This window comes from Mytilus galloprovincialis, chromosome 5 (assembly GCF_965363235.1).
Source record: "Mytilus galloprovincialis chromosome 5, xbMytGall1.hap1.1, whole genome shotgun sequence".
NCBI lineage: Eukaryota > Metazoa > Mollusca > Bivalvia > Mytilida > Mytilidae > Mytilus > Mytilus galloprovincialis.
In genome coordinates this window covers 51,521,738-51,665,916 of record NC_134842.1, presented here as the reverse complement: position 1 = coordinate 51,665,916, position 144,179 = coordinate 51,521,738, and the positions used below count along the sequence as shown (strand labels likewise).

The 144,179-nt window shown below is 33.9% G+C and overlaps 1 protein-coding gene, 1 long non-coding RNA gene and 1 pseudogene across 2 annotated transcripts; all 3 read right to left on the bottom strand.

The window, feature by feature from the left end:
- Positions 1–43,701: 43,701 nt before the first annotated feature.
- LOC143074067 (scavenger receptor cysteine-rich domain-containing protein DMBT1-like) lies at positions 43,702–80,034 on the bottom strand. Its single transcript, XM_076249615.1, has 13 exons — positions 79,810–80,034; positions 78,093–78,180; positions 77,330–77,437; positions 76,418–76,525; positions 73,464–73,620; positions 70,872–71,035; positions 69,073–69,229; positions 67,469–67,632; positions 48,294–48,516; positions 47,933–48,096; positions 46,627–46,783; positions 45,678–45,841; positions 43,702–44,177 (listed from the first exon to the last, which is right to left on the bottom strand). The coding sequence occupies exons 1-13, from the start codon at positions 80,032–80,034 to the stop codon at positions 44,164–44,166; spliced, it is 1,893 nt and encodes a 630-aa protein (XP_076105730.1). The 3' UTR covers positions 43,702–44,163.
- Positions 51,129–52,814, bottom strand: LOC143074597 (uncharacterized). The gene is made up of 3 exons (XR_012977956.1): positions 52,514–52,814; positions 51,852–51,939; positions 51,129–51,225 (listed from the first exon to the last, which is right to left on the bottom strand). It is a non-coding gene; the product is annotated as an uncharacterized LOC143074597 (long non-coding RNA).
- A 13,074-nt stretch (positions 80,035–93,108) lies between the features above and the next one.
- Positions 93,109–101,402, bottom strand: LOC143074066 (uncharacterized; annotated as a pseudogene).
- Positions 101,403–144,179: the final 42,777 nt, after the last annotated feature.

The following is a 144,179-nucleotide window of genomic DNA, read 5'->3' as shown; positions in this document are numbered from 1 at the left end:
AATCAATAACTCAACTACTTGCATCAAACTAATTGTACTTTTTATTTTCATTCTTCATCCATTCAGTTTGCATATATCTTAAAATATGTATTATTGTTAGTTATCTTCTTGTGAAATAATCTGCTATAAGCTGAAAGTGGTCACCAGTTGGTAGAAGATGTGAGACAAATACCATTGAATTAGGCTGTACAACATTAAACCAAGTACAATGTCTAGAAACCAAGAAACATCTGACCAGAAACAGGCAGTTTCTGCATCAGTACATCATCAAGTATTTACTCAAACATGTAAACAACTAAATAGTGGTGCTGAGCATAAAGTTGTTAAACTTGCAATGTTAGCAGTTTATGTTTTATCTTCTGAAGATTTGTCCCTTAAAAAATATGAATTCATTATTGATTTTTATTTTATATTTTTTAAATTGGATGAAAGTTAATATTCTGCTATCTAAGTTCTTAGATTTAGAAAATTGAATCTAAAGTAATGAAAAATAACCAAAATCGCCTTATGTATGTTACTATTTTAGTAGATGAAAGCATTGCCATTACTTACCCTTAATAAATCATCAATTCGTAAACTGTATCCCTACGAGATAAATCATACTCTGATGGAAATGGCGAAGGTTCGACATCAGTTATCAAAGAGGAAATGCCAAAACAAAGATTCAAATGACAAAATTATTGAATTTTGATCTGATTGAGTAAATGTCATGTCATGTACTGATAAAGGTGTTAAAGGAAGGTTGGTGGAAATAAACACACACTTGGTATATTTACACTGAATGGATTATAAGATAGCTCTGCACATGTTTATAAGCAGCAGAAGATATTTCATTTATGAAACATTATCAGGCATCTCTAAGTTCTGTATTTGATAATTTCAAAGCTTCGTCGAAAAGAGAAGGTGACTTACATAAAGTTCAGCGTATACTGAATTGACCAGCATTAACATGCAAGGAGATACATGCCGCCCGATAGTTTTCTGTCTTTTTTATCTTTTCGTTGACATGTGTAGCGGGGATGGAATCCATGCTGAGAATTTGTCCCCTCGTAATCTGAATCCAATTATCTCAGTGAAATAAAAGTGCATAAATGAATATTAATAGGACACATAATGTATGAAATTATTTACATTTGATGAAATATTATTGTCATTAAACTTGCAAGTAATCACATCATGAAACAATTTGGAAAACCATAAAAGGTCAAAAGTATTCCCGTCACAGTGTGGACGAGCGCAAAACTAATGTTGGTAACACTACTTAATTATTTTCCATTATCTTGTTTGTCATCTGCGTTCGAGTACAATGATTTCCGCCTCTCATTCTGTCAGAGGCCTTTCTAATGGGATTAAAAGAATAAAAGAGTAAAGCTCTTGCAAAAAAAAAAAGAATATTTAAGTATTCAACATTAAAATGAACACACACGGTTAAAGTCCTCTGCTCGTTTTAAGTATCATTCATAATATGCGTTCAGAACCTTTGGCGACCCCAAAGTGTAAACGTACAACAGGTACGATGAGATAATTCAGCATTAATGAGAAAGGTTCATCTAATCTGGGCCAGCCAATTGATAACCTGAGCGCGCAAAGAAATAGTCTCGTCCACAATGCTATTATTTTATATTTTAATATATTTTAACTAGTTCACTGTACATTGTAAGCAATTTCACGAAATTGAATTATCTCTATCATTAAGAGAAGAAAACATTAAAACATAATGAATCGTTCTTTAATGTATCACTTTTTTATAAATACAAATATTTTTTTTTGTATCTACTTTTCTGTTTTTCAATTGCTATTTTCGAGTACTAAATGACCCTTGAATGATTTTTTATATCGATGACCATTCTTTTTAAATATCTTTTGTCAATAAGCCGCATGTCTGGTTGATTTGGATACTTGTGTAGACGACCGTTTTCTGACTTAACCCTTTAGCAAAACATGTGTTACATAGTTTCGTTCAATACTTTGGGTTATATAGCAATATACAATTTACAAGATTTGGAAAATCAAAAGCTTATACACATCAAACGAATGGATAACAACTGTAATAATCCTGATTTGGTACAGGCATTTTCTTATGTAAAAAATGGTAGATTAAAAGATATAACCACTTTCACGTATAGCAAAACTAGTAGAACGCGGAGAAATTTGCTAATCTAGATTTTTCTTTTCTTATTCCTTCTTTCAAATAGGCGACAATATTAGATTTAAGAAAATTATTTCAAGTAACAATCAAAACAGCACGACTCTTTCACCGAAACATAAAGTAGAACGTAACAGAAAAAAGCAAACATTTCTAAAAAAATAATTATAAACTCCGGCCATTTACCGAGGTTAAAAGGATACATGTATCTTTAGTTCATAAAAAAAAAACATATTTTATATATTGTCAACTTTTAACCTCTTAGTTGGATGTAAAAAATCACATGTGACTGTTCTCCGATTAAAGATTTCTTGTATATATATAAATACAGTTATTCATTGAAAAGTCTATACATTAATTGTCATTATGGATCGACGAGCCATTTTGGTGATTTTATTTTTGATTTACGTGTCATTTTTAGACGCATTGGAAACGGTTCATATATATGTAAGCTGTTCTGGTTCAGATAGCAATGAAGGGTAAGCTCTATATTATGGAAAGCCAACGGGGTCAAAATTCTTAATTCGTAACTTGTCAATTCGTAACTTGTAACTGTAATTTCTAAATTGTTAATTCGTAAATTGTTAATTTTTAACTTGTTACTGTGAAATTCATAATGCTTTATTCGTAAATTGTCAATTTGTAACTTGTATCTTTGTAGTTTCAACATTCTGAATCGGTAAATTGTCAGTTTGTAACTTGTGACTTATGGAAAGCCAACGGGGTCAAAATTCTTAATTCGTAACTTGAACCTGCGTAATTTCTAAATTGTTAATTCGTAAATTGTTAATTTGCAACTTGTTACCGTGAAATTCATAATGCTTAATTCGTAAGTTGTCGCTGCCAGATTTCCGTTCTATAAAAATTTACAATAAAAAAAAAATATTCACGAGTCTTTCGATCTCAACAGCTGTTTAACGCCAAGTCCTCCCTTTATGAGCCCCACCGGATGCCACACCTTCTTATAGCCCGGCAACCTTAACTTATCTAATATTTTGTCGATTTTGTTAATTAACCGAAATGATTTACGATGTTAATCAATAAAGCTTCTTTATTTTAAAATTGCATGTCATATAAAATAAACAAAATCATTTGCAATGAATTCGTAACAATATACCCGTAATGTTCAATTTACAAACCATGTTGTAGTCCCCCTGTCTCTTCTGTCAAGCAATCAGTCTGGATAAAAAAAAATATCCAATACATACCCCTGGGCCAAACCCCAATTCATGTGCAAATATTTTCATGGAGAAATAAAATTAGTGTAAGCTAATGACCCTTATCGTAAAACTATGAAACTGTTTATTTTTTACTACACGCGTCGCCTACATAAAATTGAGAATGGAAATGGGGAATGTGTCAAAGAGACAACAAACCGACTATATCTAGCGGACAACAGCCGAAGGCCACCAATTGGTCTTCAATGCAGCGAGAAACTCCCGCACCCGGACGAGTCCTTAAACTGACCCCTAAACAAATATGTATACTAGTTCAGTGATAATGGACGCCATACTAAACTCCGAAATATACACAAGAAACTATAATTAACAAGAGGCTGTCACAACGACAGCAAACCGGATTTATTAACATTTATTTGTGTCCGTGCAATATAACAAAAACCATAACTGATGAACGGTGAAAGTGACAATCGTTATAACAAATTTGACCTCCATTTTGCCATCAGTACCAACATATTAAAATTTGAAAGGCTTAGGTTGAATGATACATGAGTAAATGCAACAACATGAATGGAAACGCCATTTTTCGATCTTTCAAGAACCATAACTCCTGAACGGTAAAAGTCAAAATCAACATTATTGAACTTGACCTCCATTTTGTCATCAGTAACAACATATTAAAATTTTATATTAGATAAGGTAAGGTTGCCGGGCTATAAGGAGGTGTGGCACCGGGTGGGGCTCATATAGGGAGGACTGGGCGTTAACAGCTGTTGCGATTAATTCGTTGTTTTTTTTTTTGTAAATTTTTATAGAACGGAAATCTGGCAGCGGCAATTTTTAAGCTTCATGACCAGAAACATTCAGTAGGCATGCATGTATATTAACATATATTTGTCAGCCCTAGCTTTCCCCTCCTGTCAGAATAAAATGATCCGTTAATAGCATTTTAGGATTAATAGAAATCGTTTATAACTAGAACCTGGGGTTTTCAGTAATGATGTAGCCTTTTATAGCCGACTATATGGTATTAGGTTTCCTCGTTGTTGAAGGCCGTAGGTTGCCTATACTTTGCTTACATCGACTTTATTTGAACTTCGATTTGGTGGATAGTTGTCTCATTGACAATCATACGATTTATTACCACATCTCCTTATTGTATTTACCTGAATAATCCAGTCGTAATACTCCACTGACCAACGACTATTTCTTTTACCACGCAAATAAGGGAGATCATTTACATCGCGGAGGGACTGAAATAGTCGGGATGTATTTTAAATTTTATATAGTTTCCGTTCTTGAACGGAAGTCCACGACAGTAAACAAAATAAAACTGGGATCCATTTAACATGCAATTTGTGTTTGCTTTCTTTTGGACCCATTTGCTGTAACTAATTGATTAAAATCACTTAAATATATGTACATGTATTCCATATGGAGGTTCTCCTACTTACAGGAGGCTTATACACCGAAGAAGAAACCGAGCGCCATCTGTCCTCATAATGATCGTTAGCATAATACAACGATGACATTTAACACTTCGACATTTCACACATCGACAATTCACGAATCGACATGTTACAAGTTACAAAACATCAATATACAAAAAGACAATTTACCAATAAAGAATTTTGAAATCTACAAGTTACAAATTGACAATTAATAAATGAAGAATGTTGAATTTACAAAGATGCAAGTTACAAATTGACAATTTACGAATGAAGAATTATGAAATTGCACAGTTACAAGTAACAAACTGACAATTTACCGATTAAGGATGTTGAAACTACAAAGGTACAAGTTACAAATTGACAATTTACGAATTAGGCATTATGAATTTCACAGTAACAAGTTACAAATTAACAATTTACGAATTAACAATTTAGAAATTACACAGTTACAAGTTTCGAATTGACAAGTTACGAATTAAGAATTTTGACCCCGTTGGCTTTCCATACTATATTGTTTCTATAGTGTTTAATAGTGTAAGATAATTGATGTGGAGTGGTGACAGTGAAAAACTTAGGCAAACATGTAAAAGATGCCAAGACAGTTATTCTAATAACAGTCCAAAACAAATTTATCCACAGGGTAAAGCAAAAGACATTTAAGCAAACAAAAAATTGAAACTACAATGGGACTTTTTCAACGCAGACATTATAGCCAAATTTAACACGGTATTATTCCATTGACCAGTTTTTTCGAAAGCCAATTTTAGGGAAAATGTACTGTGTTGAACTGTAATTTAAGTGTTGTAGAAACAAACAAAGGTAATACAAATTGTATACTTAGCTTGTTGATGAGCTTCACCTAGAAATTTACTTTCACTGTACTATTTTAGGGTTAAAACGATCAATGTGTACTCTCGCTAAAATGTCCTTTTAATTCGTTAAAATTTCCTTGGCCGACTTGATCACAAGAAAAACAAAGTTCTTTCCTGCTACAAAAACAAAAGTCAATAAAGGGATACAAAACAATACAAACAAGAATGTGTATAAGGATGCCTTACTCTCACTATCATTTTGTATGTTCAGCAGACCGAGAAATCGTGATCGAAACTGTATTTTGGCATTCAAATTAGAAAGATCATGTCATAGGGAACATGCATATATATGTGTACTAAGTTTCATATTGATTGGACCTCAACTCCTTCAAAAACTACATTGACCAAAAACTTTAATCTTAAGAGGGATAGACGAACTGGGCACACAGACTAGAAAATGTAATGCCCCTCTACTATTGTAGGTGGGGCATAAAATAACACAAGGCTTATTTTATGCTTGCAACTGTCTTATACTAATTATGTGTAAATTTACGCACTAAGTTCTGAATTAAACCATAGTGTCATAGGATCATGTTTTACTCAATTAACCACATGAATAATTGTGGTGCATTTACTATTTACATTGATTCACATAACAATGAGTAAGCTTAAAGGGCCAATGAGCACCAAAGCTCCTTCCATCTTCAGGTCATATAGAAGTTGTCTTGCCTCCATGACAAATATGTTGTCGTTCCAGCTGACAAAGCCTCAAACAACATTGTTTTTGTTTGCAAGAAACACTACATTGACTGCCTCATTAAGGTACTGGGGATAAATAACACACTTGGAAATCCTACATATACACTAAGTACGCTTACGAAGTAGGAGATCCTGGAAAACCACAAATCGGTTCTAATCTCCTTTGGTGTTAATCCAACGAATGATTCAGAAGACCAGGATCTTCCATCCTTTTATTGGATTCCTAAGCTTCACAAGGATCCTTATAAGGAAAGGTATATTGCAGGTTCTTTCAAGTGTTCCACTAAACCCCTTTCTAAAGTTCTTACTGCCATACTCACTGCAGTCAAAGAAGGACTTCAAAAATATTCCGAAACGGCATATTCAAGAAGTGGTGTTAATCAGATGTGGATACTAAAAATTCTAAAGAGTTATTGGTGAATTTACAATCTCAATCATTAAAACATTGTACCAACATTAACACCTTTGACTTTTCAACTCTTTATACCACTATTCCATATACTAAACTTAAAGCTCGACTGAAAGAACTCGTCAGCTTATGTTTCTTTAACAAAAAGGGCACTAGACGTTTTAAATATCTAGTTTTGGGCTGGAATTCAGCTTACTTTGTGAAAAATCATACAAAGTCAAGGAAAACATATATCGACGAGGATATAACTGCCATGCTAGACTTTTTAATTGACAACATATTTGTTGAATTTCTGGGTTTGGTCTTCCAACAGACTATTTGAATCCCAATGGGTACTAATTGTGCTCCTCTACTTGCCAATTTGTTTTTATATTCATATGTAGCCAAATTTATCCAAGGGCTTGTACAGAAAGGAGAAAAGAAATTAGCCCAGTCTTTTAATTTCACCTTTCGGTATATTAATGATGTACTGTCTCTTAATAATAATAGATTCAGTGATCACTTACATTTAATATATTCAAGTGAACTTGAAATTAAAGCTACTACCGACACAGATAAATCTGCTTAATTTCTAGACCTTTTTCTAGAAATGACTACTGATGGTAGGTTAAATACCAAAATTTATGACAAACGCGATGATTTTAATTTTCCTATAGTCAACTTTCCATTTCTGTGTAGCAACATCCCAGCGGCACCAGCATATGGAGTATATGTGTCTCAATTGATACGTTACTCTAGAGCTAGCTCAAAGTACGTTGATTTTGTCGAACGAGAAATACTGCTTTCTCAAAAGTCGCTAAAACAGGACTATGAATCAATCAAATTAAGGTCATCATTCAAGAAATTTTACGGTCGCCATCATGAGCTGATTGGCCATTATGACAAAAGTGTGTCAGAAATCATATCTGATATTCTTCCTCAGTCATAATAACCTTCCATCACTACCGGACTGAACAAAGAAATAACACGACGAGTGCCGTATACGGTGCAGGAAATGCTTACCCTTCCGGAGCATCTGATTTCACTCCCGGATTTTAGTGGAGTTCGTGTTGTTTCTTAATTATTATTTATAACTGTTGGTGTAAATGTCCTTTGCTTTTGTGAGTCTTTGTTTACTCCTTGGTTTTGATTGTTATTGTCTCTTACACGTAGTGACTTAATTTCCTCTATAATTCAATCTAAATAGTTAACTTTTGGGCTTTTAATATATTTTCCAACAAGAAAAATATTTAAACCTTTGCACATTTTAAAGTTTACACGAGATGCCACTAAATGTTCTGCATTGAAGATTTAACTAAAAGAGGGTTGATTATGGAAATGAACAAAAGTAATAGTCGTTCCTGGACTTTTCCATCTGGTAGCAAAACATTTGATGAATAGACCATCTGTTTGGTTGCGCTTTATGTATGGATACGAAGCCATCTAGGAGTGAAATAAGGTAGTTAAATACAATGCATTATGTTGCTAAAGTGTCGCCCCTACTGTGTGTTAAATAGCCTATGCAACTTCTGGTTGAGTGGTCAATAGGTAGACTTTTTATTAACAAAAGCAATTCTCGCCATATCCAGTATTCTTTCATTTTCTGGTGAAATAGCAAAATCTATTATTAAATATTGGATTAAAACATTGTTTTCGTTCTAAAAAAATGTTTGTCACTGGGCCAATATTTTTGGTGTTATTGACACGTAAATTGTTTTTTACCCTTGATTATTATACATACATATGCATTTTAACATTTCTAGGTCAAGCAGTGAGTCGGCATTACACACAATAGAACATGCACTGTCGATGCTTAATAAACCAGAAAACGACAACAAAAGTAAGTCAACAATATTGAAATGCACACTTATACCCCTAGGGGTTGAAGGCATATACTGTATGTATATATATTTATGTTACTTGGCGAAAAAATAATAAAGTGGCGAAAAATATATTGTTTTGGCGAAAGAGGTGGCGAAAAAAAATTGACCATGGGGAAACCCTGCATATACATGTATAAACAATACAATACAAAAATATACACAATGCAACAATTATAACATCATATATAGAATAGTAATATAAGTTGCAAATGTACATGTATACTCTCTGAAAATCAACTTGCAAATCATATTAATACAACTTGCAAATGTATATTTATACCCTCTCAAAATCTACTTGTTTCATTCATTATAAGTAAAAGTAATAACTGTCATCTGCATATAGTTGATAATTTCTCTCTACATTTATTGGTTGTTGCTGTATGTTAATTAATGTACAGTAAAGGTTAACTACGCATATATTACTATACTTGAACCAGATCACTTACCTTGTGTGCTTGTTAATAAACTTTAATTCTTTACTTTGTCTTTTTTACTGCATGCGACATTTAGTGATAACTATTGTCCTCCTATTTTGAACTTCTTCAGTTATTCCATTTGAATGAGCTAGTTTCGAATGTTGTTAGTTCGATCTTCGGCCGGGTATACAAGAGACTGGCATACTTATGAGTGAGACAACAAACTGTTCGACTAGAACTATAAACGCTTTGTCCTGTTAGGTTGATATGCCGGCCTGCAGATAAAACAGGAACCATTTACATATCGCATCATGCATCATCATGACATCAATGCATGTTAGTATTTTTTTTATTTACTCTACTTGTAGAACATGTAAAAGTACATGTACAAAAGCCTCGTATATCCTTTATAACTATTCCGATGCAATCAGAGAGTTCCATATGCATACAAACTTTAGTACCCGATTACATGAAGGCATACAATTTGTATTTGACCTTTTAATAATCATAAGGTTTTAACAAGTCTTTATGCAAAATATGTTCTTGTCGTTGGTGCGGTAAACATATATATCAAATAGATGCAAAAGCCACAAAAGAAATATTTAAACTACAAACTAACAATGCCATGCCAAAAACGACAAAACAAAATATCAACCATACACAAAATACAACATGAAATTCTAGAGACTAAGAAGCACGAACTCATCCAACAATCAGAGTGATTTTCGGTACTCAGGAAGTCTAACCAAATTCAGATTCACGTGTGGCACCCGTCATCTTGCTCGTCTGCTCATGAAATAGAAAATCTGTACTGAATACGTATACATTGAATTAGTTAAAGTATTAAGAATTTTAACATTTAAATTTGTTCAACTAATTATTAACCACTATTCCCTTATCGGTCTTGTGCAGGTAAAGAAGTATAGCGATGGTAATATTAAGATTAATATTTGGTGATGTAAGTTTTCGCGCTATAGGTGTAAAATATTGAATTGAACAAGTCTCCAACGCTGCCGAAGTAAAAGTTTATATTTATATATAGCGATGGAGATATATATTACCAAAGAAGCGCTAAAGCTCTATATACATGTATATACTAGTCATTGGAAATAATTTGATCCTTACTTCACTTCTTACGTACAATTGTCGACGTAGGTCGATCTAAACGTATACTGAATATTGTAATACAGCTGCTAATTGCTTTTTTCTTATTCAAAACTATATTTTTATATTGTGATATTTTTTTTATAGATATTGTTATACAATTGATGTGTGGATCATGTGGGGAAATATGCTTTTTTGACTTGCATGCCACTTTAGTTATTAAAAATACACAAGATAGAAAACTGACCATCACGGCTAATGAGAATGACGACATCCGTATCGTAAGTATAATGTAATATTAAACAGTGTCTCCAAAGAATCTAGTACAAAGACAGATTAAAATGAGCAATGTGTTGTTTTATACAATGGAGAATGGAAACGGGAAATGTGTCAAAGAGAAAACATTCGGACCAAAGAGCTTTTAACAACCTAAGGTTACCAATTGGTCTTCAATATGACGCGAACATCCTGCATACAGAGGCGGACTTATTTTTGAGTGTAAATTCACATTGCGATAAGACGTGTCACGGTACTTGTCTATCCCAAATTCATGTATTTGGTTTTGATGTTATATATATATATGTTATATTTGTTATTTTCGTGGGATTTTGTCTATGTGTTTTACATTTTAGTGTTATGTCGTTGTTCTTCTCTTATATTTAATGCTTTTCCCTCGGTTTTAGTTTGTTACCCCGATTTTGTTATTTGTCCATGGATTTATGAGTTTTGAACAGCGGTATACTACTGTTGCCTTTATTTAAACTAGTACATACACAAAAACGTCTACTTATCAGGAACATGGACGTCACACTAAACTCTAAAACATATAAATCAACATAAATCATAAAAATTACACAATACAAAGTACAAGATGTTCCTGACTTGGGACAGGCGAGAAATGTTTAAATTAAGTTTTATGTGGAATGAACATCGTTAAAATTAATACTTCGTAAAATGGTATCATGCAGTGTTTGATGATCAGACATTTTTAACACATTTTTATTTTGAAGCTAATTTTCGAAAAATATTTCACTTACATTTACGTGTATAGCTAAATCTAACCTTCGAGATGCAGCCAGTCATTCAAAAGAAATCAAATTAATATATAAAATAATATTGATGTCTTCAACATTTGTTATTGCAGACCGGCGGAAAGGAGATTCCATGGTCGAAGTTTAGATCAGTAGATAAATCTGATAGAATACAGATTGACTCATTGCCAAATGTAAGTACAGTACATATAGTAAAACCTTAATGTTAGACAAATATATAAAATACTATAAAAGATAATTTGAAAATTGGCAGTTTGCTAGTTTTATCGAGCATTTTAATAGTTTTGAGGTGGATACAAAAGTATATTTTCAGACATGTTCATAATTAAACATTTGAATGGTTTAAATGTCAGTGCAAAATAGATTTTATTATAAAATACAATAAATACAATTTATTATGTTTACATTGAAGCTCTTCACCAAACAACGTTTATTTACGATTAGTCTATCATGAATAAATTCCGCACATTAAAAAAAAACAGTACATGTACATATCATCCATGTATTATATATACAGTTATTTTATACAAAAGATGTCATGAAAACAACAAAAAGATATTAAAGATAGACTTGCAAGTTAGGACGATCGACATGGCCATGTCTAGAAGAAAAGCATAAAAACACGAATTCATACAAAAGGTTTACAAACGTACCTTAGGTTACATCTTTGCCTTAGGAAGATATGCCTGATGTTTTGGGTGATTTTAACTTTTGTAAAAAAGAAGTGAAAGATTCAAAATAGATACTCAAACTCGAAAATCGAAAACAAACTAACAATGCCAGGGTAAAATCGACAAAGAGAAACTTTTCAACACACACAAACAAGATAACAACAGACCGAACAACACGAACCAAATAATAAATATGGAATGATTTCAGGTGATTCGGTACGTTAAGAAGTGTCCCGTAATGTGTTAATAGCTACAAGTAGTTAACAATAGAACACTTTACACATATTTCATATTATCTTAGTTCTATAACGAAAAATATAACCGGTTAGAAATGTTCTCTAACTAATGCGGGGTTCACACATTGCCGATTATTGCTCCCGTTTGAAATCAGACAGCGATACGACACGAAAAGTGAAAAAGTCGGATTAGTATCCTCAATTATCTGGAATGTACTATTATTGTCTGAACGCAGTCGTTTTAGTTCGTAACAGGTTCCTACTGGTCGGGAAGGGTCCGAATAGTTCGGCAAAGCACCCCGACAGTTAGGTGCGTCCCGTAACATTCGGGGAAACTCGGCCGATTTTGTCTAGTCGGATTACAATCGTGCCTATGTCGTGACAGATTCTACTGTATCGGATCGAATTCCTAACAATGTTCTGTGTATTCGGGACGGTGTCCTGTGGAACGGGAATGATCTGGAGAAATTTTTCATTGCTGTTTTTGTGCCGATTGAGTCCAGATTGCTTCCAGATCTTGTCGTTTGCCAGAACCGTTGCGAAACATTCCCGTTATAATTCTAAATTCGTCAATGATACCCACGTCAGAGTCCCGACAATTACAGAATATAATACGACTGAGACCAGACAAAGCCGTTTGCAATGCGATAGAGCGGACAGTGATAGGATTAGGTTCCGACAGTACCTGATCATTCCGAGTATGCCGACAGTTTTCGAACGGATAACTTCCGTCAGCGTCGGTTCACTGTCTTGTCACTATCTGATCTCTGTCGGATTACATTCGGTAGAATCGGGACGCAGTCGTGACAGACTCGGTCGAATTTTAACTGGCGAAAGATACAAATCGGATGAGAAGCGGATTTAGTACGGGATTATCGGGATAAATTCGCTTGGAAACGGTTGAATCTGATTGTTGTCGTGATTAAATTTATTTTTTTTACAAATTTTAATTAAAGTTTGAATTTCCATCCACGATTCATAGGATCTTGATCAGACTTTTATAAATTTTAATCGGGAATGGACCTGTCAAGGACGGCAGTAAAAATCGTGAATGTGTGACCCCAGCTTAAGCAAGTTTTATACATTTAAAAAGTATTGATTATAGTTTGTTTTTTTAATTTATACTTTGCATACAGATTTTGAAGGTGTCATTATCTGAAATTGGTATTGACAACTTAGGGAAAATATCTGCCTTTGGTTACTATACCAAAAATGAAAAATGGTTGGAAGTGTTTGAAAATGAACAGCCTTTAACCTTAGCAAGATATCCAAATCAGGTATGATTTGTACTTTTTTGGTTTAGATGTAAGAAACAAATACTTCTCTGAAATTGTTTCTCAAAATATTTATTTTGTGAACTTCACCAACGAAATAAATACAATATATGCTCAATCCAACAAATATTCAACCACAGGTGCATAGTTAAGTTTCATTTAATAACGGTCAACTGAACTCATCTCAATGGACTCTTGATTACATGTAACTGATTGTTATATCATGATTTGTTAAATTGATGTACATGTATACTGTATGTTACTTTAAAAAAATCCCTTTCTGTTTCTTATCACAACAAACATCTGAGAATATATTCAAACGTAAAGAAATGTGAATTCATATAAAGGATCCATAAAACAACATGTTGAATCTTTAATTTTTTACTGCCCTTATTAAGATATTCTGTATTTCAATAGGCATATATATGAATTAAGAGAGCAACCATTTAACTTGGTTAAATATGTTGGGGATATGCGTTTTTGTCGGAGTCAGAAACTTGTTAGCGATTTTTTTTTATATAATTCGACACTATCAATCAATTCTGTTTTCGAAATTAAAACCTGTAGTTATAGGAAAAGTCTTGATACCCATTTTTTTAATCATTTGCTTGACCACAATATTTGTTTTCATCAAATTTGAGATCAGAATATTTTTTAAGGAAAAAAAACATCCCCTCCTTTCTGCAGTTAAATGGTCGTTCCCTAAAGGAGGTATTTGTGTGTTGTAATTCTTGAAAATGAACAAACATAACGTATTAGGTCTCAAACACGTTATGAAAACTTAAAGACCGACATATTAGCAAAAAAAAACATTAACCGAACATACAATCTCAAACAGAAAGGCGATGAAAATACAAACAGTCCTAGCAAATATTGCAGAATACTAAAAGTATATAATGTAGCTCAGTAACAAGAATTACATCAAAACAACTATATGACTATCTTCGCTAGCCAAGGGTTACGATCCACTTCCCTCCTCTCCAACCTTGGCAGATTGAGCCAACATTTGTGATAACAATAATGCGCCATCTATCGGTAAATCAAAGTCACGCCCATTCCGAATACATTATTCTTGAGCAATGGTAGCACTTGAACTCTTCAATTTGGAGGGAGAAACACGGTAGCGTCTAGATTCTACACACTTGATTAAGCAAGAAACGAAAATATAAGATGACATTCATGCATTTGTGCAAGGAACAAACATTGGAACTTCTTTTGTCGATTAAAACATTCAAATTGTCACTAAAATAGCCATATGTTTATGGATGTAAAGACTTGTTGCACAAAAAGCACGTGACAATTGTTTACATATACTTTCCACATTTACACGTGATCATGTAATATGCGCTTTTTGATTGGATTCAGCGAGTTTCGATTGCAACCAATGAAAATCATTATCTTGTGTAATTCTATCTCAATCCGCCAAGGGTGGAGAGGAGGGAAGTGGATCGTTACTCTTGGCTAGCGAAGATGCTGTATGTTAATATTCCAGATATCTGTAAATCGATTGTTGACTTAAAAAATGTACGTAAATCTTATATGTTCCTCTTCAGCACTACATTAACATTAGTGTACCCGGAACAGACGGCAAGTCGTTCACTTATGAATCGAACAGACCAAGACTATGGCAAAATGAAGGCGAGGTATGGTGTCACGGATTCTGGTAAGTGATGTTATTCATATAAGATTACAGTAAAGAACAATCAATCCCAATAAGTCTGCATTTAAGTGCTTTTACTACGCATAACCGTATACCCCAAGGGTGACTAGGGAAACGAAATATGGTCACTTGGTCTTCTCCCGACCGGCAGTAAAACGCGTCCCGAAGTGGGACGATCGTTTGGCTGTGCGGGATGTATCAAGTTCGCAGTCACGTCCGGTCAGAATAGGCGTTAAATCCGATGCCTCGTGTAAAGATAGTGCCACTCTCTTTGCAAGTTAAGAACCCTTTCAACAACTCTTTGAGGGGTCCGTAGGTTGCCTGTTGCAAGGCAAAACTGTCCATATCCAAAATACCCTCATTTTCCAGTGGCAGTTTACATTTCCCCGACCATCATCCCGAATGGCCTCTGTTATGACAAGACCTACATATTGTATTAAATGTTAAATTGTTCTCGTCCTGAACATGCATGAAATATTTGCCACTAGACGTTAAGCAATCAACAATCAATCAATCATAACTTTATACGCGTTTTGTTTTCTAGTTTTCTAGTATGTTTTTGTTTCACGTCCAGTGGCGCTTTTTATTATCTAAGCTTTTGATATGTGTATTGGTGTATCACATTTAGTTCAGAATATTACATACATATCATGGAGATAAAATATTAATATGAGACGAATCCTGGGTTTTAAAAAATCTAAACGCTAATCAACATCTTTCACGTACATCACAAGGTGCACATAACCGTTGGCAGGACGTCACATATATGTCAGGAATATTGCCACTGTTATATTATAGTTCGTTTCTGTGTGTGTTACATTTTAACGTTGTGTTTCCGTTGTGTCGTTTGTTTTCTCTTATTTTTGAGTGTGAATTCACATTACTATAAGACGTGTCATCACGGTACTTATCTATCCCAAATTCATGTATTTGGTTTTGATGTTATATTTGTTATTCTCATAGAATTTTGTCTAATGCTTAGTTTGTTTCTGTGTGTATGTGTGTTACGTTTTAATGTTGTGTCAATGTTCTATTATATTTAATGCGTTTCCCTCAGTTTTAGTTTGTTACCCCGATTTTGTTTTTTTGTCCATAGATTTATGTGAACAGCGGTATACCACTGTTGCCTTTATTTATGTTATTCTTAATCATAATGAACATGTTTTTCTTCTACTAGCTTAGTTCTCCAACGATCGTGTAAGTAAAAAGGCATCTGGACTACATGTCGTTGTTTTGAGAACTCTCGCCTTTTAAATACAACCTTTTAAATGAAATGTATAAAACAACTCAATTTGTTTGTAAAAACAATGATGGCGGCAGGAGTCTTATTTTCGGATTTTAAAGTCACCATGTAATATCCGATTTTCTCATCCCTGAGCCGAAATTTATCTTATTGTGCAAACGATGGAAAAAAGTAAAATCACGAAAAATACTGAAATACGAGGAAAATTCAAAAAAGAAAGTCCCTAATCAAATGGCAAAATCAAAAGCTCAAAAACATCAAACGAATGGAAATCGTTGCCAAAAAGTCGTTGCTTCAAAATATACCAAATGCAAATATTCATATTTGAAAATCATCAAATTTATTGTTTCTATAAAAGTGAATAAATACTGCTCAATATCAATTAGGCCGAAGCCTAATTGCGTTTGTTATCAAAATGATTATAACCTCGGATGTGATGATACATTCGAAATGACACATGTCTTGCAACCTATGACCTTCCGTGCTGAATATAACTACTCGTAAAGAAATAACTTAAAGGTTCTTCACTTGTACTGTTTTTTATTATCCTCTATTGAAGAGAATGTTTGTTATTTATATAGATTACATTTATTCCATGAGTATTTTCTTATAATTGGATTTTCCGATATTAATAAATTATTAAAAATCTACTTTCACTTTAGTTTTGAATATGTCAATTAACTACACACATGAATTTAATGCTCTAATAAAATATTATGTATTTCATTTCATTTTCTTAACGTCCTAAATTCTTTTATCACAAATGCCTCAAATTATGAACTTCATTAGGTGTTCATATATATATATATATATATATATATATATATATATATATATATGCAGTTTATGGACCATTAGGTGATGGTGATAACCAAACTTTAACGTTTTTCGGTGAAGTAATACTCAACTTTTAACCCCACCTTCAAGGCTAAGAATTAACATTGTAAGTTTTTTCATACCTATTTACAAAAAGTGTGAAAGTCTTAAACTACTAAGCAAATTAAAACCAAACTTGGTTTCAAACATTACTCGAATATAGGTGTCTGATGACTCTACTTTCAAACCAATCAGGCTAAAATAGAATATAGCAGAAAAATGCGAGTGTTGACTGTTATTTTGAAAACCACTATAAATAGAGAAATTCCTTTTTTCATTTGTTGTTCCAATAAATATTGATACCTTCTTATTTGAATATGCAAATCAAACGTTTTTTTTTTTTTCTTCATACAAATAAATTCGAATTGTCATAGGTATTGGAGCTGGGCCGACAAATCTTACAAGGTTGATGAGATGGACGCGTCAAAAAACTGGCTTTCATTTTCTGACAAAGTACAGTACGGATTGAAAAAAGGTAACAGTTTTCTTTTTTTTTCCCATTTAAAAAATAATTGGTTTTATTCGTTATATTTAGAAATTATTCACGGGTTATTAGGGGCTGAAACCAACATCAATTATTCCTTGGAGTTTATTCAAATGGTGGGTCAATGCCACTGTGTGTTGAAGTTTCGCCTCTGTGCTTACTAGACTCCGAATCTTGTGCTGATAAGACAAATTCATTCAAACATGTTTTGCGAAAACAAATTAAAAGAAAACTACTCGGAGGTAAAAAAAAAAATAAAAAATCTAACGGACACAGGCTTTAAGGTCAGAGAGGTATAATTTCTGAAAACGATCCGGGCGCCTAAATTGAAGACGACAATCCTTTTGTTTCCTTTTCCTTTTTTTTTTTTTGTTTTTTGTATTTGAGTGCCACTGATGTGTCTGATTTCTCAGGCTGACTTAACATTGAAAACAACATGGTGTAGTGTCGCAAGTCAGTCAAGTGTTGTCCTCTCTTTGTCCTTTAAAGAGTTTTCTCGTGGCAAAGCAAGTTATAGATGCCAAAGCTATAACCATTTTGCATTCAAAGACTGACTAATAAGTTCAACTCGGTAGGTCATATTCGGAGAAAGAGGGATGGGAGTATCGTTACAACATTTGGAAAATATCCGATATCATATGTTAACTGGATATTCCATTATGGTCAACCAACACGTGATGCATGGCGTCCGAGTAAATTTAACGAAGGGATGATTTCAACTTCCACTATATGAATCTTGGTGTAATAGCTTCCTTGTGAGAAGCAACCATTTATCAGAAAAAAATGTGACCTAGAAAATACAAGCCCTTGCATATTGTATCAACTGGGAGATATATACCCGGTAAAAAATACAGTGATTTGAAAACTTACAAGTTTTTAATCTTATTCCGTTTATTACTGTAATATCTAATTTGATGGATTGGTTTTTTTGTTGTTGTGATTTTCTATCTTTCTATCTTTTGATCATATATGTGAACTTATACATGTTGCATGCACTATTTTATTGGTTCCTTATTACAATATGTGTACTCTACACACTCTATGTTGTAGGTTATTATAATGCATCAAACCCAACTGCTGCTGGTTATCACAAGCAAGCTGGTTACTTCAGATTCATGAATGTTTTATATGAACTTGACCAACCTGTAAGTATTTGTTTTTTTAATGAACATTTATATCGGATACAATAAGTACGCTCTGATGGTAGTTCCCACTTGTTACATCCGTCAAATAATATCTGAAGGCGTGCTACCAGGATTCATTAATGTCATCTGATAATTCTTGTGTTTCAATTATTGTAAATGAATTATGTTGTACTAAAAATAATGCAATTCGTTCATGCTGAGATAATATACAATAATTCTTCACTCTTGAAAATTTACTTTAAATGTCTCAAATGGCAAGCCTCACATTTTTAATATGGGAGTGATAGAATCTATATTTGAACAACTACATTTATATAATGAGTAAATGTATTTCAGGGTGAATACTATGTTGACAGAAACAGCTCGGTGTTATATATTTGGCCATTGAAAAACTACGCATACACTGCTGATGACGTCATACAAGTTTCAATAATAAATACCTGTATTGAGTAAGTCTTTTTTTTTTTCTTGTTATTTTGACTGCAAATTTTGTGCTCAAAAACGGTGATAACGTTTGAACTACTGTTACTCTTTTGTCATCGGTTTGGATTTCTCGTATCCCATTTCCTTTTGAATATATTGAAAAGCAATGACTGAAATAACATATGAATTTTGATTTCGAATGTATATGTGAATTTTTTTTGCAGTTATTATTGTTGTAATGTTAAATTGTTTTCCTTAATTATAGGCTAATGGAGGCAATATGTAGCTTTATTTGCATGCGTCGGTATTTATCTAAATATTTTCAAATATACTACCATGAGCATCACAACAGGTTTCATGTCACATATGCAGCATAGCCTGCTCACCCTACCATAACAACCTCTACCCGGTTATTTGATCGGGTTGGTTTTTCATTCTTTACTGAATTGTGAACTTGTGTCTTTATTTTTAATCAAGCGTTGTCAGTTTATTGTCGACTTGTGAATATTAAGGTGGTACCTAACACTTTCACTAAAATTAATTTGGCTCGTTTAATTTTCATAAAATTTTGACAAAGTATTTACTTTGACCATTTAACAAAAATATCAAAATAGAAAAAATTTTGAACCAACCATTTTATAAGAAAAATTACACTGGTTATATAGCAGTTTGACAAATACCAAATTTTGATCATTGAGAAACTTTATGTTCCCTTTACAACACAACGTAATAAAAACGTTTAGCTGACTTTACAGAGTTATCTTCCTGTAGTGTTAGGTACCACCTTAAATGTGGACTTAATATCTTCCGCCTCATTTTCAAGAATACAAGTATAATACTAGTACTGTCCTTCAAAGAGAGACTAATACTACCAAAACGGCATCCAATCTCTACTGTCGAACATAAACTGACAACGTCATGCCAAAGACAAGATCTCTAATGTCGAAAATAAACTGACAACGTCATGCCAAAGACAAGATCTCTAATGTCGAAAATAAACCGACAACGTCATGCCAAAGACAAGATCTCTAATGTCGAAAATAAACTGACAACGTCATGCCAAAGACAAGATCTCTAATGTTGAAAATAAACTGACAACGTCATGCCAAAGACAAGAACAAAAGAAAAACTATAGTAAACTAAAACACAACATCGAAAACTAAAGAATGAGCAACATGTACAAAAATCCCAGCAAAAACTGGGAGTGATTTCATGGGCTCTTTGAAGGTAAGTAGATCCCGTTCCACTAGGGACACCTTTGGGATAATAATAAGATAAATTATGATTTTGTACTTGTAGAATATCAGCGAATTCGAAGAACATTGAATTAAACGGATTCACTATCGAAGCGTGCAGAAAATTCGGAGTTAAGGCTGAGAAGGTTGAAGACATAGTTTTCACAAGGATGAAGATTCAAAATACAGGTTACAACTTAACCGTTTTTTCCAGGGGAATCTGTTTGATATTGAATTTATGAGTTTTAGACATTGGAAACAACAACTGCCTGTTCTTTTTTTCTCATTTTGCAAGTTAACTCAACAATCCATAACTATTTCATATCACTTTCTGGTTTTGATGCTTGTTTCACTGATATACTACAGACACCAGAAGTTTCAAAATATTTGGAACTAATTTAGTACTTTTAATGCAAACAAATGCCGGAATCAATCTAGATCAAACGCATTGACAGGGTATGCGTCTAATGTGAAAGCATAACTCGTCATGATATCTTTGATAAACAATCTTTGGCAAAATGATATAGTCACATGTTGTTTTAATGAGTTATCTACTTTATTTTTTTTTTCTGCACAGACTTTATTAGTTATTTAACGACATCATTAAAACGTCTTCTTGGCAAAATGAATTCTATCAAGAGATACCTGGTTTTTAAGTGTTTACATTAACTTGGGTTTTTTTTACGTTTTGTTACCCATCTGTTTTAACAAATGACACCTATTTACCAAAATATTGTTGAATTTTCTGACAATTCATTTCATTTTCAGGGTCATACGGAATTGTTGCAAGTGGAAATGGAGTTAAAATTTCCAAATGTGTTATAAGAAATAATGATGGAGGAATTGACATCAGGGGTAAAAATATAAAACTAACCTTTATTTATACATTTAGCATTTTAAAAAAATGGTATATCGTCGAAATAATTTGGATGAAAAATAATAGCAAATGTAGTAAATATACCAAAATATAATTTTCGGTACAATAGGAAAGATAACAAATGCCATGGACGACGGTTAGTTTTAAATGCATGCATAATAGATATGAAATAAATACAAATCGAATAGGAAAAGAAAGTTCATTTTATAACCTAGACAACAATTAACGTAGAGTTCAAAGAAAATGTATCGAAACAAACTCGTGGAGTAAGTGTGTATGGTATGATTACAAACTTTAAGACAACTTGTTCCAAACAACTCTAATCTTGTGATAACATTTCACGAAAACGTTGAATTGTGTTATCATCAACATAATTGACATTTAGACGGTACGATTGACCCATAAAAACGGAAAACGTTACATTTCCTTGCATTGACTTAATACTGGGTAAAATAAAATATTTGCAAATACAATAAAATTATGTATATATACGTATCTGTAGATAGACGCAACTCGTCTGTTATTTGAATAAAATACCAGCTAGCGGTAACTTATAACTGACTGTAACGTCCTCTATTAGAATCTTCGTCAGGGGGATAAAGAAAACATTAAATTTTGCTGAGTCGGTCGCTTAAAACGATAAAAGAGTCTTCTACATGACAGCTAACTTGTTTCGCTGTAAGCATGATACTTTTTGTGTTCCCGACACTAAGAGTCCCGGGTCATATAGTGTGACCCTTATTTTGGCTTCACATATTGAGCTGATTTTATTGTGCATGTCTATTATGATGAGTTACAGATCGAGTACTAGTATAAATTTATATGTTATATCAAGGATTCTTGGTTATATTCGTCATACATTTATCAATCTATGTTGTTTTTGTTAATTGCTTCGATTTACAGGAGGTGATCGTAGAACATTGACATCGTCGGGACATGAGATTGTTGATAACAGCATAACAGATTTTGGACGAATCGGTTATGTTGGAAGTGACGGTATCAATGTAGTTGCCGTAGGTGTAGTTGTACGTCGTAATATCATTTGCAGAGGATCTTACACTGGCATTCATTGGGCTGTGAGTGTTAATGAAGATTATTCTTTTTACTTCAAAATCATCCGACTCTTACTAATGTGTATAGTTTGTTTCTTGTCGAGTGGTATTTAGTCTATTCCAATGTGAAAAAAAAGATAACCTCCATAGAAACATCACGACTGACAAAATTCATCGGGAATATAAATTTGTTTTTGCTTATTATTTATAACTGTGATATCCTTTGAAAAAGAAAAAAGAAATAATTTTATAAGTATTAAGGATGTACTTAGGTGAGGTTTTGGAATCGGTGTCAAATGTTCGGACTTCTTGGTATTTTTCCATACAATAGAATGTAAAATATATTGCCCCATAACACCCATTTATTTTTTCATATAAGACTTAATAACTCATGAATGGTCATTTACCCAAAATTTTAGAAGATTCTTGATTTTCTTTCTTAGATTTTGAGACCCAATAATACCAATGCAAATACAAGGTAAAAGTCCGAGTCAGTCTTTTCCCGCCATATTCAAAATCTCAAATATCTCGAAAAGGAGGTCCATGACCTATCAATATGTTTAGCTTATTGTAATCCTTAATTGATGCTCTAAGAGCTTATCGTATCATTTTTAACCTCTTAATTTATTAATTTTCACCTAACCTCACCTAAGTACATCCTTAAATCATCTTGTTCCAGACATTGTTGTGTTGTATCAGTATTTTATTGTGAATTACGTGGTCTACAAATGTATATAAAGACCATGGTATGAAAATATTTCATGACTATTTGTATGTTAAAATATTTAAAAGTGTGGATTCCGAACAAATATGAAAGTAACCGACATCAAATTTAAACTTAGATGGAAACATATGAGTATTAAAAGAGAGGTAGATGAACAATTTTGAAATCTTAATCATCAATTATGTTATTGCACTTAAAATTATTATTGCAGGGAAACGATAATATATTTGAAAATAACATGGTTTGCGACACGTGTCTTTATGCTAGTGATTGTGGAGGATTTATGACCGGCAGAGAAATGACATGGGTATGAACTTTTCGATCATTTAATACAATAAAACAATCTTACTTTTTTTATTTGCTCAAAATCAAGATTGAGCTAAACCGATATAACGTACAGTAAGTTCGGAAAAGCCCTGACATGACAAAACAAAAATATCACTGTCCTTTTTTAAAACTCAACAATTTAAAAAAGAATCGGTAGTACAGACAACAACCTCTGAATTACCTACCCCCGATTTCGGACAAGGACACATGTATTTAACGTGTCTGTGAGCTCTAATCTGGGACAGAAGTTTATCAGCACAACTTAAACACAAATTGCTCAAAAAGTCGGAGATGGCTAGAATCATCAGATCAGCAAGAAGCATAAGAATAAGAAGATACCAGTGACCGATCATAGAGTACCAACAATTAGTGCCAGAAAGCTAGTAAAAATACAAGAACAACTATAATAGATACACCTTGCTATTCCATTAGACTATTACAATTTTCGTTTGCATGCTCATCCTAACAATTACTTTTATTTTCATAATTTTATTATATAATTTAAAAAGCCATATTTGAAAGTCGTATAAAATCCCGTTTATTATTTTTTATAGTTTATGAATCAAAAACAATCATTATGGCTTATATCTCGAAAACAATCACAGGAAACCTTCATTTTTTTTCTGCTTTTTTTATTCCTTTATTTATATAGTATTCCTATCAATTCATAAACAAAGCTTGGTTTTTTTTAATCAAAATAGCAAACAACCTTAAGAAGTTTTAAGAAAACTGTTAAAGACTTATAAAAACATCAAACAATTTTGACATCATAAAGAGAACTATGTGGACGTTACAATATAAACTAATTCCCGTGGCTTTATCGAAGTACTTTTAGTATGAAACAAGCAAATCATGAAAGTTTTAATACTCGACAAATTGTTTATTTTATATGTAGTGTGGTAATGTTATCAGAAGGAACTATATAACTGGTATACAACTACGGGTTCCTGGGGCGCATACCAGAGGAGTTATGTTAGACGACCAGTATTCTTGTATTCTTATTGAACAAAATGTGTTCTATAATGTAAGTCATCTAAATAATAGAATGGGTACGAAGTGACGATAAGAGAAGACTAACCATGGCAATAAACACTTTTTATAATGTGTTCTCGTCCTGATAATACATGAAATATTTGCCACTTGACATTAAACAATCAACAGCATGTCAAACATTATTATCAGACAAATGCATGTTGACATATAAATCAAAGACAAGTTGTTCAACTATGGACATTGAGACTAATGAAAAGTAAAATTGTTATGAAACAACCAATGAATAAATATTTCAAAAACACCAAAGCATTGTTTCTGGATTAAAATGTCTTTTTTCAACAATATCTGAACAACATCAAAACTGAAAACTCACTTACTTCTCTTAAATGGTGCAAGTGTTAATATAATAGTGATATCATAATACACCGCTGTAACTAGTTTTCTCTAGAATAGAAGATACATTGTATCCTAATGCTCTTTTGCAAACTACAAATGTATTTCTTAAAAGTAAAACTTTCAAAGAGTCAACCGTTATGGTAAAAAAAAATAATAAGAAAGATAAATGATAACAACCATATTTTCTATATTAGAATGCTGTTCACTGCTTTTCTATATTAGAACACTGTTCACTGCAACATTGGCGGAGGGCGAGACAATATAGTCAGAAGAAATATATTCTACAACGCTTTGCGGTATTCCATGGATGTGGATGCACGAGGAGCTGGTGGCAAGAGTAATACGCCCAGGATAATACAATTGTTAAAGGTTAGTATCTTTGAAATAAATACACCTAATGTTATAATGCTGTATTTTGATTGAATGAGAGAAATTGTATTTTTTTTTTTTTTTATTAAATAGAGATTTATTTTCTCTACTGGTGAATATCATGTCTTTAAAAAAACGTGACTTCCGACGAGATTTAGAATTTTCGTTGAGATGGATAAAAGGGGGGAAATGAACAATTGTGTTGTGCTTATGGTAAGGGGTATTTTCCAAAAAATACGGGTTTCTAAGTAAACAAATTAACTAATGGCTCTGGAAAATTGTTTACCTTTCAACCGATATTTTTATGCAAATACCATTTGTAAGCATGATATATTTGTAAAAACTACATTTAAGACTAGTTTTAAGAAAAGGAAAGATCGTTTTGTATCGATATCATTTTTCTTTAGTTACATCACATCAGTTTAAAAGTATTGACAACTGATGTTTACTATGAAATATGTTTTATTCTTGGAAAAACATTTCCATAGATATAGGAAGATGTGGTGTGAGTGCCAATGAGACAACTCTCCATCCAAATAACAATTCAAAAAAGTAAACAATTATAGGTCAATAACTATATTTGAAGTCCTTTTTAGCTGTAGCATAAAAAAATAGTATTTCAGAAAAAATACTAACTTTTTGTATTCGGTTTTAAATCGGTCAAGACTCTGTAAACTTAACCCTGCTCTAGGTTCTAATATTCGTGCAAACTATTTCACTTGCAACTAAAGTTAGTAAATTAATAGACCTTTTTTCAGCTTTTTGAATGTTTTCTTTAAAATAATTTTGCTACGATATAGCCTTTTTGTGCTGATACGGCGTTAAGCAATTTACAACCAATCAATTGCAAATGAAATATTTCAGAGAATGCCATACCAAAGCAACACTTGGAAAGCAAAATATCCCAAACTAGCACTTATTGATGCAAATGATCCCAATGAAGTTGGTAATCCTGAAGGTATGTACATGGCCATTTCCCAAGTCAGAGGCGTAGCTTGACCCGTCGTTCTAGTGATGCACACTAAATTGTATGTCATTTTGGTCTTTTGTGGATAGTTGTCTCATTGGCAATCATACCACATCTTCTTTTTTAAAAGGGTGCCACATGTGGATCAGGAAGATCTTACCCTTCTGTAGCAGCTGTGATCACTGCCAGTTTTTTTTTTTCTTGTTCTTTTTTTTTTGGGGAGGGGGGTTCGTGTTGCTCAATCTTTTGTCTGTGTTAAGTGTGCAGTTGTTCGTCTGTCTTTTCTTTTTTAACCATGGCGTTTTCCAGTTTATTTTAGACTTAGAGTTTGAATGTCCCACTGGTATCTCTCTATCAAAAGTCTTTGAACTCGTGCTCTGCTCTCTAACATGTTCAGTGGTAAAACGTGAGTGCCGCTCCACTGCCTTTAAGTTTATAAAAAGAGAGAGAGAAAGCCAGGAACTCATGCTCGATTCCTTGTTCAGTGGCAAATATTACGTGAGTAATGCCCCATTACCTTTTTAAGTTAATAAAAGCTACGCCACTTGTACGTATAATGTAGACTGCGAGAGAGAGAAAAAACATACCACATCTTCTTATCTTATAATTATCCGAGTACAAATACATTTCATATATTTTCATACAATGTGAATATTGTTTTATACTGAAATTGTATGTTAACGAAAAGCCTCTCTAAATTGATTTGTTTTAAATTCTGAAACGTTTAGTTAAAAATCGACATGGCTTAATTGCAGAACGCAAAGTTGAACCCAAACTTAACACGATATCACCGTTTGTGTATTTAAAAGGGAAAACACAGAAAACTTTATTTTTATACCTTATCACCAACAACAATAATTTACTTGCAACCTCATTTGTACAACAGTTTGTAAATTGCAGGATTAAATGATTTAATTTTTTATGCAGGAAATGAAATCACAGAGAACATATTTTGTTCAAAAAGCGTACCGGCTTTTAATAGACTGAATAAATATGGTCCTGAATGGTTTAATGTCAAAAACAATATATATGTAAGTAAACATTGTATCATTCTAGATTTAGATTGTGAACCATTGTTCTTTTATATGAAACATAAGAGCTGTTTAAACGTGCGTTTCATCATATTGCATTAAGACGGAAGTAGCCTCCTAATACATAGCCGACACAACATTTTCAAGTCGAGCCGAATTTTAACAAATTAAATTCTACATGTATGTTCTAATGATCTTTGCATTGATTAATTTAATTTCTTCTTGCTTAAAGTCCCAGAGTTGCAAATATTAAATATTGGTGGCCTATTATTGTTTTATCTTCGTTATTTGAGCTTTAATAGACATAAAAATTGAGAACGAATATTTTTTAATAACATTGTATTGATGTATAGTTTGTGGACAAGGACGAATGGTAAAGCATAAGAACTGAAACTCGGAAATAGAGATTGTTGGGATTGGGCAAAACTTTTCCGGGTAACGTCAGATTCATCTTTCTGACGAAGCTCCGTCCAGTGATTGTTTCCGCTCAATGCGGAACTATTTTTCTTTACTCCATCAGTTAGTGTAGAATAGTATGCGGATCGGAGCTAGAACTGCCGCGACCGAACGTGACGTATTTGTACATCCCAAACGGTCTCACGGACGTACACCAATTTCACTTTGACTATTGGATGGGATAAATGTAGTTCTCCATAAATGCATACTTTTTTTTATTCTTATTCCTTTTAGTATGTTTAACTGATCCTCGGACAGGCCTGGTTCCGGGAGTGACCCAATTCGCAATGTGCGTTTAAGATGTCGATGTCTTTTAATGTTAATAGTTATATACACCTGTCAACTCTTTGTGTTACTTTGAATTGCGTATTTTCCTTTACTTTATATGTAATACATGCGTAGATTGATTGATTAATTGTAAGTTGCCAAACGTCCAGTGGCAAATATGTCATGCATGTTCAGGACGAGAACATGTTAATAATAAACACAAAAGGTAGGTCCTACAATATAGGCTGTCTGGGAAATTTATAATACCAAGGTAAAAGGAGGATCAATTGGATACGGACCGTTTAGCCACCACCTCACCTCGAGGAGTTATAGCAAGGGTACAACGTGATAAAACCGTGGTATTCTTTCTCAACGAAGCATCGGATTCAACGTCCCCATTCTGACTAGGCATGGTTGTGAACTTCCTCCATAGCTAAAAGGACACACAGTATTGGCGGGGGTATTTCTGCCGGTCGGAGGAAGACCAACAATGATGACCATAAATGTATGTAAATTTCCGAGTCCGGGGTGGGGGGATACATGCATACATGTTGCGTTTCTATTAATGAAGGCCTATGTGTTAAATTGACCATTGAAGCATTCAAACCATGAACATTGCGACAATTGCTACATCAAAATTGAATCTTTATTTTGAGAATATTTTATAAGAACATAATTTTGATTTTTATGAATTGTAGATAAGCGATGACAGAAACTTTCAAGCTGCTCTTTATGGAAACTTTAAACCAAAGTGTCTGCTTAAACAATTTGTCTCGGAAAACAAATTTGAAGATCCAGTCATGGCTTCTGACTGTCGACCAAGAGGCACTGTAGGCCCTATTGCCGCCAGTATGTATATTCACTATGCGATTTAAGTATGAAAAGAAGATGTGGTATAAGATTGTCAATGAGACCACTCTCGACAAGAGACCAAATGACAACAGAAAGTAACAACTATAGGTCATCGTACGGTCTTTAACAATGGGCACATAGTCCAGCTATAAAAGGCCAAGAAAATGGCAATGTAAAACAATTCAAACGAGAAAACTTACGGCCTAATTTATGTACAAAAAATAAACGAAAACAAATATGAAACACATAAACGAACGACAATCACTACCAATTTCAAGTCACGTGTCAGAAAAATGCAACCCTTTTGTTTTTTTCTATAACTTGCATGTTTTATTTTTGAATTTTTTTTTACATTTAATGATTCGAAGTTGAATGTACAAGAAGTATAATTGTTAACGTGCAACTGCCTCAGGCAAAATTGACATTCCCAAAAACAATCACCATGAAAATCAGGTTCTCTATGCAAGTATCATAAACATTATTTTTGTTCATTTTTGCTATAAGCACACAATTCTTATATTTCGTATTTATTCTCGTCGTTATATATTGTAGAATTTGAAATACCGGTTCTTGTTTTTTTGAATGGCAATCCACCAAAACGAAAGAAGTGCTTTAAGAATAAACCTGCTAAACCACCAACTCCGTTATACTTACCAGATGGGTACTCACGGAATAAATTGTACAGAACTTCCAGGAAAGGTAAAAAAAAACCAACATGATAGCGGGATCCCGACTCTCCCCTAACAGGGGACAGTGGTATAACAGTACAATATAAGAACAAACTACAGTGGCGGATTATGAACTCTTTGTGAAAAGAGGGTGACTGACCTAAGGGGTGCCCGCTCCAGTCATGCTTAAAGTTGCAATTCTATATAAAAAAAAAGCAAAAAAAAAAAGCAATGCAATTTTCCAAAGAAACTCCCTTTGCGTTAAAACTGTAACACTTTTACTATAAAGTTTCGTGAAAAATAATATCCCAGAACGGAAAGTCTATATGCACTACTATAATTGTATTCAAAGGTCAAAATATAGGGCTGTGCGGCATATTTTCAACAGGTATATGCCCTGAACTTCTAAGAGTTTAAACTTATACTAAAATTCTATACTATCCTTACCTCCATTTTTGGACTTCTTAGAATTAAAATTTAGGCTCTGCATGTACCATGTTTTTCTATACTGGTTACATTCCCAAGTGATGTCTCTACGAGATGAAACACAGAGATCATATATTGGAATGAGTACGTTAACTAATTAACATATCTATGAATGTTATAAATATCACCAAAAGAGGCGTGGTTTGAGAAACAGCTGTATTTACAAAGTACAACCTTAAGTGATTCCATATATAATCAACCATTTCCCCCACAAAGGGTCACCCTATGGATCCGCCTATAAACTATCAAGATCAGTTGAAAAGGGCTTAACTCATCAGATGGATAAAAGTACAAATACTACAACATCCCAAAAACAAAAAGACACTAAGTGCAGATCTGAGAGTATACTCGCAGTTACTATTAGCCAGTTCAAAGCCACTAATTAATAATTTTAAAAAATCATACTAGTTTACTGTATTCGATTATTTTGTAGTATAATGAAAACATAGAACGGTTTATTTCCTCCAAAATATGTACCGCTTAAAAGCTAGACCTTTTTTGACGTTGCTCTTGTTTGACCCGAGGACTAGAATGTCCAAAGAGAGAGAAGGTAACCTGTCGAAAAATTATAAACTCCGGAGTCAAAATTCGGTAATATGAAAATAGTCTATTGTTTCAGACCGTTGGTTTTCCCGTTTGAATGGTTTTACACTAGTAATTTTGGGGCCCTTTATAGCTTTTTGTTCGGTGTTGAAGGCCGTGCATTGACCTATAATGGTTTACTTTTATAAATTGTTATTTGGATGGAGAGTTGTCTCATTGGCACTCACACCACATCTTCCTATATCTATATAGAGACTGAAACTGTATTGACTGATATAATAATTACCATAACAAAGCTTAGACACAAGATCTGTATTTTAAGAAGATTGCGTTCTCATTATTCAAAATCTTCGTTTTTTCATCTTATTTGACATTTTTTCTCGGTTGGAGGTTACTCAAAGTATTCTAACTGACAATGACAGATAAACATACTGTTTCGCTGAGTTGTGTTTATTTAAGAAGTACACATATAACCCTACACAAGGAACCGTGAAATTATTTAAAATGAAATATCATAATCCAACATATATTTTTTCATCATTTCCATGCAATGTTTCAGGTTGCTGGTTTTTCTTCAAAAAATGTTCAAATCAATCAAAGGATATATTTAGAAAAAAGCGAACTCGCAAATCGCAAACATTTTACCTAGACACTGAAGGAAAATCAGATACAGACGAACATTTTTGTTTGAATAGAGTTTCTGAAATGAAGCAACAATGTGGCACAGGGGCTGATTTTGCAGTAATTTATGGACCTACAGGTAATTTAAGTATGTTTTTGTGGGTAATTAACAGGACGATGAATACGGTATAACAAAATTTATTATCTATTCTTAATAAAAAAAAAGAAAAATGTAGATGAGATACTTACAAAACTCATAACTTGATAAGACAAATATAAGGCGAATAACATGATTTTGCACAGAACACAGAAACAAAGTGTATGTAAAGAATAGTTTTCTTCAACTGCCTTAGAGTAGGTTGGCAAGTCCTGATTCACATTGTGCATATTGTTAATATTATTGGAAGAAACAAGGTTCGAAGCTTACTACAATCCATTATTTATTATTTACATTCATATTTTACAGTCTTTTGACATTAGTTGTCCATTCAATGCCGAAACGTGTAATTATATACCTTTACAACTTTTGAAGTATTGTCGAACGAAACTTTTCTTTTTAAGTTAGCTTTGGACATATAGCTGTCACTGTGCTGAAGTATTTGTGTAATCTATCGATTTAATTTTTATCAGTTGGAGCGTTCCGTAATTTTGTAAATTAATTTAAGTGCTCCGATTTTTATATCTAAAGGGTTATTTTCATAGAAATAGTCATCACTTATGGCACAATATTGAATGTACATTACTTTTATCACATGTGTAGAAGGATCTGTTATTTCAGTTTCATTACACCCGATACAATGTTGGGTTTGTATAATTGCTCACTCTTTAAATTTCTATGTTGTGTTTCGTAGACTGTTTTTTGTCTAATAATCGTTTTCTGTTTTTGCCAAGACATTGCCAGTTAGTTTTCTCTTGATGAGTTTGGCTATCCACTTGCTATACTGCTATCAGTCACTATATGTATTTTCAGGTGCAATGACACTTGGTGGTGACGATTGTTACTTTGCTTGGTATGGGTGTCCAAAGTTGGGCCAAGCAAGTCGTGGTAGATTTGACAGGTATGGTGCAAAAGATGAAGCAACATGTTTATCTCGAGCTATAGCCCAATGGAGATATTGTGGTAGTAATCCTTCTTTTCCAGTAGTCAGCATCTATAGTCCAACAGGTATTCAATATGCACTGTTCATAATTGCACTTCTCCTTATTGATTTTATTATTGTACAACATGTATTCATTATTCATTTTTCATAGTTGCATTATTTCTTCTGGATTTTTATTATCTGTTTATTGACATCATGACTTACTGAACTATTTATGACATGGTATCTCTATCCATATTTTACATGCCATGTACCTCTAAATTTCGATTTATCTTTAGTTACTGTTTATTTATTATTTAACATAAAGTAAAAACAAATTTGTCAAACCAAACATAGGACTGCAATTTATGACGTTATTTTTTTATATTATCTGTTGGCTAAATGTTTAACCCCGCCTCATTCTGTGTGTGTGTTCCTGTCCCAAGTCAGAAACCTGTAATTCAGTGGTTGTAGTTTGTTGATCTGTAACATTTTGGATTGGGTTTTTTTCATTATTTGTACTTAAATCATACCGTTAGTTTTCTTGTTGCATCGTTTTACTTTTGTCATTTCGCGGCCTTTGATAGTTGACTTTGCGGTATAGGCTATTCTCAATGGCAATCATTCCACATCTTTTTTATATTATATATAGTTTTATAAATATTTTCCAAAATACCAAAAAAGTGAAAAGGTATATTTTAACAAAACGCATTTGACTAACAGGTCGAACAACTGATGTTGTTTTACATTTGTGATTTCAGGGTCTTTGATAGCTGACTTTGCGGTATAGGCTATTTTCAATGGCAATCATTCCACATCTTTTTTATATAATATATTTTCATAAATATTTTCCAAAAGACCAAAAAAGTGAAAAGGTATATTTTAACAAAACGCATTTGACTAACAGGTCGAACAACTGATGTTGTTTTACATTTGTCATTTCGGGGTCTTTGATAGCTGACTTTGCGGTATAGGCTATTTTCAATGGCAATCATTCCACATCTTTTTTATATTATATATTTTTATAAATATTTTCCAAAAGACCAAAAAAGTTAAAAGGTATATTTTAACAAAACGCATTTCACTAACAGGTCGAACAACTGATGTTCTTAAACCCTGCTGACTGCCATTGACGATTGCCGAATAAATCTATCACAAGATTTAACAAATGAATCATTATATTAATTAAATACCAAACAGAAATAATAATTTTGTCGCAAAGATGGTAAACCACAAACATGAGGGGCTAATTTTTTTTACACCATATCCGGATTTCGACAAATAATGTCTCTTTTACTTCAGTGATGTTAATATAAAGATCCTTTTGTTAAGATTTTGATAAACATCGACAACAATCACAACCGCATTCTTCAATTAATTACTTATTATATGATTGTATAAAATCATTGAATATAACAATGAATGGCTCTTGTAAGATGCAATGTACAAGCCAGACAAAAAGCAATGCTGACTTTATTCATCGAATTGTACTGATTTAAAAGGGTTTTCCACTTATTTATTGATACTATATGACCTGTTTATTTATTTAACAATTAAGGCCATTATAGAGCTGTAGGCGCAGGATGTTGGATTAAGATGAATAAATGTTCTAACCGTAAAACACGTAAGAAGACATACTTTTATGATGGTGAAGGAGCAACTAATTTTGGAACAGGTAATGATGGTTACTAAAAATATATATTAATACCGCTTGTAATTTGAATGACGAGCTATGTCCATGCTTAAACACAGCTAACAGACAAAGAATACTGGGCAACTAGGGACCAACTTAAAAAAGTGATCGCAATTCGCATGGATCTGTCATTAAAATAAACAATTATCGGATTGCACATGTTAAATACGTGCTCTCTACCCATGATTTTTTTTTTAATTGTTTACTTTAAGGTGACAATCGGTAAACTTCTGCTTCAAAACACGGCATTTAATGAGCAGCCATATTTTTTAAATCATAACAGACAGAGAGAGAGAGAGTAAAATTGACGATTATACGATATATTTGCGTAAGAAATGATAAAATCGTGCTCAGAGGACTAAAATTATGATATATACATGCACTGGTTCAAGAATTGGATAAACATTATTTTTCACCAGTCACTCGTATATGACTTTAATCACATAGCGACTTAGGGACGACATCAAAAGTTCAATGAAGGATAAAAAAAAACTTAATTCACATATTTTTTTCACTAACCCCCCCAACCCGCTCTTAACTTAATTTGGGAAAAATTGATGACCCATATGGATATATGTAAAACTCAATGTCGGATAACCAAATCTTGCAGCCGTTCAACCCCACCCACCCCCAAACTATATGAATTAAGTTTTTTATCTTACATTGATCTTTTGTTGTCGTCCCTTAGAAGAGACAGAAAACGAATATAGCGGGAATAACTATAATAGGAATGCTAAATATCTCCTCACCATAAGACAGTGGTGTTACAGCACAACAAAAGAGACATGATTGTAATATTCTCAGTTCAAAGGGGGTTTCATCGATCAGAGAGACACGTACCACAAAACAAAACCGACAACAAGACAACAAGACTCAAAGTACTGATCCAAGATTACTCTCAGTTACTACTGTTATGTATAAAGTAGTTCTATTACAAAAAATCATGATGTTTTCCAGTGATTTATGGGGCCTTTTATAGATTACTGATAGGTGTGAGTCAATGATCCGTGTTGAATGTCCTACTTTGACCTAGAAATGTTCACTTTTAACTTACTGTTACTTATATGCAGAGTTGTCTGCTTGGTACTCATACCACATCTTCTTATATCTATATAGAATATCAATTAGTTTGCTATGCTCCTGGACTTTTCTTTTACATTTTATGAGTTTACGTGAGGGCATCGATATACATCAGGTACTCATTTGGGTGGATAATTTAATTATGATTGCACAGGAGAATAATTTGATTTTCCATGTCATTGTTGTTTGTCATGACATAAATCATGAAGTAGCTTATATATGTTACATATTTATTTCTGACAGATTTTATCAGAGAAAGCTGTTTTTCAAGAGCTGAATATTTTTGGCGTCTTTGTGGTAGCCATCCACAAAACAAAGTCACTGCATCCTTTAGACCATTAGCAGAAGAGAGAACTTATCCCTAACGATTGAAACAGTACTGATTCAATGTAATAGATAATATCTTTTATAAGATTTTGAAAACTATTTAATAAAAAAATGTTTCAATGTATGCTAAAATAAAACTTATATTACAAGTTAGGTGTTCACTTTTTTCTATATATCTCTACGTATATTTCTAAACAAATATTTATTGAATTGGATTTATTTACAATAGATTATTTCAAAAACAAACGTGTTTTTAAGTAGAGAGATATTCAAGGTAAGTCCCAAGATCAATTTAGGACCGGTCTTTCTCGAACGATATTTGAAAACAAGGTGCCTGTAAATAAGGTTATAAACTTAAAATTGTGTTTAGGGCACGACCATTTGATATTCTTGAGGTTTGGGTTGGGGCAGAAGGATTTAAAAAATTAATAACTCGGCCTTCGCAATCACGAAACAGTAAAAAAAAAAAACATAACAAAAAAAAAAACAGCAGCCACATACTGAACTATGTGAATTACTTTTTTGCTTTATCCTACATATTTGTCTTTTGATGTTGTCCTTAAAGACTAAAGTCTTACACTGTATTTAAACATTATGCTACGAAACCAAAATATTGTCAAAAATTAGTAAAACAGAACTTGCGTTTTAAGATTAAGAAGGGTATGGGAAACGGTAATAAATGCATGCGTTTGCATCATTTGTTCTAAAGCTTCTTGTGGCCTTCAACAGCTCAAAATCCTTTATATTTATTTTAACCTCACTCCGCTCGGCTAAACAATGTTTGGTAATACTTTTAAAAGAGGCTACTCACAGCCATAATTTAATACAATGTTTAAAATTGAGAATGGAAATGGGGAATGTGTCAAAGAGACAACAACCCGACCATAGAACAGACAACAGCAGAATGTCACCAATAGGTCTTAAATGAAGCGAGAAATTCCCACACCCGGAGGCGTCCTTACTAAACTCAAAATTATACACAAGAAACTAAAATAATACAAGACTAACAAAGGCCAGAGGCTTCTGACTGGGGACAGGCGCAAACATGCGGCGGAGTTCAACAGGTTGATAAAATCTCCAGCCTTTCCTATACCTCTAGCCAATGTAGAAAAGTAAACGCTTTACAATGCGCACATAAAAATTCAGTTTAAGAGAAGTCCGAGTCCGATGTCAGAAGATGTAACAAAAGAAAATAAACAAAATGACAATAATGCATAAATAACAGCAGACTACTAGCAGTTAACTGACATGTCCGCTCCAGACCTCAATTAATATGATTGAAAGATTATGTCTTCATCATATGAATATCAGACACATTCCCTCCCGTCAGGGGGTTTAGTATCATACCATCATAAAACATATATGAGGGGAACATAACCCGTGCTATGCCAACAACTGGTTTTTAAATAAACGTGTTTAGTTCCGATGCAAAGACTGCCAAAAAAGTAAATCAATATTAAAGCCAAAGTATGCAATCTTTAATGACCTGACAACAGTATCGTAACTATATCCCTTCTTAATAGGTCTATTTGAAGGTTTTGTTAGCTTCTGAGGTCAATCCTGACATTTTTGTGCTTTATAAAGAAAATTACCATAAAAGATTGGATTTGAAATACCTGAGCGTATAAGAAGTCTGCATGTTGAGCTATATTTACGAATGATGTCCTTCCTAGTACCGATGATAACATTTAGTAAATGTTTTGACTAGTTTGTGATATCGAAAACCCTGGTGAAATAATTTTTCAAATTTCTCTCGTTAAAATCTAAAATACACGAGCGAATCGTACAAGTTGAGATATATAAACACCGTAAGATGGTGACAAGGGAACTTCACCATCTAAAAATGGATAATTAACGATAGGAAATAAAAAAAAATCATCTCTTTTGTCATACATTTTTGTATCAAGCTTTTCGTTAATGATATAGATATCAAGATCGAGGAAATTGCAGTGGTTGGTCATTGTTAGTATTAGCTTTATTTAAAGTAAGTTCAACAGGATAAATTTCTTTAGTATACACACTGAAGTCGTCATTATTGATAGCCAAAATATCATCCAAATATCTAAAAGTATTATTAAATTTTTAAATCAGATTTTGTTTCGATGGGTCTTTGCTGATTTTAGTAATAAATTGGAACTCATAGCAATACAAAAACAGGTCCGTCATAAGTGGTGCACAGTTAGTCCCCATTGGAATTCCGATAACATGACGATATACGGTATCTCCAAAGCGAACAAAAATGTTATCTAGTAAAAATTCAAGGCCAGATATAGTATCAGAGCATGTCCAATTAACATAGTTTTTTGTTTTTGTTTATTGCTACTAAAACTGACCTTAAAGAGTTACATGACAAATGTATTTGGGAATTCAGAAGATTTATTTCTGCAGAGGCTGATGATAAATTCTGATTAAATGGTACATAATGACTTGACTATACATGTGTTATTTTAGTGAATTTAAAAATTGTATGCTTTCAAATATAACAAATATACTTGTGAAAACAAATAATTAGTCCCTTGTTTTAAAGAAAATGAAAAATCTTGGTTCATCAACGCAGAAAATAAATAATCTCATCTTAGATTTCAAAAAGGAATAACCGATCCAAAACAATAAAATGGCATATTTATACAAGCAAACGCAAACAAATAAGAGATTGATTTTTAATCTGGAGAACAAACTTCTGTTTTAAAAGTTCTAAAACATCGAGCCTGAATAAAACAATTAACATAGTTTTACGTGATATGTATCTATATATAGCTATAAGACAACATCCACCAAGGTTCAAATGAAATGAATGTTAGCTAGTATAAGCAACTACACGACCTTTAACAATGAGAAATACTTAATAATGTATAGAATTTTCTATAATACTTTTCATTTAAATTGTTATTTAAATCCGTAGTTCTCTTATATTGTTCTTCTTGAAATTTTATTTCATTGATAACATGAAGATAATTTATTTTTTATAAAGATTTTATTAATTTTCAACCGACCATCATTGTGAATTTTTATATATAAGTCCAAGATATGAGGCAGACTTAACTGTATCTGTTTTATCTTTTATCACCAGTTCGATTGAAAAGATGCGTTCAACATAATGACCAAATTTAGACATATAGATAGAGACAAGCTTTTGTACAACGATAAATTTATGGCAGATATTATTGGAAAAGCAATATCAATGATGACTGTTTTATGAAATGTTTGTAGACTTAAACCTACAGATATTTTTTCTCGGGTTAGTTGGAACTCATTTGTAGTTGTGAATTCTGTTTGTATCAAAGATCAATATTTTTGTTTTCAGGAATTACTTTTATGGTGTTTTAATCTACTACATGAGTCAGATTTTGTAACTGTATTGCGTATTACATTCTTTAAACCAAGCTTTAAATGCCCGCGTTTTCGCGGGTGTATTCTAGTATATATATAAGTTTGGAAAATTTTATAAGAATAATAAATAAATTATCATTCATATACGTATCTAGTTTCCGATATCAAGTAATTTCGTTTAAAAAGAAACCTTTTCTATAGACGACTTCGTAAAAGAAAGCTACAACTAAAAATGACCGATCAAGTTTTTGTTCCGATAGATTTAGTGATGTGGATTATAAACACATTTAGGAGATGCTGCTGTGGTGAAAGTAACACGTGTAACATGGTGTTTTTAGAATTACGAATGCTCTTACACTTTTCATCAGCACTCACGGAATTCATTATTCTAAACATTAGCCATTCGGAATATGCAATATGTGATTCGCCTTCTATGGGATTGTTTGTATGGATAACTGTCCTTTTAATCATAATGCCGTTAGTTTATATCGGTTGTCTAATTGAAGCAAATAATGACTTCACGCCTTGGTCATGGGCCTTAAAAGGATTTTCAATTTTCTACGATATATTTTTCCTATGTTATACGGTTTATATAACTAAAACACTACAAGGAAACTACGGAGAAGTTGCAACATTAATTATTATTGATATTACTGGTGAATTCAGTGCTTTGTTTTTTTTTTGTGGTGGTTTACTGTAGTATTTGTAATTGCGATAATGAAGCTGTACCGTCTTAAGATGGACATAAAAAAAAACAACATTTGCATTTCATTGACTAGCTCGTACATTTAAAGAGAAATGTGCAATGGGATTATTAATGTTTTTCATAGTTCAATACGAGTTTAAATGTGTTTTCAATTGACTGTTCATGTACATTTAAATTTAATTTTTAAACGTCATTGGTTTAAGTATTATAGACTTCTTACCACAAATTTAAAAGAAGAAATGTTGTCATATATATAACGATTGATATACCTTTTAAGCTCAATTATCCATTTAATACATATAATTTGTTGATGCGTTTTGCCTTCAACCTTGAGCAAAACTCATATCGCATTTTCAGCTACATGTATATAATTATAATAGGTTCAGAAATAACAAATGAAAAGCAATTCAAACGAGAAAACTAAAAGCCTCATTTCTTACAAAATAATAAATGAACAACACAGAAGATAAACAGCGACAAACACTAAATTTTGTCCTCCTTACTTAGGAAGTTGACAAGGATGGTCGGTTGAAGACAAAACTTTGAATTGAATTGTTTTACATTGTCATTTCGGGACCTTTTATAGCTGATTGTGTGGTATGGGCTTTGCTCATTGTTGAAGGCAGTACGGTTACCTATAGTTGTTTATTTCTGTGTCATTTTCGTCTCTAGTGGATGGGTTGTCTCATCGGCAATCATACCACATTTTCTTTTTTATATTAATGACAAAAGAGATCATTTGAGCTTTCCACTTGTGAACTTTTCATTTCTATGTAGCAACATTCCAGCAGCGCCTGCATACGGAATACATATCTCCCATTTAATACTATATTTCTTGGCTTGCATTTCTCATAATAAGTTGCCTGATAGATGGTTCGGAGGCACATCGGCTGGATCTGGTCAAGGAGAGCGAGGACTTTCCTTACAAAATAGATATTCCCTATATATATAGCTACTTAGTGATGATTCAGGGATGGATTATGAAAATGATTTGCCACCTGAAAGATCACATTCGTCCTCCAAGTAACCAATCATGACCAATATCATTCAATGGAATCGCCGAGGTCTTAAAATAAACCTCATCGAGTTAACGCTTTTAGTTTAGTCTTCAAGAAACTCATTTGAAAATGCCTGCACCAAGTCAGGAATATGGCAGTTGTTGTACATTCGGTTTTGATGTGTTTTGTCATTTGATTTTGCCATGCGATTAGGGACTTTCCGATTTGATTTTCCTCTGAGTTCAGTATTTTAGTGATTTTACTTTCTTTTAAAGGAAGTGACAAAGTAACTTCAAAAGGATAAAACATGTACAGCACCTTTTCTGAGGAAGACGAACGAGCTGCAGGTGGATCAACCATTTTTGTGAAGGACAATGTCGTTCATAGTACGGTATAACTCATTACAGATCTGCAGGCAGTTGCTATTCGTCTATCATTATATAAAACAATGACATTATGTGTTATATATATTCCTCCTAATTCAAATATAGATAAAGTTTAACTAAACAACTTAAATGATCAACTACCTACACCTTTTACACTTATTGAAGACTTCAATGCCCACAATCCCTTGAGGGGAAGCTAGTCTTACAATGCCAAAGGTAAAATCATTGAAGACTTTGTCTCTCAAGAGGGTTTATACATTTTTAATGATGGATCTCATACTCATCTGCTATTGTTACAACTATTTGTGATCCGTCTTTTCTTTTTGATTATTTATGGGGTGTCCACGATGATCTCTGTGGATTCCGAAGTGATAAATTTCCAATTAATCTTCAGCATCTTTTTATTTCTGCTCAACAAAGAGTTCCTCGTTGGAAATTAGACAAGACTGATTGGCCCTTGTTTGAATCTTTTGGTCGGACGGAACTGATGAACCAAAGATGTTTGAGGCTGTACAAGATCCAAATTTAATCTTCAATACTGTAATAACGTCTATTGCTGACCGAACAATTCCAAAGACCTCGGCAAATCCAAAACACCCTAGCAAACAATGGAAGACTGAAGCTTGTCAACAAGCCATTGATGACCGTAAAAAAAACTGAAAGACGGTTAAATCAACATCCTACACAAAAAAATTCAAAACGTTTTCGCGCTTATGCACGACGGGATTGCAGGCAAGCCCGACGAACACCTTGGACCATCAATCTGGAAACTTGCAACCGTCGTGCTTTTTCCAAAACCAAGTAAATATCACACGGATCCTACTAATTATCGACCAATTGCTCTGACTAGTTGTGTCTGCAAACCACCTGAACGAATGGTCAATGATCGCCTTGTTTGGTTCTTGTATAAAATGGTCTATAAGTCAATATCCAGAGTGGATTTAACAGGACCGTAGTACTGTTGATCATCTTGTTCAATTCGAATCATTTGTCCGTAATGGTTTTGCTAAAAATGAACATGTTGTGTCAGTCTTTTTTCGATCTTGAAAGACCCTTGACACAACGTGGAATTATGGTATTTTAAAAGATCATTTTGATATGGGGTTGAATGGCAATCGGCCAAGTTTATTTCGAACAGACAATTTAATGTTAGAGTTAATTCAACCATGTCTGATCAAAATGATCAGGAGATGGGTGTCCCTCAGAGGAATATTTTATCTGTGACATTATTTAGTCTTAAAATTAATGGCCTTGTTAAAGTTTTAAAAAATAATATTGAAGGCTAATTTTACGTTAATATAAATCGCCAATTACAACTATGTCTTGGAAGAATCGTAAAATAATTTTCCTCATCTAGAACGGTTGGTATGCATTTCTAGATCTGTTTTTAAAGGAAATGGCAAGTTGATCCAGAAATCACTTTAAATGGAAACCCGATTAAAATGGAAGATGAAACCAAATTTCTAGGGTTAGTTTCTAAAAAAATATATCCTTTCTTCTATACAGATTCTTGATGCTGTTCATCATCAGGGTTTGCGCCTTTGTCTTGGCGCCGTTAAAACCTCAATAGTTTAGAGTCTGTATGTAAAGGCTGATGAGCACTCACTCTCTAACAGGCGTTTGAAGCTTGGACTTCAATATGCTGTCAAACTAAAGGCATATTCAGATAATCCTGCCTATAGCGGTGTTTGTAATCCAATTTATGAAGATATTTTTGCAAAACATGAAAATAATTCTCCGTTAGATATACGTTGAAAACCACATTTAGCTACTTTTGATTTAAAATCTGTTGATCAAGTTGAAACTTGCAAATGTCCTCCATTGACACTTCCCAAACCAAAAATGATATTTGATCTCCGTCAACACAATTACATGGATAAGGTATAAGCAATCGTTTCTATTATCGTATATTTTTCAAGTTTTTGTTTTGAATCTTCCATGTGGAACTTACATATCAAAGTTTACAGTGGGACACTTGTTTTTTTTTAAATAGATTGATACATTGATACATAGTAGGATCACTTGGGTCAGTGTCCTCTGTAAAAGCAATATTACGTATTTTTTTTTATATCTAAATTGCCGCAATTACTAAATTAATGCAACAATTCTGCCGATGCTCATGTATATAAATCGGTATAAAATAAAATGTTGGATGTAAAATAATTCCAAAAGAGGCAATGACAGGTATGCCATCAGGGTAAGTGCTTATTTTAATATAATTCATCTTCCATGAGAATATTCAAAACAATGGTGGGTTGAACCTGGTTTTGTGGCTAGCCAAACCTCCCGCTTTTATGTCAAGGTTAAAATTAGTTAAATTATAACATTACATGACAGGACTACCATTAAAATAAATGATTTAACATATTGGACAGAAAAACACAAAAATAATAGCTAAAAAAGGTACCAGGTTTATAACGTAGCAAATAAAGGCAACAGTAGTATACCGCTGTTCAAACTCATAAATCCATGGACAAAAAAACAAAATCGGGGTAACAAACTAAAACTGAGGGAAACGCATAAATATAAGAGGAGAACAACGACACCACACTACAATGTAACTAACACACACAGAAACGGACCAAGCATCAGACAAAATTCCACGAGAATAACAAATATAACATCAAAACCAAACTTATGAATTTGGGATAGACAAGTACCGTGACACGTCTTATCGCAATGTCAACTTACACTCAAAAATAAGAGAAAACAAACGACGCAACGTTAAATTGTAACACACACAGAAACGAACTATAATATAACAATGGCCATATTCCTGACTTGGTACAGGACATTTTTAAAGGAAAAAATGGTGGGTTGAACCTGGTTTTGTGGCATGCAAAACCTCGCACTTTAATGGCAATGTTAAATATAACATAGAAATGGCAACATAATATTACAGGACTACAATACAAATAAATAGGAAAACGTATTAGACAAAGAAACACATGATTAATGAATAACAAAAAGCATCAGGTTTAAAATTTAATGCGCCAAAAAACGCGCCTCGTCCACACAAGCCAGACGCGCCGCTCAGATAAAAAAGTTCGAAAGCCAAAACAAGTACAAACTTGAAGAGCATTGAGGCCAAAAGTTGTGCCTAACACGGCTATGGTTATCTGCCTGAAATAAGAACATTTTGAGTATTTAGAATAATTCATACTTTTGCAAACAGTAAATTTTAAAAAATGACTATATTATAGATAAACATGATATACTGAAGTAGTGACTGACTACAGAATACAAACGTATCTATAGAATGAATTACATCAAATATATGTACAATCACAATAATATTATATCAATTTGAATAGTGTCGGTATGAATTTCACATCCCGTTTTTATTTCCATATATAAACATCGAAAGCGCCAATGTAGTGTACATGTAATCATCTGATAAGTATTGATGAATCTAGTATATAAAAAAAGTGTACAGAATTGTAACAAAATAGCAAGATCCACTACACCAACATTCTTGTATATAAACTGGCCTGTGTCTTCAATACTCACTTTCTGAAATCACGAGAACAATAGGATAAATTGATAGTCGGTAAATAGTCAAATATTGGCTGCGTTTAAGTTCCCTTTAATTGTGTAAAAATAGTTCTTAGTGTTTTCAAAAAATCTTGTTGGATGAATAACTACAAGAATTGTGATAAACAAAGGGATAACTTTCAAACTTTGAGACAACTTTTGCGTTTTGTATATTGTTTGTCCATTTATAAACTTTCGTCTTACGTTTGATTTCCAATTCTGAACAACAATTTTGAATTGAAACGAATGATAATTTTTTTATAATAAAGGCTGTTGTCTTATCTGCTTATCTATCTTTTGAGAAAAGGAGTCTATCCCTGCTCATGCTAGTGTCTCCCCCATTATTTTTTACCCTCACCTTTTAATTTTTTTAATAAATTTAAGGAAACTCCCAACCAATTAGCAACCTTGCCACTGTATTTTCGTTCACATGTGATTATGTTATTATATCTTTGGTACAATATACCAAAGGAATGCCAATATTAGTTCAGAACGCAATATACGTAACAATTCCACAAACCATCGGGTGTCCTTTTTCTGTATTCAACTAACACGAAAATACGAATAAAAATCCCCAAATTCCGGGGTTTTGTTTCTTCTTAATAACCAAATCGCTTATCATATTTACCATACACACTTATACTGTTATCAAAGACAATTATCCAACTAATTTATTATATGTCAAATCAGGGTCAATATTCAATTAGTAGAACAGAAATAATACTATTAAGTTGTAAGTATGAACACATGCAGATACGATGGTGTACTTTTACATCCACTTCAGCCTATGTTCGCATTCAACAGATACCTATTCCAAGACCTTGATAATTAAAAAAGAAGATGCAAAAATTTTGGTTTTATTCAAAACATCAATTTGTTCTCTTTATTTATTATTAGTTCTATTTAAAACTTCTTACTCAATATTGAAAATCCAAAGCGAGACGGAATTTTAATACATGAATAAATGAATATTTTAATGTTAACAATTTGTATATAGCTTTCTGGACCCACACATTGAACCAAGTTTTAGAAATCATACCATAACAGATATGGCATTACCTAAGTATAATTATACTAAGACATGTTTATTATTTGTATTTGTATCCATCTGATGAATTGAGTCTTTTTAAAATAGCTTTTATAGTTCGTTCTTATGTTGTACTTTTATCACACTGTTCTAGGTTAAGGGAGGGTTGGTATCCCGCTAACACGTTTAACCCCGCCACATTCTGTATGTGTGGGCCTGCCCCGAGTCAGGAGCCTGTAATTAATTGGTTGTAGTTTTTCTATTACATACTTATTTTTTGTTCATTTTTTGTGCATTTTTAAGGCCGTTTCGCTTTTGAAGTGTTTTACATGGTCATTTAAGGACCTTTTATAGCTGACTATGCGGTAAGGGCTTTATTGAAGGCCGTACGGTGACCTATATTTAGTTAAATATAGATAAAAAAATCTGTTTTAAAACATTTCCAGATTTACCTTGACAGACAACACCAGCATCTTCGCTATGCTCACAATTATGTTGGAATAGGCCATTAGACTGACAATCAAATATGTCTGTTTCTGTTCCAGTACAATTTAAATCATCCAAAACAATAGATCCATATCCCTCCCCAAAATAAGCGCCAGAGTAAGGAACTGATCTAAAAAAAGAACATTTTTCAATTAAATATTTCTTTTGTGATATTATTATATTTTAAAATCCAATTAAAGTTTGAAAATGATTTTAACTAATGAGAATGGCATTGCTGTGGGAGAAGAAACAAACTAACTACGGAAACGAAATATTAATTTGTGTCCGTTATCAGAAAAGAAATAAAAGCATATTTCAATTATAGATACCTTTATCTGTAATGAAAATCTTATAATTGTAATTCAAAATAACTCATATCCAAATTTGGGTTAAACGCTTGGGAATTGCAAGTTTATACAGTCGATGACAAAAACTAAATTTCTATTACACTTCATCACATTACAGATCATGCGCGCTGTGTCTTACATAGCTTTTTCTAAAAATCCATTCATATTGTAGTTTTACGTATCGTAAAACATAAAAATGATGTCTGCTTTAAAAGCCGTCAAATACTACAATGCTGCCAAGCAGAAGCTAACTTAACATCAGCTTTTTAATTCAGAAGTCCTTGGGAAATTGTCACAGAATAAATGTTGGACGAACACACGGATGTAATTAAGGATGAAGGTACGAACGGTAGAGCAATGTGTTAACATTAAAAAAAAACAATTCTTATGTAGGTAATTCAAAATATTGTTGGTAATCATTCGTCATTTAACAAAAGGAGGCAGGTAGACTAGAAAATACCACAGAAATATTCAGAAATGATCATCCAAACATGAATCTTGAACTTTAATTACCTTTACACTGTACACGTGAGCTACTGTAAGTTGTGTAATGGTTTAAATATCTTACCCAGCTTCATAGTATCCAAGCATACCGCAAATAACGCTAGCTTCTTCATCTCCGAATTCATCATCACAAATAGTCCCCCATGTTCCATTCACATAAATTTCAACTCGTCCTTCTAAAGAATGATAACCATCAACCAACCGAACTTTCATAAAATCCTCTGAAGAAAAAAAACCCCATACACACGAGGTGTATGTATAAACCTAATGTCAATCGTAATAAATGCCATAGATGATTAGATAATTGTGTTAATGTTTAGCTCATATTTAAATCTGTAAAGAGCTGCTAGTTTTTTTTATCTATTTAATATTCTTCTTGTTTAGTAATGTAAGCTTGTGAATGGTATTGTTGTTTAAAACTAACAAACTTTAAGACATTTTTTTTTTCGTCTTGCTATTGATTTTGAATTCGGAAAAAGGATTTTGGATTGAAACAAATAATGATCTTACAGAGTTTTTTTTAATAAACCCTGTTGTCTTATCTGCCTTTGTAATTATCTAAATTTTGAGAAAATGAGACTTTCCCTAGTGTCTTTCCATTATTTTGTATTCATTAAATTATTATTTTTTTACAACTTTAATGAAACTCCTAACTAATCAACCTGATAAAATATGCTACCTTGCGATTGCATTTTCTTTCACTTTACATGTATATGATTATTTAAATGTACATGTATCATTAGTATACAAAACAAAAACAAATTTTAAAAGAAAGAAAGCTATATCGTTAACAATACCTAAAACCATTGGTTGTCCGTCCTCTGTATTCAACAAACACAAAAATACATAAAAAAAACCATCCAAAATCCCTGTTTATTTTTATTTTCTTATATGGCCAAATTTGCCGTACACACTATTACTGTTATTTGAGATATTACCTAGCAAAAGTCTTTCTTTCATCTGCAACACGACTAGAGTGTCATTTATAAATTATTTCAAATTATCAAGGACAATTATTCCAACTAATTTATTATATGTCAAATCAGGAGTAGATAGAACAACAGGGTTTTTTAAAACATTTATTGGTGCTGTAAATTTATTATGAGTTTAATTCATAACTTTTTATACAATATTATAAATCAAAAGCAAGACGAAAATTATAATTCATGGTCAAAAGAACAGTCGTCTTAATGTTAACAATTTGTATATAGCTTTCTGAACCGACAAATTAAACCAAGTTTTAGAAATCATACCTGAGCAGATATGACATTACCTTAAGTATGGTTATATCAGGACATGTTTGTAGATTCAAACATAAACTAAGATAAAGATAGATAAATGAACTTGTTTTAAAATATATCAAAATTTACCTTGACAGACAACACCAGCATCTTCGCTATGATCACAATCATGTTGAAATAGGCCATTAGACTGACAATCAAATATGTCCGCTTCTGTTCCAAAACAATTCAAATCATCCAAAACAATAGATCCATATCCCTCCCCAAAATGAGCGTCAGAATAAGGAACTGATCTAAAAAAAATTCTCAATTAAATATTGTTTTAGTGATATTATTATATTTTGAAATCCAACTTATAAATTGGATAATGATCTTAAATTTTGATAACGTCATTACTGAGTTTCGTAAACTTTTGTTACCTATACATATGAGTGTACATGTATAATAAACACGCAAGCAAGTCTAATGTGTAATGGTTTATATATCTTACCCAGCTTCATAGTATCCAAGCATACCGCAAATAACACTAGCTTCTTCATCTCCGAATTCATCATCACAAATAGTCCCCCATGTTTCGTTTACATAGATTTCTACTCGTCCTTCCAAAGAATTAACTCCATTAACCAACCGAACTTTTACAAATTCTTCTGAAAGAAAGAAACATATGTAAAACAAATTTAATGTAAATCGTACTAAATGCCTTAAATAGATAGCTGTGATAATATCGCCAGGTTAGATCATGTTCAAATCTGTCAAGAATTGCTTGTTTATTTATTTATCTAATACATCATCTGGTTTAATAAGACGGTGTTGTTATGTATTGCCTCGTTGGCATAAGTTTAACGTTGTTATGTATTGCCTCGTTCGCACAAGTTTAACGCCTTTTTAAATTTATATACATTTTTATTGATTTCTTGATACACCACTCAATAGGTATATGAATAAGCGATTTTGAATTATACATCTTTATTCAAGTTCTATCGGGCTAATGATAAATTAGCTTTTGTAATAAAAAAAAAGTTAAATTGACCATCACTCTACAACCATGGTGAGTACTATAATACACAAGATGCTTCTTACTTTCTTACAAGTCTTGAATATGCTGTAAACTATTGACAAGAGATAAAAGAAGGACCACGTTTGCATACATAATCTATGTGGATGTGGTATTAGTGCCAATGAGACAGTTCTTTATCCAAGTCGCACTTTGTAAAAGTAAACTATTATAGGCCAAAACACAGACGTCAACACGGAGCTTGGCTCACATCGCATCTGTATAGAAAATAGTTGAACTCTTGCGAATTGCCTCAGTATTAGAAGTTTACTCTCGATTTCAGCCTATTTGATTGTATATTAATTTGTCATTTGCGAAACATTGGTTGTCCAATTGCTAACTAGCAATTAGCACTTTCGAGAGTAAATAAATGTACGCGTTTCTTAAATCTTTGGTTGTATCGTATAGATAAGGTGATTCATACGTTACAAAAGACTATGACTGTTAGTTTGGTTCATAATTGAAAACGATAGTCAAGTAATATTAATTTAATCAAGTAATTTGATTGATTCAACATTGATTATGTCAACATAACTTTAAATATTATAAAACAATAAAATTAGAGCCTATCAATAATTTGTATTGATAATAATACAAGCCAGTAAACTTTTAAAAACTTTTAAATTACGATTTGATACAGCATGCAAGCTACCACGATATGTTGACCAATAATGTGTTAGATTATGTTCTAAATAAGCTTATTTGTCAAACGGAATCAGGACTTAACACATGCGATATTGAAAGGCAAATCATGAATTTAAGCCTGTATTCATTTAAATGCAAAACATGTCAGGGTACATGATGACAAAAATTATCACTGAACTAGTATATATTTGTTTAGGGGCCAGCTGAAGGACGCCTCCGGGTGCGGGAATTTCTCGCTACATTGAAGACCTGTTGGTGACCCTCTGCTGTTGTTTTTTATTTGGTCGGGTTGTTGTCTCTTTGACACATTCCCCATTTCCATTCTCAATTTTATAAACTAATTCAATATAATACGACAATGTTACACTCATGTTGAAATGATAATCAGATATTTCTTTAAAATTTGTGTTGTTGTAATTAAGAAGTATTAGGTAACACAATTGTCATATGTTCAACCTTGTCACATATCAAGGACAGTGGATTCAATAGATCTGTTATATTTGCTTTGTCCTCTTTCGTAACATTTAATTTTAAATAATTGAATTTAATCAGAGAGTTTGATGTCTCTACTTTTTGTTTGGTTGCCGTAACGTCACCATGTTAACCATAAGATATCTAATCGAATTACGAATGTGAAATATTAATAAAGCATGTACAGACACACACATGATAATGACCTTCACAGAAAGTTCCAATATAGCCATTGACACATTGGCAAGTGAATGTTGACGGTCCGTTCTTGCATGTTCCACTGTTCAGGCAAATGACATCGTCACATGGCGAAGCTTGAAATAATTTAATTTCGATTTTTTTATTAAGAAAAATATTCAATATATGCATGACATAATTGTTTTATAAGAAAACATTTCAGAACTGTTATCAAAACAGATGTTCGATCTAGGTAAACAAATCTAACAAAAAAAATCTGCAAATAAACGACACAAAAATATTTTTATCATCATTTTGGAACATAAGTTAAAAGATATTCGGTTTTATGGTCTACATTTTAATCTTTGAATTAAGGAAAAGATAACAATAACTATCATCAAATTAGTCATTCCTATGCAATAATGTCTGTAGCTTTAATTTTCGCTTGATAACACCACATATGTCAGGGCAGCACTCTATCAAATACTGACGTAATTTAAAACAGAATAACATTCATTTTTTAAATCAATTTCATTTTACTAATGTTATTCGCCTTTTTAATTGATATTTATAACGGAATTACATTGAATTCAGATTTGCAGTCGATCTTGTTTTTTAATGGTGTTTTTTTTTTGGGGGGGCGGGGGGGGGGGTTGTGTCATAAATGTCCGTCCCTTAACCTATTCTGTTGTAATTGAATTAGAAGTATGATTGGATGACTGAATATTCATATGTCTAACCTTCTCATACACTTAAGTACCTCGACCTACCGAGGACGGTTTAATCCATGTATTCGATAAAGTAACAATGTTTACTTTGTCTTCTTTTGTAACACTTTGCTGTTCATGAAATAAGGTCATGTATTGACTATTAACATTTGTGTCTGCCATAACCATGTTAAACTAGGATGACGTATCACAAAAAGGTTTTAAATATCAAGAACACAGAGATAAAAATAATAAATTACCTTCGCAAAAAGTTCCAATAAAACCCTCAACACATTGACAGGTGAATGTTGATGGCCCGTTCTTACATGTACCTCCATTCTGGCAAATGACATCATCACATGGTGTAGCTTTGAATAATGATATTTTTATAACTTTGTCCAATCAATAAATTAATTACTACAGCAGTTTTATTCCTTTAGTCACAAATAAAATATAGAGAATCATTATGGTAAATACAAGAGTTCCAATGTGAACTAATTTTGCAAATCTACTTGTTGAGATATAAATAATTTGATACTGAACAGTAATTGAATTAAGATAATGGATTTCACTTGAAAATAAAATGAAGTTAATGTGACTAAACTGATTTTCAATACTCTTATGTAAAACAGGATGAGTGATATTATTGAAGTAACTCATGTCAGTTGTTGTCCATTCGTTTGATGAGTTTGAGGTTTTTCATTTCGCCATTTGATAAGGAACTTTCCTTGGAGGCCAGTATTTTTTGTGATTTTACTTTTGAATGTTAACATACATGTAAACAATCGCTAGATATATGTAATCATATTATAATGATATGGATGAAGTGTCGGAAATTGTAAATGACTGATATAGAACAAAAATGCATTACATTTGTTATGGTGGTAGCTTCAGTTTTAATATACACAAATGTCAAGTTAGATACATTTTTAACTCTTATAATTCTTCTTCTCATTACTAATTATTGATAAAAAAAATTCTTAATGAAACGTACATATTGTTAAGCAGACGTGAGCTTCTGTTTTAGTTCTGACACATCTTTCTCTCCCAGAACAAGGATTGGGGTAACAGGAATCATCAGTCTAAATAATAACTTATATATTACACATTTCTAGTTGTTCTATGGTATTAAAAACTTAGTAAAACGTTTTATTTGACAGATGATCAAATTCCAAGGAAAGCCTTTTAACTAGCTTTCAGTAAATACTATTACTGAAACATCGTACTATCGAGTTAATTTGATCTGTTGATACCTTTTGTAATGCTTTTTTGTTATTTAATGTTATGTAGTGTTATATCTGGTAATTCTATTTTTTAATATATACCAGGTTTGATAATTTTTTGGTATGACTATAACTTTCACTCATGTTCTCGTACTTTGAACACACAACAAAACTATTTATTTTGTAAAATATATTTCTGTTTTTCCTCACTGTACAAACTTATTTTCATTTACTTGTGTACAATATTCTATTGGTTGCTTTTTTTCACGGTTTTGGTTGACTTTCTTTACTTATGTACTAGCAATCGATTACACTATCCGTTTGTTAAAATTTGTTGTCTTAGAGATAGCATTATAAACGACAATAAAGATTTAAAAAAAAAACAAGAAAATAGATAAAATGTGTTTGACAATTTTAAGGCTACCAAACTTACCAAAGACCATGTGTGAATTGCTGAATTTCTGAAGTCCTTCATTGTAGTGTTAGTGTCTGTAGAAGTTCCGGCTAATAATTCACACAACAGTGATACAGAGTTATAATTTACAGCTGTACATGATTTAAGGTGTAAGCAATAACGACCACACATTTTCAGTCCCATATTGTTGTAAGCTATTATAACTTGTGAATTTCGGTATAAATGTTCAATAAATGTTCCCATTCGAATTTCGGAAAGGTATACAGTAGCAGTGGAAACAAAAAGAAACGAAAATATATTTAAAAGACTCATCACTGAGACTTTGTAGTGTCGTAGCTGCCGATCACAGGTTGTCTTTATAAACACAAATTGTTATGACCAGTAAACCATGGAATAGATATGCATGTGCTATTAAAAATGAATGTGTTTGTATTTTCTGTCCTCTGATTAAATTATCAAATATTTAATCGTAATTAGATTTTCCAGAATTAACTAGTTAATCTTATTGAATGATAATTGTGTAGTATTATATGATAAAGATATACTTTACAAACAAATGAAATTCTTATTTGAGACTACATGTACAAATGTATGTGTGTAAAACAACTCCTGAAATTAAGTGTCAGGTGTTGTAGTGTTTCAAGATTTTTACGATGTTTTTCGTCTTCTGTATCTAATGATGGCACATTAAAGTCTTCTTTAAAGGTGCAGGAAAACATGTCTTTTACCATAGAAATGAAAAAAGCACTCATTAATTAATTTGGTTTTTGAGAAAACAGTGATTTTGTTTTTCTTTTATTTTCTGGTTTTTTTTTTTTTTTTTTTTTTTTGGTCCGGTTAGCAAAATTTCTGTGAAAACAAAGCAATGTTGAATGTGAATGTTCTACATTAATAACAAAATTTCTAAAACACTCTACGTTAACGTTGTGCGTGTGTAAAATGGTCGGGTGGATATCATTCATTTCCATGTTAAAAATTGTAAAACTCGTACACAAACAGCTTTTCTCAATAAATAATGGAAAAATAAAGTCTGATCCATTTCTTTTTGAACTATTATTTATATAATTACAAACTTGACATATTCAACAAAACAAGATCCATGTTCTATATTGAATGAATGATGTGTGTGTCTAGTAGCAAGATTTAGTGTATTCTCTCACATGTTTTAAGAAGCAAATGTCTGTCAGTTTACAAAATCTGAATCATTAAATTAGAAATTACTAACAAAATAGTTTAAAATTAACATCATACCTAAACTTAATCTAATTAAATCTTTTAAGATATATACTAACTCTTATTTCATAGGATTATGTATAGTTCAGTAAAAATATTTTCAACGTAAAATTATTATAAGTACAGAATGATTTTAAATGATTTAAATACGAAACAGCGGATAAGTGTTACTCTATCCAATTTAAGAATGCTTAAATAGACGCAAAGCACTCTTAAAACGCGAATCTTCTGATTTTGACAGTTTTTTGTGCAGGCAAGATTTACCTAAGGTTTCTTTTTACATAAACAAAATATATTCCACTCCAAACAGTCAATGATATCCGAACTGATGGGATTTACTGCATGTCCGTATTGCTGAGTGTTTGTTTTGTACAATAGCAAGAGGTATAGGGGGATGATTGAAATCTCACAAAACATGTTTAATCTCACAGCAACTTTTGCGACTATCCGAAGTAAGGAGCAATTTGCTTTTGCTAGTTGTATGTTTTCTTTTTTATTTTAGTTCATTTATAGATTTTGGAGTTTAGGGTGACGTCAATTTATATTGATCTAGTACACATGTTTGTGAATGTGTCAGCTGAAGCCCGCCTGTTGGTGTGGTTCCCTGTGCCTTGTGTGTTTTTTTGGTTTGGGTTGTTGTCGCTTTGATCCAATACTCATTTCCATTGTCAATTTTGGTATAGTACCCTTACATCCTAACCAAATCCACACTATGATCAAAAGGAATTGAACATTACAGCAATTATAAGCTATTGTTATACGAACAGTAAATGCAAGTTGCCTATTGAATATTAAAATGACTTTCAGTAATGTTACATGATGCACGGAAAAGACATGGTAATCTCGCAATGAACAAGAAACGTATAAGAAACACATGATTGTCCATGAAAAGCATTGAAATAACAATGCATTTAAGAAATAACATACGAAAGTTTTATAAAAATATTGCCAGTTGTTAAAAAGCAAAAATGTCAAAAAACAACAAAATTAGAAAGAACACATGATTTACAACTACATGGCTTTCGATACTGTGTTCTAGTTACTAATAGTTGTTGGAAACATTCTTATAATTTTCATGTTATTGTTTATTTTTGATTATATATTTTAGTTTAATTGCGCATTGAATTATTTTAATGGCAATATACTGATAGTTAGGTATCTTTCTAGTAAATTGTTATGATTTTCAAACTAATGTTATAACTGATTATATTTTTAGTTTTATTGCTCAAAAACATATTTTTATTGCAATATACTACCAATTAAGTGTTTTTCTGTGAATTTGTATCAAAGACCTTCCTTTATTATGATCATTAATTGGATTAATACTATTTTTCAGTTATTTTACACCATCTGCAGTTTACATAATGTACACGTGTACTTTTAAGTTAATTCTAAGCAAACTGTGCTATGATTGATTTTGAAATGTCTATGGGGATGTAACTGGAGATCAGAATAAAATTCTAGATATGGAAAAGTAATATAAAAGCGGTCATCCTTAATATTAAATTTTAAAGATATAGATATATATAAATAACTAAATAATTTGCGAATACTAAAATTGCCAATCATTGAAAAGAATCTAAAAATTAACATTTCAGGGGCTTTTCAAACTGTAGAGATAAAGGTAATTCATCTGTATGTTACATATTTAAAATGGTATAGTTTGTTTGCTGATTCGAGTATGCTTATTTGTACTAGTATCAACAATAATGTATCAGGTCAATTGAAAGGTATCCAAATTGTTTTATATAAATTTATTTGCAAGTTGTATATTTTCCCTTTGATCTTTATACTGAATAGTTTTTTTTTTAAATTCCTGCTTGGAAGACTTATATTATATTCTGAATGGCTCAACGTCAAATTTAACCGATTCAGTTACGGTTATGTTTCAAATCAAAAGTTAAGGGGGGTTTGTCACGTGCCCATCATTGAAGAAAACACACACAAACGTAATTGTATTGACACATGTTACATTTTGACAACTCGCACAATTTGTTACCCGGATATTGTTCATATTTCCTAGATAAGCAAAAAGCATTCGCTGTAGCAGGAATGAAATACCACTGCTTGTTAGACCATATATTGCCCACCAAGGCAACTATGATTCAATCGTGGGTATTTCACAGACAATTTTAATCACATGAAGCAATCCGTGAGAAAAATCTTCTTTCAAAATGATATCAATATGACAAAGAAAAGGCTGCTTGAAAAATTCCATCGCATAGCTGCACACCGCCTTAAGAAAACATAAAAAAATATATCTCTCAAGAGGAAAACTTTCTAAACGTCAACCGTTCTGGTGAAATCAATCAGAAAAGAAAATGACAACAATGATATTTTATATATCAGAATACTGTTCATTGCAAAATTGGCGGAGGGTGAAACAATAAAGTCAGAAGAAACATATTCTATAACGCTTTGCGGTATTCCATGGATGTGGATGCACGAGGAGCCGGTGACAAGGAAAATACGCCCAGGATAATACAATTATTAAAGGTTAGTATCTTTAAAATAAATACACTTTATGTAATAATGTTATATTTTGACTGAATGAGAGAAATTGTATTTTTGAATAAATTGAGATTTATTTTCTCTACCGGGGAATACCATGTCTGAAAATAACGTGACTTCCGAAGAGAGTCATACTTTTCCAAAAATACGGCTTTCAAAGTAAACAAAATCCCTTCGCCTAACGGCTCTGGAAAATTACCTTTATACTGAGGTGTTTGGCAAATACCCCTTTTAAGCATGATGTATCTGTAAAAACTACATTTTAAGACAAGCTTTAAGTAATGGAAAGATCGTTTTATATCGACATCATTGTTCTTGAGTTTAAACAATTTAAAAGAACTAATGTTTTTAAAAACAGAATTTTTTTCTAGTGTTGCCACCATATCAATAATATAGTAGCGAGTAGTTAAATTCATTTCCTTCAATTCCTGTTGTCTATTTCTACCAAATGTCTATGTGTAGTACAAAATAACAAAGTTATATTTCCTGTAATGTCAATTTAATTTTTATTTCACTTATCTTCATACATGCAATTTGTAGTTTGTTTGGCGATAAAATATGTTTTATTTTCGTGAAAACATTTCCGTAACTATAAATGAAGTCAATTAGTTCTAATGGGGCAAACTATGGATCCCACATGTTGATCAGAAATATCTTACCCTTCCGGAGCACCTGTGATCACTGACTTTTGGTGGGGGTTCGTGTTGCTCAGTCCTTTGTTTACTGTGTTTTGTGCGCTATTGTTTGTCTTTTTCTTTTTTTGCCATGGCGTTGTCAGTTTATTTTAGACTTATAAGTTTGAATGTCTCTCTGGTGTATCTCGCTACTTTTTAATTAAAAGGCTTTGAACTTGTTCAGTGGCAAAACAGTTAGTGTTGCCCCACTGCCTTTAAATTTATAAAGAGAGAGAGAGCTAGGAACTCATGTTCTCTTCTTTGTTCAGTGGCAAATATTAAGTGAGTGATGCCCCGCTGTCTTTAAGATAATAAAAGCTACGCCACTTGCACGAACAATGTAGATTGAGAGAGAAACATACCGCATTTTTTTTTTATAATTATCCGAGTACATATACTTTTCATGTATTTTCATACAATGTTATAGTGTTTTATACTGAAATTGTATATTAAGGAAAGCTTTTCTTACTAAATTGATTTTTTTCTAATTCTCAAACGTTAAGTTTAAGTAAAAAAAAACACAAAGAGGACCCCAAACTGAAAACATTATTTCCGTTTCAAACTTTTTTTTATTTTCAAGGGCTGGAAAACAGAAGACTTACCCCTGGGCTAAAACAATAATTAATTTGCAACCTTATTTAAACAACAGTTTGTAAATTGCAGGATAAAATGATTGAATTTTTTATGTAGGTAATGAAATTATAGAGAATATCTTTTGTTCAAAAAGCGTACCGGCTTTTAATAGACTGAATAAATATGGTCCTGAATGGTTCAATGTTAAAAACAATATATATGTAAGTATACATTACTGGTATATGATTTTAGATTTAGATTGTGAACCATGGTACATCATAATGCATTAAGACGGAAGAAGCCTCCGAATACATACCCGACAAAATATGTTCAAATCGAGCCGAATTATCATCAATTTGAATCACAATAATCTAGCTGCTCATAAAAAATTATCCTGAATAAAAACTTAGTAATGATTTTTCAGAATTAAAGGTTGTAAGCACGTGTATAACATTGGTTGTAGTTAATATTTTCCTGAACATTAACTTATATGTTCTAATGATTTTTAAATTGATTAATTTTTTTTTTCAGTTATTATGCTTAACCCTTCATCCTTCTCCCCAAACTATACATAATTATAGAGTTAATAATAAAAACGTTCTTTATAAATTTTAATGTCTACCAGAGCTCAAATGACGAAGATAAAACAATATTAGGTCACCAATATTTAATATTTCATAATTGACTTGTCTTTAATTCACCACTCAATAATTTAAATCATGTACATTCTGACAATTGCTTCATCAAAATATAATCTTTATCTTAAGCATACTTCAAAAGAACATAAGTTTGATTTGATCATTTGTAGATAAGCGATGACATAAACTTTCAAGCTCCTCTGTATGGAAATTTTAAACCAATCTGTCTGCTTGAACAGCTCGTCTCGGAAAACAAAATTGAAGATCCAATAACGGCGTCTGACTGTCGACCAAGAGGTACTGTAGGACCTATTGTCTTCCGTATGTATATTCGTTATGTTATTTAAATACCAATTACTAGTCACGTGTCAGAAAAATACAACTATTTTGATTTGCACTATTACTGACATATTTTATCAATGTTTATTTTACATTCTGTTTACTTTAAATTAACCGAAATTGTTCAAAACTACTGTTACAACTGCTTCGGGCAAAATAAACATTTACTTTACTGAAAACAGTTACTATGATTGAAAATCAGTTTCTGTATGGAACTTTATTAATACCAAACAAATTATATTAAATAATGTTTTACTAAAAGCACAATATTCTTATAATCGTATACTATGTCAAATCATCGTTATATATTGTAGAATTTGAAGTACCGGTTCTTGGTTTTTTGAATGGCAATCCACCAAAACGCCGGAAGAGCTTTAAGAATCGACCTGCTAAACCACCAACACCCTTATACTTACCAGATGGATACTCACGAAATAAATTGTAAAGAACTTCCAGGAAAGGTAAAAAAATAAAAATTTAAAATTTCATTTTTTTCCGCAATACAATTTGATCTATTTATAGGCTTGTCAAAAATGAGTAGGTACGGTATCATTTACCTCTCAGAATAGACCAAAATAATATATGAACCACTGGATGGACAGTTGTCTCATTGGTATTCATATCACATCTTCTTATATGTACCAAACACATTTAGTCGTCATAAATAAATGCTACATTTTTTGTAAAAGCAGGATTGGAAAATAATTTTTTTAAGACGGTAGATCGTCGAAAATATGCATGACATTCGTTTATCTCGTCGTTTAACAATAAACAATCATGTACGATAGGTTATTTGTTTATGCAACAAATAATGATTTTTTTATCGGCTTATCTGATCCTGGTCTGACAGTCCTACATTGTATTTCAGTTGATTTTTGGTTGGATGTTAAATTTAACAACCAAAATTCAACGGAAAAAACAATGTAGGACTGTCAGATTTGCAATTCATGCCTCACATTGTGCATATGGTGAATGTAAGTCAAAGAAAAAGGCTCGAAACTTACTACGATCAATACTATCGTATTTGTGGCATTCTATTAAGTGACAATATATGTAATCGTATACCTATACATCTTTTGAAATATTGCTGAATGAAGCTTTTCTTTTTAAGTTAGTTATAGCTGTCCCTGTGCTGAAGTATTTGTACATTTGATCAATTTCATTTTTATCGATTGGAGCGTTCCATAATATTGTAAATTAAGTTTAGCGCACTTATGCATTTAATTTCTAAATTGTTATTTCAATTGGGATGTATGTCATCACGTGTGGCAAAACATTAAATATATATAACTCTCATCACATATGGAGCAGGATCTGCTTATCCTTTAAGATCACATGAGATCACACCAGGTACAATGTTGGGTACGTGTTGCTCAGATTTCAGTTTTTTATGTTGTGTTTTGTAGACTTCTTTGTCTAATAATCGTGTTTCTGTTTTAACCAAGGCATTTGTCAGTTCGTTTTCACTTGATGAGTTTGACTATCCACTTGGTACCGTATAGCGGGTTATTTTCGCGGGTGTCAAATTTCGCGATTGTCATTTAATACGGTATATACGAATTATTTTGGCGGATTCAAAATTTTGTATGTCACTTTTGAATTGGCGGAATTTATTTTGGCGATTTGGTTCTATCAGCGAAAATAAGCAAAAAATTTACACCCCACGAAAACAAACCGCTATACGGGGTATATTCCGTCTATCAGTCACTATATGTATGTGTAGGTGCGATGACACTTAGTGGTGACGATTAATACTTTGCTTGGTATGGATAACCAAAGATGGATCAAGCAAGTCGTCGTAGATTTCAAGTGGACAAGAATGGTGCAAAAGATGAAGCAACATGTTTATCTCGAGCTATAGCCCAGTGGAGATATTGTGGAAGTAACCCCTCTTTTCCAGTAGTCAGTATCTATAGTCCAACAGGTATTCAATATGCACTTTTCATAATTGCACTGCCGCTTCTTGATTTTATTATTGTTTAACATGTATTCATTTTGTATTTTTCAAAGTTCTTTTTCTTCTGGATTTTTATTATCTGTTTATCAACATCATGACTTATCGAACTTTAATATGATATGGTGTTCTCTATCGATAATTGACTTGCCATGTACCTCTATATTACTATTTAGTTTAATATTGATTATTATTTATCAGAAAGTAAACACAAATTTGTCAAAACAAACATAGGACTGCAATTTCTGATGTTATTGTATGCCCCATTTATTGGCATTATGTGTTCTGGTCTGTGCGTCCGTTCGTTTGTCCGTCTGTCGCGCTTCGGTTTATAGTTTTTGGTCAATGTAGTTTTTGATGAAATTGAAACTTAGTACTGATGTTGCCTATGATATGATCTTTCTGATTAAAATGACAAACAAAAGTTTTTATCCCAATTTACGGTCCACTGAACATAGAAATGAGAAAGCGAGTGTGGAATCCGTGTACTATATGGACTCATTCTTATTTTTCATATTATCAGTTGGCTTATATATAGTTTTATCAATAGATACTTCCGGCAAAATATAATGCTTTTTCCATTTAATTGGGACTTGCTTGATCGAAGTTAAGTTAAAGACAGGCAAGCAGACAAACGAAAGAAGAAAACAAAAAATGCAACACGATTTGCAAAAGAATAAAATCCACCAAACCAAAAAACGCTTGACAGAAAAATAATGATTGGACAGCACGAACCACTCCAAAAACAGCGATGTACTAAGTTGATCCTAAAGAGTCACATTTCTTGCTTTATACCAGAAATCATATACCAAATCTGTTTTAATCCGTAGAAGATTTTGATAAACATCGACCATGTACTACTGCATTCTTCACGGAATTACTTATTATATGATTTCATTACATACATTGGATACAACAATGAATGGCTTTCGTAAGATAAAATATACAAGCCAGATGAAAAAAAAAGCTGACTTTATTCCATAAAGTGTATTGGTTTAGTAGAGTTTGTTCACTTAGTTCCATGCAGGGCACTGTTTTAAGAAAGTTTGTTCACTTACTTATTAATATTATTAGACATGTTTATTTTTTTACAATAAAGGCCAATACAGAGCTGTAGGTGCAGGATGTTGGATTAAGATGAATAATTCTAATGCAATTATTTTGTATCAATGGTTCTGATTGGATGACAGTTAGCATAAAATTCTCTATCTCCTTGTCTGTAACTAAGAAAGACGACATTTTTTATTACTGAGTGTATTGACATGTAATTTCTACAAAAATAAGCCAAATAACTCGCATGTGGCACCTAAAATTTTTCTTTTTATCAAATTTTATTACGTGTTTATGTTTGACGCCGGAAGCATATCATATGACTTCACCTAGTGTAAGGACCAAAGAAGATAAGATCTTTTCGCGGAATTTTCTTCAATGAAGATTTTACACTGAAATAATGATTGAAATTTAATTATGAACTTGTTTTGCATTTGAATAGAGATAACAGTATTGTATTTGAAGCTTTGCGGACGTCCATCGGTATTTTTACTGTCGCAAATACCCGTTTACCTGTCTCCGCTATATATATTAATAATGTTATTGATGGTTATTGAATATATATATATATATTATACCGCTTGTTATTTGGTTGTCGAGATACGTCCATGCTCAAACACAGATAACAGACAAAGAATACATGGCAACTATAGCCCCATTCGAGATAGTATTAGCCTCTATATGATGCCCATGCACATGATACAAACTTATAAGTTAATGATCTAAAATTGAATATCATCTGTCGTGTGTTTTAACAGCATCGTGAATTAGAGCAGAATACATTTTACACTTGTTAACATGCATGTGAAATATTATGTATAAATGTAAATTAAACTATGCTATTCATCAGTATCAAAAGTTGTGGATGTTAGCCATTATGGGTCATTATACAGCCTGCAGCAATGTGCAAAACTATAGCGTAAAGTCACTACAGGGCATGACAGTCCATGAAAATTAAACTAAACAAAGCGGACTGATCTATGCTAAATCAGACTAAAAAAATGTTGACAGATTTCAATTTAATCACATAGTGACTAAGTAGAGGCAGATAACGAATATAGCAGGGATAACCATATCTAGTTTTATCAATATCTCCTTAAACTTCAACAGTGGTGTTACAGCAGAACATAAAAGACCCTGTTACGGTCAATTCAAAAGTTTTGTCTATCAGGAAGACACAAAGCACAAAACAAAACTTACAAAATAACAACAACACTGATCAAAATACTGATTTCAGAGTACTCGCAGTTACTAAAAGCTGGTTCAATAACAACAAATCATGATGTTTTCCAGTAATTGTTGGGGGCCTTTTATAGCTTGCTAATAGGTGCAAGTCCAGGCTCCGTGTTGAAAGTATTACTTTGACTTATTACTAAGTGTGACTTGGATGGAGAGTTGTCTCTTCGGTACTCATACCACATCTTTTTATATTTACTAGGATATAAAATGTCAATCAGTTAATTTCGTTCGGCGAGTTTTCTCTCTCACGTTAGGGGTTTATGCCAGGGCATTGTTATACATCAGGTACCACAGTGGGTGTCATAATTTAATAATGATAACATAGTAGAATATTTTGCTTTTACATGTCATTGTTGTCTGTGATATAATTTAGCATATATCGGTAAGTAGTTTTTATCTGTAACATTTATTCTTGACAGATTTTATTAGAGAAAGCTGTTTTTCAAGAGCTGAATACTTTTAGCGTCTTTGTGGTAGTGATTCACAAAATAAAGTAACTGCATCCTTTAGACCATTGGCAGAAGAGACAAATTATCCTTGACGATTAAAACTGTACTAATTTAATACAATAGTTAATATCTTTTTTTTTATATTTTGAAAACTATTAAGTTTTTTCACCCTATGCTAAAATAAAACTTATGTTACAGATTATGTGTTCACTTTTTATCTGTATATCTCTACTTATTACTTTAAAAGTACTTTTTGAATAGAATGTATTATTTAATTATATACCTATATGGAGTTATTTTCTTTCAGAACGACAGGTCATTCTTTTTCAGAATCAACCCGGACGATACCATGTTTCATTGAAATATGCTCAAAGGCATAAAATAATGACTTGTGCGAGGTCATTATTTTCCTTGATAAACATGCAATCTATGATTTACCTTAAAACTTAATTCGTCTAACAGTTTTTTGTTGCCGATTTGGAAATTATTTTTTAAAGTTCAATCGATGATAGGTGTAAAAAAAAAACGTCATTTTAGTCCCGCATTTTAATTTTAGAAACAAATAACGTGAAGTACGTGAAGTTTTGTTAATTTATCGCTACAATAAAGAAACGTTATCATATATGTCAGATAAATTTTAATGTAGACTTTCATAAAATAAATCCAGATTTAACATATTCGTGTGTAAGATTTTGAAAATCTTATTATGTCAAACTGAATAGGTTGATTGATTTTTGGTTGCTTGCTTAAAGTCCAGTGGCAAATATTTCATGCATGTTCAGAACGATACACACTGAATAGGAAATCGTACTGTGACCTACATGTATTTATATTCGTCTTCGTGTCAGTTCTTAACTTTATGTATACCTTTTACTCTATCAAATGATCAACTAATAAGATAATCTTATATTCTATTGAATAACATTAACGTAACTCACGAAAAGGTCGGATGCGGACTGGAGGGTATATATTCATATCCTGATTATCTTTTAATAAAATTGAATTGCTATTCAAAATACAATCTTTCTGAATTTTTCAGTCGATTCAAGTAAAATTGTTAAAAAGAATAACCACTTTTTCGAGATAGAAAAAACATAACAAATAGAAAAAAAACATACCCATCCCCCTTTTCTATAAGCTAAGTGGTACAATAAATTACTTACAATGTGTCTTGTATTTGTCATACACCGTTATCGGATGGTAACAATACATTTGTGTCTTACTTCATGCAGTTACAGTAATATTTTTATTGTGTATGGATAATAATTTTTAAAAGGTTTATATCTCAATTATTTAGTGAGTTTTATTTCACATTCTAAATGAGCCGCAGGGCGTATTAAAACCTGAACGCATTAGAAAGGAATATCCCACTTAAGTGTTGTCGGTAAAATAGGATACTAAATTTTACAAATCTTAATAAAATTAATATTTTTTTGACGGTATATAAGTCAGATAATGCATATTTTAAGGTTTTTCTTGTCGTAGAACACACCTCGGGGTGTCAGGATTGTTCAAAGAAAGACCTCCCTCCGGTCGGTCTTTCATTTGATCAATCCTGACACCCCGAGATGTGTTCTACGACAAGAAAAACCTTAAAATATCCATTATCTATAACAGATTCTTCCAAAACACAAACGTAATCTTAAGGAATAAAGATATTCCAGGATAAGTCCTAAGACCAATTTAGGACCTGTCTTTCTCGCAAGATAATTTTAAAAACCAGGAGTCTGTAGATAAATATGATAAAGGTTATAAACTTAAAATTGCTTTTGAAAACATTAGTTAGCTATTTACAACGAATCGTGCTCTTACTATCTGATTATGTCAAATTCTGGACGATTTAAATATGTTTGGACACAAGACGGACAATTATCTTGCGTGCTTAAGATGCCACTGATTTAAAAGATTCTAAGAATTAATTTGATAGAATCATCGATTTGGCATAAGATTATCAACTGAAAAGAAGTAAAGTCAAATTACAAAAATAATCATCAATTATACGTCTGACTATATACACACAAATATTTCTGATTTTATTTTATTAAGACCAAATGTGTTAGCATCATATCCAAATGTGCGTTCAGTAAGTACTAAGTTAACATTAAGTACTAAAAAACAGTACTACATGTTAACAAATGTTTACTCATTTGTTTAATACCTATAGTTAGACAAGTTATAAAGACTTTTTAACATTTCAATTTTCGAGTTTCTTCATTTTGAATTTTTCATATCTTGTAATTGTACAATGTTCTATAAGTTAATAAATAGCATACATGCAAATTATTGATTATTTTATTTTTCCTTTATCTAACTTAAGTTAAAAGTGAAAGACATTTTTGCACAAGCAAGCACAAAAATACGAGAGATTTATGTTTGATCTAGAGAACAAACTTCTTTATTGACAGCTATATTTTTTCACAACCAAAAAGTGTATAACAATTAAAAAGATGTGCTATGATTACCACTAAGAAACTGTTCACCAAGGTTCCAATGAAGTGAATGTAAGCTATTATAGGTAACCGTATGGACTTCAACAATGAGAATAAAAAATACGTAATTATATGTCAAATGTTTATGCAATGCTTTAGTATATATTTTTATTAAATTCCATAGTTCTCTTGTATTTTTAATTTCATTGAATACATTTTGAAAAAAAGTTATGTTACAGTTGTCTTGAAAAAAATATTTACTTATAATCTTTGTCAAACGAAGGATTATATGTTTTATCATGTACAAGTATTCGTTTGAAAATTTCGTATTAGTACGAACACTCGTCTTACATTATTAATGTAGTTGCATTATAAAGTATATCTCAAGTACTTCTTACTATATTATATACACATGCATGATTTACATCAACTCTATGTACAGTCACAATCTCAGTTTGAATAGTGTCGATATGAATTTCACATTAAGTTTTTATTTTCATATAAAACATCGTCAGCGCCAAAGAGTGAAAACACCTGACACATGTCTTGATGAATCTAGAAAAAAAGTTTATAAAATAGCATGATTTTCTACACTGACATTCTTGTATGTACACTGGTGTTTGTCTTTAATACTAACTTTCTGAAAAGAAGAGAACAATAGGATATATTAACAGTCGGTAAATAGTCAAATATTGGTTGAGTTTAAGTACCTCTTCATTGAGTTAAAATAGTTCTCAGTGTCTTCAATACTCATCATGTTGGATGCATAAAAACATGAATTATGATAAACGGAGAAATTATTAACAACCTTTAAGAGAATTAAGAGTTTTTAATATGGTATGTCAAATTATAAGTTTTCGTCCTGCTTTTGATTTTTAATCCTGAAAAGAATTTTTAAAAAAACATGAAAAATTTGGAGAAAAATAAATGTTTTTTTATAAACCCTGTTGTCTTAACGGTTTTTTAAGTATCTTAAATTTGAAGAGAAAAGGAGTCTATCCTTAATGTCTCTCCATTATTTTGTGTTCTTCATCTATAATTTTTTTAACAAATTTAGGGAAACTCCTAACCATTGAAATAACTCAAATTGGCAACCTTTACATTGTATTTTCTTTCTCTTATGATTATTTTATTGTATTGTTGTTATACAAAAGGAATACAAATATTATTTTGTAACAATACCCCAACCCATCGGATGTCTGTCATCTATATCAACTAACACAAACATAAAAAATAAAAATCCCCAAATCCCCGTTGTTTTTAATTTCTAATATGGCCAAATCCTTGTTGCCATATTCACTACTACTGTTTGTTTTCTTTTATTTGATCTAGCAAAAGCCTCTATTAATTTAAATCATCAAGGACAACTATTCCAACTAATTTAGTATATGTGAAATCAAGAGCAATATTCACTTTGTAGAACATAACTAATACTGTTCATTTGTAAGTCTGAACAAATTCAGATAAGATTGTGTATTTTTACATCCACTTCAGTATATGTTCGCATTCAACAGATATCTATTCTGAAACCTAAAATTATAAAAGCATATGAGACAACAGGGTTCATCTAAAACATTGTTGATGCTTTTAATTTATTATAAATTCTTAAATACTTCTTATTCAATATTGAAAATCAAACGCAAGACGAAAATTTCAACTCATGGATGAACATGATAAAAGAACAGTCGTCTAAATGTTAACAATTTGTATATTGCTTTCTGAACCGACAAATTAAACCAAGTTTTAGAAATCATACCTGAGCGCAGATATGTCATTATCTTAAGTATGGTTATGTTAACACATGTTTGTAGATTCAAACAGAAATTATACATGTAAGTTAAAGATAGATAAAATAATTTGTTTTTAAAAAAGTTCCAGATTTACCTTGACAGACAACACCAGCATCTTCGCTATGCACACAATTATGTTGGAATAGGCCACCAGACTGACAATCAAATATGTCCGTTTCTGTTCCAATACAATTTAAATCATCCAACACAATAGATCCATATCCCTCCCCAAAATGTGCGTTAGAATAAGGAACTGATCTAAAAAAAATGTCGTTATTAAACTTTCTGTTTGTGATATTATTATATTTTAATATTTAATGAATAAATTTGATAATGGTCTTTAGTAATAAGAATGCCATTGCTATGAAATTAGAGAAGAAACAAATAAAACTACTGAAACGAAGGATTAATTTGTGTCTGTTCTCAGAAAAGAAAATACATATTATTTCAATTATGGGTACCTTTATCTGTAATGCAAATCTTCTAATTGTAATTTAAAATAAATCCAAATTTGGTTTAAACGCTTGGAAATTGCAAGTTGAAAAAGTCGATGGCAAAAAAATCACTTATCAGATTAATATATTAATTCACATTAGCAAGATTAATATTGAAATGGAGTAGACATCGAATCTTTGCATAGGTGTTCACTTTATTTTTGTAATCGATAAACAGTATAATTAGCTATCAAAGGTACCAGAATTATAATTTAATACGCCAGACGCGCGTTTCGTCTACATAAGACTCATCAGTGACGCTCATAACAAAATATTTAAAAAGCCAAACAAGTACAAAGTTGATAAGCATTGAGGACCCAAATTTCCAAAAAGTTGTGCCAAAAACGGCTAAGGTAATCTATGCCTGGGATAAGAAAATCCTTAGTTTTTCAAAAATTCAACGTTTTGTAAGCAGGCAATTTATAAAAATGACCACATAATTGATATTCATGTTTAGTGTTGACTACTGGGCTGATGATACCCTCGTGGACGAAACGTTCATCAGCTATGACATCAACCCAGTGGTATAAATAGTTATCAAAGGTACTAGGATTATAATTCAGTTTGCCAGACGCACGTTTCGTCTACATAAGACTCACCAGTGACGCTCATTTCAAAATATTTAAAAGGTCAAACAAGTGCAAAGATGAATAGCATTTAGGACCCACAATTCCAACAAGTTGTGCCAAATAAGACCTTTTATACTTTTGAAAATAATATATTTTGAAAATTGAGCAACTAACTTGAGGGAAACATATCAAACTATAAGACGAAAACAGCGGAACAACAGAAAACTGAAGATCAAAATGCGTTCTTAACTAATAAATACAAGATTGCACTCGTTACGTCTTTAAAAGCTTTTACTAGAACTCATTTTTATTTTGCAGTGTTACGTATCGTGAAACATACAAATGATGTCTGCTTTAAAAGCCGTCAAATGCTACAACGCAATATTGCCAAGCAGCAGCTAACTAAACATCAACTTTTAAAGTTCAGAAGTCCTTGGGAAGTGGTGAAAAAAATATACGGACAGACGGATGGAATGACTGATGAACGTATGAACGCTAGAATAATGTCTTTACAATGAAAATAAAGCAGAAATGGTCATCCAAACATGCATCGTGAACGTTTATTACCTATAAACTGTACATGTATTATTAACACGTAATATAATCTAAGATGTGTAATGGTTACAATATCTTACCCAGCATTATGATATCCAAGCATACCGCAAATAACACTAGCTTCTTCATCCCCAAACCCATCATCACAAATAGTTCCCCATATTCCATTCACATAGATTTCTACTCGTCCTTCCAAAGAATTATTACCATCAACCAACCGAACTTCCATAAAATCTTCTGAAACAAAAACCCGATACATATGTGATATATAAATATAAATTTAATGTAAATCGTAATAAGTGCCTTAAGATACTTAGATAATTGTGTAAATGTTATCGTCATGTTTAGTTTATATTTAAATTTGTCAAGAGCTGCAATTGTGTTTATCTATTTAATATATCTTATTGTTTAGTAACGTAAGCTTGTGGATGGTGTTGTTGTTGAAAACGAACAAACTTTAAGACATTTTTTCCGTTTTTAATATTGCCAATATAAAAAAGAAGACGTGGTTTGATTGCCAATGAGACATCTATCAACAAAAGACCAAAATGACACAGACATTAACAACTATAGGTCACCGTACGGTCTTCAACAATGAGCAAAACCCATACCGTATAGTCAGCTATAAAAGCCTCCGATAAGACAATGTAAAACAATTCAAACGAGAAAACTAACGGCCTTATTGATGTAAAAAAATTGAACGAAAAACAAATATGTAACATATAAGCAAACGACAACCACTGAATTACAGGCTCCTGACTTGGGACAGGAAAATAAATAATGTGGCGGGGTTAAACATGTTAGCGGGATCCCAACCCTACCCCTAACCTGGACAGTGGTATAACAGTACAACATAAGAACGAACTATAAAAATCAGTTGATAAAGGCTTAACTCTTCAGATGGACAAAAAATACAAGTGGACGTGGCAGTCCATTTATACATTTTCGTCTTGCTTTTAATTTTAAATTCGACAAATGAATTTTGACTTGAAACAAATAATAAATTTGGATAAAAATAAAATGTGTTTTTTTTTTAATAAACCCTGTTGTCTTATCTGCTTTTTTAATTATCTAAATTTTTGGAAAAGGAGACTTTCCCTAGTGTCTCCCCATTATTTTGTGTTCATTCAGCTAATTTTTTCTTAAATTTAAGGAACCTCCTAACCAATGAACTAATTAAAATTTGCTTCCTTATAATTGTATTTTCTTTCACTTTACATGTATATGATTATTTAAATGTATCTTTAGTATACAAAAGAAATACATTTTTTAGTTCAGAAAGCTATATACGTAACAATACCCCAAACCATCGGATGTCCGTGCTCTGTATTCAACTTTAATACACAAAAATATTTAATAAAACATCCAAAATCACAGTTTGTTTTTATTTTCTTACATGACCAAATTTGCCGTACACACTAACACTGTTATATAAGATTTGCCCTATTAACAGCCTTTCTTTCATCTGCAACACGACTAGAGTCTTATTTATAAATTAATTCAAATAATCAATGACAAGTATTCCAACTAATTATTATATGTCAAATATGGAGCAGATAGTACAACAGGGTTTATTTAAAACATTTATTGGTGCTGTAAATTTATCATAAGTTCCATCTTAAACTTGTAAAATGTATAAAATCAAAAGCAAGACGAAAATTATTATTCATGGTCAAAAGAACAGTTGACCTAATGTTAAAAATTTGAAAATAGCTTTCTGAACCGACAAATTAAACCAAGTTTTAGACATCATCTTTATCAGATATGGCATTACCTTAAGTATGATTTTATTAAACATTGTTGGTAGATTCAAACAGAAATTAAAATGTAAGTTAAAGATAGATAAAATAATCTGTTTTAAAAAAAGTTCCAGATTTACCTTGACAGACAACACCAGCATCTTCGCTATGCGCACAATTATGTTGGAATAGGCCACCAGACTGACAATCAAATATGTCCGTTTCTGTTCCAATGCAATTTAAATCATCCAACACAATAGATCCATATCCCTCCCCAAAATAAGCACGAATATAAGGAACTGATCTAAAAATATATATTCTCAATAAAATATTTTGTTTGTGGTATTATTATATTCTAAAATCCAATGAATAAATTTGATAATGATCTTAAATTTTGAGAACGTCATAACTGGTTCATTAGAGAATAAATAATATAATATGTGAGCAACTGCTCACTGATGATACGCCGCTCCGCTAAAAGTATAAGGTACACAGAAAAAAGGTTGAGTGATGAATCACGGTATAGCAATAGCAATGATTTTTAGTACATGGTATAGCTACAAATTTTCGAAACAATACTGGCTTTCTTATCCCCGGAATAGATAACCTAAGCCGTATTTGACACAATTGTTTTTGAATTTTGGGTCCTCAATGCTCTCTAACTTTGTGCCTGTCAGGTTTCACAACTATTTTGATATGAGCGTCACTGATGAGTCTTACGTAGACTTCTGTGTTGACTTCAGTTATCATTTATATGTTCATAATAATAAATTTAATGTTAACAAAATTAAAAATTTTTGAAATACTAAGGCTTTTCTACCTCAGGAACAGATTTCCTCAGCTGTAATTGGCAAAACTTTTAGGAATGTTTGGTCCTCAATGCTCTTCAACTTCGTACTTCATTTGACTTTTTAAACATTTTTCTATTCGAGCGTCACCGATGAGTCTTTTGTAGACGAAACGCGCGTCTGGCGTATATGTAAAATTTTAATTTTGGTATATATGATGAGTTTATTGGTAACTATTTACTCATATAAACCCTGAAAACCATATTTCAAAAATCATTGCACTGAAGTTGCCGAGAACGATGTTACGTAAAATATTCATTGGACGGACGGATGGACAGACATGCAAAACAGTGTTCCCCCTCTTTTTTAAGCGGGGGTATGATAAAATGATGTAAATGAAGAAAAACGAAAAGTCTATTTGTGTAATTGTCAAATCTGCGAAAAGAAAATAAGTATTACTTCAATTATAGATATCTTTATCTGTAATGAACATCTTATTATTATTTCTAATCATTTTTATCCAAATTTGGGTTAAACGTTAGGGAATTGCAAGCTAATGCAATCGGTGACAAAAACTATTTTTGTACCACAATTGTCAAGATTAATATATTATTCTACATCAACATGATTAAGATTGTAACGGAGTAGAAATTTAATTTTTGCATAGTTGTTTACTTTAAATTGTTTTGTTCTAATAGGTAAGACTTGTATCGGTTTTCCTTGGTAATTTATAACGACTTTAAGTATTCATCTTAATTGGCACACAGGGACTGAATAACGGAATGAACAGAAGAAAAAGGTCAGTTTTTGAAATGACCAACATAATACTATTCGCACTAGATCATTTTGTACTGTACTGAATGTTGCAATGAAGCTCATGGAATCCATATACTTTTTGGACCCTTTGGTGGCCTTTGGCTGTTATCTGCTCTTAGGTCGGGTTGTTGTCTCTTTGACATATCCCATTTCCATTCTTAATTTTATATAAAATAGTAAAATGTGGAATAATTACCTATGAGACGACTACTCACCAGAAGCAATTGTGAATGACAATATAACCTTCAATTAAGTTATGTACTCTTTAGACGAATGGAAAACGGATGATCAATGTGTCTACAATAAGCCCCACCCTTCCTAGTGTGGATATTCCAATGAATTATTGGTAATCATTCGCCACTGAGAAAAATAGAACTAGTAAATACCACAGAAATATTCGGAAATGGTCATCCAAACATGTATTGTAAACATTTGTTACCTATACATATGTATAATAAACACGCGAGCTAGTTTAGGATGTGTAACCAAGAAATAATTCATGGGGAGTTGAATATATCGTGATTTTACCACGGGTTGGCCCTTTATGAGAAATATTTTACCCTGAACGACAGCAAGGGTTACATTATTGTCATAAAGAGACAACTCGTGGTACAATCACGATATATCTAAGCCCTCTTGAATTATTTCGATTCTAATAGGACAGATACGGCAATTATTTTGGATCCAAGTGCTCTTAGGTGAAGACATCATTTGCCGGTCCCATAAATAAACGTACTGTTAAATTGACGTAAAAGATCGGAGCAAACTGAATAAGTGACATGCTTTAACTTTTTTCAATAAAATATTTAGATAGGTTTGGATGAACCTAATGACAATTGTACTTATATGTCTTATAAGTATACAAAAAACGGCTTATTTAACACATTTTAGCATCGTTTGATTACGTTTCCTTGTTTGCGATGATTTTCGGGTTACTAGCGTGTATTTTCCAATAAAATGCTTATATTCTGACGTCATAGTTATATGACATCGGGTAGCTCATTCATAAGAACGCCTACGACGTGGGAGTACGATCGGAATAGCTAAAACAATATATTCATATTTTAACGCAGGCGTGTACTCCACGCATTTGAAGGACGTCATGTTAGAATAGTTTATATATCTTACCCAGTTTCATTGTATCCAAGCATACCGCAAATAACACTAGCTTCTTCATCTCCGAATTCATCATCACAAATAGTCCCCCATGTTCCATTTATATAGATTTCTACTCGTCCTTCCAAAGAATCAACACCATTAACCAACCGAACTTTCAAAAATTCTTCTAAAAGAAAGAAACATATGTAAAACAAATTTAGTGCATATCGTACTAAATGCCTTAAAATAATTAGATAGTTGTGATTATATCGCAAAGTTAGATCATGTTCAAATGTGTCAACACCTGCTTGTTTATTTATTTATTTGATATATCATCTGGCTTAGTAAGACGGTGTTGTTATGTCTTGCGGCGTTCGCATAAGTTTAACGCCTTTTTAAATTCATATACATTATTTAAGAAACAATTCCTAGGGGCTTGAATATATCGTGATTTTACCACGGTTTGGCCCTTTATGACAAATATTTTACCCTGAGCGAAAGAGAGGGGTACAATATAGGCATAAAGGGACAAACCGTGGTAAAATCACGATATATTCAAACCCCATGAATTATTTCGATTATAATAGGACAAATACGGCAATTTTTTTGGATCGAAGAGCTCTAGGTGGAGGCAAATATTTGCCGTTCCCATAAATATTCGCACTATTAAATAGTCGTAAAAGAACGGAAAAAACTGAATAAGTGACATGCTTCAACTATTAAAAGTAACATATTTAGATAGTTTCGGATAGATTTAAATACTAATTTACTTATATGTCTTATATGTATAAACAAAAATGGGTTATACTACTTTTTAGCATCGTTTATTTACTTATTTATTTCCTTGTTGTGATGATTTTCGGTTTCACAAGCGTGAATTGTCCCGCAAACTGTGTATATTCTAACGTCATCATTTTATGACGTCGGGTATCTCATTCATGAAAAAGCATATGAAGTGGGAGTATGATTGAAACAGCCCTTGCTACATATTCATATTTTACCACGGGTGTGTACTCAAAGCGTTTGAAGGACGTCATGTTAGAATGTTTTATTGATTTCTTGATACACCACTCGAAAGGAATATGAAAGAGCGATTTTGAATTTACATCTGTATTAAAGTGCTATCGGATTAATAATAAACTATCTTTTGTAATAAAAATTAAAAAAACAAGGTGAAATTAGCCATCACTCTTCAGCCATTGCGGTTACTATGGTAACGAAGATGTTTCTTACTTTCTTACAAAATTTGAATATGCTGTACATTTGACAAGAGATAAATAAAGGCAACAGTAGTATACCGCTGTTCAAAACTCATAAATCCATGGACAAAAAACAAAATCGGGATAACAAACTAAAACCGAGGGAAACGCATTAAATATAAGAGGAGAACAACGACATAACACTAAAATGTAACACATATAGACAAAATCCCACGAGAATAACAAATATAACATATATATATAACATCAAAACCAAATACATGAATTTGGGATAGACAAGTACCGTGACACGTCTTATCGCAATGTGAATTTACACTCAAAAATAAGAGAAAACAAACGACACAACGTTATAATGTAATACACACAGAAACGAACTATAATATAACAATGACCATATTCCTGACTTGGTACAGGGCATTTTTAAAGGAAAAAATGGTGGGTTGAACCTGGTTTTGTGGCATGCCAAACCTCGCACTTTTATGGCCATGTGAAATATAACATCAAAATGACAACACAGGACTACAATATAAATAAATTGGAGAACACAATTGACAAAGAATCACACGAACAACAGCCAACAAAAGGCTATCAGGACTTATAAAAGAAGGGCAAACATAATCTATGTGGATGTGGTATGAGTGCCAAAGAGGCAACTTCTTATCCAAGACACACTTTGTAAAAGCAAACCATTATAGGCCAAAACACAGACTTCAGCACGGAGCTTGGCTCACATCGAATCTGTATATAAAACAGTTGAACTCGTATTGCATCAGTATAAGAAGTTTACGCTCGATTTCAGCCTATTGAATGTTAGTTTGGTTCATAATTATCAACGATAGTCAAATACGATTAATTTAATCAAGTAATTTGATTGATTCAACATTGATTATGTCAACATAACTTTAAACATTATCAAACCATAAAATGAGGGCCTATCAATAATTTGTATTGACAATAATACAAGACAGCAAACTTTTAAAAACTTTTAGATTACGATTTGATACAACATGCAAGCGACCACGATATGTTTAACCAATAATGTGTTAGATTATGTTCTAAATAAGCTTATTTGCCAAACGGAATCAGGACTTAATACATGCGATATTGAAAGGCAAATCATGAAGTTAAGCCTGTATTCATTTCACATAAAACATGTCAGGGTACGTGTTTTCACATTGTAAATGAGTCAGAATTCTCAAAGGGAATGATATAGGGAAAAGAGCAGACCAAAAAAAAAAGAAAAGTTTCAACATCTTCAACTGAAACTAACACAGATACATTTGTTTTAATTTGGCGCAATGCTTTTACTAGAAAAATAAGTATCATTTTTGTTGACATAGAATAATTCAATATAATACGACAATGTTAGTCGCATGTTGAAATGATAATCAGATATTTCTTTAAAATTATGTTCTTGAATTGCCTTATGACTTATATACAAAACGTTGTAGCATCAATAGGTTAACAATCGATCAGTTGTTAATGATCATACATTTTTTGTTGCTGTAATTTATAAGTAATATTAGATAACACAATTGTCATATGTTCAACCCTGACACATATCTAGAACAGTAGATTCAATAGATCTGTTATATTTACTTCGTCTTCTTTCGTAACATTTAATGTTAAATAATTAAATTTAATCAGAGAGTGTGATGACTCTACTTTTTGTTTGGTTGCCGTAACGTCATCATGTTAGCCGTAAGATATCTAATCGAATCACGAATGTGAAATACTAATAACAAACACACACATAATAATAACCTTCACAGAAAGTTCCAATATAGCCATTGACACATTGGCAAGTGAATGTTGACGGTCCGTTCTTGCATGTTCCACTGTTCAGGCAAATGACATCTTCACATGGCGAAGCTTAAATTAATATAATTTTGATTTTTGTATTAAGACAAATATTCAATATATGCATGACATAATTGTTATATAAGAAAACTTTCATGACTGTTATCAAAACAGACTTTGGTCTAGGTAAACGAAGCTAAAAATAACTACAAATGAAACGACACGAAATATATTCATCATCACTTTGGCACATAAGTTCAAAGATATTTGTCTTTAAGTTCTACATTTTAAACTTTGAATTAAGGAATGGATAACAATAACTATCATCAAATTATCAATTCATATGCAATAATGTTTGTAGCTTTAATTTTCGTTGGATAACACCACAGATGTCAAGGCACCAATCTATCAAATACTGACGTAATTTAAAACAGTAAAACATTCATTATTTGAATAAATTTTTTTTTACTAATGTTATTAGTATCTAAATTGATTTTTATAACGGAATAACATTGGGAAGCTTTGCAGTCGATCTTGTTTTATTGTGTGTTTTTGTTTGGTTTTTGTGTCATAAATGTCCGTCCTTTAACATATTCTGTTGTAATTGAATTAGAAGTAGAATTGGATGACTGAATATTTATATGTCTAACCATCTCATACACTTAAGTGCCTCGACCAAGCAAGGACGGTTTAATTCATGTTTTCGATAAGGTAACAATGTTTACTTTGTCTTCTTTTGTATCATTTTGTCGTTTATGAAGTAATGTCATGTATTGACTAATTACATTTGTGTCTGTCATAACCATGTTAAACACGGATGACGTATCGAAATAAGGATTTTAAACATCAAGAACACAGATACAAATTAAAAATTACCTTCACAAAAAGTTCCATTAAAACCCTCGACACATTGACAAGTGAATGTTGATGGTCCGTTCTTACATGTACCTCCATTCTGGCAAATGACATCATCACATGGTGTAGCTTTGAATAATGATATTTTTATATTTTTATAACTATGTCTAATCAATAAATTATTTTACCCCTTCTGCAGAATTAAAATGTAGAGAATCATTAGCGTAAATACAAACTTACCAATGTGAACTAATTTTGCAAATCTACTTGTTGAGATATAAATAATTTCATACAGTAATGGAATTAAGATAATGGATTTCACTTGAAAATAAAATGAAGTTAGTGTGACTAAACTGATTTGCAATACTCTTATGTAAAACAAGATGAGTGATATTATTGAAGTAGATCATGACAGTTGTTGTCCATTCGTTTGGTGTGTTTGAGGGTTTTCATTTTGCCATTTATTAAGGAACTTTCCTCGGAGTCCAGTATTTTTTGTTATTTTACTTTTGAATGTTAACATACATGTAAACGATCGTTAGATACATGTAATCAAATTATATTGACTTGACAACGCCTCAAATAAGCAATATCCTTTCTCAAAGATGACGTGGCAGAAATTGCAAATGACTTAAATAGAACAAAAATGCATTATATTTGTTATGGTGATAACTTCAATTTTAATATACATATATTAAAATGTCAAGTAAAATGCATCTTTTTAAAACTCTTATACAAAAAATAATAACTATTTCTTGATAAAAATGTTCTTAATGAAACGTACATATTGTTAAGCAGACATAAGCTTCTGTGGTAGTTCTGACACATCTTTCTCTCCCAGAACAAGGATTAGGGTAACAGGCATCATCTGTCTAAATAATAACATATATATTACAAATTTGTTAAAAACTAAGTAAAACAGTTTATTTGACTGTTGATCAAATTCCAAGTAATGGCTTTAACTAGCTTTCAGTAAATGCGATTTTTAAAACATCGTACATTTGAGTTGATTTGACCTGTTGATACCAATTTGTAATACTTTTTTTGTCATTTAACGTTTACTTGTTTAGAGTTATATCTCGTAATTGTGTTTTTTTTTAATATAAACCAGCTTTGATATTTTTTTTGCATGACTTTAACTTTTTACTCATGTTCTCGTACTATGAACAACAAAATTATTTATTTTGTAAACAGTATTTCTGTTTTTCCTTATTGTAGAAAATGATTTTCGTTTACGTGTACAATATTCTATTGATGGCATTTTGTTCAAAGTTTACAGCGTTATATGGCGGTATTTTAATCACGGTTTTGGTTGACTTTCTGAAATTGTTATTATCTCACCTCTAATTTATTAACTTTGTATTTACATTGGGTCATGTATCAAATGTATACTCTCAGTGTATATTCACTTGTTTGTGTTCATGTGTCTTTTGATTGAGCTAAGCCTTTTCAATTAATATTTTAGAGTGTGTCTGTCTACGTTTTGACGTTTCTTTATGGTTTCAGATAAGGATGAAGGTTGGAACCTATTGAAACGTTTAAACCCGCTGCATTTGTTTGCACCTGTCCTAAGACAGGAACTTGATGTTCAGTAGTTGTCGTTTGTTGTTGTGATTCATAAATGTTTCTCTTTTCTCGTCGTCTTATAAAGATTAGACCGTTGGTGTTCCTGTTTGAAAGGTTTTTCACTAGTCATTTTTCGGGGCCTCTTATAACTAGCTGTACGGTGCGAGCAAATGGCCATGTCGAATATCATACTTTGACCTATAATGGTTAACTTTTACAAATTGTGACCAGGATAGAGAGTTGTCTCATTGACACTTATACCACCATCTTCTTGCAGCTATAAAACAATAATTCAAGGTATGGTTAAACCATAATTTGTCATATCAACAATTTGATTGTTTAGAATTAACAATTCGAATCATATACATTGTAGTTACCTTTTATGGAGAGCAGATACAAATTAAACTTTTAAAAAAAATATACTATATACAGAGCCCGAGTGAATTGGTTAAAACTTTGTTAAAATATTGAAAGTGTTTACGAATCTTCAAGTCAAAAAGGTCTACACACATACTTCTATGTTTGCAAGTCACAAAATATTTGATAATACATCAAACTAGTTATCATAACCAGTGTTAGCTATCACTTTTTTTCTAAAGCGCATGCACGCTTATGCAAATGAATAGTATAAATGATAGTAAAATATTGTTTTTGAAATCGCATAAACAAATGATGCAAATGTTATTTCGTCTTCAGATTTCCTTTCTTTACGCTGCAAAAACAGCAGAATAAAATTACCGCTTTATGTTCCTCATGAGATATCTATTATGCCCTTAAGGGAATATTTTTCTAACGTAGTGGCAATCGATGATTCCACTATCCATTCGTTAACATTTGTTATCTTAGAGACAGCATTTAAAACGACAATAAAGATAAAATAAAAAACAAGAAAAAAGATAAAATGTGGTTGACAATTATAAGGCTACCAAACTTACCAAAGACCATGTGTGAATTGCTGAATATCTGAAGTCCTTCATTGTGGTGTTTGTGTCCGTTGAAGTTTCGCCTAATAATTCACACAAGAGTGATACCAAGTTATAATTTACAGCTGTACATGATTTAAGGTGTAAGCAATAACGACCACACATTTTCAGTCCCATGTTGTTGTAAGCTATTATAACATCTGAATTTCGATATAGATGTTCAATAAATGTTCCCATTCGAATTTCACAAAGGTATACAGTAAAAGTGAAAACAAAAAGAAACGAAAATATATTTAAAAGACTCATCACTGCAACATTGCAGTTTTGTAGCTTCCGATGACAGGTTGTCTTTATAATCACAAAAAGGTTGTTATAGTTATAGTTATATAGTTGTTATGACCAGTAAACCATGGAATACATATGCGCGTGCTATTAAAAATGAATGTGTTTGTATTATCCGTGTTCTAATTAAATTATCAAATATTTAATCGTAATTAGATTTTCTAGAACTAACTAATGTATCGTATCGAATAAAAATTGTGTAATAATGTATAATCAAGAGTTTGCAAATCCCCAACGCGTACCTTTTTTAACTTGTGTTTGTAATATATTAAGATAATTGACGACGTGTTTAGTCAGCAATAACTTATAATGGCACAGAACAGTTGATAATTAAAATGTGTCCTTTGATAAAAATAATACTCAAGATCATGTCAATACATGAATTGATAGTTTCCGGTAAATTAATTCTTACCACTAACATATTATAGGCGATTTTCAGTAAAATAATTATTGACGACTTACAACGCAAAGCCTATAAAAGACCAAAACAAGACAAACAATAGAACATAAAGCACAAAATTAAAAACTAAACACCAAGCAACACAAACCTCTACCACAACACCTGTGATGATCTGAGGTGCTCTCGAGTGACCATGTACTTGTCAATTAATTATTTGGGTTGTTGCGTTATGTTATCATTGACGTTTACCAAAATCTCTCTTGATTGTAATAAATAAATGATAATCAAAGTATTTAGTATAATATGGTATAAGGCTGTCGGTTATTAATATCGGCGAATTAATTCATATACATATGTAGTTACGTCCCTAAAACCACAGAAAGACATGATATTGATCAAAGCTAGAATAAATCTGTACAAACTTTCCATGCAGAAATATAAGAACAAAAGATGTCCTTAATCATTCCGATGCCAACGATTTTATCTATGATGTGTGTGTTGGGTAGCAGAATGCAGTTTATTATTTCACTGATTTCAAGAAGCAAATGTTTTCAGTTTAAAGAATCTCAATCATGAAGAACATTTACAAACAAAAAAGTACAATATTAACAACATGCTTAAACTTCATATAAACTATTAAGATAAACTAACTCTTGTTATATATGATAATGTATAGTTCGGCAACAAGTGTTAAACGTAACGTTATCATTAGTATAGAAATTGTTCAAATGATTTAAATACGAAACAGAGGCTAAGAAGTGATATTTTATTCCATTGATAAATGCTTAAATAGACGCGAAACACTCTTCAAACTCAAAACTTATGATTTTGACAGTTTTTTGAGAAGGCAATATTGACCTGAGTTGTCTTTTATCAGTAACAAAAAATATCGTTCTCTAAACAATCAATGATACCAGAAGCAATGAGTTTTACAGTGCGTATCGCTGTTTGTTTGTTTATTCCAATTAACTAGAGACATAAGAAGGAGAAATCTCACAAAACATGTTTAACCCCGTCGCATATTAATGCACCTGTCCCAAGTCAGGAGCCTAAGGCTTTGTTAGTCTTGTAAATGTTTTCACTTCTAATTCATTTATATGTTTTAGAGTGACGTTCATTTTCACTGAAGTAGTACACATTTTGGCTTTTTGTTTAGGGTTTTTGTTAGGGTTGGCTGTTTTCTGATCTTGTTGCTGCTTTGACCCATTACCCGTTTCCATTTTCAATTTTATTACAGTACCCTTACATCCTAAAAATTAAAATCCGAGATAAATTCAACCGTAAAGTCCCGGGCCCTAATCAAATGGCAAAATCAAATGACAAAACACATTTAACGAAAGGACAACAACTTTCATATTCTTTCACTGATTTGTAGAAGCAAATGTTTGTCAGTTGAAACATACACACTATCATCAAAAGAAATTGAACATTATAGCAATTATAAGCTTTCGTTATGCGAACAATAAATTATATTAAATGTTCAAAACCATTTCATGAATGATAATGATGCACAAAAATACTCGTAATGAAAATGAAACACATGATTGTCTATAAAAACAATGCGCTTTGGGAAATAATATCTGAAAGTGTAAAAAGAAAATAACAAATTAAGAGAGAAAATAATTTCAAACACGTAATTTATTTACGTAATAGTAATGTCACCTATGATTTACAACATCATGGCTTTCATAAATAATTTACTGATTTTCAGTAAATTGTTGAAATCATTCTGATAATTTTCATATAATTGTTAATTATTGATTATATTTTTTATAGTTTTATTGCACAACAAATCATTCTAATTTGAATATACTGATCATTAGGTGTCTTTCTAGTAAATCGTTTTGATATATTCAACATAACAAGGTCCATGTTCAATGATGAATGTATGAGGTGTGTGTTTAGTAGCAAGATGAAGTGTATTCTGTCACAGGTTCTTAAAAGCAAATATTATAACTGCTTATACTTTTTTCTTTTATTGTGCCAAAATATTAATTTTTATGGCAATACCATGATAATTAGTTGTTTTCTTTGCATTTGTTTGATTGACCTTCCTTTATTATCATTTATATTATTATTCAATTAAGACAATTTTGCAGTTATTTTACACAACCTGGAGTTTACATACTGTTCACATGTACTTTAAAGGTACTTCTAAGGAAACTGTTCTATGATCGATTTGGAAATGTCTATGGGGATGTAACTGGAGGTCAAAAAAAAATTCTGGATATACGAAAGTAATATAAATGCTGTCATCCTTAAAATAAAATCTTAAAGATATAGATATATATAAATGTCTAAAAAAAAAATGCGAATACTAAAATTGCCAATCATGGAAAAGAATCTAAGAATAACATTTCAGTGGCTTTTCGAAATGTAGAGAAAATGGTAATTTATCTTTATGTTGCATATATCATTTGGTATAATTTGTTTGTTTATTCGAGTATGCTTCGTTGTTCTAGTATCAACAATAATGCATAAGATCAATTCGTGCTTATAGACTTATACTATATGCTGAATGGCTTAACGTCAAGTGTACACAATTCGGTTACGGTGTTGTTACAAATCAAAAGTCAGGGTTGGTTGTCACGTGTACAGTAATGAAGAAAATAAACACAAACGTAATTGTAATTCAAGATTGACACATTGTTATCCGGTCATTGTTCATATTTTCTAGATAAACAAAAAAGCATTCGCTGTAGCAGGAATGAAATGCCACTGCTTTTAAGACCTTATACTGCCCATCAAGGCTACTATGGTTCAATCGTAAGTAACTTTGAATCACATGCACCAATCCGGGACAGAAATATTCCTTCAAAATGATATCAAAATGACAAAGAAAATCCTGCGCTGAAAATTCCATCGTATAACTGCAAACCGCCGAAGGAAAACATTATTTTTCAATTAAGTTGACGAGTTATTACAAGACTTTATTTCATAGGATTTGACTGCATCATTTCAAAGTGTCCTCATCTTTACCAAAGATGTATATCTCTGATTTAAAGTTTGAAAACATGTTTTACATCCTTGAAAATATATCGGTCCATACCTTTCAAGTACTAATAAACGTACTTTTTAAATTTCAAGAAAGTGTTGGATGAAGATAAGAAATATAACTCCTCGGACTATGAATGCAAAAAGGTTTTAGATTTGAAATTGATAGTTATAAGCGCTAACTGCAGTGCTAACACCTGCTTAATTAAATGTGATTCATCACTCCCAGACCCATCATTCAAGAGCACTCAAGTTATTCCCCTCCAAGACCGTGCAACACCCTTGTATCCTCTAATCATACAACGCATGGAGACAATGAAGTCATCGGTCCGTCTGGTATTATTAGAACAGAACAAGACGATGATGAGGAGGTTCGATTGATTTGGGCAAGGAAAATGAAATGTATTTCAAAATGAAGAAAATGAAAAAATGAAAAACAACATCCTAAAGTATCTTGTAAAAAACAAAAGACAAATGTTAGATGATGATATATATTCATCTTCTTCATCTCCTAATTAAAGTCATATTGATATCAAATATTTTGTTTTATTTTATTGACTTAGTATTTAAGACATTTGCTACTTATCATTATTTTGTAAGTCACTACGACGACAGATCGTGGAATAAATTGTTTAGAAAACAAATTTTTGTATAATGATATGGTAAATGCAATTAGGATTTATATATCACCTCATTATCTCAATATACTAAAAACCTTATAGTGCAAAGCAGCAACCACAGTGAATTCTTCGTATATATTTTTTTACATTCACAGTTAAACATATTAACACATAGTATGATCAAGGTAATAGTTTGAAATGGTTTTAAATTTAACTTCTGTTTTGTTTAAGTTCGACGTTTGTTTGCAAAAATTGACATAAGACTAGTTACTTCAATTAAATGCACATTTCGTCGAATCATTTGACACCAATTGATGGTAAGAGTGGCGTTAAAACCCAATATTTCAATTTAAAAAAAATAGGATTGGAACTCTTTACTGACAATGTGATACGTGTTAAACACATCGTAAAACAATGCCTACCATATATGTACTCCACAGTTAGAAAATAAAATTAAAAATGAGCCCCAAAATGTTTTATCATCTCCTATTCCTGGATTTCTAATACATTAACCTAACTGTTTGTGTTGTACATGTGCATATGTATGTAATCAGTATCTTCCATAGATTTGATTTTCAAAAGTTAAAAGGGTGAAAATTATTTCCTTTTATGTGTATCCATGGCAACATTCTGCATTTATTTACCATAAAATATTGCAAAAAGGGGGGTGAACATGTCACATATCCCCCCAAATTTTGGATCAAACTAGAATTTCAATGCCTTTGAGTGATACCTTTTTAGAAACTGTTTTCATAAATCTTCCTAATGATCAAATAAAAAATGGGTGTCTGTCGCCTCATTTTTTCGTAAAATCCAATCACAAAGTTCGTGCGATAAAAAGTTGGAAAACAACATTACAATAATTGCCGGACCAATGTATGGTATGGACATGCAAATACGGACTGTAATACAAAAAACAGCCTATATTACATACATTACATAACCTTTTTGTTCATATAAACCCAATACAAAGGCTATTTTAATACTCAGCTATCTAAAAAAGAATTTTATTGCATACTAGCTCTCATATTTTAAAAATCCACAGGGGCCAAAATGCGAAACTACACACCTAACTGTGGAGTGCTACCTTAAGGTGAAATTTTTCCCCTCCTGTCTCAATTTTTTTATGTTTTCTGTGTTCTACTAGCTGTTACGGTGAAAATGGTATCTTAGTTTTTAAAATTGGTTCAGTAATAAAGATTTTATGAAGGTTAGCAGTTGATGTTGAAACGCGACAAAAAGTGATTTAAAAATAAATACTGGGTCATAGTGAAAAACTTCAAGTCTGTCTCATTTATGGGGTAAATTTCTAAAACTTTTCCCTTTTTTTTATTTAAAATTATAAAATTACCTTAAAAGAGGACAAATTGTACAAGTTTTGGGTGTTTGAAAGCACTTATAGGTCATTTTTGCTGTAAATAGCATACCTAACCTTGGTTTAGAAGCTCTCAAGCTGGGTATAAATTTCTAACAGTACTGGCATCAATAAATTTAATTAATGCCAAATTATAATTATATAAAATCCTGCTAAAAATGTTTATTTGACTTATTCGCTTTAAAAAATTTAAATCGATACATTCTGAGATTATCATATAAAGCGCAATATTTGGTTACAAGGGCAAAGCTAATGGAGTACAAATTTAAGACCGCAACATGTCTAAGTGTCAAAATGTGTATATTTGGTTGCTAAGGACAGTAAACAATAAAATTAACATAAATTGCATTCCTAGCAGATTTTTTTACCTTCAGAACTAAAAAAAGAACATAAAAGACTAAAGATTTATAGTAAATTTTGTCTTAAAAAGTGCATTTCTTTGCTTTCTGATGTGCCATAAGATAGCACTCCACAGTTAGAAAATAAAATTAAAAATGAGCCCCAAAATGTTTTATCATCTCCCATTCCTGGATTTCTAATACATTAACCTAACTGTTTATGTTGTACATGTGCATATGTATGTAATCAGTATCTTCCATAGATTTGATTTTCAAAAGTTAAAAGGGTGAAAATTAATTCCTTTTATGTGTATTCATGGCAACATTCTGCATTTATTTACCATAAAATATTGCAAAAAGGGGGGTGAACATGTCACATATCCCCCCAAAATTTGGATCAAACTAGAATTTCAATGCCTTTGAGTGATACCTTTTAAGAAACTGTTTTCATAAATCTTCCTAATGATCAAATAAAAAATGGGTGTCTTTCACCTCATTTTTTCGTAAAATCCAATCACAAAGTTCGTGCGATAAAAAGTTGGAAAACAACATTACAATAATTGCCGGACCAATGTATGGTATGGACATGCAAATACGGACTGTCATACAAAAACAGCCTATATTACATATATTACATAACCTTGTTGTTCATATAAACCTAATACAAAGGCTATTTTAATACTCAGCTATCTAAAAATGAATTTTATTGCACACTAGCTCTCATATTTTAAAAATCAACAGGGGCCAAAATGCGAAACTACACACCTAACTGTGGAGTGCTACCTGAGTACATAATAGATTAAAATATTAATCAGTTGTCCATCTGCATCACTGAAAGAATAATCAAATTAGAGCCCGGATTCGCACACTTTTTTTTTGTATATCTGCAGATGCGTTAACTTCACCGTTAATGACTGACATCTACTGTTCGTCTTTTAACAAGTATTAACAAGGTTTTTTTAGAAGTTGTCAAATTGTTGTTAAACTATAATCCTGGTACCGTTGATAACTATCAGTACTGAAACCAGTTGATAAGTTGAAGATGATTTATTAGTTATTTGAGCCGATATGAAAAAAGGAAAACTGTAGAAGAATGCTCGAAGCAAATCACATAAAGCCGAAAACTTAAAACATGCATAAAATTACTGAAAGAAAATGATCTGATCATGGGGAAAACAGAGCCATCAGTGTTTTGAGGAAGAAACTCATTAAACTGCAGTTGAAAAAGATGAGACTACAGATTAATAAACTTTACAAAATTGTATTTGTTCAACATTTATTTATTTACAGCGTGAAACTATGTGAAAATCGATGAACTAAGTATAAAGAATTTTATGTGTGAAAGAGAAGTATGTTAGTTATATTTCGTATGGCCTTTGGCTGCAGAATAGAAATAAATCACGAACAACGGTATGTTTTAATTTTATGCGATGACGTTTTTATTTCCGAAAACAATGAAAACGAGTTGCTTTATCTACATGATGTTAAGACAATTGTTTGACAATTAATACAAGAGTAACACTGTACAACTTAGACCACCATCTATACCTAGATTTGATGCAATTTGCAATTATAATAATCATATAAAGTTTTCTTGTAATTACACGAGTTACATGATAAGGTCTTGTTGTAAACGAGCATTTATACTATAATATCACGACGAAAGCTATTGCATCTTTAGCAAGTAGAGCTTTAGGGTTAGTAATATCCAAGTGTAAACTTTAAGGTGGCTTTTGTTTCGATGTATTTGTAAAATCATATTTTACTCTGGAGTAGGTATATGAGGTGTAAAATATATTCTTATATAAATGCCATTTATATATAGACTGGAGTAGGAAAATACACTGCAGTTACTGAGAGGTTTATTTTTAAAAAGCCGTTGCAAAGTATAATCCCTCTGTTGTGTAGATTAAATTAGAGGCTCTAAAGAGCCAGTGTCGCTCACCTTGGTCTATGTTCATATTAAACAAAGGACACACATTGATTCAAGACAAAATTGTGTTTTTGTGCAGATGGTGTGTTTGTAGATCTTACTTAACTGAAGATTCTTGCTCCTTACAATGATCTCTTTCAATAATGAACTTGGCCCAGTAGTTACAATAGAAAATATTTTGTAAAAATTTACAAAAAATTTCAAATTTATGAAAACTGTTTAAAAATTGACTATAAAGGGCAATAACTCCTTAAGGGATCAATTGACCATCTTGATTATGTTAACTTGTTTGTAGATCTTACTTTGCTGATGAATAATATTGCTGTTTATCTCTATCTATAATAATATTCAAGATAATAACCGAAAACGGCATAAATTCCTTAACATTACCAATTCAGGGGCAGCAATCCAACAACGGTTTGTCCGATTTCAGTGCAGATCGATAAACAATTTTACGGCATGTCCGATTTGCCCTAAATGCCTTGGTTTTAGAGATATAAGCCAAAATCAACATGATTTTTAGCCATGGTGGTCATCTTGGTGGGTTGGCCAGATCACTGGACACACTTTTAAGACAATAACAATAAAAAACCAAAGAGTAAACAAAGACTGAAAAAACCAAAGACATCAACAGTTATAAATAATAAATAAGAAACAACACAAACGCCACTAAAAACCGTGAGTGAAATCAGGTGCTCCGGAAGGGTAAGCATATCCTGCACCGTATACGGCACCCGTCGTATTATTTCTTTTTTCAATTCGGAAATAATGGAAGGTTATTATGACTAAGGAAGAATATCAGATATGATTTTTGACACACTTTTGTCATAATGGGCAATCAGCTCATGATGGCGACCGTAAAATCTCTTGAGTGATGATCTTAATTTGATTGTTTCATAGCCCTGTCTTAGCATTTTTTGAGAAAGCAGTGTACATAACGTATATACAACTCGTCTAAACGTTTAGACGAGTTGTATATACATTATGTGCACAGCCATGTTTCACCATCATTGATGGCGATCCGATGGATACATCTGTTGTAGAGTTGTCACTGACTCAGACGTACTTATAAATATAATTATTTTCTGTGACTGTATATTACATTAATTTGTAGGATCCTTTACTATAGATAATTTAGCTGATCTGTCACAATAACATCTTCATGCCTTATATATCATGTACTGTAGTACGCCGCTAGATTAAAACTGACGAGGAAAGGTAACACACGGCCAGCAGAAGCTCTTTTTTTGAGAGCCCAGGTGGTCGTGTGGTCTAGCGGGACGGCTGCAGTGCAGGCGATTTGGTGTCACGATATCACAGTAGCATGGGTTCGTATATACATTTATGTTCCAGATCATATGAGTATTTGGACCATATGCGTACTTTTTCAGAATGCGCATACGGTCGGACAGTACATGTAGGTTCTTCCTAAACAAACTAAGTCAAGTTTATAAGATACAAATGTATATTGCAAATCAATATATTGTAAACTTTAAATTTCAAATTGATTTAAAAAGTTCAATTGTTATTGAAATAAAAACTTAAAATGTTAGCTATTTTAAAAACGTTACTCTAGTTTAATCTGTAAAACTCCTGGCTTTAGCATGTCAGTTATAGATTAATTGAATTATGCTGAAATTGTAGTTATCTGAAGTAATGTGGGGAAATATTTTTTTTTTTAGAATATATAAGAACTTTACCCAAAAATGCATATCATATGCAAAGGAACATAAAAATTGAGAATGGAAATGGGGAATGTGTCAAAGAGACAACAACCCGACCAAAGGGCAAAAGGCAACCAATGGGTCTTCAATGTAGCAAGAAACCCCCGCACCGGAGGCATGCTTCAGCTAACCCCTAGACAAAAATGTATACTAGTTCAGTGACAATGGACGTCATACTAACGAAATATACACAAGAGACTAAAATTAAAATTCATACAAGACTAACAACGGCCAGAGGCTCCTGAATAAGGACAGGCGCAAAAATGCAGCGGGGTTAAACATGTTTTATAAGATCTCAACACTCCCCCTATCATGCCTATATCTCTAGCCAATGAAAAACAAACACAACAATATGCACAGTAAAACTCAGTTCAAAAGAAGTCCGAGTTCAATGTCAGAAAAGGTAACATGAATGTAAATAAAATGACGTTTCTTGTGGTACAAAGTGTCACTTTGGGCGAGAGTACCGATATGGACTCACAATTCAACAAAAAAAAAGTTCAAATGTTCGCTTATTCACATTATTCATATAATTGTAATAAAACAATTTGTAAAACTAAAAGAAAAAAAAAATGATAAATGTTTATTTAAATTTAACCCATATACTCACAAAACATGCACATATACGTTCAGCTCATACTGGACCGTTCGAGTATTCTCATACGGTACGACCGGACGTATATGGTCGTATGGTCGGGCCGTACGAGTATACGTGTACTGTCCAAATACTCATATGGTCTTGAACATATATATGTATAGGTCTTGGCTTCTCGGAAAAGGGTCAGGTGACACATTTTACAAATAACGTTTGTGATGTCAGTATATCTTCTGCATACATGTTAAGAGATATGAAGAAGAAAAAGCAGACATATTTTCGACAGAGCAATGTTTTAGAATTAATCGTATAAATTTGTCTGTGTAATGTGAAAAATTCCTTTTCCCACCTCTTGATTTTAAAATGTGTGCATGTTGTCGAGAAAATGCTGCTGTTTAAATTTGTTTGTCAGTTTCTTAATGGACAGTACATCTATATTATTGCCGTGTACCCAATGTTGTATGGTTTGTCATTGCTGACCAAATGAGTAGAAATTCCAATATGACTAAAGAAGAGACTTAGTTAGCAATATAGTCATCAATCAAAACCAAAACAAAGCTCTCAAAATCACAACATTTTTTCAAGCTTTATGAACATTTCGGCATGATTTTCATCCCCAGAAGCATTTAGGTTAATGGATTGAGGGAAGATACCTATTAAAGTTGATAGGTTATGACATTGATGCAAAGTTATTGTTGAGATGGATTAAAAGTAAACTACATGGACCCTAGTCAATATTTTAATTGTTCGAACTTGATTTTGGCAAAGCAGCACGAGACTGATTTAGACGAAAAAGATATTAAAGGGATTTCAGGTTTAACAAAAAGTCCGCACACCATTTATCAGGCGGTTAAACCATAGTTTACCGGAGGAATGGAATTGTAAATGTCTCATATTTATATACTGGACTATAATATCCGTTACCGAACCTCTGTTCCCAGGACCAGTATTCTAAAAGTTAATGTCAGTATACATGAATGGAATTTAATGACTAAGTTCTAACTGATGTTATAATTGATCAATTGTGGTCCATTTTTATGTTATAACTGATCAACAGTGATCCACGCTAATGTGTTAACTTTGATCATGCCTTTGTTTGTTCTTGATTTATGATAATGATTAATTTAATGTAAGCCGTGCCCTTTATTTTGCCAATGTACATAATAGTTCATTCAATATCTCTATGAGATTTATTCAAGCATGAATCTTAAGTTAATTCTAAATCCTTCTTTCCATAGTTTTGCGTTCCCCCGTGAAGGTAAATGAAGATAAAACGCCTCCAACACATCAAATTGAAAACGCTGATTTCATTAATTTTAGCAACTTACTAAACTTCTTAGTGACTGAAATATTTGAGTTATTAGGACAAAGAATACTAAGAAGGTGTCAAACCACCAAATATACCCATTTTCAATGGGTGGTTTTTTTTTTTGTTTTTTTTTTTTTTTTGGTATATGGTATTGTTTCGGGGCTATCTGAAGCTCGCTTTCGGGTGCGGAATTGATTTCGTTTTGATGAATAACTATAAGGGTGTTAGGCTGTTTTTTGCTTTTTTGGTCGATACCTGATACATTCACCTTTTTGACACCTCTTCGGTATAATTAAACCTAGACTTTTTGTCTTTTCCATATATTTGACAATAAAACTATGTCTTATCTAAACACGCTATTCGCATATGACAGTATTTTCGTCAATTACAAAACCTTGAAAATAGGGCTGGTTTCAGAACGATGAACATTAATTGCATTTCAAAATTCTGAAAAAAAATATTTGAACTATTAATCTTATCACAATGCTTATATAAATATTCTCTTGTGGCCAAATGCAATGAATATTGATTCCCAAGATATATTTTACTTTGATAGTATCCTCATTTTTATACGATTTTTCAAGAATTGCAATTTTCTGTAATTGTTGTGCAACTAACCTCTTTAATTTCGTTTTAATTTTATAATAGTATACTCTTTTATAAGGTTCATTAGTATTGTGCAATCATTTACTATAAAAGAACCAGAAAAGGCATTTTGTTGAATTCTGACATAATTTTTGAATATTTATTAAAATTTATTTAATGGAAATTACATCGGACGATTTGTTCACGCCAAGGAAAAATAGAGAACGGGAGATCAGCATTCGAATAATTCCTAATAAAGCAGTGTGTTAAGTGGGTGTATTTGAGTTCCTAATTGAAGAGGGTTTTCTCATACGTTTTGATATTCAAGTTTCATAATTATATTTCCCAAAAAAGTTATAATAGGTATGGATAATTATCAAAGTAATGAAAAGCCCATTGTCTTAATTAATAGAATAAAGAATTTCAAATTGCCATTTAGCTATATTGCAATTGTATAATTATAATCTCTATACATTGATTGTATTTCAAACATCTATATTAGCCGAAATACTCACATTAAAAGTTTTTTAAACAAACAAACAAATTGTAATTTAAATGTTTTTAATCTATTCATACATTTATACATTTGTATATGTACAGTGAATCTGATTAGACATTTTTCCAGGAAAACAAGTTCGCCAAGTCTTAAAAGTCTAAGGCTGGTTAAGTATCTTCTGTCGTAGAGTACTTGCAACTTATATACAGTAATAACATCGTATAAAATTATTGTTGTTTTGCTTCATTCTATAGTTTTGTTTGCTAATTTGAAAATGCCTGTACCAAGTCAGGAATATGACAGTTCTTGTCCATTCGTTTTTGATGCGTTTTGTTATTTGATTTTGCCATGTGATTATGGACTTTCCGAATTGATTTTCCTCTAAGTTCAGTTATTTTGTGATTTTACTTTTTACAAACAAACAAACAAATCTAAACAATAAACAAACACTTTTATAACTAAAAAGCATTCTATATGTTTGTATTTGTATTTGCTTGACCCATATGTGTGTATTTTGCAGCTAAAATTATTATAAAATAAAATGCCTTGATCTAAAAATACATCTATTAAATACATATAAAGAGTTATACAATATTTTTTTTCATAAAAACATACATTTCGATTTTTCCCTGTTTGTATGTAAACAAATAAATGCTTTCACAAACAATTTTTCAGTTGCTTTTTTTGTTCCGACATTTTTTCTTTTTTATAAAACAGTTACTAATATCAATTGCAATTACAATTACAACCGGTATACAAATACACAAGGCGCCAACATATCCAATCATTTGAGATGAAATTCGGTCGTCTTGTATCGATATTTTAGAGTAGATATACGATAGTGTTACCCTTCTGTCAATTGCCAGTTCTCGAATAAGATAATCTATTTCCTCTTTGAACGCATTCGAATTAATGTCATAACATGTACAAGTACATACATTTCCCCCAGTTGTTTTATTATCGGTGCTTGAGAGAGTTGTGGACATTTGTACTGTTTCTGGAGTTGGTGGTTTACTGCTTGTTTCTGTATCTGATAGTGATACTAACGTATTTGTATCTTTAATTGATGTGCTTGAAGTTATTGTTGATGTTTCTTCCGAATTAGTGCTGACGGAAACTGAAGTTTTCATTGATGAAGACGTCATTGAGGTAACTGGTTCGACCTCACTGGTGACGTCGACAGAATTTGTTTTTGAAGAAGACGTCATTGGAGTAAGTGATTCTGACTCACTGGTGACGTCGGCTGAATTTGTTGTTGAGGAAGTTGTCATTGGAGTAGATGATTCTGACTCACTGGTAACATCAACTAAATTTATTATCACAGGAGATGTTTTCACTAGTTCACTGGTAACTGCTAGTATTTTAGATATCACGCTTGTGGATGCTACTGTTGTATCAACCTGTACATCTAAAATTAATCAATTAAATAGGTTAAATTGTATTTTACAGACAAAAAAAAGTTATGTGGATTTTTATGTCAACCCTACGATAGTGAGGGGCATCATGTTTTCTGGTCTATGCTTCCGTTCTTTTGTCGGTCTGTCCCGCTTCAGGTTAAAGGTTTTGGTCATGGTAGTTTTTGATGAAGTTGAAGTCAAATCAATTTGACAATCAGTACACATGTTCACTATGATATGATCTTTTAATTGTAATGCCAAAGTAGAGTTTTTACCCTAATCTAACGGTCCACTGACCTTAGAAAAATGAAAGTGCAAGTGGGACATTCTTGTACTATGGACATATTCTTGCTTAACTTTTGAAATTTGTATTGTTTGGGAGTTTAGTGTGGCGTCCATTTCGCTAGACTAATCTATATATCTGTTAATGGCCAGATGAAGCCCGTTTTCAGATGCGAGTTTTTCAGCTGCGTTGAAGACCAATTGGAAGACTCACGATTTTCTCTGTTGTATCGTTGCTTCTATGAAACATTCACAGTTTTAAGTCTCTGTTCAGAATTAATGTATGGCAAGATTTAATGTAGGTCTGCATTTTTGGATACGTGTATAATTCTCTCGGATTGTTCACTTGTTTCTTGGAGGGTATCGTATTTGTGGAAGATGTTATGACAAAAATCAAGTTTTACCTTAGTTAAAACAATAACTATCAAATATGCCTAATAACATTCTCTAGATATTCATAGGACTGTCAGTGTTAATAGTTTTGGTTTCCAAATTCGTATATTTGTAGCAAAAAAAAAGCACAAACGACCAACAAACATGGTCATTCCTATTTAGATATGAACATAAAAAAATGATATTTTGTTACCTATTGAATTTTAACGTGTTTAACTATCTTTTCGTGTAAAGCTGTTGCCTATATTGATTTTGGGTCAAAGAAAGGCTTGAAATGCATATTTTTGGTTAACAACGTAAATTTCGATGTGTAAGACATAACAAGTTATGTTTCTGAACTGAATTTTAAAGATAACGTTAATCTGTTTATTTACCTTAAAATTGAAAGGCGATCTTTAATTTAACGATACAAACGTTTCAAGTATGAACAGTAACAGAAAAGAGGTGAAAGAATATATACAGAAACCCAAATGGACAGGATGGTGTTAAACATCATTACATCACTTACTTATCTGGTAGAGAGATAACCTATAGTTACCACCACATAATGCTGTTCCTAAAGGGCACGGTAAATTACATTCCGACTCTGGACGTCTTCGTTCAGTTAGGTTTTGATAAAATATTGAATCACAGTAGCATTCGACACCCGTCTGAAACAAACAAAAAGTCGAATCTCATAGCAATGTAGATTAAACACAAATTGAGAATGTCAGGCATGTGAATTATGTGTTCAAGATTTTTGTGTCCTACGGACTCAATATTTTAGAAACATTTGGTCTATGGACATATTGTCTTGCCATGTTGAATCAAGTGGATATAAAATAAAATGACAATTAACACTTTAAAACTTTTATGTGTCCAAAGTGGAATTTACCTTCATCAGGAAAGGAACATCGCCTATCTTCCCTGCATTTATTCTATCGAAATGGTCAAAGGAATTAAATGGATGAAAACATGGTAAATGTTCATGTTTTTAGCGGTAATTATTGAGCATAAATGCTAGGCAAAACACTAGTAAAACAAAATTTTATATAGACAAGCACATTAGCAAAATCGAAAGACAAGTATCCAACAATCTTCTGTAGTACAATGACGGGATGTAGTAGTACCGAGCAATGTCAAATTTATATTACCAAAACAACACTATAAATAATAATTTATAAACACAAACAAAAGAGCACTTTAACATGTTAATAAGTATATAAACAAGGTCAATATCTAGAATGCATATTTCATCATGTATTTGAAAAGTTGATATGAAATGTTTATAAACAAGCTCTTAGTATCTTCCGATGAATTTGTTTAGAAAAACGACAAAATGTTCTTTGAAATAACACTGGTTCATGAACTTTCTACACAGACAAGTGTGACGGTTTACAAAAAGTATGAGTATCAACTGCAAGCTCTTTAATACGGAATGAGTTTGGAAATGAATATCCTATATGCAGGTTAAATTGGTACTTATGTGGGGATAATTGATAATTTCAATATAAAAATCGTCTCGTTTGAGATAGATTCTGGTACTGAAATGACCGCTTATGTCAAATTCGAAGTATAGGTGTTAAAATGAGGCAGAGGAAGCCTTGTCTGTTGTTTCTTTGATTTCTAGTTCTGGAGGATATATAAATGGGATTCAATCAGAAAATCCTTGATTGTTAATGGAATTAACTTCATCAATATCTCTGAATGTGAAATTAAATTATCTGACTTCTTTTATCTTATTGTTGTTGACAAAAGTCTGAAGGAAATCTAACTCAAATGAAAATACGAAGAGGTCGACAAGGATAGGCGCTTAGTTCTTTCTAATAGGAATACTGACAAAGAAATTAAAAAGTATGCCTCCAAATTCAACAAATATGTTGCCAATAAGAATCTCCAGCATACTGAGTAATTGTTCCCGCTGTGTAGCATGTTTTACCATTTTTTTCACTATTAACACATTATGCCATATGGTATCTCAAGGTAATAAATATATAGCGAATTCTTACATTTTATGTTGAAAAGGCACTGTGAATTATTCATTTCAGTTTCAAGTTTTTTAGAATCCACATAGGTTTAAACCATTACTCGAGTAAACAGTTACAAGTAATTTTGAAGATACTCTTTCCCTGCGGACAAATGTTTTGTCAAATCTTATGTGTGTTGTTGTTTAATCAGGATAAATTATAACCTATACTGTACTGCAGTGCCCTTTGGGTTATTGTTTTGTCGTTCGTTTACAGTCTTGGTAAACTTGTCCCTTGATTTCCTGTTATTCAGTTGTTACAATAAGATTAATACATAAATAACCTAAGCCGTATTACATTCTTGTACAATGTATTCGTCTCTCGAGTAAAAACCGAGAAGTTCTTTGTTAAACAAAAGCCTTTATAAAATAATAAATCCCGTCCATAGTACGCACACTGTTAATCGATGATTGAGATACATATTAATTCAAATACATCCCTAATCAATGAACTTTAGTGTTAACTTTGCATAATGTGACACCTAACTTCCACGTGTTCCAACATCAAATCCGAATTCTGATAACTAAAAAAATCTTATTCGGAAGACTCTGTATACATACTAGTAGTATTTTTTTGTAATTTTATTAGAAAATAATGTTCACATAATGCTAGTATTACTAGACTTGTATTTGCTTTACATCAATCCGACACCAATTTAGTGTCTCTGTTTAAGGTAGCATAATACAAAGATTTTTCACTCCCAGTCAGACAACTTTAAACTGATGTAATTCATTTCATCCTTCTTTATATTTTATAAATGAGGTACCAAAAGAAAGAAGAAAGACTAATCTTTAAAATTGTGATAATTTCATTATGACATAATTATTACATAATTAATTATTATGTAATTAGTTGCTATATTGTGATGTCCACACTTGAATGAATTTAGCGTCTTTGTTCTTCATAGCATCCCAAAATATTTTATAGATTCTTGTACAACACAGCTTGACCTCCAAAACTGTGTCTCAGATTTCCAAAAACTTCAATAGAACAAATTTTATACCCAATTGAATTTAGTGGTCTCTTATGAATTGATGTTGCAAACTTCATTGAAGATTTATGAGAGAATGAAATGCAATAGGAAAAATCTGAGACACAGTTTTGGAGGTCAAACTGTGTTGTACAAGAATCTATAAAATATTTTGGGAAGCTATGAATAACAAAGAAGCTAAATTCATTCAAGTATGCACATCACAATATGGCAACTTATTACATAACAATCACCATTTGAAAGATTAATCCTTCTTCTTTCTTTTGGTACCTGATTTATAAAATTTAAAGGAAGATGAGCGGAATTACATCGGTTTAAAGTGTCTGATTGGGGATGAACAATCTTTGTATTGTGCTACCTGAAGAATTTAGTTTTAATTGTTTATTTTAATGTTCAGATATCGGTTTTTGCTACTTAAAAAAATACCTTTTAAAATAAAAATAAAATGACGAATAAATAAAGGCTAGAGTAGTATACCACTGTTCGAAATACATAAATCGATTGAGAAATAAAAATCAAATCCAGGCCACAAACCAAAACTGAGGAAAACACATCAAATAATACAAGAGGAGAACAACGACACAACAAAACACAAAACTAAAACACAACACACACAGAAACGAACTATAAGATATCAATGTCATTTTCCTGACTTGATACTGGACATTTAAAGAAAAAAAATGGTGTGATGAACCTGGTTTTGAAGATCGCTAAACCTCCCGCTTGTATGGCAATTTTAAATATAACATTAAAATGACAACATTACATGGCAGGACTACCACACAAATAAATTGAAGAACATACAGGACAGAGGAACACACAAATAATAGCTATCAAAAGATACTAGGCTTATAATTTAATACGCCAGACGCGCGTTTCGTCTACATAAAAAGTTTTTGCATTGCATCGCATGCCTTGTATCAATCGTGGTTTTGATGACTACTTGTAAAATTCATACAAATAGAGTCAATTTAAAAGCATGCTACCATTTAGCCATTTAGCAAAATCCGTTATATAGATGGGAATGATGCATTGCTATGTATAGATCTTTTAATTGCCACGTTCTTATTTTGTGTAGTTCCACAATAATCCAGGGGGGGATAAGCGTTCAATAATATTGGTTACCCCCTCCCCTTTTTGTCCTTATATTTGTTATGTTCATGTTCTGAGTAATGAGCCTGTAATCAGTAGGTTAAGTTGGTTTATGTCTGTTTTTCCTAAATGGGTTTGAAATAAATTATGCTGTTTATTTTCACGTTTGAAATGTTTCACATTTTTTATACCGTGTAATGTAATAGATGTCTATACGGTTTGAGTATTTGCTATTTAAACACTTCGGTGTTGACATGAATATCAATTACGTGGTCATTTTTATAAATTTCTTGAATTTTTCGAAAAACTAACGATTTTCTTATCCCAGGCACAGATTACCTTAGCCGTATTTGGCACAACTTTTTGGAATTTTGGATTTCCAATGCTCTTCAACTTTGCACTTGTTTGGCTTTATAAATATTTTGATATGAGCGTCACTGATGAGTCTTATGTAGACGAAATGCGCGTCTGGCGTACTAAATTATAATCCTAGTACTTTTGATAACTATTTGAATCTCTTTCGATGACCTATAGCTGCTTATATGTTCGTCCTTTGAAATCTGGTTTTGTTTCAATGTCAATCATTAATAATAACAATAACGGTACCAATTATTCTGCACTAGATGCGCATTTCGACAATACAAGTCTCCTCAGTGATGCTCATTAAACGTCTTATTTTTATAGTTTGCTTTAAATTACAAATTTTGTTTTGTTTCTTCTTATCTACTTATTACCATTATTCATTAAATTAATCTCAAGCTTTCTGTCTACTAAGCTGATATCAGAGGCATAATAATAAGTCAAAGATCACATATAACATGTATAAGTTTAAATGTGGTTGATTTCCTCTTGACTTTAAATTGGACATTGATTCAAAACTAACAAGGTTTTTTTTTTTCTTTGAAATAAAAAAGAAAGCTTTCATCGGAGGATTAGCAGATCAATGGATTTATTATTGTTATGATTATAAGTAAAAATCTGTACTAGAGCTCTCCTTAGATTCTTTTGTTTGTTGCAGTCTCATTAAAGATAATCGCATACATCCTTCTATTCAGATAACTATTGTTGTTGATAAGCATTAGTTGCTATTAGAGAAATTCCATAAAAACTAAGAAACCCTATTGCATTTGTAGTAAATGTGTTCACATACAAGATGTTTGATTCAACTTCTATAGAAAGTGTTATCCCTTTCAACAACAAACCCACACACACGTATGTAGTGAAATAACCACGTGTCTATTAACATGCTTCTTTCGAAGTTTAATTTTTAGTCGCTACTATTAAAATGTATGTACGATTGACTTACAGTATTATGAAGCTACACGTTCGTAATCAAACATATCCCTTTACTCATATAATAACTAGAACACACCCGCGAAATTGCGGGCATATACAGCTTGTGAACTGTTGTAGGCTGATTTTTTGTGAAAGATATTATGTATGGAGAATTTCATAAAAGGTATCAAAAGCCCTCTCCCTTTTTCCAAAGTCAGATATTTGATTCCTTTCTGTTAAATTCAATTATTTTCGTGTTTCTGGCCTCAGACCACAAGTATTCTTCTCCTTTGCTACAATGCTTCTTTTTGTAAATAAACTCATCATAGATACCAGGAATAAAATTTTACACTTACGCCAGACGCGCGTTTCGTCTACAAAAGACTCATCAGTGAGGCTCGATTCAAAAAAGTAAAAACAAATTAAAAATTTGCTCCGTTTCAAACATCAAATACATGTAACTGCTTATATATATATAGACCATTATAAGTCTAATAAAATATGCTTCAGGGACAATCCATCAGTGCTTTTTCTTTTGAGAGCATTAACATGCCAATGGTAGGATATGAATCTTGTATAAGTGACTAAGACTGACTAAGGCTAATTTGAGGGGTGGTCGGATGGGTCCTGATCCCCCGATCCCGGGCTTAAAAACATGAAATCCCGAGATGCAGAATTTAAAAAATTAATATCCCGGAATCCCGAAATCGAAAAATATATTCCCGGATCCCGTAAGGACCAATCCCCAAATCCCGAGCTTAAAAACACACGATCCCGACGCCCCGAAAAAGGTCATGTCTCCCTCTAATCTCTACCTTACTTTCGCCGCGATATAGCCTTTTTGTGCTAATGCGGCATAAAGCAACCAACAATCAATCAATCTACCTTACTTTCATTTTTGCCAAATCACTATTTTCCCTTTCAACAATAAATTTGTATGCCCTGGCAATTTATGAGCAATATGTTTTCTAGTCTGTGCATCCGTGCGTTTGTTCGTTCGGTCGTCTGTCCCGCTTCAGGTTAAAGATTTTGTCGAGGTAGTTTTAGATGAAGTTGAGCATGTTTTACTTATTTTAATATATAGCAAGTGGTATGACCCCTTAAATAGTAAGCATTTCAAAGAAAACAGTAGACAGAATCAGGGACTTTCTATACTGACATAGAAAGTTCCTGACAGAATACAGAGAGTCTCTATATATTAATGTAGTATAATCATAGTTTACATGTAGATAATTGTCCTCTTTAAGGAGGTATAATAGTTGTTGTTCTTGAGATCTAAACACCATGCTATGGAGAACGCTCTGATTGGCCTATTTATTTTTCATTTTTTGTTATCTTTCATACGATTTGTTGTATTTGTGCATGTTTCAAACCGGAAGTCTTATCTATGACTAAAAGTCAGTCTGATGACGGAATCATATCCGGACTCCTTTTTTGTCGTTTTTCTCCCAAAATAACTCAATCTGAATAATCATAATAATGGATGACAAATGCGACTATGCATGTTACCTATAGAACACAGAGGCATGATGATTGATTTGTTGCGGAAGGAAGAGAAGCGACACACAAAATGAGGTCTTCTCGTTTAATAGTATAGATATATGTACTTACAACATTGAAATCACCTTTAAAAAAAATTACAGCCGAACTTCCGAGAATAAATCTTAAAAAAAAAAAAAACGCTTCGTGGTTGACTAGCTGACCGTAGTATATTTCGACAAGTTTAATAACATGTTCGCCTAATGTGAAAATAAATGTACTGTTTATATTGTTTAGGGATTTACATTTTGTTTTAGATTGTATCATAAATATTATAATTTTTCAATATAATATTTACATTGTATAATTTAACTCTTGTTGGTATTTTCGTAAGACAGCAACAACTATTGTGTCATGGCAATGCCTTTCACAGAGACTGACATTGTAAGGACACCGGTTCGTTGTTGAATATAAAACTATAACATGTACAAGAGAAACTAACTTGTAACCCAATCCTTTTAATCCAAACAACTCTATAAAGACTAAAGGAATGAGAGACAACTGAAGTGTTAGTCAATAAAAAGGATAATCAAATGCACAAAAAGACTTAACTGGATAAAAATGAGACACGCACGTAATGACAAACAAGAGACCTATATTATTAAACCTAAAACCAAAGGAAAAACACGGACCCGTTTGACAATCCTTGCATGTAACATTATAAAACCTCTAATCAGTACACTGGTTCCACAGTCGTGTACAAAGTTAATGCTGCGATACCACACTCGCACAGACGCACTAGTTTGACAAACTGGGCTGTAAGAATATAGCTTTGGTAGGTCGGTTAATGCATTTCAACATCAGAATTTGCAATGCCTTGAACAACGTACTGTGTGCATTGAGATAAATAGAGAGTATATCTTGCAGAACAGCTGTGAGTTGATTTTGTCGGTCTAGAAGGAATATATAACATAAGTCGGAAACTAAAAATTTAATAACTAAGTCTAATACGAATATACTCAATCGACATTCAATATAATACTGGTAAAAAATAAATTTACCATGATTATTCTTAACATATTAATTTGTAATGCAGCATTAAATGTTTACGGTTCATGAAAGTTCTCTAAACATCTGCTATTCTCAATAATGCGTGGTGCAATAAAAGTATGCTTAATTGGTTTTGTTTTAATTAAAATATATCAAATTATTACATAACAGTAGTAGGGTAAAGCCGATTCTGCCTCACACATGCAGAATCCTGCATAGAAATCCCCACCTCGAGGACAAAATGCAAACAGACGGCATTCCTATTGAGTATAAGAGTAAATACAAGAATGGCATCGAATATTGGAAGGAGACATGATTTAGCTGACGACTTTATCGACGATAGCGCCTTCGAGGAAAAGGTGCAGGAGCAAAATCAGGAAGCCATCAAATGGAAGGACTTGTCCACAGGAGTCATATATAAAATCATCGAGGAGCTAGAGGTGGATGGTAAGTATGAAAAGAAGTGTAAGATCCTCACTCTGAGAGACAAAGAAGGGAATACCATTAGAGCTTGGGCTTGCCCTACGCTTTGCAAAGAGAAGGATCCATTGGTAGGAGCATTTGTTCGAAGCACGGGATTCAAGCTGAGCAAGAAGACCAAACAGCAGTACCTCTCCTACGATCTGGTGAGGAAGTAAAAAAAAAAAAAAAAAAAAAAAAAAAAAAAGTGGGCTAAGGGATTACGAAATTTCCCATCCGGCAAAAGAGCTGGATGGGAAATTTTTTTTTGTTATTTAGCGCCTCGAGCGTAGCGGAGCGAAGCGTAGCGGAGTGACGAGGCGTGTTTTTACGGCGCATGCGCATTAAGGTCCTCACTAAAAGTGGTAGAAGGTCGGCGCAACTGATCTTTCTCATCGTAGTAATTCTTCAGGCAGACGGCAGGGGCACCATCTTCACCCGGGAGCTGGGATTGGTAGGATCTGGCCAAGCGGAGAGTATCATGATGCTTCTTCTTCTTCTTGGTGATTCGCTTGGCGATCAGCGAGAGCACTAGGGCGGTCGTAGCACACAGGCAAGCGAGGGATCCAAGAGGGAGGGACGCCGCGACACCAACCCCGGTCAGAGCAGATCCCATGGTGCCGCTGGTAAGTAGCAGACTGCTTATGGAGGCCGCAGCTTGGACAATGGAGACCACCTTATCGAGTCGCTTATAGATCCGAAGCATGCGGGCATATTTCAGAACTTCGGACTCCAGGAAATCTTCGAGTTTAGCATCCACGTCATCGGTCATTTATTTATAGGAGCATGCCGAGCAGGGGGATACTCTTAAATGGGCTATTGGGGCCTAAGATCAGCCCCTTACCATCGTAGAATTGACGTCCGCTCTTCAAGTACAATCCATCGCCGTAGGTATTGGGCAAAGTGTCTGGGCTCAAATACAGACCACGACCCCGAGGTTTCACGCAGCATACTTCTCCACCCCTCTTGAGATATAATCCAGATCCCACGGCCTTCTGGATGGCAGCACTACCCAAACCGCTCAATGCGCCCACGCCCAAAGCAGGTAGCACGGTTTTGGCTAGCATGGGTAGCGCAGCAGAGGCGAGACCTGCGAGCATGGGGAGGAATCCACCTTCTTTCTGCACGTTATACCTCACCTGCTTCGGACTCATCTCCAAGACCATACCACCCTTACCGCTCTGCAAGAGCTTGGCGATGCGCTGGATCTGGCGGCGAGTGAGGAACATCTTATGATTACCGGATAGGTTGGCATGCGACAATCGGACGCTCACGGGGCAACCGTTCTTTGCCGCACGCTGAATCTTCTCTGCCTGACCTTTCGTCAAGTTGAGACTGTACTCTTGATAATCCATTTATTTATACCTCACGCAGATGGAAGCGGATGGTGAGATTCTCTCCTCGCAGATCGATAGGGCGACCGTCTTGATCGGTCAGATACGTCTGCATGCGATCGATGGTCCTCAGGGTCACGGGTAAGTAGACCAGATTCTTGGGAGTCTGGATGATCTTCATGCCTGGATCGACCGCGGGAAAGAAGCTATAGATGGTGGACTGCTGGGTGCCGTTGACGTAGCTTCCGTGGATGATATCGCTATTCACCAGGATGCTATTGATGTTGATGATATTGACGATATTCTCACCTTCCGCGTAGCCATTAGTGCTTCGATCGTAGGCATACGTCCGGCGCTCGAATCCAAGCACCGAACTGATGCTATTGGGCACGTCGAAATCCACTTGATAATTTCTAGCTAAAGTGAGGGTCGCTCTCAGCGTCGCGCGATTGGCATCGAGAAGGATCTTAGCCTTATGCTTATTGAGCCGCAGTTGCCGCTGGATCTCATCATTGATATCGTCGATGCCATAAGAGCCGGTGCTCAGTGCGATGGGAAACCAGTGGGCGCCATCGTCGGGAGAGTAGCGGAAGGAATTATTCCCAGCATGAATATTGGGGATGGAGTAATAAGTCTCCAGATTCACGAGGGCCATCTCGTAAGATTTCTCCTCGCGCAGCTGGAGGGGTGGATTGAAGCGAGTCAAGATCTGACTATCGTTCCCAGAGACGATGAAGGAGAACCCATGCTTGGGCTCGGTATTGGTGGCGATTTTCCGCAAAAGTGAAGCATCCATTTATCTAACCCTCCTCAGAAGACGACGCTCATCTTCTGGCCGTCGGATTCGAATTGGAGGATTCGATCGGAGATGATCAGGGCGAAGGCTTGGGTATTGGCAGGGACGTTGCGCTCGAAGTCGGCTCGGATCTGGATATCCACCGTCGACTCTTTCAGCCGCTCGGACTGATGGCTCACGTCGATGACGAATAGGGGATAGAGATCGATGAAGTCGGAGGGATTGATACCGCCATTGCTGAGCAGACTTTCCATGCTATAGAATTTCTTGCGGAATTCGGCAGCCTCCTTATAGACCCTGGCGACCCTGCATTGGGTGAAGCCGGCATTGAAATCCACGGCGGGGTAGCGCTCCGCATTGAGGGTCACGTGGATATTTCGCAATCGGCAGTGGTCGAAGACGGCGGCATTATGCAGCTGGTCGTTGCCCCTTTCAGTCTGAAAGGCGACGATGATCCATCGCGGTTTTTCTCGTCCACTTTTAGCGGCCAGACGCCAGTGGAATTGCGAGGTCTGGGGCACGGCTATGGAGTCGCACTGCCTCATGCGAAATCCGCAATCGATCTTGGTCTTGCTCTGGATGGTCTTATAGAGCCGCAGCTTCTTTTCGTCGGACGGGATGACGTGGGGGACGAACCACGAGACCTTGCTCAAGACTACTTTGGCCACGTCGTTGACGGCGGCGGCTCGGAGGATGGCATTGGCATCCGAATCGCGCACCAAGGAGAGCTCGTGCTTGAATCCGTAGACGATCTTATCATAGTCCTCGGCAAAGCCAAAGACGTGCTTGAGCGGGATGGAGAAGGAAAAGGATCCCTTATTGACTGGCTTGGTGATGATATATCCGTGGCGCGCTGCGAATCCAACGTTATCTGCCTCGGCATCGGTGGTGGAATCTTTGAACCATAGCTGGTTGAGGCCTTGGGATTTGGAAAAATCGTCGGGGTACGTCAACATTCCTAGCATGGTGGTGGCGATGCCGGGGTCGTTGAGGTGCTCGATCTGCTGGCCGGAGAGTCGGTAGCTGATGCTACGAAAGAGATACATGACACCGTTATGGATGAGCGATACCAGATCGCCGTCGGCATATGTAGTGCCATCATTCTTCTGAAGTCGGCCTTCGATCAAGAGATAGCTTTCGGCGGGATGGAGGAAGAGATCCTGAGTCTCGATATTGATGCGTATCTCTGCACCGGCATTATTCAGCTGCGCCCCGGCTTGAGGTTCGTATTCGTGAACCTGATATTCTTGGAGACTTTCATCGAAAGTTAGTCCTTCGGTGATAGAGAGCATATCGGCCATCATATATTTATCTATAGCGCTGGACGAAGTCGTGGATGGTGGCGATGCCCCCGCCCGAGATGAGATTATTGAGACGGGCCTGCTGCTGCGAGGTCCTCTTGGACTTGATGGGTGGTGCTTGAGGCTTCTTTTTGCGGGTCACTCGATTAACGACGTGGTCCACCGCCTTGCTTGCACCTTTCTCCACGCCTTTCAGGGCTGCATTGGTGGCGGCGCTCACGGCCTTGCTACCCAACGTCTTGGCGGCGGAGGAGGTAAGCACCCTTCCGGCTAGATTGGCGATGGTATCGAAAAGGCCTCGTCCGCCGACGGCATACTTCCGACGATATCCGTGATTCACTAATAAAGGCATCGTAAATTTATTTAGAGGAGCTTTCGATGTAGCTTCTCGTACTCATCCCTGCTGATATGACCGGACTTCCTCATGGCGTCGAGGATGGCCACGATTTCGTTGCGCACCCCATTATTCCCAGCCTGGTAGGCGGCAGCGCAAAGATCGAGACGGTCCAGCAATTGATCGAAGCACGTGGGAAGGAAGATGGTCGATACCCCACTCCCATACTTATCTTGCTTATAGATATACGAGACGATCTCCTTCCATTTACGGCTTTTGCTGGCCTTGGGGGTCTGCGAGAGCGCAGAGTTGCCTTGATACATGACATTAGATGCTCGCAGGATATCGCCATAGGTATGCAAGTCCTCCACGTCGAAATCTTTGGGATGCTTCAGGACCATAAGCTCCCATAGGCCGGGAGTACCCTTATAGCGCTCGCCATCGACGAAGATATCGTCTCCATCGAAGGTGACGGGCAGACTCCCGATCATGATGGTATCGTCTTCCACGCGCAATCCAAAGGTATGGTCGGCCTGGGGAGTCATACTGAGCTGGAGATAGTGGGCGGCTCGCGGACCGAGGTTAGTTTTCAATGCTTGCTCGATGGCAAGTTGGTCGTCATCGTCCTCGTCGGCAGGGAGAGGAGGGGGAAGGGCAGGCACCGGGGCGGGCAGAGCGAGTGGGATATCTTCGATCTTTTTGGTGATCTGGGAGGCGGTCTCCTTTTGCGTCTCGACCACGGGCTTGAATATCTTGGAAAGGTCGCGGCTGAGTCCGATCTTATCTAGGCGACGCTGCATATCGCTAGCTTGGATGCTGCGCTTGGTCTCCTGCAAGTCCTTGGCAAGCGCCTCACGCTGCTTGGGATCGGTGATCTTGATAAACGTCATTTATTTATAGCATTGCCAACGCCCCTAAGCGATGGATTGATCGCCCCATAGCGTTGGAATAAACGCCCCTAAGCGATGGATCGATCGCCCCATAGCGTTTGATCGATCATTCTCCCATGCTTTTTGCTTCCTGCCTCAGCGGGATGAAAAACCGTGGATTCCCGAAGGGATGGATCGCCCCTTAGCGTTTGAATATTGCCTGCCAGCGTGGAGGAAGTTCATACGGAGACTTCGCATCTAAGAGACACTCGAAAGAGCAGTAGGGCTCGCGGCTGATTCTCTTCGCGGTTTTAATATCGTACTCCCCCACTATCCTCACTTTTACGCCCGACCAGAGGATGGCAAATTTGGGTATGGCTATAATCTCGTCGTGGATATGACGCAAATCTTTGCCGCGAGCGATCTGAGCACCACACCGATAGCATGCCTCGGGGAAAAGATTCAAATGCTTCTTGCACTTATCACTGCCCGATACGGAGGGATGCGTGCACCGATGGCCGCGGACGGTCTTGATGCTGCACGGTGGTCCGGGCGGCGGCTTAGGTTGGCGGTTGGAGTGGGAATTATAGGTCCTTCCTTCGAAATCCTGATCATCGATGCGGCGAGCATATCTTTCAGCACCACATTGACTGCAGCTATATCCCGGGATCTCACCATTAATAAGCATACGCTCCCACTGGTGCTCGCATTCAGGGGGTGGTCGTGGTGGGGACTCCGGAGCATTCTTCAGATCCAAGTCCCGTTGATTCTCAAGGAAAAATTCCTGAAAGTGATCCATTCTTTATCTTAGACTCGATAGAAATCGTCTAGATTGCATCGATATTTCCCAGCCGTCTTGGGGCTCGTGAGATCTATGGTCATGAATCCGTGAGGCTTGGCCCAGCAGTGATCGCATAGGGCATCGAATTGAGCCGGGGTGAGATCGCCGCAATGGTCCCGGCGGATATGATCGCGATTTTTGGCATCCTGCTCAAAGAGGCAGATGAAGTTGGCATTCTCCCGGATCGATTGCCGCGGGAGCTTGAAGTAATTTTGGCAGAGGTAGAAGCAGTCCACGTTATTATGACGACCGCGCACGTAGTAGTCTTCGCACTTGCTCTGCTTGCTCAGCATCAAGTCGTCGAAGACCATGAGGTTTTTGCGGGTGGGATCGAGCTCTCGGGGATCGGGCACGTCGCTCGCCTCCTCGAAGAAGAAGGGTTCGATACCGCCAGGCTTGGGTGGTGGCTTCATCGCCTGCACCACGTCGACCAAAGAGTGGGGATAGCGATCCTTGATGGAGAGAAGGTCGCGGATATCGTCTTTCGAAAATCCTTTCCCAAGAGCCCGCTGCAGTAGCTGATAGATGGGCTGGTGGAGCGATTTTCCGAAGACGTAGAGGCGATCGTAATCGAGCCACCCATCGCGCAAGAGGAGGTTATTCAGCAGCGTCGTCTTGCCGCAGTCTGACTTCCCGATGATCAGACCTCGGATGGATCGCTGCGGGAGGAGATAGTGATTATGCCGACGACTTACGGCGGGCTCATCGTAGGTAAGGTCTTCAACGTCCATTTATCTATATAAAATGGGAATGTATTGCTTGAAGTGCAAGAAGAAGACGGAGACGAATAATCGTGCCGTGATCACGAGCGATGACGGACGGCGGCGGCGGAAGGTAGGGACCTGCGCCGAGTGCGGCACGCGAAAGTCGCAATTCATCAAGACGGAGAGGGGCGCCGGACTCATGAATAAGATGATCAATCGTCTGCCCGTCGAGATGCATCTGCCGGGGCATAATTTTACCGGTCCAGGGACCAGACTCAGCCAGCGACTCAATGCCGACGGCACCCCCAAACCTTGGTCGAGGCCCATCAATCGAGTCGATGAGGCCGCCTATCGCCACGATCTTTGCTATGCCAAGCATAAGGATACGGTCGCACGCAATTCGATCTGCGATAAGACGATGCTAGCCTCCCTCGATGCCATCCCCAATCCCACTGCACGCGAGCGCTTCGAGCGTGGTATCGTCAGACCCATCATCGGTACCAAAGCACGATTTGGACTAGGCGTGGGGGAAAAAAAAAAGTCCGGTGGTCGGATGAGCTAGCCGAAGAGCTGCATAAGCCAGTCCGACGTAAATTTCAGAAGCGTCGCGTGGTGGTAGGTGGGGTGGATGATACTTGGGCTGCCGATCTCGTAGATATGAGCGCCTTTTCCCGCGATAACCGAGGCTTCAAATACCTCTTGAGCATCATCGACGTCTTCTCCAAGTACGGCTGGTTGGTGCCGCTCAAGGATAAGAAAGGCGCCACGGTGCGAGATGCCTTCCGGACCGTCTTCAAGGATCGCACGCCCGAGAAGCTATGGACCGATAAGGGCACAGAATTTTATAATCGCGAGATGAAGGATCTTCTCCGGAAGCACGGCGTCGAGCTCTACTCCACGGAGAATGAAGAGAAATCGAGCGTGGTGGAGCGCTGGAATCGTACCATGAAGGAGAAGATGTTCAAATACTTCTCGGCCAATTCCACGCGAGCCTACCTTCCCGTCTTGGAGGATCTCGTCCGCCAGTATAATACCACCAAGCATCGATCCATCAAGATGACCCCCACCGCCGCCAGCCAGAAAGAGCACGAGGCTAAGGTCTTCTGGAATCTCTACGGAGATCTCCCACCCATGCAGCCACGGCGATTCGACGTCGGCGATAAGGTCCGAATCACCAAGAAGAAGGGCACCTTCGAGAAAGGATATACTCCACGCTGGACGGAGGAGGTCTTTACCATCTCCCAGACCCTAGCGACGCAGCCGCCCACCTATCGTCTCAAAGACTACGAGGGTGAGGAAATCAAGGGATCCTTCTACGAGCCCGAGCTTCAGCGCACCGACCAGGATATCTATCGCATCGAGAAAGTCTTACGCCGGCGGACCCGGGGAGGGACGAAGGAAATCTACGTCAAGTGGAGAGGGTATCCCAAAGAATTCAACTCCTGGATCAAGGAGTCCGACTTGCAATGATCCAAGCAGGCTTTCCGGTCTCGATCAAGGGAGACCAGAAAGTCTTGAAAGAGGATTAGCCCCGTCGTGGGAGCACTTTCTTGATTGCATCGATCGTTCTTTCATAATCGGTCAAATCACTCACCGACCCTATCAGTTGTGTGATGCTTCAGCTTGATAAAAGTCTCAAGGGCATCAATCTTTTCCTGGTTGACGAACATCTGATTTTCAAGGGTTTTATATTTAGATTCCGCGGCGTTTATCTTTACCTGCATATTTGCAACCAGCTTCTGCCAGTTCTTTGCATACCATCCTTTCGTGACTGGCTCGCCTGCTTCCGTCCCTTTTGATAGATTTCGAATGGCATGCCCCCTCATATCTATATCACCATTCATCTCACCGCCAGCCGTGGGTAAGCACTTTACCATCTCTTTCTCGATGCGATCCAGACGCTTCTTCTCTGCCTCGATGGATTTCTGAGTCGCACCAAGCTCCACCTCTAGCTCATCTATGGCTTTCACGCCATCCTTTAGCTGGAGATTGACCCATCGCTTCGTGACCGCGTCTGAGCTATCCCTCGGCAATCCCAGACTGGTGATCCGATTATCGTTCATATCGAGATCCTGGAGCATCCGCCAGATGGGCATGCGCTTTCTCGAGTGAGATCCAAACTTATCCATTTATCTATAGTCCGAAGATCACATCCTCGAGCGTCCGACCTTCCGAAAGGAGCTTCAATACGTGCAAGCAAAAGTGTCCGCAGACCACGTCGCCGCGCCGCTGGAGCTCATCGGTATTATATCGAATCTCCGGCCGCAGATAGCCTACCATCTCGTCAGGCGGAGGCAGGCCGTAAGGATCGAAGTAGACTTTGAGTCCTTCGCGCTTATGCCAGCATGTCCAGTGCGTGCCGGGGCCATGAAAGTCGTCGTGATTCAGGATGCCACATTCGATGGGTCGTGGGGCGGGTGGTAGGCCATCGCGCATGAATATTCCTCTGAATCGAGATATTCCCAGGGCAGAGGCAGCATCCTCGAGCTCTGCATCCGAGAGGGGCTTGTGGGGGAGGAGGATGTCATGCACTCGTATGCTGCTCATTTATTTAAGTGCGGGGCGCCGTGAGTGATTCGATAATGTCCGTGGGCAAGGGTGCTGATGCCGTCCGGGAGGATATGGCGCTTATCGTCCTTGGCGGAGAGAGCGATCTTGTTGATCTCCTCGGCGTAGATCTGATGGAGATGGCTGCGGAGGATGCTCATCGGTCGGCGGATCTCCTGCTGAGTCTCGAGGCATCGCTTGTAGTCGTCGAAGGCGATGCTGCGCTTGATGACGCTCTTGGTGACTCCCTTCGCCTTCTTGGTGGCCTGACCGTCGTCCATCTTGAAGGCGTATAGCTTCGCCCGGAGCCCCACGAAATCGGTCATGATCTTCCCGCCGCATTCGTCCTTGAACATCCCGAGGACTTTCTTATTTTTGCCGGTGGGGATGGTGGAAGGATGCTCGATGGGATAATTTGACGTATCAAATTTTGCCTCGACGTGTGGAGAAATATCCTTGTAGAAATCGTCGGTCTGGATCTCATAGGCCAAGCTGTCCGTGTCGGTGAAAAGCAGCCGAGCCTTATCGCCGTACATCTTCCTCACGAATCCATAGTGGAAATCGTACATGAGGAGCTTCGAAATATCCAAGATGCAGGCTCCTAGATAGATCGGCTTATTAAACTTCAGCTTCGTCTTCTTCATGTGGACGGCTGCCAGATTCTCAGTGAAGACGACGCGACGATCGAAATTGGGCTTGGCCACGAGCTTCAGGGCCTGCTTCTCGGTGGTGACGAGCCTGACGTCGACGTGCTTCCGAATATTTTCCATTGTTTTGCCGAAGACCGAATTATTCATGAGCTTGAAGAAGTCCTTCTCGGAGTCGGTCTTGGCTTTGGCGCGGAGAGCAGTATTCAGATCTACGTAGTGCTTGAGCCATGGGGATTGCTTGAACCTGATGATCCGACGGCATTTCGTAAGCTTCATGCCCATCTCCAAATACATCTTTAGATTTCGATAGTGGAGCGTATATTTTTCACGCTTGCCTAGATGAGGCACTAGCTTCCGGACTTTGTCGATCTCCACATTCTGGGGGGCGAGAGGATAGTCGTTGTGGGCGTCGTGAAGATCCTGTGGATATTCGAGATCACATTCTATCATGGCACCATATTCGTGATCGTCGGGATATTCCAGGATCTCCCCAATCTCCTCTGGCTCCACCCACTCAAAGTCTCCCGTGGGAAGAGGCTGCGACATCGCCCACCCGTAAAGATTATTGGCATCGAGGTAGGTGAGATACTTGGTGGGCTGGGAAGCGTCGTACGTGCTCATATAGGGGTTGTTGGCCTTGCCGTAGCGGTGAGAGATCATGGCCACCCCTCCTCTGGTCGCCTGCTCAAACATCATCAGCATATCTGGATCGGAAAGAAGCTCCAATCTTTGCCCAGTGGTTTTGAGGGCGGCGTCGTAGGAAAGGCCGGGGGATGTGTAGTAGTTGGCAGGATCAAGCCCATAGTGAGTCTGGCAGATATCCCTGAAATTCTCGAAGATATCACTCAGCAGAAGCACGTCGGTCTCGAGATAAAGATCGTGATAATCGCGCAGAGTCTTGCACTCGAAGGCCTCCCAGACCTTCTGAGCGTGCGTGTAGTCCTCGTCACTAATATCCTCTCCGGAGAGCGTGCTGTAGAAGGCTTCTTTGGGCGGGAGATAAGTCTCTTCCAGCTTGGCCGGTCCATCCATATATTCGTAGGGAAAAACTCCCTTCCGAATCATCAGCTCGTGACGATCACCAAACCTTGCTTTCACGGTCTTGAATTGGTCAGGTGTGAGATTCTTGGCTAGATTATCCAACGAGCTGAGCAAAAATCTGCACGAATCGACGAATCTCATCTCCAAATTATCCACCTGCTTGGAGAAGCTGATATATTTCTCGTCGGTATTGGGGATGACGTTGATCTTACCCTCAGAGAATCCAAGCTCCTTGACGAAGATGTGAGCATCATATCCGCTCAAATTGTGGAAAAAGATGGGGACGTGCTTCGGGAGCTGGAAATCCAGATTGCACTGGTTGTGTGCTGCGCCGCGATATTTCCCGGTGAGATGGTCATGGTCCCGAACCTTATCCCCTCCCAATGCATCCCCACAGATGTGGCAGTGCGTGCTTGCTTCGAAGTTCGCCTTATCGTCGTCGGTCATCTCCATAGGCTTTTTCTCCTTGTATAGTTTGGCGATGGCCCGCACTTCCTCCTCGATGCACTGCACGAATTTCTTGGCTGCATCCTCTCCGCAGTAGACGACCGGATCTTTGTAGTCGCCGTGGGCGTACTTTATGTGATAGCAAAAGCCTGAGGGTCGCTGAAGTTGGTAGGCCTTCGTGTAGGAGTGTGATGAATCCGGCTGGCAGGTGTCGAGCTTCTCTGTGAAGCACTCAAAATCCGCGTAGATCGCGAAGGGGACTCTCATCATCTTTTTGTGATTATGGAAGCCGACGAAGGATTCTTCTTCCGGCATCACGATTCTGACGGCATCCTTCCGACTGCAATATTCCATGTGCTCGTCCAAGATATCCTGCCTGGAAAAATGGTTGAGGCATCTTCGGCAGAAGAAGAGTTCGTGACCATGCTCTGAGATTTGAGAGCCTAGGAGTCGTGAAAGGCTCTTGATCCAGCAGTAGTGCTGCTTGCTATCGCTGGTTTGGAAGAGAAGATCTACGTGCCGCATGCCCGTATTTTTGGATATTCTGAGGGGATATACCTGAAGATCTTCTTCCCCATCCTCGCCTTTCTTCAGCCCGTCGTAGCCGTAAACGTTGATGTTGAGATCTACGTTACACCTCTCGAATTTATCGATCGCCCTGAGTGAGACTGGGAAATCGATGCCTTCAAATTTTAGATCATCCTCCCACTTCACGTACTGACTGGGGCGATTAGTATTTTTCTGATCCACCTCCTCATGATGAAGCGCGGAGAGGATAGCCCACTTGAAGCACTCCTGATCCTTGTTCTGCACGTTGATGATGGCCTTCTTTTTCGCGAGTGCTGATGGAGTCGGTATGAAGGAAGCCCCTTTGAGCGGGTTGAATTGGTTGAGGTGAATTTCTAGGTTCTCGACGTGTCCCAATGTCCACCCACTCCCTTCCCGCATGTACTTTGCCATATTTTCCTTGACCTTCCCCATCATGAAGTCGATTTCTAATTCGAGGTCAGATGACTGGGTGAGGATAGCTTGGGCTGATCGAAAGTAGGGAGTGACGTATTTATTTTCCCCAGTCGCTGGGTCGGTCTTCACCAGCTCTGCTAGAAGCACTAAGTTCACCTTCAATCCCTTCTTTTGGGCGAGCGCATCGGAGATGGTTGTGGTGACGGTGCTTCGACTTACCTTTAGAAAAGTGGCCACGTCGTGCTGCTTCGCGGGTTCGATAACGACCGTGCCAAATACACCATTCAGTGCTTGACGTCTATCGGTGACATTGATCTCATCCTCGACTGGGGCGTTTTTAATATCTTCTTCGACCAAATGGTTCAAATCGTCTCTCTTGAGCTGAGAGTACTTGGTGAGACCACGATTCTTTGCCAGTGCTTTGAGCTGCTTCTTGCTGAGGACTTCCTGGCGGGGAAATTTACGGGCGGTTTTCTCCTCGATGAACTTCACCAAGGCCTTCTTGTTCTTCCTGCTGATCCCCCTCAGACCCTCGTCCTTAGCTATTTGACGTAGGGTCTTCATGGTCTCTTTGACCACCATCTTACCCTCGACTGGGATGATCTCCTCCTCCTGCTTGCTATGCCTCCAGCAGAGGCCATCCTTCCCGGGCTTGCTCTTGCAGAGCTGCCCCTTCTTCCTTTTCAGTGGATAACCGCAGGTGGTCTTCTGCTCCCCATCTGGTTGATGCTCAAATCGCGGCTTGGTGAACTGCGCACCGCAATTTTGACACATCTGGGTATGCTCATCCATCTGCGTCAGGTTGGGGGCATCACAGCACTGCTGCTGCCTTTGAGGGGTTGGGGCTGGGGTGCTTTCTTCCAAATCTTCTTCATTCTCCAGAAAGAAATCCTGATAGCGATCCATGTTATCACTATTGGATTCCATCCTTTTATTTATTTCAACCTGTGACATCCTTCCCTTTAAGGTGTCCTTATCCCCACTTTCCTGTGGAGACTGACTTATGCTCTGTACGAAAGACATAATTCTTGTATTTACCCTATACTCAATAGGAATGCCGTCTGTTTGCATTTTGTCCTCGAGGTGGGGATTTCTATGCAGGATTCTGCATGTGTGAGGCAGAATCGGCTTTACCCTACTACTCATAACAATATTTAATCGCTAAAAGTTGTCAATATCTGTTAAAAAAATCGTTTTTTGTGTTGTTTTTATTAAACCTTTTGAAAGTAGCTATATAGAAATGCGTATCAGCAAAAATCGACATTTGTCAATTTGATAATTAAAGGCAACAGTAATATACCGCTGTTCAAACCTCGTAAATCTATGGGAAAAAAAACAAAATCGGGGTAACAAACCAAAACTGAGGGATACGCATTAAATATAAGAGGAGAAGAACGACACAACATTAAAATGTAACACACACAGAAACGGACTAAGCATTAGACAAAATCCGATGAGAATAACAAATATAACATCAAAACCAAATACATAAATTTGGAATAGAAAAGTACCGTGACACGTCTTATCGTAATATGAATTCACACTAAAATATAAGAGAAAATAAACGACACAACGGAAACACAACGTAAAAATGTTACACACACAGAAACGAACTATGATATAACAATGGCCAAAACGTAGCTTTGAAAATGTTATTTTTAAACATAAGTAGAATAAGTTTAGTTGTGTTCAGAATCGATTAATATATACATGTATACCATTTCTCCTGCTGATCAATGTAGGTTTTTCAAACCAAACTCAAACTTGAAAATATTTCGTAATGAGCGGAATCATTTTTGATGAGATAGAAGATATATTTTAGAAGCAGTGAAAACATTCAAAAGAAGATGTGGTATGATTGTCAAGGAGACAACTATCCACAAGAGACTAAATGATACAAACATTTAAAACTATAAGTAACCATAGGGCCTTCAACAATAAGCAAAGCCCTTACTACATATCCAGCTATGAAAGGTCCGCAATTATAATTGTAAAACAATTGAAACGAGAATACCAACGGCCTAATTATGTACAAAAAATAAACCAAAAACAAAAATGTTACACATAAACAAAGACAACCACTGAATAAGAAGCTCTTGACTTGAAAAGTCTATTTGAAAAACGTGGTCGACAGACAGGTGCTTTAATAAGATATATTTGAGTAATCTAGTCAGATTTAGAATTTAAAGTCTCTTGTAATAACAAGAAGGTACTTTTAAAAGGTTTGATGCATCATTACGTTTTTACACATTTGTTGAAACAAATGCAGAAAAAAACATTAACTGTGTTAACATGTTTATAAAATCTAAATGAGCAAAAACGGTTGGACAAATATGACAAAAGAACTAAACGAACACCATACAGGAGTTATTGTTTTTCATAGAATAGTCAAATAATGTATAGAAAACAAATATATCAAAAAAGTCTGTATGTCTATTACAGAGATTTCATAATCGGACGACTATACAGTTTTTATAATTGCAGTTCAAAATATCGAAGTCAATTTTAAAAGAAATTTTCTTTTCGTATACTAGTAGCTCCTTGATTCGACTGGCATGGTAGTTTGTTGTGAATATGATGAGAACAGACTTTCAACAGCAAACTTGGTCGTATATCTTAGATTTTGAGATAAAGAAAAGTAGTCTAATCAATATGTACTGGTATTCTGAAAATAGCAGATAAGTTAAAGTCATGACTTGATGAAAATGCTCTCAGTCAAGGAATACTGGATCACCCAGAATTCGATGAATCCTCTTTTGTTGTATATCTGACTGCACGACAATAATTATCTTATATATAGCATTTACCAATAGGAGTAAGTTTATATTTGTCTATAAGATCGCATAATTCCGGGTTGGGTCATATATGTTGATTTTTTCAAGGTCAAATTGAATTATTATGAAGTACTCGGATTTCGCAATGGTCACGTGAATAGCGATGGTCTTTTCGTTGATGTGCGATGGGCTATTAGACGCGTTATATTAGTTTAAAATCAACAGATGTCCAATTATTATGGGAGCTTTATTTTTTGAAAAATAGTACATAAATACCAAGACTCTATTTTTTCTCCAATTGCAAAAAAATAAAACATCGTTCATCTATTTATTTCTTGCTCTCCTTCACATCAGCCGTATAGATTTTTCATTTGTTTTGTTTCGTTCTGATTAACTAAGAAGTATTCGTAACTAAAACTGGATTAAAAAGAAAATACTTCCGTATTAACATGTAGATCAATTTCTAAAAAGATTGGTTGAACGACTGTTTGTGTTATCTAAGCTACCAATATTTACAGAGTATAGTGTTCACTATACACTTCGACGTTACAGTGAGAATTTGAAACTTTAACTATCTTGTGCAAGGAATTCAAAAAACGGTTTATTTATCGACATCTGAAAACGGAATACCAATGTTATTTTTTAATTTATCATATTTTATTGAAATCTGAACATTTGTTAGTTTAAAACATCAAGTACCGGTTCCTTATCCCGTTCTCGTTAACATTAGTAAATAACATATTTATACAGTTGTTAGTTTTTGTTAGTATTATACCTACAATAATAATCTAGTATAACAAATGCACAGGTTTTGAAAAAATAAATATATACTAGAACACACCCGCGAAATCGCGGCCATATACAGCTTGTGAACTGTTGTAGGATGATTTTTGGTAAAAGATATCATGTATGGAGAATTTCATAAAAGACATCAAAAGCCCTCTCCCTTTTTCCAAAGTCGGATATTTGTTTCCTTTCTGTTAAATTCAATTATTTTCGTGTTTCTGTTCTCAGACCACAATTATTCTTCTTTACTACAATGCATCTTTTGGTAAAAGTCAAATTAAATTTAAAATTTGCACCGCTTCAAACATGAAATAAATGTAACTACTTAAATAAAGACCATTATTAGTCTACTGAATAAAATATGCTTCTAAGACAATCCATTTTCTTTTAAGAGCCTTATTAACGTGCCAATGGTAGGATATGAATCTTGTATAAATGATTAAGACCGACTAAGGCTAATTTGAGGGGTGGTCGGAGGGGTCCTGATCCCGAAATCCTGGGCTTAATAACATGAAACCCGAGATGCAGAATTTAAAGAAATTCATATCCCGAAATCCCGTAAGGACCAAGCCCCAAATTCCGAACTTTAAAACAATCGATCCCGACGTCCCGAAAAAGGTCCTGCCTCCTTCTAATCTCTACCCTACTTTCATTTTTGCCAAATCACTACTTTCACTTTCAACAATAAATTTGTATGCCCCATTTATGGGCATTATGTTTTCTAGTCTGTGCGTCCGTGCGTTCGTTCGTTTGTTCGTTCGTTCGTTCGTTTGTCCATCCGTCTGTTCCGCTTCAGTTGAAAGTTTTTGGTAGAGGTAGTTTTTGATAAAGTTAAGTCCAATCAACTCGAAACTCAGTAAATATAGTGCCGATGTGGCATCCGTGTACTACGGACACATTCTTGTTTCCACATGTTTTACTTATTTCAATTATATGCAGCTGGTATGACCCCTTTTAAATAGTAAATATTTCAAAGAAAACAGTAGACATAATACAGTCTCTATATATTAAAGTAGTATAATCGTAGTTTACGTGTAGATAAAACAATAAAAAATAATTGTCCTGTCTAAGGAGATATAATAGTTGTGGTTCTTCAGATCTAAACACCATGATATGGAGAACGCTCTCATTGGCGTATCTATTTTTCATTTTTGTTATCTATCATACGATTGGTTGTACTTGTGGATGTTTCAAACCGGAAGTCTTATCCATGACTAAAAGTCAGTCGGATGTCGGAATCAATATCCGGACTCCTTTTTGTCGTTTTTCTCCAAATATATCTCAATCTGAACAATCAAAAGAATGGATGGCAAATGCGACTATGCATGTTACCTTTAGAACACAGAGGCATGATGATTAATTTATCGTGGAAGGAAGAGAGCGACACACAAAATGAGGTCTTCTCGTTTAATAGTGTAGATATTATTTTTTATATTAAATTTCATTTTTTTCTTATTTGCACATGAACATAATAAGTTATACACATTTGTATGCATAATAGTTATATACACTAAACATAAGATATATAATATATTTGATAGACACAGCTGTTTGATACATTGTGTTACGGCCAAAATCACCTTTAAATTGTAGACAACAAAAGACACAAATCAGTTTAAGAATTATTATACAAAAGTTTACAAGAAGTTTTACACAAATATAACTGTCAACTTAACTGTCAAAATAAGAGTCCAATCTTTAATCTTTATCTGTATCCGGAAATCTTCTCGGAATCCAATCTGAATATTACGTCCATTACTAAGGTCACAATCTAGTATGATGTTGTTTGTAGAATAAAAACGTCAATCCAAATGCTGTGAATGCTAATGTCTATCAATGTCTAAGTCTGAGAGTTTAACTTTAGTGTCTGTATATATATAATTGTCACGGACATTTCTAGAACATCCTAGAAAGTAACAACGGAAGTTTCTAGGAAAATGTAGAAGTTTAAATAACGCATCTTTTATTAGGATCATTCTGGAATCATTATGTAAGTCAAATGGAAAGTTCCAATCGTTCTGTGATTGTTCTAGGGATTTCTAAACTGCACAGTTATAAGATTATTTTGTAAACAACTATCAGGCCAAACAACACAGATTAGACCAACATAATTAAATATAATAATTACAATATCATAACAATTGCAGAAAATGATTTTAAGACAGAGGCTGTTTGGATATGAAATATATATACATTATATGTAGAGTCTATCTGTTTTTTGGTTTTTATGAAAGTAAAAGAGTCCAGGAGTTCCAGCAGTTTTCTGCCCTACTGAGTAATTTGGTTTTTTTTAGAATATATTATTTCTATTGATAAGTTTTCTTTCAAATATTTTTTGTGCTATTTTATTGGTTTGTTCCATAGATAGTTTGCTTTTATAAATGTAGAATTTTGTAAACAGAAGTATTAAGTTTTTTATATCATTTTCATTTGTTTTTGAGTTCACTTGGATATATTAAATGTAAGTGATCACTGAATCTATTACTATTAAGAGACAGTACATCATCAATATACCGAAAGGTAAAATTAAAAGTCTGGGCTGGTTTCTTTTTTCCTTTCTGTACAAAAATTGAATGGTTACCAATCTTTATTCCATCATTCTTCAATGAAGGGCATGTGTTAATTTGAGAGTTATTTTGAAGATCTTGCCAAGCATCCAATACTTTCCAAAATGGATTATTAAACTTTTTATAAGGACCAAGAAATTGCATTTCCAAAAAAATCTGAAAAGAGGAATAGTTTCACTAGTTTTGAATTATTTCTATTAATTCTTCTTATCCAGGTTAACTTAAGAACTTTTATGTAGTTTTCAATATTTATCATTTTAAGTCCTCCTTAGCAGTGTGGTTTGGATAAGGTGTCTCTATTGACTTTATCTGGTTTGTTATCCCAGATAAAGGAAAATATTTTTTCAGTATTTTTTTTTTTTAGCTTTGTGCTATTTGGACTAGGTATGGACAGGAATAGATGGTTTAATTTTGGTATTATAAATGTTTATATAACTGTTATTTTTTTTCAATTGGTGAGAGTGTTTGATTAGTCCAAGTTTTTGTATTTTTTTCGATTTCTTTCAACCTCGGGTTATAGTTTAAATTTTCAATTTCACTAATATCCATTAAGAAATTTATGTCAAAAAGTGTAAATCTGCTGGAACCCCACTCCAATCCCCATTAAACACACATAGTTTCTTGGCTAAACTTTTCTTCCCAATCCATTCAACCTTGGTCTTGTCTAAGTTTATATTAAGACCTGATAAATCTCCATATTTATCTAGAGTACGAAGAGATGAATCCAAAGATTTAGGTGATCCATCAAGTATAAGAGAGGTATCATCTGCATATTGTGATGAGATACTCTGAGTCATCTATAGTGATTCCTTTAAGGGACGACATCAAAAGATCGATGTTGGATAAAAAAAAAATCAAATAGTTTGGGGGGGGGGGGTCAACATTGCTGCAAGTTTTGTTAATCTAAAATTGATTTTACATATATCCAAACATAGGTTTATCAATTATTCCCAAATTAAGTTAAGAAGGGGGTAGGGGGGTCAGCGAAAAAACTATGTGAATTAAGTTTTTTATTCTACATTGAACTTTTGATGTCGTCCCTAACTTTGTCATTATTTTGTATAAGTATACCAAGTATTTCTGCACAAAGTAAAAATATATTAGATGACAGGGGATCGGATCCCCTTGTCGGCATCCCCTCTGAATCTCAAAAAAATCTTAGAGAGTGCAATTTTGAGTTACTGCAGATTGAATTTTGGTATAAAAAGTAGTGGTCCAATGTTTATAAAAGGTTCAAAATTAAAAAGTCTAATACACTTTCAAAAAAACTCTAAGAAATTGAATCAAACGCATTTTCAAAATCAATAAGGAGGAGAATACCAGGTATATCATTTTTTTCTGTATACAATAATATTTCATAAATTAATTAAGTCTAGTATTTTCACCAATATATCTTCCAGGAATGAACCCTGGATTGATCATTACTTATCAAAAGTGATAAAATAGACTTCAAACGCTCTGCGATATAGCTAGACCCAAGTTTATATATTGTGTTTAAAAGACTTATTGGTCGCCAGTGTTTCATATATTGTCTTGGTTTATCTCCCTTTGGTATACAAGTTATTATCCCTCTTTTTTTGATACTGACATTTCACCCATATTATACCCATAGTTGATTGATCTAAGAACAAATTTACCTAAATCTATCCAAAAGAATTAAAACTCACTGGTTTGTTACTTTTAATTCTTTTAATAACAGCTGTTTATTCTGAATAGGAGATTTTTCCCATAAGGGTATCCCTTATTTCATTTGTTAACTTAGGAACGTCTGCAAATGGAATTTCCTCATTTAGATCAACACTATTTATTATACCTTTCTTTGAATATAAATCCTTAAAGAAGTTTTTAACTTCCAATAAAATATGTTCTTGTTTGTTTATTAAACAACCTTCATTATGGACTAGTCTTGGAATTGTTTTATTAACAAAGTTCTTAGTTTCTAAGTTGAGAAAATACTTTTAGGATCTTTCTCCTTTTTCTTATACTAATGTTGCCTTTATCTTTTTTGCCAAGGTATTAGAGTGAGAAAAAAAAAACATTGTTGATGTTCACATTAAAATCGGATTGTGCGCCTAGAGTAACTAGCAATAATGTACTATCTAAATGTCTTTCTTTGCCACTTACTAGATATGAAAACAAACAAAATAGCGATTAAAACATGCACTTAATTTGAACAGAATTTATACAAAAAATTATTTTTTGTGATTAATATCAGCTTAACAATAAAAAATGTTAAATAACAAAAACACCGAACTCCCAATAAAATACAAAACGGAGAGTACTTCAACAATTTACTTAAACTTATCAAAAAAATGGAAAACAATTTGCATATTTCTGACATTGGACATTCATTTCCGTGTGTAGATAATGCTGGACTAAACATGGTTAATAAAGGAAGCTTAACCTCTAACATTATATTGTCAACACTGTATGAGCTAAACAAACGGATTCGGACTGAATAGGTAAAAATGTATTAAATTAGGGAACCTCAGTCACTATTTTGTTACAATCTTTTAAAAAAAAACAGACACACAATCTTGTAAAAAAAAACAGACACCTTTATCTACAAAGAAACACACAAATGGCATGTATAAACTCTACAGACAAAGAAAATACGCAGTAATGTAAAAACGGAAAACAAAAAATTTCCGAAGCATTATAACACAATAACGGGATGTATATATACCGAGCCACGGAAAAGGAGGATACGAACAACTGAATAAACAGTTAAGCTTAAAAATATACAAAGACAAAATAAAGAACACGGAATTAGAATAACTAACAACGTCAGTACAAAGAACGTATACTTCAAAACTATCATGTATTATTTGTGAAGTTGATAAGGAATATTTGTCAACAAGGATTTGGTACCATCAGATTAACGTTGGGGTTTTTTATTGACAAAATCCTGGTTCATCGTCTACTGGAGACCAGTTGAAAATACTGAGTAGCAGCTGCAACCTCTTGAATACCGAATGAGTTTAGAAGAGTTCATACATGGAAATAAAATTTGTTTTGGGCTGCAATATGTATTCTTATCTAAGACAACAACTACAATGTCAACTAACAGATCAACGTGGCTTTATAGAATTTATGCTTCTATAAAAATTTCATATTATACCTCAAGACCAGCATAATCGGAATCTAAAGCATCGCAGGATGACACGCAGTGTTCTACCGTCATAAACGGGTTTGTTTGGTAGTCCCAATTCTGTAAATATTTTCCTCGCAAGATTCTATTATTACTGTCTTCGAAACATCCAAGGTATGCAGTTCCTGTAATAACAATGCATGAGGAAATAATGATAACAATACAATAAAAGGCTATTAAGATCTTGTGCTAGCCAACAAAAAAAAAAACAGAAACAATAAACGGACACAAATGTTTTATCATTACCATAGGTTGTAAGAATGGATATATGAGCAATTTCGAAATAATACAAGATATAATAAAGTAGTTCTGGTAAGCTGTAAAACAGTACCAATGTTACTCCCCAGGTGCGATATCTTGAATGATCGCCGAGGATAACACATTTGAAAATTCAAAACCTAATTAAAACGTTAAATAAAAGACCTGATAAAAATGTACAGATTAAAATACTATGATTTATTATATACTTAGTAGTAAATACAGATAAATAATATGTGTAATACAATCATTAGCAAGCTTGCTGTATCAGCAACCCGTGATGATATCGATGTCAGCACGGCTGCAAAGGCTTTATCACACCTTTAATCTGTATGACGTCACGTCATTACGTCATAACGCTACTTTTTCAAAGATGGACGATGTTGACGGTGGTCAGTGATGTAGCAAACTTTGTTGAGGGCCGTGGTGTAGTGGTTAGTGCATCGGACTACTAACACAAAGGTTCCTGGTTCGAGTCCTGTTTGGGATGAAAATTTCAGGAACTCAATTTTCGGCTCTCCCTTGACACCATCTGCGAGTATAGTCTTGAGGAAACGATGATAGTCCGTCGGAAGGGGACGATAAATGGCTGACCCGTGTTAAGAGAGAGCCATATCTCTTGAACGTTAAAGACACCCTTGTAGATTTCGAAAAAAAGAGTAGGTTAATGATATTCCTACCGAGTCTATGAGAAATAAGAACATTGTCAGAAAAACACAAAGTGATATTAACAGTTTTAAAGATTTTTTACAAACAAACAATGACGAACAGAGTGCGTTGGAGGAATTGACAAAGATTGTTTTGGACAGCTATTTGGCTAGATTTTTTATGTCAACCAGGAAAAAGGACGGAGAAGAATACGAACCTGACTCGTTAAAACAGTTTCAGTGCAGTATCAACAGATATCTTAGTGATAACAAATCTGAAATACTAGTAAGTATATAATAAAGTGTATATGATATGGCATTTTCAATATCACACACCGTTTCAACCCTCAACCAATATAATCCCTCGAGCAGAGCTCTCGTGATTATATTGATGTCTCGGGTTGATACAGGTGTGATATTGAAAATGCCATATAATATTCTCTATGTATTCTCCATGTTCTGAAAAAGTTCGTGTTAAAGTTATTGAAAAAGAGGTAAATTATCGGTAAAACTATACTGTAAACTGAAGACTGGTCAACTCGAACCTGGGAACTACGGACGGGCACCTGTCAACTGATAGTACCTTGTGAAAATACTAATCGGAATATGCCAAACAAGATTGACGTAATCAGGTTCAGTCTCTGAAGAATTTAATTATAGATTTTAACCCGCCATTTTATAATGAATACCTATTTACAGAGCAAAACATTTAGACAGACATAAATAACAAGAACCAAAAAAATCGAAAGTATCATAAAGTAGAAACGGATATAACAAATAACACGGAAATAATTAAAAAAGATGACCGTACAATCGTTTACAAGGGACGATAGTGTACCTGAATCAAGCAAAATTGTCTTGAACTAGGCTAATAAATTTTGGGAATTTTACTTGGTTCTATGAAGTTTTACAATTATTCATCATTCGATGTTTATGAGAAATACAAATGAAAATTTCAATGATCAACTTTCATACGAAAAAAAAATGGGGAAGTTCCCTGGAAGTCTTCCCACCAAAATGAAGCATATGAATTCATTACTACAGGTAGGAATAACATACGAAAATTGAAGCAGAAGATAATTAAAACAAAATTGTTTGCAATGAAATCAAATAATTTTATTGGTGTAAATTCCAATACAGAAATGATACCATCTGACATTTACAAAATACAAAAAAATAAAAAATAAACAGAGACATATTTTTCTAACGATAAGGGCCGCATATTTTATATCTACATTGTTTAGAGGTATTATTTATACTATATTATTTCAAGCCATTACAATAAGCTTCAATACAATAACAGGTCTTAACAACATTATGTGTGCTTTAAATGAATGTTCGAATCATACATATCGCTTATTCCAGTTACATATATGTACTAATGTCCGTATCATTACTTTTCAAAATAAAACTAAACTTATCTTGTTAAGACATATTAACAAAAGATGGAACTATATCACTTAAATTACAAAAGAGTGCGTACATTTCTATTACATTCTAACGCTTTACATTTAATTAGGAAATGGAATTGATCATTAATTCCATCCTTGCAAAGTGGACAAATTATCTGTTCTAAAGGTGTTCTAGTATATCTACCAACTTCTATTAGTAATTTGCTATTACTAATTCTGATTTTTACCATTTTAGATAGAACACTTTTGTCCAGTAGGAGATACTTTTCTGATTCAAAATTATTTTTAACTTTGCGATATGTTCTTAGTTTATTACCATGATTATCTTTATTAGAGTCACAAAGAAGAGCTTTTTTCTTCTAATTTCTTTTGAAATCAAAAAAGTCACTTTGTCTTTGACATAGTATTCTGATTATCACAGACATGCTGAAAACCAAGTTTACCTAATAACACTTTTATTTTACTACAAAAACCATTAGGCAAGTTAAAGTTTCATTGTATGGTTTCTTTACCATAATTTCACTGTCCATATTAATGATATGAAGCCAAAAATTGATTGTATTTTTAAGAAATGACAATTAAAGTGGGAATCAACCTAATTCAGAAAGAACAGCATTATTACAGCACCTTTATTTACAACCAATAAAAATTTAGCAAATTTTATTTGGACTAAAGTTTGCATAGTTTAACTTGATGGTAGTAATTTGTTTCACTAAACTAATAGTAGCCCAAACTTTACTACTTTTTAATGAAATAAGTTTAACACATGAATCAGAAAATGTGGTAGTAAATTCATCTTTTCAGAAAATAATAATTTTCTAATACAAAATATAGCTTTGCTAGCCTTTTTTACATAACTGATCAATTGATGTAGTAAAATATCCAGATGGTTTAAAAATTTGCAGGATATGTTTTTTAATACAGCTGTGACTACGAGTGTGTGATAATGTATATCAATACAAACTTATACAATTAAACTAACCGACAAAGATAATCCAAAGTTTCTGGATGAACATAAAACTAATAGATCAGGGCTAACAACTTCCGAAATCCTATCAAGTGCAATGCAGTTGTACAGTAATACAAATTATAAGCCTGGTACCTTTGATAACTAAGTATACGACCATTCAAAGTTATGAGAAAAATCAATTTATCAACTTTGATATGGAAAGAACCTTGCGTTTCAAAAAAAGAAATGATCAGGAGAATCATCCGACATTTCATGACCTTCACATTTCCCAGCAAAATGACGTACATTAATTCATTACAACAGGAATCGAACATTTGATTTATATATTTTTGACCCAGACTTTAATCAACCCCTTTATTCAATTAAAAATAACATCCGTTTTTATAAATAACAAGATGTGTTGCGAGGGCCAATGAGACAATTCTGATTCTTTCTAAATTAATACGACAATTCTTCGAACGAAAATGTGTTTGCGATTAACATAATACAGGCGAAAAAGGCATAGGAAAGGTTGGCGCCTGTTAAAACTGCGCCATTCGTTTGCACCTGTCCTAATTAGACAGGAGCTTGTTGTTCAGTGGTTGTCGTTTGTGCATTTGGTTCATGAGTGTTTCTTGTTTTTTTTTATATACATTAGACCGTTTGATATCCTGTTTCAATTGTTGTACACTAGCCCTTTATAGATTAATGTTCGATGTAGGCCAAGGCTCCGTGTTGAAGTCAGTACTTTGGTCTATAGTAATTATTGTTAACCTTTTATAAATTTTGACTTTGATGGCGAGATGACTTATTGGCCCTCATACCACATATTCTCATTTATATTTATTCATTGGAAGGTTGTTTCACTTTTATCTGATCGACATTATAGAGTCAAATATTTCACACATAAACAGGAAGAGAACAAGTAAAAGATTAACTATTTAAATACCTTCATTGAATGATGTGTTGACCAGACCTGTTCAACATCATAAAGTCAAACATTGTGCACATACACAAAACAGAACAAGTAATAAAAGGATTAACATCCTATATTTTATTATTTATCAGTTGGTCAATGTGACCTACCGAGTTATGCTATTAACCGGGTTTGTAATAACATGAGCAACACGACGGATGCCACATGTGGAGCAGGATCTGCTTACACTTCCGGATCACCTGAGATCACCGTAAGTGTTGAGTGGGGTTTGTGTTGTTTGGCCGTGTTCACATTGACCTAAACTCGGTGATGTGTTAGTCTACCTCACACATAAACTAAACAAAATTACGTTCCCATTGATAAAACTCAATTCTTAACATGTAGTTTAAATCATATTTTGTCTACATGCAGTCGATAGTCAATGTAGGCCTTGTGTAGGTTAAGTGTACACAACACTAGGCATTTAGAATATTAATTTTACCATGTATATTTAAAGAAGAAACGATTTTTGAATAAATTGATATTTAGAACAATTATTAAAAAAGTTCTTTACAGAAATTTTTGTATAAACTTGATATGTTTATTTTTTACAAAAAAAAAAACAGTTAACGTAGCTTTATTAACCCCTTATCAAGACTCAAAGCATCATTTCCGAAAAAATAATTCATTTGAAAAGGTCTTCCCGAATCGAGTGGACGTACACGGAAATATTTTCCACTGGTGTTTACTCAAACAACGATTCACTCATAAATGCATTACTAAAAAAAGTGTGAGGTAAACTGTTTTGTTTGTCTAGTATCTCAGATCAGTTTAAATACACTTAGAAATATTAAAAAATAATTACCCCCTCCTTTTGCCTAATACTCCTTGGAGAAAAAAATACTATTAACACAAAAAAAAAGAAACAAACAGAAAAGATAGAAATTTAGTGATCCTTAACATCTCAATCCTTTTTATTCGTCTGTAGGCACGCCGGTGCAGCCTACGTTTTCGAATGCGTAATCGAGACAAGATATCTTTAGAACTTTAAACTACTGTAAATCATCAAAATGGCTTTGATAAAGGAGCAACCACTTAATTTTAAAAAAAAAGGGGGGGGGGGGGGGTCTGAGTCGGATTTTTTTCGCGCGAACGTTTTTATTCAGATTTGTTAGATGCTAGCAATCCATTTTTTTTTTTTTTTTAATATTTAACACCATAATGTATGGGGAAGCTCTGAAATCAGAATACTTTTTTAATCATCTGTATGACCAGATTTTTTTTTTATCAAAATGGGCATCAGAATATTTTTCAAGGAAAAATCTTTCCCCCTTTTTAGAAGTTAAATGGTCGTTCGCTAAGTGCTAGAAAAGTTGTCCGAAAATTTTGCATTTGGTTCTACGTCATGAACATTTAAATGACATATAGTTTATAAGTGTGAACAAATCTTATGTACAGGTAATTAAACAAGGTGTATAGCGCGTCTGGCGTATAAAATTATAATCCTGGTACTTTTGATAACTATTTACACCACTGGGTCGATGCCACTGCTGGTGGACGTTTCGTCCCCGAGGGTATCACCAGCCCGGTAGTCAGCACTTCGGTGTTGACATGAATATCAATTATGTGGTCATTTTTATAAATTTTCTGTTTACAAAACTTTGAATTTTTCGAAAAACTAAGGATTTTCTTACCCCAGGAGTAGATTACCTTAGCCGTATTTGGCACAACTTTTTGGAATTTTGGGTCCTCAATGCTCTTCAACTTTGTATTTGTTTGGCTTTTTAACTGTTTTGATTTGAGCGTCACTGATGAGTCTTATGTAGACGAAACGCGCGTCTGGCGTATAAAATTATAATCCTGGTACTTTTGATAACTATTTACACCACTGGGTCGATGCCACTGCTGGTGGACGTTTCGTCCCCGAGGGTATCACCAGACCGGTAGTCAGCACTTCGGTGTTGACATGAATATCAATTATGTGGTCATTTTTATAAATTTCTGTTTACAAACTTTGAATTTTTCGAAAAACTAAGGATTTTCTTACCCCAGGAGTAGATTACCTTAGCCGTATTTGGCACGTTTTGGAATTTTGGGTCCTCAATGCTCTTCAACTTTGTATTTGTTTGGCTTTTTAACTGTTTTGATCTGAGCGTCACTGATGAGTCTTATGTAGACGAAACGCGCGTATGGCGTATAAAATTATAATCCTGGTACTTTTGATAACTATGTATAGATGTGAGCAAATATAATGCGAAACAAGTGTACATTACATTAAACTAATTGTAAACATGTTTACTGTACATGGCGTTTGGTGTGAACAAGGCCTTAGTCTTTAGTTTTCTATGACGTGTCTTGTGTACTATCTTGTCGGTTTGATTTTTTTTTCTTTTTTAACCCCGCCACATTATTTATGTATATGCCTGTCCCAAGTCAGGAGCCTGTAAATCAGGGGTTGTTGTTTGTTTATAAGTTACATGCATGTTTGTTTTTCGTTCTGTTTTTTTTTATATATATATATATATAAATAAGGCCGTTAGTTTTCTCGTTTGAATTGTTTTACATTGTCATGTCGGGGCCTTTTATAGCTGACTATGCGGTAAGGGCTTTGCTCATTGTTGAAGGCCGTACGGTGACCTATAGTTGTTGTTTTTTTATTGTTTTTTTTTTTTTTTTTTTTTTTTACTATCTTGATGTTTATTTTTAATGGAATAATTTACACTATGAATGAAACTAGATGTAGGATAAAATTCCATAAGACAACAATCAAAGAACACAACTCTTGCCAACAACATTTACGGTATAGTGCATTTAATTAGATGTGCATGTCAATAATTAATGTGTTACTGGAGGCCAAGATATGGAAAAATACAAAACCTAATTCAATCATTGAAGAGATAATAAAGCCTATTAGTACAATCAATTAAACAAGACACGGCGTGTTGTGGATGATTTACTTTATTATAAATTACAACTGTAATCAAAAATTATAATAGATTCAATGCTATGTCTGTCAATTATAAAAGAAGTATTTGCCTTGTACTATGAATTGTTAGGTGTTTCAGAATATTTTTTGTTTATTAATCAATTTCATCATGGATAATCCTGTATGTCTCTTATATTACACTGGAAGTTGTCGGCTGTTGGGAGTTTTTCGTATGGTAAAGTCAATCCATTAAGGTAAATTAATCATAAAGACACACCAATTCGGTTCCGAGTTCTGCGGGTTTTCCCGATCCCGTCTTGGAGAAATTGACTTTCAACCAAAAACCATTACTGCTTCAGCAAAGTTGGTCTGCAGGCTGCTCCAAATTTGAATATTTTTTTACGTAGACGTTTATCGGTTGCATTGATTGCACCAATCGTTTCAAATGCAAGTCGTTTATAATTGGAACTTTAAAGAGTTCCATCAAAACCAATATATTGTGATTGCATTCCCATAATACCGTATAGCGGATTATTTTCGCGGGTGTAAAATTTCGCGATTTACCTTGAATAAGGTATACGAAATATTTTGGCGGATTCAAAACTTTTATCAATACCTTTGCATGTACACTTTTAAATTGGCGGAATTTATTTTTGGCGATTTTGTTCTATACGCGAAAATAAGCGAAAATAAAGATTTTGGTTAAATTTCCTTTATTTGGTTAAATTTGGGCCAGTAGTTTCAGATGAAACGATTTTTGTAAACGTTAACGACGACGACGGACGACGGAGGCAAAGTGATGAGAAAAGCTCACTTAGTCCTTTGGGCAATGTGAACAGAAAAGGTCGAAAAAACATCAACTTTTAATCAAATCAAATACATTTACCTATCAGAGTAACATAAAAACGAATTTCAATTAATATTGTAAATATACAACATAAATACCTGAACGTATTCCTCTAATATTCATGAAAATCCAGGAGATAAAGAATAACTGCTGGAAATTGAACGTATCCATTCCAAAATACAAGTCCACAAGAAATCTAATTTTCTTTTTTTCTGCTTACATCTTTGCGATGGAAATGTACCGTATTACGTCGCTGCTATGTATGTTTATATATATATATGTCAAAAAGGCTTAACGAATACTTATAGGAATTTGAATGTCTAATTAGACTTACTTTGCAAGTCAAACGCCTTTCAAATAAAAGATTTGCAATGATGTCATAACTATAAGATTCGCCAATCAAATATGTTATAGAAATATATAATTGCAGATAAGAACGTATATGTTCGATAGATTTATGCACATTTTCACTGTTAACATAAACTCATATGCACACTATAAATCAAACACAAGAAAAGGAAAATCAGACACAAACTGAAATTATATCATTCTAAGCTGAGTTACTTCATTATATAATATATAATTACTGTTTTCATCTTGGACAGAATTAATGGTTTGGCATTTGATTATAAATTGCATTCTAAACATACACATTTGATCTTTTCGTAGATTATTTGATGACATGTTTATTCAACAGGATGCTTTAAGTAATTAGAAGATTATTTCTAGGTGAGGACAATTAAATTCAATTAAAATCACGTAAACGGAATGCAATATGCGCAATGTACTATAAAAGGGGATAACTAGACAAAAGCGAAGGGAGAAACAGTATACAAAAGTTTTGACCAAATTGAAGATCGCCCTGTTAAATGGTGCCCGCTACCTTTATATCGTATTCCTTTAATTTATTTCCATTTATACGTATTAAATGGTTCCATTTATACGTATTAAATGGTTTTATCTTTTAACTTATCAAATTGATAATACAAATATTGTTTCTGCACTAAAATACACAGTCAATATCATCAATACATTTAATTGACTGTTTGTTAACAACCAATAGCAAATATTACAGTTATGCATATGCAGTGAATACATAAGAGAACAAATAAATAATTTTTTGGTATGTATTGAAAACTGGTTCAAAAGGCGTAAAATTTCGGCTTCAATTAAACGTATGATGGATGGAAGAAGAAATTGTGCGATGCAATTGGCCACCTGCATACATTTCAAAGAGTTGTTTCCATAATAGTTCTTTGTCGTGCAAAAGACAGCGTAACATTGAATAAAATGTTGCATCGAGACATTTTTGACAGCCACAGGGAAAATGTTATGTCCGGAACGGAAAAAAAATAATTAAAAAAATTAAAGCTATCAAGTAATCTGATAAGTAACAACGATATCCTTATAAAAATATAAGATAAATTAAAGTATAATGGTATAATAGAAGAAAATAATGCTCATAATAACAGCTGCACAAGAAACGCATGATATTTAAAAAAACGACAACCCAACACAACAGACCAAATGACACAGACACTAAAAACTATAGGTCACTATACTGCCTTTATCAATAAGCATAGCCCATACCGTATAGTCATCTATAAAAGGCCCCGAAATGACAAATAAAAAGCAATCCAAACGAGAAAACAAGCTAACGGCATAATTTATGTGCAAATATGTAACAAACCAAACCACAACCAATGAACTACAACTTGGGACAGGAACATACCCATACAGAATGTGGCGGTATTAAACATGTAAGCATAGTTGTAACAGTACAACATAAGAAAGAACTATTACAATCAGATGGATATAATTAGAATTCTTATGCAACAACGTTTGTAACGTTCATTTTCATTGGATAACGTCACTTATTTACATGGCATCAATTGACAATTGATGCTATGGGACTTACGCGCAAGCGAGCATATGACAGATTTAAAATACATGTTTTAACGTTGTTTTCTGTCAGTTTCATTAGAATGGAGATAACAATATTGTATTTTAAGTTCCGACAGCATCAATTGGGGATTTGATGGTCGAAAATACCCGTTTACAGTCTCCGCTTACGCGTCGCCAGTAAACTTAATTTGCGACCATCAAATCCCCAATTGATGCCGTCGGAGCTTCAAATACAATACAGTTATCTCCTAAATACTACAGAGTGGACGTGGCAGTGTATATCCCAACAACAAAAAGACACTAAGTATGAGAGTAATCGCAGTTACTGACAGCTATTTCAAAGCTACTAACTAATAAAATAATCATGCATCTACACAGCCAATTTTGCATAGGTTCTATTTTTGTACTAAAAATCTGTAGTACTGAAAATTTACTTTTGATATTAAATACTATTTCTTTACTTTAAAGTTATTGTGCTATTTACGTACCTGTATTTTACAGTACTTGATTTGTACTTAAAACTTTGGTACAGAAATAATACCAAAAGCAATAATAATATTCCATGTTTGAAAATCATAATTTTAAGAGATTTAAAATAGACATACTATCAAAATGCTGAAAATGTAACGTTATGACCAAAAATATGCAGTACTTAAATTTTCAAGTACAAATCAAGTCCTTTAAAATACAGGTACCTAAATATTACAATAATTTTAGAGTAACAAAATAGTACTGAATATTAGAAGTAGATTTCCAGTACTACTTATTTTTGGTACAGACATACTACCCATGCAAAAGTAGCTGTGTAGGACTAAATTATCAATCAGTACACATCATAATGGATTTAGTGTAAAGACGTCATTAACAGTCAGGAAAAACATGACCTTGGGCAATGCAAAGAATCAGTATCGACAGATTGTAGATTAAGGAATGTGTATATGTATCATGTGTATATTACAACAATATTTAGCTTACTTCTAATTTTCTGATAACAAAATCAATATTAAAACCTTTTAGAATTGATTTAATAAAGGATCGATAAATTTACCATGATTGTTTCTAAATTTCGGGACACATGCAGTAAACAACATTTCCAAAAAATTGAAGATATACTATCCTGTTTATAAGTTCTGAAAAGGTACAACCAATCTTCAAAACCAAATCTTTATTTCTATGTAAGAATTTAGTTAATGTTTTAATTAATTTGTGATAACAAAATTCCTGGCTTAATAATTAACCATTAATACATAGATTACGTTCGTTAAAATCAAAAACGTCACAACAGACACGGGCATAGCGAACGAGTTGTGAAATGTAATAAACCCTGTAAGACGTTGCCAAAGGAACATCCCCATCCAAAAAGGGAAAATTAATATAGGGAACCAACAATCGTCCTTTTGGTAAATTTCGGCAGTATTTTGAGAATTTTTTTTATTATTCAACGAAAAGATATCATCAAGATAACGGTACGTGTTGTTGACTTTGTAAATTTAAATGCAATTTAGACTAGTCTTTACTGAGGTCAATATTGTCAACAGAATTAAATGAAGCATCAAAGTTTAGAATAAGCGCTTTGATAGTACATGTACAAATGTAGTTCTTAAAAGCACTGAATAGAAAATTTACTGGAGGCCCATTTTATGCATTTATAATATTCTTATAAATAAAAATAAAATATGATATTTCGAAGGCATTTTATCCTGTTTTACAATGTTTTAACAAGTTCAAACCATTACGTTCAGTTTCCATTCAATAAATCCAAGCGATCACCAGTAATGTATGAGGTGGTACAATATGTTGGTACAATATGTGAAAACATTACATAATCTGCAGCGACAAAACAAAGAAAACGGGAGCTTGGCACACATTTTATATTTTCCAGGGGCATAACTCAATAAAAAGGTTTGTCATCTATCATTATAGAAATTGTCTGAGATATTGATTATATAAACCTATAGTAAAAGTTGTAAAAATTTATGGCAAGAATTGTACCCGTGCGAGCGCTAACAAGATCATTTTCCATAAATATTTTCAAGGGGGCTTATCCTTTTTATAAAGTCGATCGTCCACCATTATTGTACTTGTCCGACATATTGCTAATACGAACCTACAGTTTCACATTGATAAATATCTGGCAAGAATTGTACCCGGGAGAGCGCTAACGTCCATGCAACAACCCTCAAACACAAGAGCCTAGTTTGGACTTTAATCAACCTTTCAGTACTAGCTGAAGAATTGTACCAATAATAAATGAATATATAACTTGTCAATTAAACCTGCATTGCGTAGCAGGCTATTGAAATAGCATGACTTGCTAAATAACAATGATATCAATATCTCCGAAACAATTTTGATGTCGATCCAATTTCCTGTATTGAATATATAATTGTTTGCTAATCGTTATTTCTAGTTATGTAATCAGTTGAAAATGTATTATTGAGGACCTCAACGGAAATAGATGCACTTAATTTATTGTACGCGCTTTAACCAATACATGTACTTATCCTTTACAAAGGACGATGTCTGCATAATACTACAAATATTATCGTTCAAACCATGCATTAACATGTTCACAATGTATCACCTACACGCATGTTCACATTTATCACATAAAATAGGTTTGTAAATAAATGAAATAAAACTTGGGTACTAGGTAGGTTTAATACGAATATTCTTATAAAGATTCTAGAAAACAAAGGTAAATTTCACTTGAAAGGGCCTTGTAACACAGTACTTATGAACCATAACAGAATTGCTCCAGGGTTTTTTTTTAAAAAAAAACAAGTATTGTAGTTTGCATACAAGAGACATCTGAGTTTATGCCGTCATTTTGAATGCACGTGGCTTCGCAATGAAATAGTTTTGATCTAGTCCCTCTTCATTGTGTTGTTAATTGCAGGAAGGAAGAGGTGCAAGTGCCCATGTTTATAAACGTAAGTCCAAATATTGGGATGTCGATGAATGCCGTTTGAGATATTATGGAAATAATTGTGCAAATCGTGATACAAGCATGAAATTTGGTATAAAGGTTCACTAAATAATGATAGAAATTCAGCTACTGGCCATAAAAAAAAATCCATTTTTTTCAAGTTAGACACAGCTCATCATAAATTGGCTACATTTTGTAAATCCTTGAAAGCTGTGTTATACATTGTAGGTATATAATCCAATGTAAGTTTTGATAAATTCAAATTACAGTTCCTACAGTACGACAAAACAACAAATAACTGAAGAAAAAGATTGATTGCCGGTTCCAAAATGGCGGCAAAAACGTTGAATTTATTATCATTTCCTTCAACCTAACAAGTGATATCACTTTTTTTTTAAGTTCAAATGGCTAGTTTGGTTAGAAAGACATGTAGATTGCTTATCTTATAATTATCTGACAGTTTCCAATACAAAAACCCGTACAAGGAAGGCCAGAACGGTAGCAGTTACAGTCAACAAAACAGCTAGATTTTGTGCCTCCGCATTTCAAAAGATGACACGAGGATGCAACGGCATCCAAAGAAGTCCATTTTGGTTTCCAACTGTCATTGATTTCTTCTTACATCCAACCCCAGTGTTCATGACTTGTTACATGAATACATGTATAAGGCTGAGCCCAAACATGTCCTCCTTGATATGCTTCTCTTTATATGTGCTCCGGCAAAGAACATCTTGTCGACGGAATTGCATCACAATGCCGCTGCTTCCTGGCAAACAATTCGCATCGTGACGCGTTAACAGCAAATGTTGATGTTGTTCTGTCATACATTATGCAAAAAAATGCTGCTATGATGTCTATATCCGTGTCTCCATACTTGATCGGAAAAAAAACATCCGTTTCATCTGAAAATACTTCCCACGTGAGCCTCTCTCCTTTACTACGAAATTCCGACAAAGTGTCATTTCCACTGAATGCATGGAAGAAAGAAAGAGCAACTACACGAATATTTAACACATTTGACGTACAAGTCACGTACAGGAAGCCATCAAAAGTCTTTAGTCCTTCCAAAACCTATCCACAATTTATTCCACCTAATTTTGCAAAAACTGCAATTCTTAATGCTACTACATATGTGTCAGTACTACCTTAAATTACTTTTTACAACAATTTTTATAATCATGAGGAACATGGATAAACATTCGTGCATCTGCTTCTTCATGATTACAAGGGGATAGCTTGGAAGTATCCTTATTGGAATTGCAAATAATATTTTCACCATATGGAACATACACGTTTTTATAAGCCTCTAAAGAAGCAATTCTGTCGTCAAGTTACTTGAAAAATTGTGTTTCGTTGTCATCTGCACAGACAACTACTCCAAACCCTTGGTGTTCTACAAGACCCAACACCTCTCTGTCTAGCACAATAACCTTGCCTTTGTCTTCTCACAGCCTTTACATTAATAATCATTTATTAAACATTAAATACAATGTCTACTCTTGAATATTTATTATTTACGATGCAATAGTTTATATAAGGCAGAACTACATATTACGTATTTGCATCAATATCAAATACTTTTGCCCACTTGGTGGCCTGGAGTTAACCATTGCTGCCCCACAATCGATACTTCAGTCAGAATTTGGTTCAGCTAATCGCAGAATGTTTCAAGTATACCCACTTGCAGCGATTTAATACAACTGTTTAAGGATTATGTACCCTTGTGTTGATTCAATGCTAAACATATGGAAATTTTATAGAAAATCCATAGCCTTTATCCTTGTACTCTCATATTGAGCAATGTGATGACTGATATTATCGATTTAGGATTATTGCATGCAGTTCTAACATTGATTTGATAATGTAGTTTTTTGGTTAAAACAAATATAAATATGGACCAAATCAAGTACACCTTTTAGGGTGGGCTCGACTTTAGTGACTCAGCACGAGGTGTTTTGGGATTTACAGGTTGCTTAGAACTTTTTGTAAAAAATAAACACTAGCACATCATAGAAAATCAAGTGAGTAATTTATGTTTCAAATTTTATAACAAAAACCTCTGTATTAAAGGGGTTCGTGTAACACTTAGGGAGCTACCATTTGATTTTTATGGGGAGGCTAGGATGAAATTTGAAAAAAATAGGCAGGACAGGAATTTTGAGTAAAAAAAAAGGCATGATGAGACGCTTGCAAAACAAAAAAGTCAGGACGACAATTTAGGTAAAAAAAAAACTCAGGATAAACTAAATAAAAAGAAGGCAGGACCGAACAGAGTGAAAAATAAAAAGGCAGGACAGAGATTACAACTAAAAAAAAATGCAGGACAAAATTTTTCATCCTAGCCCCTCCATAAAAATCAAATGGTAGCTCCCTTATCAATTCAAAGTTTTAAAAAGTTTTGAAATTTTAGATTTTTGAAATTTTGATCAAAGTTTCAAAATATCAAAATTTCAAATTGTGTAAAAGTTTTGAAATTTTGAAATTTTAACCAAATTATTAAAATATTAAAATTCTAAATATCGTTTATAAATTTGATAGTTCAGGAATTTGATCAAACTTCTAAAATACTAAACCTAACGTGCAATTTTGATTATTTCACTTTTTGAAAGTTTGATTTTTTAAATTTTTGATTAAAATATCAAAAACAGAAAAGGGGCGAAAAGAGGGGTACCTGTAAACACTGATGTTAACACGGCTCTGATAACAATCATTCTTAGTTATAAATAAATAGCACGAAATATATCAAATCATTTTTAATTACAAAATAAATAATGAAAAGAAGAAGTCGGGGTTGTTTTATGAAACATATTAGACATCACATGGGATAACAGTATCCTGAGATTTTAAGGTTGTGCATCTATAAAAAAGCAACTAATTAAACCTATTTAAACCGGAATCAAATAAGTTGATTTAAATCTCTTATATAAGGTTAGCGTTTGAGATAAATAATTCATAGCTATTTGGTGTTCCCAGTGCCCAACATTTAGAAGTTTCAGTGAAAACTGACCAACTCGCAGTAAACCAAATAGTATTATTCGCCTTTTTGACGTTCCTGATGAAGGTAGATCCAGAAAAAGCGCTTCGGTCGCATGCAACTTTAAACGTATTTTTTTTTCATTTTTATCGATTGCATGACGATAATATATTGCCTTTTATGGTTTATTTCAGTTTCAAGAAAAGATTCGGAAGGAATACTTAATGCGTCGCAATGCACGTTGTGCTAGGCGTGCTTCAGCTGGCCCCTAGACCAAAAAGTGTACTGGTTCAGTGATTATAGACGTCACACTAATACGCCAGCTCCAGACCTCGATTAAACTAATTGAAAGGTTTTATGTGTCTTCATAATGCACACTCTCTCCCTAATGCATTTATTGCTAATTTGTTCCGGAACATTCATGAAATATTTGTCACTGGCAACAAAAAATCGATAATTTGAAATAGGTTGTTTACATACAAATTACGAAGAAACATAGGATTCAACTCCCTAGGACAAAGTAGCCCTTATAGCTGGATTTTGATATGTTTTAACTTCACTTTGGCGAAACACCTCTTCAATTGTTTTGGTTCTTATTTTTCTCTCGAGATTTTTCTTGACTTTCAAATTTCAGTTTTCCGTAGGTGAATTCTTTACTTAAAATTCAGCGTTTTACATTGTACTGTTTTTTCGAGAGCAACATTGGTGTACGGCCAAAAATGGAAAAAATTCATCATGCAGCTGACAGTGTGGCTTCTCTTTACACGCCCCATTTTGGCTGGATGGACATATGTGTTTTTTATTTTGCTCAAAGTCGATTGTCGTACGATAACTTAAAAATGCTCAATTTAATGTGCGTATTGTTATGCGTTTACTTTACTACATTGGTTAGAGGTATAGGGGGAGGGTTGAGATCTCACAAACATGTTTAACCCCGCCGCATTTTTGCGCCTGTCCCAAGTCAGGAGCCTCTGGCATTTGTTAGTCTTGTATTATTTTAATTTTAGTTTCTTGTGTACAATTTGGAAATTAGTATGGCGTTCATTATCACTGGACTAGTATATATTTGTTTAGGGGCCAGCTGAAGGACGCCTCCGGGTGCGGGAATTTCTCGCTACATTGAAGACCTGTTAGTGACCCTCTGCTGTTGTTTTTTATTTGGTCGGGTTGTTGTCTCTTTGACACATTCCCCATTTCCATTCTCAATTTTATCAAATAACAAAATGCAAATACTGGACAATAAAATCCCTTAATACAAAAAAGTCCCTTTCCTTTTATTTACTATTTAAAAACAGTGGTTGATTTAGGACCCATAATGGAGCTACGTATATAATAACCAATCCAAACTTTGTTTATAAGGGAGAAACCATTTAACTTTAAAATGGATTGTGGTTGTTTTGTCGAAGCGCTAACAATTTTATTAAGTTTTTCATCGCTATTAATCAACTTTATTGGTTCAAAATTTAACACTATAAGGCATGGAGAAAATTTGGATTCAGAATTTTTCTTTTGTCCTCTGCTGGCACAGAATATTATTTTATTCATCAAATTGGGGATCAGAATATTTTAATGTACCATTATCGAAGCCCCTCGTGGTAGTATCAAAGTAAAAAAAAAAGTGACTATCTATATATTGGATTCCTCAAAAGATAATCATTTATCGCTGATATAAACTTTTGAAAAGAATTTTTAATTTTCAAAATGCCGACACCTACAAATGGATAGATGGGCGCTTAATGTAATACAGCGGCAACTATTACATAAATGTAAATGCTAGATGGGCGCTTAATGTAGTACAGCGGCAACTATTACATAAATATGAATACTCGTGAAAATAATGTTTATGGTATACGTTTATATATGATATGAAAGGTTTCAACTTTTACAAAACCAGAGCTATAGGTTGGATTTAAACGTTTACCTTATTTGGCCTTTTTAATTTTATTTGACTTAATTTGCCTTTTTAACTTTTAATTTGATTCGAGCGTCAGTGATAAGTCTTTTGTAGACGAAACGCGCGTCTGGCGCAAAAACCGTCAAAATTTATATCCTAGTATCCATCTATGATGAGTTTTTGTAGATACCTTGTAACAGTATCTTGGCTCCAATCTACTAATATTTGATCTTAGTACTCTTAATTTCAGCGTAAATAAGATATATATATATATATTAAAAACCTCCCACATTGTAGACCAGCACAACCTTAATTGGGACACCATGCATTCAGTATTCATACCGTACCAGAAAAATATTAACTAAAATCATTGATACAAGTCAATATAATTATGATTGCATACAACCGATAAAAATGAAAACATAACGTTAAAAGTTACGACCGAAGCGCTTTTCTTGATCGACCTTCTTAGCTGAATATTTAGGGTCAACAACTTACAAAGAACGTTTAAAACGTTAAAGATGATCGTTCATAATGTACATGAAATGATATATTCTTTAGCCAACATGATTGCAGAAAGTAAGAAGTCGTAGAGCAAAACAGAAAAAAATTGAAATCAAAACAGATACTACACCGTGTATTGAGCCTTTTGATTGCTTAGAGTTCAGTAGAATATATATATATACATGCTCAACATAACTATACTATTTGTTTTTTACTGTTACTCCTGTTTCTCCTAAAATATGGGTGCTAGAAAACCAGCAAGTAAAATAGCCAATATCAGAGCCGTACGTCTGGTTTTGAAATGAATTCTCTTCTTTTGAGAAATATTTATATTGTCATCCAATTTTTCACCGCTTACAACATGTACAACTGTCTGTCTGTGGTTTTATTTCATACATAAACTTTAAAGTATCACTATGTTTTCAATTCATATTGTTTCGTTTCGTTCCGCTTTTATTTCGTTTCGCTTTTTACAGGTACCCCTCTTTTTGCCCCTTTTCTATTTTTGATATTTTAATCAAAAATCTAAAAAATCAAACTTTCAAAAAGTGAAATAATCAAAATTGCACGTTAGGTTCAGTATTTTAAAAGTTTGATCAAATTCCTAAATTATCAAATTTAAAAACGATATTTAGAATTTTAATATTTTAATAATTTGGTTGAAATTTCAAAATTTCAAAACTTTTACACAATTTGAAATTTTAATATTTTAAAACTTTGATCAAAATTCCAAAAAACTAAAATTTCAAACCTTTTTAAAACTTTGAATTGATAAGTGTTACACTGACCTAAAGGCTGTGAATTTCTCTAAAAATCCACTAAGTGCTCTTGTTCTATTAAATGCAATGAAACAGTAAAAAATTGTGCCATGCATTAAGTTTCCCTTGGAAGATGTACAAAACGGCATATCTCTATTATTCATTATATCTGTAGTTTTAATACAATTGAAGTTTGAAAAGTTCGTACAAAAATGGCTATAGAAGGGGTCATAAACCTTAAAGTGACATCCCGAGACAAAGAAGAAGGAGCAGTTTGGTTTTTATGGATAAAGAAATATTCCAAGTTAAATTGTGTACTTTGACAAGATAGAAAAGATATCGCAATCACTTTTATGGTTTTTATCTTTGTTTTTGACAAAGACTTTTCCAGTTTCATTTTACGGCCGTACTAGGAAGTTGTTCTTTTTGATCTGGTTATAAAAAGCAGGTTCTCCTTCGTTTTTCATTTGCTTCAAAATATCTTCGTATTGTTTGGACAAATATCTTGGAGTTTATATACATATCTTACCTGCTTCCGAATCTACAATGTCCTTAGTAGAGTATTTTTTTGACAAATCTGACGACTCTTCTGGAAATGGATTTCCAAACTCGTTCATCACTTTACAAAGCCTTTGAAGCTTTTTGAAGAACTTCTTTTGTGTTTTCGTAGAGTCTTACTTATGTCGTTCATCTGTTATAGAATGACACAAACCACTAGATCTTTCGAATTCATCTTCTAGTCTACTGACTTCTGGTCCAGCTACCATGCATTTGTCTAAAAGGATATTCCGTTAAACCTATGGCACTAACATCGCCCTTTACAATTGCATTATTCTATTTTTGAGTCTGATCAGTTGTGCTATAAGAAAAAGATTTGCTGGTCTTACGTACAGTGAAATTATTATTTTTAAATTCCATTGCCACCTGTGGGTGATATTCGTGAAGGGAAGCCATATATCAGAGAAGGATTGGTAAATGTAACGATCGATCATAATTAACACAATCAAGACCTTAAAAAATACGGTATCATGATTTATCTGGACTGTTTGTAAAGTACGAAATCTGACTCATGAAATGATCATACTACCAAAAGCACACGAAGTTCGTAATTTATAATTGAACGTCAGGAATTAAACTGTGGTCGAGATAAGTCTATTTCCTTACAACAGTCTATCAAATCATTGAACGTCACAGAGTCATGATATATTTTTTTTCTGCAAAAG

Coding starts and splice junctions, on each gene's coding strand:
- LOC143074067 (XM_076249615.1), bottom strand. CDS start 80,034: ATGGGAACATTTATTGAACATCTATATCGAAATTCAGATGTTATAATA. Junction 76,526..77,329: donor TAATGGAACTTTTTGTGAAG/GTAATTTTTAAT, acceptor TATTAATTTAAG/CTTCGCCATGTGAAGATGTC. Junction 48,517..67,468: donor TGCTGGTGTTGTCTGTCAAG/GTAAATCTGGAA, acceptor ATATTATCACAG/CTATCTATTTAAGGCATTTA.